A 144,179-nucleotide genomic window follows, 5' to 3' on the forward strand; every position below is an offset into this window, starting at 1 on the left:
CCTTAGTCTTGCTGACATTAAGGAGGAGATTATTCTCCTGGCAACTTCCTTCATTGTACAAATAAAACTTACATTCAGATTCCCTCTCACCACATATCCAACCTGATATCATGACCAGCAGCTTTACAGCTGTGGCTCCAGCTGTTGCACACGTTCTTCTCTCTGCCAAAGCAACACTGTCCTGTTAATAGGATTTATTTTATTCATATATAACTTTGTAAAAAGCATTTTAATGCTGTGAGTAATGATTTTACCGCTGGGTGACTGTTACGCGGCTCAGCTCAGTCGGACCAGGATGGCCGAGTGGTGAAGGCGTTGGACTTAAGCTCCAATGGATATGTGTCCACGTGGGTTCAAACCCCACTCCTGGTAGAGAAATAAACCTATAGCCAGCGTACAAATGATCCAGAGGGACTGGAGAAGATTGTGTCTGTTTTCTTAGGAGTGACAAAGCCACACGGACTTTTGGATGTGCTGAAAATTCATGTGGATGTGTCCTGTTGAATACAAAAATGGCTGTGGTGTGGAGGATGATCCAATCCAGCATTATTTATAAAGCACTTTAAAGTACCCAGCGCAGGACCAAAGTGCTGTACAGTAAATAAGTAAAAAAAACAAACCGTAGAATAAAACAAAACAGAATAAAATAAAACACATAGTAAAGATTAAAACAGCCCTATATTAAAAAAAACAAGACAGAACAGCATATAATCAACTAAAACAACTAACATAAAAATAAACTAAAACTAACATCTTACAAGGTGTCAAAGGTCGGAGTGAAGAGATGAGTTTTCAGGAGTGATTTAAAAACAGGCTGAGAAGAGGTCTGTCTAATCTCTAAAGGCAGATCGTTCCACAGTTTGGGAGATGCTGCAGCAAAAGCACGATGTCCTCTAAGTTTCCACTCAGTCCTGGGTACATTCAGGAACAGCTGACCAGCTGACGTATAAGGCTGTAGCAGCTCAGAGAGATAAGATGGGGCTAGGCCATGGAGGGCTTTAAAAGCAAATAAAAGAATTTTAAAATGAATCCTATGAAATGGGCAGCCACTGAAGTGAAGCTGAAATAAGGGAGATGTGCTCAAACTTTCGAGTGGCAGTTAAAAGACGACCTGCAGCATTTTGCACCCTCTGTAGATGAGTAATGTATGAAGCACGGACCCCCACATAAAGTGCATTAAAGTAATCCAGCCGAGTGCTAACAATGGCGTGGATAACTGTCTCAAAGTGTTGCCGCGAAAGAATTGGCTTTATTTTATCAGCTGCCTGAGGTGAAAGAAGCCTGATTTTACCACTGCCTTAATCTGACTTTCAAGCTTCAGTTCAGAGTTCACTATGACCCCCAGGTTTGTGACAGCTGGCTTATCAGTCACTTTAATTTTAAAACTGTGTAATTTTAAAATTGTGTATATACTGTATACTCTGTGCATTTATTATCTCACTCTTATTGCCTGTTTATGCCCTTTCCTTATCTTCAACGTCATGCTGCTCTGTTGTATCATAATTGCCCCTTGAGGATAAATAAAGTCTTTCTCATTCTGATTGTGATTCTCTGATTATACTGGGCCAAGGTATCTAAATTCACATTGGGGGTCTCAGTGGGGCTACCAAAAACCATCACCTTAGTCTTTTTGTCACGGAATTTTAAGAAGTTAAGAGACATCCAAGCCTTCATGTCATCAAGACACTGAGGTAATGGCTGTACGGAATATGGGCCTTTTTTCTTTATAGGGACATAGATCTGACAGTCATCAGCAAAAAAGGGAAATGCAATGCCGTATTTTCCCAGCATAGAACCAAGAGGGAGCAGATGCAAAGAAATGAGGAGGGGGCCGAGAACTGAGCCCTGTGGGACACCACTCAAGAGAGGAGCAGAAGATGACACATGGTCACAGAGAGTTGTCTTCTACTGAGGCTGAAATAAGTTCATGTAGTTTTAGAAATTTCCACTGAACAGTCTATTACAGTGTCACAACTAAGCATATGCATAGGAACTTAAACACTTTAATTGAGAATAATAGAAATTTTCCATTCCATTATCCATGCTCCATGCAGATGAACTCAACACTTCCTTCACTTTGTGCCCGCACAAGTCTGTCAGATCTGTGTATTTATATGAATGTGATGTGGTGTTTTTCCTGCAATTCTCTGTTAACTATGAACCAAAACTGTTTGATTGTTTTTATAATGAGATTAAATTCCACTTGCCACATATTGTTTGTTTTTTTTTTCTCTCTAACTTACTATGTCTCCATCTTATTGGCTCCCTAGTAAATGTGTTTTGTCCGTTTAATCAGTTATTGACAGTGAGGTGCTGTACTAGGTTTTATGGCTGTTACTGTCAAAAGGAAATATTCCCTATGAGAGGTCTGTAATTAGCACCTGGGAAATGGTCAGCGAGGCGCTTTTGTGCTTAAAAGAAAGCAGGAAGAAACTAGAGAGAGAAGGAAGGAGTAGTGACAGTTTTAGCGCCCTCTGCAGTTTGTGTGTTGAGTGCAAAAGCTTACAGCACCTGGTATTCCCAGGCGGTCTCCCATCCAAGTACTGACCAGGCCCGACCCTGCTTAGCTTCCGAGATCAGACGAGATCGGGCGTGTTCAGGGTGGTATGGCCGTAAGCAAAAGCAAAGCTGTCAAAAAGACCTTTTATCGGTGGCAAATGTCACACAGTTTGATATATATTATTGTGCTAAACGTCATATGTTACAGCGACAACATTGAGCTGCACAAATGATTTTCTCGCAGTAACATCGCGATAAGAAGACATGTTCGTTGATTACAGCACAGTGTAAAAGTGACAGAGAGCACACAGTGTGTTCGGACGATTTGGAAGTCCAACATTTTTGTGGTTTGGAGATTTTAACTTAAATATAGAAAACAAAAAACGTAAGCGTGTATGTGTCGTTACAGCATGTATAAAAAGGCCGTTTCTGAGGTGTGCTTTCGCTTAACAGCGTGTCTGAACTGCACTTGACTTGATCTCTGCTCATCTCCAGGCTTCACTTCTCATTCGGTAAGAACTCGTTGGCTTTTGTATACTTCCAAGAAAGAGGGAGAACTTACTCTCCTGCCACACTTATACTCACATTCACATATACTCATATCCAGACATTGGCTTAAAAAACATGCTGGCATCATCTGGCTTCTGTGAGGATGCATATCATACATATGTAATGCAAGTACTGCATGTCAGGATGGAGGCCTGTCTTTACTGATTTATGTTCAAATGAAGTTTATCTTTAATTCCACCTTCAGGGCATTTCAGTCGCTGAAGTCATCTTCACCACCTGCTCTTCCAGAATACGGACTCGTGCCTGAACACCTGCAGTTAACCAACCAAACACTGATCAGTAAAGCAAAAAAAGGTATATGTTCTCATTTGGAAAAATTCGAATTACAAGTTTTATAAATTTCTAATATAATAATTACATTTAGCAAAAATGTTGTCTCTTTGTGATCACATCTATTATCAATATCAGTGCTTACACAGCCGTGACGTGTATGAAGATAACATTTTTTTGTGACAGCTATTTCCTAACTGCATCCTTCAGGCCTGGTGGGTGTGGCCCTGCCAGGTGGTTGGCCACACCTGAAGACCATCACACAGCTGATCAAGCCTTGTCGGAGGAGCTACTTAAGAATGCGGTGGCGCTCTCTCTGACGCTGGATCATTGCGTGACTTCACGTTAGTCTCTCGGCCAGTCAGTACGGATAGTCTGCCGCATTGTATGTGTCTTACGGCTGCCTGTTTGTTATCTCCCCGGGAGAAGCGTGGAGACGAGAGGGCAGCGAGCACGGGGTGCTCAGACACTGAGGAGCGGAGACAAGGAACACTAGCACTGGGAAGAGGACATTTCACGGGAGTCGGGAACGCACTGCGGATTTATTGTTATTTTCCATTCACTGTAAATAAACGCACTGCTTGCATTCAGAGCTCCGTGCCTGGCTCCTCCTTCCTCACATCCCCACGGTTGACGCTGGCCAACCGTGACAAATACCTTTTCTTAGATTCATTATTAGTTCAACATTGACAAATAGTAGTTGGCTAATATCAGGAGCCAAAAAGAAAACAAAAAACAAACTAAATAAATATTTCAGATGCTGAAAATAAATTATTACAGTTATTTAAATTTGCTGTCCGCAAGTTAGGTGTAATACATGTAGTCAATCTAATGAATCAATATTACATGTAAAAAGTACAGAGCTGAAAATAAAACTAAAATATAACGGTAAATGAACTGGTTCTTGTATAAAACTTTTCTACTCTCTACAACTTGCCTCATTCATGCACTCACTTTTTTCTATGCTTTTTCTCTGTAAGTGCTTTCTATCTAACAGTAATACGCATTCATCCTCCCGATGGATGCATCGGAGAGCAACTTGGGGTTGGTGTCTTGCCCAAGGATATTTGGCATGCAGGCTGGAGCAGGCGGGGATTGAACCAGCAACTTTCTGATTAGTAGGTTTCCTACCTGAGCTACAGAAACCCCAATTTGTGGTGTTCTGGAAACAACACGTTCTCATCCCAACAGGTAACGATGCTATGTGACAAATCATCGGTATGTGTAAATGTGTTTTTTGTTCTAATCATGAATCGCTTTGTAAAACACTACCTGATAGGGTTAAGGTTAAAGTTATGGATAGAGTTAATGTTAGGAGCCTCTGCTCCAAGTGTGTGTTACTGCTGCGAGCAGCGTTCGGTTGTTTTCAAATGGGAATCTGGAGCGTCTCATAAGGATGCGGAAAGATACCTTTCACGTTACTATGAGATGCCTCAGGCCATGACAAACTGTTGGTATGTTACGTGTTGGGAATAAGAACTGAGGGCAGCTGTATTTGGGCCTTCATTGGCTAGGGGTAAGGAAATGTGGCTTCCAGTAATTGTCCTGAACATACACCTGAAAAAATTTCAAAATCAGAAAAAAAGCGTCAAAGTAATCTTAAAATGTGTAATGTGCTTGTTACTCTGCTACAACTGGGATCATGTACCGCATAAAAAGACTAGATAGTCTATGTGATGTGGATGCTAGAGCGAAAGCCATGGTTGATATTTGACCTTGTAGTATTTTATAGTTGCCTTCCTGGAGCCAAATAGAGAAACAAATGAAGGCCCCAATTGCAAGAAGATGCTAGCATAAAACAAGCAATATAAAGACAACATATTTTGATCAAATAGCGCTGCAGTCATTGTCTTCATACTGGTAGTGATGATGCATTTCTGATAAATGCCTGTAAAAGAAAGACTAACCATATATGGTGCTCAGTGGTGAAACTGCTTTGTAAGTTCCTTACAAACCATTTTATACTGATTAAAGAACCAGAAATGAGAATGCTATATCTGAGCAGAGATAAGCAACAGACAGCTGTGAAAGTAAGATATTCAAATTCACTGAGCCAAAGACGCAGCTACAGAACCTTTCAAGAAACAAAGTTAAAAATGAGCTTATTGTTCATTATGATAGCGAGCGATATTCCACAGGGCATTGACAGATCCAAACCACTTCACACTTCACACACTTTAGAATTAATCCTGAACAGCTCACCACAACATTGTTTTCTCCACGGGATCTGCACACAGGAAAATAAATAATGATGGGACATACTGAACATTTGTGGAGAAATCCAGTACGTTTTTTATGAAGCACGTATCAAGGCTTGCTTATTTAAGAGTGAGTAATGTCTCTGATAAGAAAATTATTAGAGTCTTGCTGTTTCAGAAAGTGGTTTGAGTGCTGGTGTGATTAATGACCATATACAGTGGTCCCTCGTTTATCGCAGGAGTCACTGATAGGTGAAATCCATGAAGTAGCCAACTTTATTTTTTACAATTATTATAGATGTTTTAAGGCTGTAAAACCCCTCACTACACACTTTATACACTTTTCCCAGGCAGGCATGAACATTTTCACACTTTTCTCTCTTGTTTGAACACTCTCAAAGTTCAAATCTTGTAGAAAAATAAGTCCAGTGTTATAGAAGGAAACCAAAGGCACCCGCCGGTGACGATGTTTTGTCGACATTGTTGTGTTTGTTGGGGAGAAAACTTACAAACATACAGTACAGCACGTCAGAGTCACACTGCTAGCGATCAAAGCTTTATGTAAATTTGACCAGCTGAACGCATTCTGTACTGTACAGGAGACACAACACGAGATTGATTGACAATGGTCTAATTGTCTACAGCCAGTCAGGACGCAGAATACAATGCACTTAAAAAAATAAATAAAAAATGCAACAAAAAAGAAAAAATCTGCGAAACAGTGAGGGACCACTGTATCTGCTATTGGATCCCTGCAAAATTCCTCTGCTCATGTTGGAGATTCACCTTTTTCACCTCTTTTTTTGTGTTGTGCCAAGCAACTGGGGTACAACAACACCTAATCTATATAATCTAAGCAGAGGTGCATCTATCCAAATCTTTACAGGCTTTCTGTGGGATAGCCTTAAACCCCTGCCTACTTAGTACCACGTGAAAGGGTTTTTCTCCAGAGATGGAGAGGCTATTACCAAAAAGAGAAACCGGCTGAGCCAAGGCCACATGTATACCTATATGAAACCTCATATGTTAATGAACCTATGCATATTCATGTAACCACAATAAAAGGAGTGCTATGGGGAACCTGGCTGAGAGTCTGACGGAGGTCAAGTGGGTGGAACGACACTTGGCTCCAGGCAGGCCTCCCTCATGCATGAGTAACACAAAGAACTTTGCCTACTTGTGTCTTGCTTTTTGCTGTGTAGTAAATTGTCTTGAACGTTCCAGCGAACAGGTTTATGCTACAAACCTATCACTTCCCATTCTACTTTAGGAACCACAAGTTAGCATGTAGACTCAAATATATTACATATTTGTTGCAATAATTTGTGCTTTTTCTGGATAAAATTCTCAATCAGAATATTGTTTCTGTTTTTTCTTCACCAGGTAATAATGAGGATCCTGTTCCTCTGTTTGCTGCTCGTTGCCACTGAGAGTTCAACGCTTGAAGAAGACGGCTATGGCAAGTTTAGAAGACAGCACATAGACGCCAGCATGACTGCAAAGGATTGTGATGAGGTTATAAAAAGTAAACAGATCTACAATCTTGACAACAGCTGTAAAGATACCAACACGTTCATCCTTGATAATCCAAGTGAGATCAAAAACATTTGTGTTAAGGGAAAAAAAGATGAAACACTTCAAATGACAATAAGTCACGAAAAGTTCAAAGTTGTTAAGTGTGAACTAAAGAATGAGAGAGCCAGAAAACCCAGATGCCAGTATGCTGGTAAGCTCCTCACTAACAGATATGTTGCAGTTGCTTGTGAAAATAAAGTACCTGTACACTTTGCAGGAGACATTCTGGTCTTAGACGGCTAACAACTAGTGTTACGTATGTTCAGGAAAGCCCCTAATATTATTTTTCTTTTCTCTTTGGTGGAAGCAAAACTTAGCTGTGAAGACTGTTAACCTGTAGCTAAATACACAATGAATTTGAATCTCTCTAAAACTGCAAAGTAATCACAGAACATCGAACGATTCCTGAAGCTCGTGTTGCTTTGAGTTTGTGGTCCAAAGCATTAACGTGTCGTAACAGTAACATGCTGCCACTTGTTCAGTGATTCTGTCATCAGCCATGGCTGGCTTGTGACGCAGTGCCAAAGGTGACTGTGTTTCTGTGATACTTTTACAGTCTGGGGGATGTCAATGACTAGTCTCATGATCACACACATTTCACTGAACACACATGGGCTGTTCCTCTGTCAGTCACAGCAGGGGGAAGACTGTCGCTTTTTTGTCTTTTTACCTTTGATTCTGTCATTTCTTTTGGAGCTTAGTAAACAACCTGAACACGCGTTAGCCGCTTTTTAATTTCTTTCTTTGTTTTTAGCAGCACTCCAGGGCTGTGCGCTGCCCAGCAATTTTGTTTTTCAAAGCATGTTTCTTGTGTTTGAGCAATAAAAAAACGTTACTATAAAAACCATCTGGTTACACGTCATTTTTCTTTATACTACCTGAGCTGGTACATAATAAATACATACATAATAATAAAAAATGTAATCGAGTTGGCGCATGGTAGTTTGTGTACAGCTGTTCTCAGTGTTTTCTCTCTGGGTTCAATGCACACATTGCTTGAATTTATAACATTATCAAAAAAATTATAAATTAACATAATAAAATTATACCAATGCATTTTTCCCATTTAGTCCATCATCAGCAATTAAAAAATGGCACTGCCTTTGTTGAATATTTGTCTTCATATCAAAATATTGTTCAAGCTGTGATCAGTTATTCACAAAAGAACTTCTATTGAATAGTTAAATTAGCTTTACAGTGTGAATATTATGGATCACTTTTTGTATCCAAATAAATGCTGTGCTCAGTTTTGCCTCCATAAAGTTCTACTATGGTAAGTGGCAGACATAATGCTAAATAATACAATAGTTCCTGGATACTTCCATTTATGTCTTCATCATCTGTCATCTGTCTGGTGAAGGTACAGACATTCTGTACTTCAGTAGAAGTAGAGATACTAGTGTTAAAAAATTACTCCAGTAAAAGGGCCTGCTTAAGTTTTATTGAAGTCCAGCAAAAGGCGATACAAACGTAAAACAGAATATAATAGAACTGCATGCTTTCCAGCATCATTACACATTTCATTCACGGTCGCTGCTCACAAGTGGCTGCGACTTTCCAGTCACCAGTCGAACACACAAACCAACAACAATTCTGCAGGAACCAGTAGAGACTTTAAGCTGGTGTTCTAGATTAACTGGCGTCGCAGATTAACTGGCGCTGGTCGAATAGATGTGTGGTAGACTTGCTTTTAAGGAGCCGCTACCGACAAACCAGCAAATAAACACGAAATATTTCATCTGTGACATTTGTGAGGTTACCTTAACAAAATATTTAAAAGTGTCGTGAGTTTACCTGGTGATACTCCCATGCACGAGGTTGTGATTAGTAACAAACAGAGCCAGTGTGATTGAGTCGAGCTTGTGAGAGAGCTTGTGAGTGACTCATGTGTGTCTGTTGGTTTGTCATCTGTTTTTGAGCGTGGAGGAGAGTTAGAAATCTTTTGTTCTAAATCCAAGTTAGGAATATTCATGATTTAATTTCCAAAACTTGCATATGATCTTCAATTTGTAGCAGTTCTACTGACCATCACAGCAGCTGGAGCAGTCTCAAATGGAGGTCACTCCACTACTGTCACCTGTGGCCAAGTGCCATAGCCTACTACTAGATGAACTTGTCACACATCCAGGCGCGTAATTTCCAGGGGTGTTAGGGGGGCATTTGATTTTATTTGTAAAAAGAAAGTAAAATTATTAACATGATGGTTTTTGTTTTTGTTTTTTTTAGTTTTACAGGTTGCTTGCTTTGTTTTCTACTGAATACTCTTTAGACATCCCTTTAGACAAGACTTTATGACACCCCCCCCCCCCCCCCCCCCCAATAAAATTATGAATTATCTTGCATAAATAGCTTGTTGATTTTCTTTAATCATTTCAATTATTACCAGCAAAAAAGTTGCATGTTTAATAATCCGACCGGCTTTCTCTACCAAACCTATTTGCTGTATGTTTGTTAGCACAGTCGCTGGTGCTAACTAAAAACTTGCTAACTGAACTGAGACATCAGACATGAAAAGATGCGGACAGACAACACTATTTAATTGTTGGTTCAGACCAACCGCTTGTAAAAAGAAAAGAAGTCCTGACTAAAAGGAGGTAAATACCCATGTTGTTAAGTTAGGTGATGATATGTTGACTGGAGTTGGTCTCCTGTGAGGAAAAGCCAGAGGCTGCCAGTGATGTAGCCTACTGTCTAGGACCAATGTCCGTTTCACTGAATTGCAACTTAAGGAGCTGTTTGCTACAATACAGTCACACGTTTTGGCATTGTTTACCTATCTGCCATCCCTCCTGCTTAACTCTGTCATTGACAGCTAGCTGCTGATGGTTAGTTCAGAGCATAATTCAATTCAATTCAATTCAATTTTATTTATATAGCGCCAAATCACAACAAAAGTCGCCTCAAGGCGCTTCATAGATACAGAGAAAAACCCAACAATCATATGACCCCCTATGAGCAAGCACTTTGGCGACAGTGGGAAGGAAAAACTCCCTTTTAACAGGAAGAAACCTCCGGCAGAACCAGGCTCAGGGAGGGGCGGCCATCTGCTGCGACCGGTTGGGGTGAGAGAAGGAAGACAGGATAAAATACATGCTGTGGAAGAGAGACAGAGGTTAATAACAGATATGATTCAATGCAGAGAGGTCTATTAATACATAGTGAGTGAGAAAGGTGACTGGAAAGGAAAAACTCAATGCATCTTGGGAATCCCCCGGCAGCCTACGTCTATTGCAGCATAACTAAGGGAGGATTCAGGGTCACCTGGTCCAGCCCTAACTATATGCTTTAGCAAAAAGGAAAGTTTTAAGCCTAATCTTAAAAGTAGAGATAGTTTCTGTCTCCCGAATCCAAACTGGAAGCTGGTTCCACAGAAGAGGGGCCTGAAAACTGAAGGCTCTGCCTCCCATTCTACTTTTAAATACTCTAGGAACAACAAGTAGGCCTGCAGAGCGAGAGTGAAGTGCTCTAATAGGGTGATATGGTACTACAAGGTCATTAAGATAAGATGGGGCCTGATTATTTTAGACCTTTGTATGTGAGATGCAGGATTTTGAATTCAATTCTGGATTTAACAGGAAGCCAATGAAGGGAAGCCAAAACAGGAGAAATATGCTCTCTCCTTCTAGTCCCTGTCAGTACTCTTGCTGCAGCATTTTGGATTAGCTGAAGGCTTTTCAGTGAGTTTTTTGGACATCCTAATAATAATGAATTACAGTCGTCCAGCCTGGAAGTAATAAATGCATGAACTAGTTTTTCAGCGTCACTCTGAGACAGGATATTTCTAATTTTAGAGATGTTGCGCAAATGGAAGAAAGCAGTCTTACATATTTGTTTAATATGTGCGTTGAAGGACATGTCCTGGTCAAAAATGACTCCAAGGTTCCTCACAGCGTTACTGGAGGCCAAGGTAATGCCATTCAGAGTATGAATCTGGTTAGATACCATATTTCTAAGATTTTCAGGGCCGAGTACAATAACCTCAGTTTTATCTGAATTAAGAAGCAGAAAGTTACCGGCCATCCAGGTCTTTATGTCTTTAAGACATTCCTGCAGTTTAACTAATTGGTGTGTGTTATCTGGCTTCATGGACAGATAGAGCTGGGTGTCATCTGCATAGCAGTGAAAATGTATGCTATGTCTTCTAATAATGCTGCCTAAGGGAAGCATGTATAATGTAAACAGAATTGGTCCTAGCACTGAACCCTGTGGAACGCCATAATTAACCTCAGTGTGTGAAGAGGACTCTCCATTTACATGCACAAATTGGAGTCTATTAGATAGATATGATACAAACCACTGCAGTGCAGTACCTGTAATACCTACAGCATGTTCTAATCGCTCTAATAGGATATTATGGTCGACAGTATCGAACGCTGCACTGAGGTCTAGCAGGACAAGCACAGAGATGAGTCCACTGTCAGAGGCCATAAGAAGATCATTTGTAACCTTCACTAAAGCTGTTTCTGTGCTGTGATGAGCTCTGAAACCTGACTGAAACTCTTCAAATAAACCATTCCTCTGCAGATGATCTGTTAGCTGTTTGACAACTACTCTTTCAAGGATTTTTGATATGAAAGGAAGGTTGGAGATTGGCCTATAATTAGCTAAGACTGCTGGGTCTAGAGATGGCTTTTTGAGTAAAGGTTTAACCACAGCCAGCTTGAAGGCCTGTGGTACATAGCCGACCATTAGAGATAGGTTGATCATATTTAAGATCGAAGAATTAATCAATGGCAGGACTTCTTTGAGCAGTTTTGTAGGAATGGGGTCTAAAAGACACGTTGATGGTTTGGAGGAAGTAATTATTGAAGTTAACTCAGAAAGATCAATTGGAGAAAAAGAGTCTAACTTAACATCAATGGTACTAAGAGTAGCTGTAGATAATATTACATCTGTGGGATGATTACTGGTAATTTTTTCTCTAATGATAAAAATTTTATTTGTGAAGAAGTTCATGAAGTCATTACTAGTTAACGTTAAAGGGATGGTTGGCTCAACAGAGCTCTGACTGTTTGTCAGCCTGGCTACAGTGCTGAAGAGAAACCTGGGGTTGTTCTTATTTTCTTCAATCAGTGATGAATAGTAAGATGTTCTGGCTTTGCGGAGGGCTTTCTTATAAAGCAGCAAACTATTTCTCCAGGCTAAATGATGATCCTCTAAATTTGTGACACGCCATTTCCTCTCCAGATTACGAGTCATCTGCTTTAGGGTACGTGTTTGAGAATTATACCACGGAGTCAGGTACTTCTGATTAGAGACCTTAGTTTTCACTGGAGCTACAGTATCCAGAGTCGTACGTAGTGAGGAGGTGAAATTATTAACAAGATAATCAACCTCTGTTGGAGTAGCGTTCAGATAGCTGCTCTGCTCTGTGTTGGTACAGGGCATTGAAGATGATAACAGTGGGTGGATTATATTCTTAAACTTAGTTACAGCGCTTTCAGAAAGACATCTACTTTGATAAAATCTACTCTCCACTGCTGTGTAATCAATTATTGTAAATGTAAATGTTATCAGGAAATGATCAGACAGGAGAGGGTTTTCAGGAAACACTGTTAAATGTTCAGTTTCTATGCCATATGTTAAAACAAGATCTAGAGTGTGATTAAAGTGGTGGGTGGGTTCTTTTACATTTTGAGAGAAGCCAATTGAGTCTAATAACAGACTAAATGCCATGTTGAGGCTGTCATTTTTAGCATCTACATGGATGTTAAAATCACCCACAATAATTATTTTATTTGAGCTCAGAACTAAATTAGATATAAAGTCTGAGAAATCAGACAGAAACTCTGTGTAAGGCCCAGGTGGACGATAGATGATAACAAGTAAGACTGGTTTCTGAGTTTCACAGCTGGGGTGGACAATGTTAAGCATCAGGCTTTCAAATGAATTAAAAGTCTGTCTTGGTCTTTCATTAATTAATAGGCTGGTGTGAAAAATTGTTGCCACACCGCCCCCTCGGCCTGTGCTTCGAGGTTTCTGGTAGTTAGAATGACTCGGGGGTGTTGATTCATTTAAACTAACATAATCATCCTGCTGCAACCAGGTTTCTGTAAGGCAGAGTAAATCAATTTGTTGATCAATCATTAAGTCATGTACTAACAGAGACTTGGAGGAGAGAGACCTAATATTTAATAATCCACATTTCACTGTTTTACTCTTTGGTTCAGATGTGGATACTGTATTGTTCTTTCTTTTTGATTGTTTATGTTTAAGTTGTTTGTTGCTGGTTTTTAGTTTGTTTTTTGTCTTTTTGGAAGCTGACACAGTCTCTATGGAGATGGGTTTTTGGGGGGGTAGCAGGAGGAGAGAAGCTGCAGAGAGGCGTGTAAGACTGCAACTCTGCTTCCTGGTCCCAACTCTGGATAGTCATATTTTGGGGGGTTTAATAAATTTGTCCATATTTCTAGAAATGAGAGCTGCTCCATCCAAAGTGGGATGGATGCCGTCTCTCCTAACAAGACCAGGTTTCCTCCAGAAGGTTTGCCAATTATCTATGAAGCCCACATCGTTTCTGGGACACCACTCAGACAGCCAGCAATTTAAGGAGAACATGCGGCTAAACATGTCACTCCTGGTCTGATTGGGGAGGGGACCAGAGAAAACTACAGAGTCCGACATTGTTTTAGCAAAGTTGCACATCGATTCAATATTGATTTTAGTGACCTCCGATTGGCGTAACCGGGTGTCATTACTGCCGACGTGAATTATGATTTTACTGAATTTACGTTTACCCTTAGCCAGCAGTTTTAAATTTCCTTCAATGTCGCCTGCTCTGGCCCCTGGAAGACAATTGACTATGGTTGCCGGTGTCTCTAGCTTCACATGTCTGAGAACAGAATCACCAATTACCAGAGTTTGACCCCCGGCGGGTGTGTCACCGAGTGGGGAAAAACGGTTAGACACATGAACGGGTTGGTGGTGTACCTGGGGCTTCTGTTTAGGACTATGCTTCCTCCTCACCGTGACCCAGCCGCCCTCTTTCCCCAGCTGCTTGGGGTCTGCCGGGGAACAGCTAGCGGGGCCTACGCTATCTTCGGCTGCACCAGCTACAGGGGCCTGGCTAGCTACGGGTGAATGAAGGGTGCGAAGCCGAGTCTCCAATTCAGTAATCCTGGCCTCCAGAGCTGCAAATATGCTACATTTGTTACAGATATCATTACTGCTAAAGGAGGCCGAGGAGTAACTAAACATCTGACACAATGAGCAAGAAAGTGCAGGAGGGACAGGTGAAGTAGCCATGGTGCTAACGAGTCGGCTACGAGCTAAGCTAAGCTAGCGAAACAGTACAGAGACAGTGAGTGAATACTTTGGCTATAAATTAGGTAGTGAGTACACAGAAAGTGTGCTTCGGATGAAGCACGTGAAGATTATACTATGAAAGAAGAATGTATTTAAAAGTTGTTAATTAAATTGCTAAGCAAATAAGCTACTCAGAAACACCACTGTGTTTGAGCAGGAACAGGAAGTGATACTCTACCGCAGAGTGAGCGAACACCAAGTGACAGTATAGGCAGTAAGGTTCAGAGCGCACGCCTGCACACACCGACATACGGTGAATGACGGTGCGTGGTTGTAGGTTTGTTTGTTACAAACAGAGGTAGTCTATGACAGAAACGGTGAGTTAAGGATTAACAGAAACATCTGGTTCGCTGTTCTTTAGCTTGTCTGCAAAAAATCTGAAATACTGAATGTAAAATAATTGCAATGTAAGGAAAAGGAAATATTTGCCCTATTCGTTGACGTCTGCCACCATAAATCACAGCAAACTTTGATGTTAACACTGTGCTGTATATGTGGGGAAGGGGGCTTACTGATGATGGCAGTGGTGTGTTTGTGTGTGTGTTTGGTTGGGGGCATTGTGCTGTATATAGACTTGAGGGGAGAGAAAAGGTGACAGTGGGTCAGATGACCAAAGAGAGGGAGAGAAAGCACAGAAGGCGGCTGCACAGGAGGGACGGATGTCCAGGAAACAGGCATAAAAATCAACAAAAATAATTGTGCATGCAAACACACACTGTCAGAACACTGATTTGGTTTGTGTGGTTTCCTCTCTGAGGGCCTGGCTGTTGCCCTGGCCCTCAGAGAGTGACAGGTTTTCTTGTCATGTTTACCAAAAGGACTTGAGCCCCATGTCAGGAACCAGTCACCCACAGATGACAGGGACAGAAAAGGATTTTATGTTTCAGACATCATCACCTGCACAAAGCCTGCACAACCTGATCCTAGGTTTATAGTAGCGCAACTTTTCCTTGGTTGCATTACAGTGCCACTTTACAAGGGGTGCTGTGTTTTCACTGTGCCAAAGTTTATTCAAATCAGTCAATCCAAGCAAGTGTGACCCTGCCTTTGTGAATGTAGGCTTTAGAAATTGGATAAAGGCTCTCTTCAGGTTCTCAGGACATGCAAAAAGTCAGTTACATATCCATGCCATGAACATCTGTGCTCAAAGTGGGAACACTGTAGCTTCACAGCTTTCTTCAGCTGTTGCCAGAAAACAGGAGGAAGCAAGGTATGGATTACTGAAGATTATAGGCTCCATCAAATACTTAGTTTTGCAAGGTTTAGCTCTACGAGGTCATGTAGGTATAGTTGTTGGTATAGTTTATTGGTGTCAATACAGTGATGCAAATGATTGAGTATACATATAAATAAGCAGAGTCACCATGTGGTATTTTTGCCATCTTGCAATAATTTCCTTAGGGACTAATAAAGTATTCTGATTCTGATTCTGAATACAGCAGTGGAGAGGCGACAAGCAAAAATGCTTGAATATGAGTCACAGTGACATTAAAACTGATGAAGGCAGTCGTGGTTAGAGGCAGCAATTGTTATGGCAAATGCAGATGGACCCAGGAAGCAGAACGCACGGAGGCAGAGTTGCGGTGAAGACAGTTTATTTACAGTGAGGGGGAGGTATTTACAAGGACAAAATATATACAGTGTATGAATGGGGACGCGGAGCCAGGACGTGCAGGTGACGAAAACACACACAGGTAGTGCACTCGATTTGGTACTGTTTGATGCCAAAACCTCCAGACGGAAAACAAACCAGTCGAGGCAAAATCCTAGGGAGGAAACAAAACTCCTTACAGTCACCAAAATAATCCAAGGGCTCCAGCAGGCAGGGGCAGAATTTCAGACGCTCCAAAAAAGGCCAATACTCCGACACTAGTCTTCTGTCAGGTAGCTCCTAAAGAACACTTCTGAGGAAAGCGTCTGATGAGTAACAGGTGTGCCAGGTCCAGTGACTCACTGCCCCGCCTACCTATACAAAAAGGGAGGCACCAAAAAACACATACAGACAAAAACACCACATAACCAGAACCCAACTCCTAACAGCAATGAACTTAAAAAGATACTTTAAATTCCACTGGTCTAAAATCTCAGGACTCAGGACCACCACAGCTGAAGAAAAATGTTTTAGTTTTTAGTTCAGTTTTCCTGAAATAGAAGTTGTATAGCTGCAGTTTAACAGATGAAATCATGTTCAGTGCTTTGTCCTGTCAGTGAACACAGATTCTTTATTTGCACTGAATGGGACAGCATATTTTCACTGCTTTTGGCATAATGACAATAGAAGATTCAGATTCATTGAGTGTGAACGCAAACATCAACACATATGCACTCGTTTTGCAATTTTAGGCTCATGCTTTAAAAATAGTTGTACACGCTAATGAATGACTTCTTTTTAGTTTCAAAGTCTGACCTGCAAAGCCCGTCCACCCAGTGTCCTCCTCAGTCATGCTGGTTACATGATTGCTGTAGAAGTGCTAAACTACTGTGACCCGAGTAATTGAATTGAGCTCACTCTGCAATAACTAATCGGTGATGTGGTAGTTTAAGTACTTCATTACCAAACTGTATGACTGAAGTATATATCTACTTTGTCTAACAGTTAGCTTTGCTTAGCCTATCTTCCTCCTGTATGAAGGACAAGTTTTCTTTGGGTTTCTCGTGTTTGTTGTTCTTGCGTGTAAAAGAAGTCATCTTGCATCACTTCTGATTGGTGAGCATGACTAGTACAAGAGAGACCATCAGTTTATATAACATCATTTTATATAACACTGTATTTCAAACCTCGATCAGGCAAAACATGGAGGCTAATTGCATGGTTTCAAATTGCAATTTTGATTTTAAGTCGACTAATTGTTCAGACCTGCTCTGGGGTCTGTCTGAAGTATTAAATTCACATGGACATATATTTGTCTCAACACCTACACAGGAGAACTTTTTTGTAAGTGTGAAATGGAAAATAGAAGAAGAAGTAGAGATGTGGGTGTTCCTATTTACATATTTTTATTTTCTCTGTTTCTTTAGCCAAACATGTTATTTGATCAGAGCACCTGCCTGTACACCTGCTGTTAACCAAGCAGTTATTTTCAAGCTGCTACACTGACCACAAAATCATGACATATGAAGACATATAAATGACAGGAGCTGTCCAGTGCCATGCACAGACATTAAAAATGAATGACAACAACCATGGGTCAAAGCAACAAATGGTGAACATTTATTAAGATATCATGATTTAGGTAATGCAGTGGGATAACTTCTGTTGTTATTATGATATTATGTTAGTGATGATGCCGCTTTGGTTTTCATTTATTCACAGCTTTGTGGCGTATGATGGAGTGTCAGGGCCACATTAAGAAGATAATCTACCACGGCTGCTGTACCGTCTACAACACGGCTTGTGTAGATGAGTTAGTAATATCTCTCCCGAGCTTGCAGAATTAACTAAATTAAACCACATCCCACTTTTAAAGACAGTAGAAGGCGATTTGGCTAGATGGATTTCTCTACCCATATCACTCATGGGAAGGGTCGCCGCTATAAAAATGATGGTCTTGCCAAAAACAAGCTATTTATTTTCAATGATCCCAAATAAGCCATCACAAGATTGGTTCAGATCTCTAGACTCGTATATTTCTAAATTCCTTTGGAAAGATAAACCCCCACGTATCAGCTTAAAAACATTACAAAGGACCAAGGATAAAGGAGGACTAGATCTGCCTAACTTTAATCACTACTTTTTAGCCAACAGGCTTCAGTTCATCTCTAGATGGTTTAAACACACCTTCTTAGATGAAACCTGGATAGATGTGGAACAGGTACTATGTAATAACCTAGAGATTTCAGACCTACCATTTATCAGCTCAAACATCAAACGACATGAATGCTTTAAAAGCATCAATATCAGCTCTTCTCTGACAGCATGGTGGGAGTTTCTAAAAATGACAGAGTCTTCATTAATCCCATGCAAACGTACACCTATCTGGAACAAACCGGACATATTACAAAACAATAATATGATCAACTTGCCAGTTTGGAGTTATAAAGGAATTAAATACTTGGAACATATATTAGAAGGAACAGACTTTATTTTGTTTGACAGACTAGTTACACAATATGGGATCAACAAGAGAATATTTTTGGAATATCAACAAATTAAATCCATAGTAAAAAAGAAATTTAATCCCAGTGAAGCTGAATTACAAACACCACCAAGTGTGGTACAATCTTTTAATCTAACACCCCCCCCAAATTATTGTCTAAAATATACAGAACACTTTCTAAAGTAGATGAATCAATATCCCTTCCGATTGCAAAATGGGAAGCAGATTTATCAATCAGCTTAGACCCAAACCTTTGGTCTCAGATATGCTTAAAAACCTTTCAATGGATCAGAAATCCCAGTTTGCCATTAATACAATACAAAATATTACACAGAGTGCACTATGCTGGTCATAGGATGTTCAAGATCGGCTATACGTCTTCCAACAACTGCTCACACTGTCAAGCAAATACACCGGACAATTACATCCACGCTCTTTGGTTCTGTCCACCAGTTCAGAAGTTTTGGCGCAAGATATGTGACGACTTATCAAAGTGTCTGAAATGTAACATTCCAGCCTCCCCTTTAGTATGCTTGCTGGGCAACTTGGATGAGGTCACTACAGAAATAAACACAGCCCGCATTGTTTTTACGGCCCTATGCATTTCCAAGAAAATGGTCCTCATTAACTGGAAAAATAAAAATAATCTTAATTCTAACCAATATAAAAACCATCTAATAGATCACATTAGTCTTGATACAGCCTCTGCCATCACATTTGATCAATCCCTCTGGACTACTTTGATTGGCTTCATCACCTAGTGGGGGTGGGGGGTCATGGTTTAGTTCTGCCTTCGCTATTGTGGTTGATATGGGGGTAGGGACAGCCTTAGGGCATCTAGGGATTCCCTAGGGACGTTTTCCCTGTAGGGCCTAACGCGGGGTTGTGGCCATGACCTGGTTAGGGGCTCTGGTGGCTCTTAGATGGTGTTTTCCTTGCGGCTGCTTACAGCGGAGATGGGGGAGGGTCTGTGCTGGTGGACGTTGGTTACTGGCCTGGTAGCCTGGCTGCCCCTGGGTGGGTCCGGGATGGGCGTGGAGGCTTGGGGGTCTGGTGGTGCTCCGCCCCCAGGCTGGGGCTCTGGCTGGGCCTTGGGGCCTTGGGTCCTGGTTGTTGTGTCGCCGGGGTGGTGCATGGGGGACCTCTGGTGCATCGGCCCAAATGGAGGGCTCTCTAACTGGTGGGGAGGCTGTTACATCTTTGCAGGAGGTCTCCTCTCTACAGGAGCAGACTCTGCAGGTGGGGGAAAGATATTGGAGAGGTGGAGAATGACTCAACCTGGGTGTCTATTGTCTTGTGTAGTCTGGGAGAAGATTGGATGACGGGGTGGGTGCATTTTTCTCTGCGGTGGAGTCGGGTGGGCTGTCCCGGACTCTGTGGGGCTGGGTGGTGCTGCTGCTGTGGGCCCCAGTCCGGATGGGCCTGGGCCCCCTTGCCCTGGTGGGTTCCAGAGTGTGGGGGTGCCTACTGGGGTCAGCGGGGGAGCTTAGGTGTAAGACTCCACCTCTCTGGGGACATCTCGGGCTCTCCGAGGTGTGGAGACCTCTCCCCCCTCAGCACGCTCCCTGCCAGTGGCTGGTGCCCTCGGATGTTGGTGTGTTGGTGGTTCTGGGGGCGACCGTGGCTCAGGGATTTGGGAAGCCTCGCTTCTGTCAGTCTGCCCCAGGGCAGCTGTGGCTACAACTGTAGCTTGCCTCCACCAGTCTTATGAATGTGAGAGTGAATGAACAGTGGAATTGTAAAGCGCTTTGGGTGCCTAGAAAAGCTCTATATAAATGCAATCCATTATTGTTATTCATTCTTGGTGTCTGGGGCTGGGCGCTCATGTATGTACCGACTCACTCCTGGTGGCCGATTGGCGGGGCCTGGCACCTGTGGCCCAGCTAGGCCCCTTACGGGGGGTCGGGTGCCCTCAGGCCTCTCGGCCTGATGCCCGGTCCTCTCTGGCACAGCTGGCTGCTGGCAGAGCCCGCGGGCACGTCACTGCAACCCCCTCTGGCCTCTGCTCCGTGGCTGCTTGGTGACCTCTCATTTGGGGCTCTCCTCAGCTCTTCCCAGGAGGGTGGCACGTTGGCCCCCTGGTGGTCCTCCTTGGGTCCTTGTACTCTGGGGCCTCTGGATGTCTGGGGCCTGGATCTCCTCCATACCTGCTTCATGCCCTGGGGGACGGGGCTATGGCTCCCCACACTCCCTAGCAGATCGTTACATGGAGAAACCTTTTGAATACAAGCGTGCTGATCCACACAGGTATGCACACAGGTGCGCACACAGGTGTACACACGGGTATTCACAGACACAAACTACACCTTTCTTGGCTGCTACCTCAAAGCACATTGTGCGCTGTCTATCTTGCGTGCTGTAACATAACATCTAATACTTGGTATCTACTGTTATCTACTGTTAGCTGTTTTATTGTGATGGTGTTGTGTTTATTATGTTGCTCTTTCTTGTTTGTTTTCTCTTCTGTTTCTTATCTCCATACAGGTGATCCAGGTGTTTTGTTTGTTTTTCTTTCTTTCTTCCCCCCTTTCTCACCGTCTCTTCTCCCATCTATTTTTCTTTCTCTCCCTCTCTTTCTTTCATTCTTTCTCCCTGTCCTATCCCCCAGTCATGTCTGTCCCGTCTGTAACAACCGAAAATCAAATCAAATAAATATATAATTATAATAAAGGTCAATCAAATGGCCCAAATGCAAGACCATGATGATCCAATTGGTAAAGTAAAGCCGCTTGGCATCTTTCTTAGCCTTCAGACAACAATTCTGATGGCTAAAGATCCAAACGGGACAGGCAAAAAAAAAAAAAAAAGATGAGTCAGTGAAGCAAACTGATCAGCTGTCTTATTGTGTCTTTTGTGTGTTTGGTTTTGTGTATTCAATGAACCGAACGCCGTCTTTACTGCACGAAGGTGTGACCATCCACATCCTTTCATCTGTCCACTGTCAGCCAATAATTTTGTAAAAATCTGGCCAAGTCTTCCAAGTGTACGTGCTTTTCCTTCTGACCAGATGCCGATTTCTGTACCATCACTTTATTGCCCTTATACTGCTCAGCACACAGTGTATGTGCGCTAAAACAGAAACTGTTTCACTGCTTCTTTGTAGTGGCAGGTTACAAAACATCATAAGATTCTGAGTGGCCATACAAGATAGACTTTGGTTAGCAACAACTCTCTGAGGCCTTTACTGTGAAACAGAACGCTGTCTTATCCGGCTAACTTCAAGGTTTAATGTGGGATTTTTTTGTAATCCAAGACATAATGCCAGGTCAACTCATGCTTTGAACCTAATCTGCTCCAGAGCAAATCATGTTCAAATGTGAGATCAACAGGTAGAAAATCACAACCTACTAACCAGGAAGACCAAAAAAGAACAAAATAAATAAAATCCCCGATCCTGGAAGATCCCTCAGACCGCTGTGTGCAGAGAGTAGGAGGGTGTAAAATCTTTTAGCAGAGTCTGATGTCTTTGTCTTTCCATGGTGAGCAACAATAATGAATATAGATTCTCTACAACAACTTTATTGTTTTGGAAGTATTAATATATTATCCCAAAACTTCTACATTTAACCTTTTAATCAGACCAGCAAAAATCTAGTATTGAATTTTAGCACAGTCATAAAAAATTATTTGCTAAAAGCATTTTTGCAGCTGAATATTTTAAATTACAGTTAGGATTACTGGTTGGCTGTTTCACCTGTAAGACATTAAAATAACATGCTAAGGTTTAATAGTCTATACGGAATACACTCTGAGCCCTGGGCAGTGTTGTGCTAATAAGAGAAGGTTTGTGTGTGCAGTGAAACAGTAATTTTTGTATTTCACAATTTATTGATATGTTTGATCCTTTCTGACCTACATTAATGAAGCAGCCATTAGAGCACCATGTCCGCTCTAATAGTTCCTGTAGTCGTTGCAGACTTGTTGAAACTCCCTCACCCGTCAAAGCAGCGTCTGTGTTATTCGAGTCCAGCAGATGGCAGTGTTTCACTGTCATATGACGGCTGTCTGAAGCTTCAGCTGGATTGTTCGTTTAAATTAGATCGTTGTATAGAATAGTTTGTGTTTGCTAGGTTTGCTATGCAACAGTGGGGAGGAAAAACTCCCTTTTAACAGGAATATCTAGACATGAGTGATTACTGCAGTGGGGCACTATCTGTGCTATCTATAAGAAATGTTAGGAACAATAAAACTCTGAGGATCAGGGCTCCATTTCACTCCAGTGTTCAGTGGCATTTTAAGAGAGTGAATACCGACGCTAAATGTCTTTGTAAAGCAAAAGCACGTTGTTAGCCTTTACAGAGCAAAGCTATGGATCAATGTGCAGTGAAGAAAAATCGAGGTGGCCAGTCTGTCCTTTCCTAACCAATCACAGAGCTCCTTACATTGTTGCGCTGGAGAATAACTAAATATAATATAAATATAATATAAAGATGATATTGAAAATAATCTTTTGTAGAGTCACTACTTAGTGGGCAGAGGACAGTTATCACTTTGCTGGATGCTTTAAAGTCGCATGTTCTGTATTTGCTGTATGCAGATTAACAGGATATTAACAGATTAACAGCTTTCATTAGACTTCATATGATAATCAACAGTGAAGTGTTTCTCTTTCAGTGTTTATTCTTGCTCATTGAATGATCTCTGTTCAGATAATATGCTGCACTCATCTCATGTTTCTTTAAATACGGCATCACTTGTCCAGCTGTCAAACTCTGAAAGAGTTACAGTTTCACCACTGAGCACTTTGAACGGTTATTCTTTTATTTAAAAGTATTTATTTGAGCTGCATTATCATCAATACGACAAAAACAGTGACTTCAACAAAAATGTATCTAAAAATATTTAGGGGGAAATGTTCCTACACCCCTCATGTAAATGTTACACCTCCAAAAGGGAGAAATAATCAGAATAAGGCGTAATCATTGTCTTGATAATAATGACCATGAAAATGAAACTAGGCCTACCTTTAGTTCAGCACACTCAGTGTTACATAAAGACGTGCGAACATCCCATCATCCATTCTGGAGCCTACTTTTAAAAGAGCGAGCTGTTTATTCTGGCTGAGTAGCAAACAGAACCAACCATGAAAACCTAAACTGGGAAAACACTTGGAAACCTTGAACACTGGGAATATGGAGACACAGGGGGTAGGTGAACAGACACTCTGACAAAGGACAGAGGAAAACAGAGACAATATATATAAGACAAGAAGTAACACAGACACCCTTTTCGGTGACAAAAAAGAGAAAATATCCAGTGAAAGGCAGTTCTCTTGGAAAAACTGCCTTATTGATGTCAACGGTCAGAGAAAAATGTCTGATAGGAAGGCAACCGTAGCTCATACAACCATTTGTTGCAACCAAAGAATGCAGAGAAACACGTTTTGTGTTTTATAATTTATTGATATGTTTGATCCTTTCTGACCTGCGTTAATGGAGCCATTAGAGCTCCATGTCCGCTACAATAGTTCTGTAGTTTGATGCTTGAGTCGTTGCAGACTTGTTGAAACTCCCTCACCCGTCAAAGCAGCGTCTTTGTTATTCGAGTCCAGCAGATGGCAGTGTTTCACTACAGTTCTCAAAATTTGACATGAGTAGATTGGATAAATGTTGCCTGGTCTGATGAGTTTGATTTCTGCTCTGACATGCAGATGGTCGGGTCAGAATTTGGCATAAATAGCATGAAAGGATGGATCCATGCTGCCTCATGTCAGCTGTGCAGACTAGTGGTGGTGGTGTCACTGTGGGGGGGAGGGGGGGTATTTTCTTGCTGAAACGTTACATAGTGTGTGTGTGTGTGTGTGTGTGTGTGTGAGAGAGAGAGAGAGAGAGAGTGAGAGATAGTAAGAGAGAGCTTGAGAGAAGCTGAGCTTTATTCAAAGTGATTTGAAACAAACTGCAGCAATAAGGGCAAACTAGTGCACAGTTATGTTTACGTGAGCGTTATTTTGTATGCATTTGACAGTTCCATAACTGTGAGAATACATTGATAGCATTTAACTCTAGTAACAGGCATTTGTACCAGTAAGCATGAAAAAGTAGGGAAAAGAACTAGTATGTAAGCACTGACTAGTACTGTAAAGTATATGTGTATATAGGGCAATCGTGGCTCAAGAGTTCGCAGTTCATCCTGTAATGGAAGGTTGCCAGATTGAGCCCCGCCTCCGACAGTCTCGGTCGTTGTGTCCCTGGGCAAGACACTTCACCCGTTGCCTACTGGTGGTGGTCAGAGGGCCCGGTGGCGCCAGTGTCCGGCAGCCTCGCCTCTGTCAGTGCGCCCCAGGGCAGCTGTGGCTACAATGTAGCTGCCATCACCAGTGTGTGAATGTGTGAATGACTGAATGTAGTGTAAAGCTCTTTGGGGTCCTTGGGGACTAAGTAAAGCGCTGTACAAATACAGGCCATTTACTGTGCGTGTGTTTATGCTCAAGTGTATGAATAAATTAGTCAGTATTAAACAGTTGCAATTTAAACAGTAGAAGAGTGGCACTATATTTATATATTTATAAAGAATTTCAAACAACAATTAATTGATGCTCAAAGCAGGTTTATTTAATTAATATTCAGATTTCCAATTAGTTCCGAATTCATTCAGCAGCAAATCACATCACCAGTCACTTCAAGGCTGTATGTATTATTGTAAGGTAGACCCTACAATAATACATACAGAGAACCCAACAATCATATGACCCCCTATGAGCAAGCACTTTGGCGACAGTGGGAAGGAAAAACTCCCTTTTTACAGGAAGAAACCTCCAGCAGAACCAGGCTCAGGTTGGGGCGGCCATCTGCTGCGACCGGTTGGGGTGAGAGAAGGAAGACGTTTGTTGTAGGTCTGATTGAAGGACTGATGTGATGGTAAGTTGTCTGCTGCTCCGCTTTGAATATTGAGAGATTAGTTGATGGATTTCAAGCCAAATTGTGCCCAAGTTTAAGACCATATTCGTTGGTTGTTTTTGTTGATGTTATTGTTTTGGGCTTTTTTTCCACAAGAATTTCTAGCTCCCCTAGAATTCTGGCCACCCAAACGATGATTGCTGCTGAGAGAGCACAAGGTTTTGTCCCCCTGTGTTATTCATATCAGTGCAGGGGGTTCTCCTTGAGAGGCGAGGGTCGAAAAAGGGATGCTTCAGAACCTCCGAGGGTGTTATGCGCTGATTTGCATCCAAGGCCAACATTTCTTTGATTAGCCTTACAAATAATGATTGGCCATTTTCCGGTCCTCGCCTAACCTTCAGCAGTTGTTCGAGGTCATCGAGACGCTTAAGTTTTATCCATCGAGTTTCCTTGGATCGATAATCTGTCTCGTATTGAAATTGTTCTTGGGTCTTAAATGTCCAGCGCTGTTCGTTGTAGTTATCCTCGATGAAATAGCAGTCAGTGTAGAAGCCAGACTTTAGAAGATGATCTGGTAGCTGACCCTGAGTTTCAATTATGAATTTCAAAACATCATAATCGTCTTCCCCAGGATAGAGAGGCACCCCTGTAGCAAGCTCCACAGCTACCAGCCCCAGAGACCACATGTCAATTGCTTCATCGTATGGAATGCCAAGCATAACCTCAGGTGCACAATAACCAACCGTCCCCACACGGTCACCAGGAATCACTGCAGAAGCAGGACATGCGAGGCCAAAGTCTATAAGTTTGACTTTGACGGGAGACTCACTGCGGTTCACAACCATGATGTTTCCTGGTTTGAGGTCAGCATGCACTATTCCCACAGAACCCAGGTGGAACAGAGCATTTGCGAGCTGATGCAAAATTGGCCTGAGTTCTCTCATTGGGAGACCTCGGTTATTCCGGTCCCCAATGTAGTCCCACAGGCTTTGGTCGAGGAGTTCGAAATTCAAGCAAATGCGCTCTCCATCGAGGAAATAGCCATTCCATTCGACAATGTTGCACCTGTCTGGATCCAAGCGTCGTAGCTGCTCCAGGATGAAAATTTCCAGTTTTGCCTGGAGCAGAATTTCAGGGTCGCTCTTGTTGACTTTAATAGCAACAGTTTGTTTGTTTTTTGTATCGCGACATCTGGTTACCAAACCAAAGCCTCCTTCTCCAAGGAAGGCCTCTACCACGTGGTGATCTCCTAAAATGGTCCCTTCCGTTATTTGAAGATCATCTTCAGAGGCAGATGGGTTGGCTGAGGTGTTGATGTCTCCTTTTTGAGGAAATTCAACTGAGTTTTGGAAACTGCAGCTGAATTTTTGCGATCCATGACTTTTCCTGCTTGAAGGCTGCTGAGAGAGCACAAGGAGTTCTCCCCCTGTGCTATTCATGTCAGTGCAGGGGGTTCTCCTTGAGAGGCGAGGGTCGAAAAAGGGATGCTTCAGAACCTCTGAGGGTGTTATGCGCCGATTTGCATCCAAGGCCAACATTTCTTTGATTAGCCTTACAAATAATGTTTGGCCATTTTCCGGTCCTCGCCTAACTTTCAGCAGTTGTTCGAGGTCATCGAGACGCTTAAGTTTTATCGATCGAGTTTCCTTGGATCGATAATCTGTCTCGTATTGAAATTGTTCTGGGGTCTTAAATGTCCAGCGCTGTTCGTTGTAGTTATCCTCGATGAAATAGCAGTCAGTGTACAAGCCAGACTCTAGAAGATGATCTGGTAGCTGACCCTGAGTTTCAATTATGAATTTCAAAACATCATAATCGTCTTCCCCAGGATAGAGAGGCACCCCTGTAGCAAGCTCCACAGCTACCAGCCCCAGAGACCACATGTCAATTGCTTCATCATATGGAGTGCCAAGCATAATCTCAGGGGCACAATAACCAATTGTCCCCACAGCACCACCAGGAATCACTGCAGAAGCAGGACATGCGATGCCAAAGTCTATAAGTTTGACTTTGACAGGAGACTCACTGCGGTTCACAACCATGATGTTGACAGGTTTGAGGTCAGCATGAACTATTCCCACAGAACCCAGGTGGAACAGAGCATTTGCGAGCTGATGCAAAATTGGCCTGATTTCTCTCATTGGGAGACCTTGGTTATTCCGGTCCCCTATGTAGTCTGACAGGCTTTGGTCGAGGAGTTCGAAATTCAAGCAAATGCGCTCTCCATCGAGGAAATAGCCGTTCCATTCGACAATGTTGCACCTGTCTGGATCCAAGCGTCGTAGCTGCTCCAGGATGAAAAGTTCCAGTTTTGCCTGGAGCAGAATTTCAGGGTCGCTTTTGTTGACTTTGATAGCAACAGTTTGGTTCTTTTTTGTATCGCGACATTTTGTTACGACACCAAAGCTTCCTTCTCCAAGGAAAGCCTCCACCACGTGGTGATCTCCCAAAATGGTCCCTTTAGATATTTCAAGCTCATCTGAGCTGAAGGATGGGTTGGCTGACATGGTGTAATGTGTCTGTTTGCGCTGTAAATTGGTGAGAAACAAAACTGAACTTGTTTTGGTTTCTCCTGTAAATTGCTCTCAAAACTTCTCGAAAGGGTTTTAGTTGCTGCAGGTCAACGTCCGTTAAGCATAAAGTAACAGGTGAGCGCTCCTATTTATGGGTTTTGGGATCAAAGCAAAGTTATGACGTCAGAAAAGATCGAAGCAAAGTTACCACTCAAAAGCGATCGAAGCATTCTAATATGTGCGCATGCGCACATATTAGAAGCGATCGAAGCGATTCTAATATGTGCGCATGCGCACACACGTGCTTGTTTGTGTAATATTGTTCACACTAAATTTGACCCTAATCAATTTAATATCAGTCAATCAAAGAAAATGTTAGTTTTGGAAAATTTTAAAATGACATAACTGACAGTTAAAACATTTTTTGTTCATGTATTTGTATTGTTTTCGGGGTTTTTTGCATACCATGTCAAGCTTTTCTGTATATAGTCATGTCGTAGATTTCGGAGCAAACAAGAAATTGAATTGGATTTTAATATTGCAGTGCTTGGATTTCGGATTTGGTGCTTAAAACTTCTTGAAACTGTAACCGTATTTCATTCACCACAAATAACTATCTGATTGAATAGTTTTCTTATCAGATAGAGAAATAAAATGAGTCGCAAAGTCTAAAAGCAACATTTCTCTGCCTGGGCTGTACCTCTGCACGTTAGTCTGTTTCAATGTGTGACCCCCCACCCCCTCCCTGATCAGTCGGGGGTGAGTGCACTAATGTGCCTGGAGGCCGTTTTAATGAGTGTTTGCTGGAAAACGAAAAATACAAGAAGGATTTGTACGTTTTCACAACGGGGGAGTTGCGTAAGTACTAGTAAATAATTTTCTCGAGTGTGTACGTTACACATGTTATTTTTTAAAAATTGGTATTATTATTTTGCTAGCTAGCAAACTCGCGGGATAAAGGATTGAAGTGCACTCAGTGCGATACAATACGGTGCCGCTATTCTAACAGTTAGTTATTGCAGGGTAACTTGTAGAATATGCTGTGAATTTAACCAAGATTACACAGCAGTAGCAGTAATACGAGTTACTTCCCTCAAGTGAAAGCGTTAAACGTTAGCCCGATGCTTAACTAGCCAACGTCAGGCTTTCTGATTGAAGGCTAAAAGCGACGTTGTCACCAAGTAAACAGAATATTGATGATATTTTTGTGTCTTGCTGCAGCTTTTTCAAGTATTAACCTGGTGTCTTTGGGAACACCTTAGGGGGAAATGACGGTAATATGACTGAACCATATGGGAACAAAGAATAGGCACTTTTTTGTGCTACCGAAGTTTCCTCCTTTCATTCAAAATCTGTTTATCATTAAACAATTTAAACATAATGGCTTCAAGCTCACATTGAGGCCTGTGGGGCACTATCAGCCACTGAGACAGTAGACAAGTGACTATTTCACACTTTAAGGCTGCCTGTTTATTTAAGGGAGATGAACAGTACATTATAACTGTACATAATAATATCAATGATGATGATAGATTAAATAAATAGGTTTTTGAAAGACGCTTGTGCATTTTTAAAGTCTAAAGTGTTGAATTGATCTGAGTATGTCATCTGTTCAAAGCCTCTCCCAGTCAGTGCTGTTCTCTATGCCTGTCTTACTCTACATGATGTTATTAGCACAAACACTTTAAAGGTGATAATTAGGTCTACAACAATAACACAGACTGCAATGTAGTTAAGCGTCTTACAGTTAGTTTTGAATGAATGAACTTAAAAAACAACACAAGCAAAGATCTGTCTCCTCCTGTTTTTTGTGTCACATAAGAAAGAAGCATCAATATCTGATGAGAAGACTTATTCATTTGGCCTTTCACGTGGTCTTACTCAGGTGATGCGAAGTGAAATATGCATCCTTTTTATGGTAATGTGCTGGAAAAGTTTGAAAATGGACATTAAACGTGCTTACAAAGTGCTTGAATTTGACCCTGAAAGGTGTATGAACCCAGAAAAAGTCACACTTGGACTAAAAAACTCTCATAGCAAGTTAATCATATTCAATTGATTTGATGCTTTCAGCACAAAATTTAGCCACACAGTCAGGACAGCGTCTGATTTACCTTCATTGGTAAACGTGTTTATGCAGTACATAGTAACAGTGTGGCTGAGTCCTCTGGTTCAAATCAGTTCCAGTACATTTGGAGATGTAAGTCTTAACCTTTCACATGCATCGGGAAGGAAAATACAACCAACATTTAAATGTCTTAATTCAATTTATTTTAAGTGTCTTAATGAGCTGCTGCATGTGAAAGTTAGCAACCGTTGATTTTACTGGCCAACAGTTACTCAGTGTTAGCTCATTACTCTTTACTCTGAGTTGTTGGAAGAAAGCTTGTCTGTTGTTGGTTAATCTGATTCCTGAGCGCTTGTGTTTGTGCTCAGCCAAAGACGTTGTTTTTTTAAAATGATGAAGCAGCTCCGCTCTCTATAGTATTTATTTGTTGGAGGGAATGTGTTTTGATCATCCTCATGTTCATTTCCAACATGATATTCTTATTCTTGGACTCAACTAGAGTAGCTTTGCATGCTTCTTTATCTTAAACGAAGCTCCTCTTTTTCTCCTCTGCCTGAAAAACAGGGGTTGTGCCTTTAAGCTAACTTTACTCTTATTGGTTGATATTAAAAAGACTTGCTATTAATGATCAGGGCTTTTTTAATATCATGGATCGGGTGTTCTTTTTATTCATGCTTTTTTCTGGGGTCTATGATGGATATTTTTGCATAAATTAAGATCTGATTAAAAATATTAGTCTCACACGTTGCATTAATTTCATTCAAAAGTGAGTCAGGTAGGTGTTAAGTAGAAATACAGCAGAATAGTGAAATTAATCTTGTATTTATCGTCTAATCTTGATCACATGTTCAGCGCTCGTAAAAATATATTTGGAAAACAAAAATATTTGTGCTTATTATTTAGTTTATTTATTACAGAGGAAAAAAACATGACACTCTTCCTCACCACTTCCATTCAACCTCTTTCCTCAGGACTCATTTTAAGCTGCGTACAGAAGGATTCAATCAGTCTGCAGAACACACACATGCATCTGCTTCAGTGGCAATGAACATCACTTTAATGTCCTTATACTGCTCAGCACACAGTGTATGTGCGCTAAAACAGAAATCATTTCACTGCTCCTTCGTAGTGGCAGGTTACAAAACGTCATTAGATGCTGCGTGGCCGTACAAGATAGACTTTGGTTAGCAACAACTCTCTGAGGCCTTTACTGTGAAACAGAACGCTGTCTTATCCGGCTAACTTCAAGGTTTAATGTGGGATTTTTTTGTAATCCAAGACATAATGCCAGGTCAACTCATGCTTTGAACCTAATCTGCTCCAGAGCAAATCATGTTCAAATGTGAGATCAACAGGTAGAAAATCACAACCTACTAACCAGGAAGACCAAAAAGAACAAAATAAATAAAATCCCCGATCCTGGAAGATCCCTCAGACCGCTGTGTGCAGAGAGTAGGAGGGTGTAAAATTTTTCAGCAGAGTCTGATGTCTTTGTCTTTCCATGATGAGCAACAATAATGAATATAGATTCTCTACAACAACTTTATTGTTTTGGAAGTATTAATATATGATCCTAAAACTTCTACATTTAACCTTTTAATCAGACCAGCAAAAATCTAGTATTGAATTTTAGCAGCAGTCATAAAAAATTATTTGCTAAAAGCATTTTTGCAGCTGAATATTTTAAATTACAGTTAGGATTACTGGTTGGCTGTTTCACCTGTAAGACATTAAAATAACATGCTAAGGTTTAATAGTCTATAAGGAATACACTCTGAGCCCTGGGCAGTGTTGTGCTAATAAGAGAAGGTTTGTGTGTGCAGTGAAACAGTAATTTTTGTATTTCACAATTTATTGATATGTTTGATCCTTTCTGACCTACATTAATGAAGCAGCCATTAGAGCACCATGTCCGCTCTAATAGTTCCTGTAGTCGTTGCAGACTTGTTGAAACTCCCTCACCCGTCAAAGCAGCGTCTGTGTTATTCGAGTCCAGCAGATGGCAGTGTTTCACTGTCATATGACGGCTGTCTGAAGCTTCAGCTGGATTGTTCGTTTAAATTAGATCGTTGTATAGAATAGTTTGTGTTTGCTATGTTTGCCATGTTACAGTGGGGAGGAAAAACTCCCTTTTAACAGGAATATCTAGACATGAGTGATTACTGCAGTGGGGCACTATCTGTGCTATCTATAAGAAATGTTAGGAACAATAAAACTCTGAGGATCAGGGCTCCATTTCACTCCAGTGTTCAGTGGCATTTTAAGAGAGTGAATACCGACGCTAAATGTCTTTGTAAAGCAAAAGCACGTTGTTAGCCTTTACAGAGCAAAGCTATGGATCAATGTGCAGTGAAGAAAAATCGAGGTGGCCAGTCTGTCCTTTCCTAACCAATCACAGAGCTCCTTACATTGTTGCGCTGGAGAATAACTAAATATAATATAAATATAATATAAAGATGATATTGAAAATAATCTTTTGTAGAGTCACTACTTAGTGGGCAGAGGACAGTTATCACTTTGCTGGATGCTTTAAAGTCGCATGTTCTGTATTTGCTGTATGCAGATTAACAGGATATTAACAGATTAACAGCTTTCATTAGACTTCATATGATAATCAACAGTGAAGTGTTTCTCTTTCAGTGTTTATTCTTGCTCATTGAATGATCTCTGTTCAGATAATATGCTGCACTCATCTCATGTTTCTTTAAATACGGCATCACTTGTCCAGCTGTCAAACTCTGAAAGAGTTACAGTTTCACCACTGAGCACTTTGAACGGTTATTCTTTTATTTAAAAGCATTTATTTGAGCTGCATTATCATCAATACGACAAAAACAGTGACTTCAACAAAAATGTATCTAAAAATATTTAGGGGGAAATGTTCCTACACCCCTCATGTAAATGTTACACCTCCAAAAGGGAGAAATAATCAGAATAAGGCGTAATCATTGTCTTGATAATAATGACCATGAAAATGAAACTAGGCCTACCTTTAGTTCAGCACACTCAGTGTTACATAAAGACATGCGAACATCCCATCATCCATTCTGGAGCCTACTTTTAAAAGAGCGAGCTGTTTATTCTGGCTGAGTAGCAAACAGAACCAACCATGAAAACCTAAACTGGGAAAACACTCGGAAACCTTGAACACTGGGAATATGGAGACACAGGGGGTAGGTGAACAGACACTCTGACAAAGGACAGAGGAAAACAGAGACAATATATATAAGACAAGAAGTAACACAGACACCCTTTTCGGTGACAAAAAAGAGAAAATATCCAGTGAAAGGCAGTTCTCTTGGAAAAACTGCCTTATTGATGTCAACGGTCAGAGAAAAATGTCTGATAGGAAGGCAACCGTAGCTCATACAACCATTTGTTCCAACCAAAGAATGCAGAAGAGCGTTTTGGTCAGCTAAGAACAGGAAATTGAAGCTACAGTTCTCAAAATTTGACATGAGTAGATTGGATAAATGTTGCCTGGTCTGATGAGTTTGATTTCTGCTCTGACATGCAGATGGTCGGGTCAGAATTTGGCATAAATAGCATGAAAGGATGGATCCATGCTGCCTCATGTCAGCTGTGCAGACTAGTGGTGGTGGTGTCACTGTGGGGGGGAGGGGGGGTATTTTCTTGCTGAAACGTTACATAGTGTGTGTGTGTGTGTGTGTGTGTGTGTGTGTGTGTGTGTGTGTGTGTGTGTGTGAGAGAGAGAGAGAGAGAGAGAGAGAGAGAGAGTGAGAGATAGTAAGAGAGAGCTTGAGAGAAGCTGAGCTTTATTCAAAGTGATTTGAAACAAACTGCAGCAATAAGGGCAAACTAGTGCACAGTTATGTTTACGTGAGCATTATTTTGTATGCATTTGACAGTTCCATAACTGTGAGAATACATTGATAGCATTTAACTCTAGTAACGGGCATTTGTACCAGTAAGCATGAAAAAGTAGGGAAAAGAACTAGTATGTAAGCACTGACTAGTACTGTAAAGTATATGTGTATATAGGGCAATCGTGGCTCAAGAGTTCGCAGTTCATCCTGTAATTGGAAGGTTGCCAGATTGAGCCCCGCCTCCGACAGTCTCGGTCGTTGTGTCCCTGGGCAAGACACTTCACCCGTTGCCTACTGGTGGTGGTCAGAGGGCCCGGTGGCGCCAGTGTCCGGCAGCCTCGCCTCTGTCAGTGCGCCCCAGGGCAGCTGTGGCTACAATGTAGCTGCCATCACCAGTGTGTGAATGTGTGAATGACTGAATGTAGTGTAAAGCTCTTTGGGGTCCTTGGGGACTAAGTAAAGCGCTGTACAAATACAGGCCATTTACTGTGCGTGTGTTTATGCTCAAGTGTATGAATAAATTAGTCAGTATTAAACAGTTGCAATTTAAACAGTAGAAGAGTGGCACTATATTTATATATTTATAAAGAATTTCAAACAACAATTAATTGATGCTCAAAGCAGGTTTATTTAATTAATATTCAGATTTCCAATTAGTTCCGAATTCATTCAGCAGCAAATCATATCACCAGTCACTTCAAGGCTGTATGTATTATTGTAAGGTAGACCCTACAATAATACATACAGAGAACCCAACAATCATATGACCCCCTATGAGCAAGCACTTTGGCGACAGTGGGAAGGAAAAACTCCCTTTTTACAGGAAGAAACCTCCAGCAGAACCAGGCTCAGGTTGGGGCGGCCATCTGCTGCGACCGGTTGGGGTGAGAGAAGGAAGACGTTTGTTGTAGGTCTGATTGAAGGACTGATGTGATGGTAAGTTGTCTGCTGCTCCGCTTTGAATATTGAGAGATTAGTTGATGGATTTCAAGCCAAATTGTGCCCAAGTTTAAGACCATATTCATTGGTTGTTTTTGTTGATGTTATTGTTTTGGGCTTTTTTTCCACAAGAATTTCTAGCTCCCCTAGAATTCTGGCCACCCAAACGATGATTGCTGCTGAGAGAGCACAAGGTTTTGTCCCCCTGTGTTATTCATATCAGTGCAGGGGGTTCTCCTTGAGAGGCGAGGGTCGAAAAAGGGATGCTTCAGAACCTCCGAGGGTGTTATGCGCTGATTTGCATCCAAGGCCAACATTTCTTTGATTAGCCTTACAAATAATGATTGGCCGTTTTCCGGTCCTCGCCTAACCTTCAGCAGTTGTTCGAGGTCATCGAGACGCTTAAGTTTTATCCATCGAGTTTCCTTGGATCGATAATCTGTCTCGTATTGAAATTGTTCTTGGGTCTTAAATGTCCAGCGCTGTTCGTTGTAGTTATCCTCGATGAAATAGCAGTCAGTGTAGAAGCCAGACTTTAGAAGATGATCTGGTAGCTGACCCTGAGTTTCAATTATGAATTTCAAAACATCATAATCGTCTTCCCCAGGATAGAGAGGCACCCCTGTAGCAAGCTCCACAGCTACCAGCCCCAGAGACCACATGTCAATTGCTTCATCGTATGGAATGCCAAGCATAACCTCAGGTGCACAATAACCAACCGTCCCCACACGGTCACCAGGAATCACTGCAGAAGCAGGACATGCGAGGCCAAAGTCTATGAGTTTGACTTTGACGGGAGACTCACTGCGGTTCACAACCATGATGTTTCCAGGTTTGAGGTCAGCATGAACTATTCCCACAGAACCCAGGTGGAACAGAGCATTTGCGAGCTGATGCAAAATTGGCCTGAGTTCTCTCATTGGGAGACCTCGGTTATTCCGGTCCCCAATGTAGTCCCACAGGCTTTGGTCGAGGAGTTCGAAATTCAAGCAAATGCGCTCTCCATCGAGGAAATAGCCGTTCCATTCGACAATGTTGCACCTGTCTGGATCCAAGCGTCGTAGCTGCTCCAGGATGAAAATTTCCAGTTTTGCCTGGAGCAGAATTTCAGGGTCGCTTTTGTTGACTTTAATAGCAACAGTTTGGTTGTTTTTTGTATCGCGACATCTGGTTACCAAACCAAAGCCTCCTTCTCCAAGGAAGGCCTCTACCACGTGGTGATCTCCTAAAATGGTCCCTTCCGTTATTTGAAGATCATCTTCAGAGGCAGATGGGTTGGCTGAGGTGTTGATGTCTCCTTTTTGAGGAAATTCAACTGAGTTTTGGACACTGCAGCTGAATTTTTGCGATCCATGACTTTTCCAGCTTGAAGGCTGCTGAGAGAGCACAAGGAGTTCTCCCCCTGTGCTATTCATGTCAGTGCAGGGGGTTCTCCTTGAGAGGCGAGGGTCGAAAAAGGGATGCTTCATAACCTCCGAGGGTGTTATGCGCCGATTTGCATCCAAGGCCAACATTTCTTTGATTAGCCTTACAAATAATGTTTGGCCATTTTCCGGTCCTCGCCTAACTTTCAGCAGTTGTTCGAGGTCATCGAGACGCTTAAGTTTTATCGATCGAGTTTCCTTGGATCGATAATCTGTCTCGTATTGAAATTGTTCTGGGGTCTTAAATGTCCAGCGCTGTTCGTTGTAGTTATCCTCGATGAAATAGCAGTCAGTGTACAAGCCAGACTCTAGAAGATGATCTGGTAGCTGACCCTGAGTTTCAATTATGAATTTCAAAACATCATAATCGTCTTCCCCAGGATAGAGAGGCACCCCTGTAGCAAGCTCCACAGCTACCAGCCCCAGAGACCACATGTCAATTGCTTCATCATATGAAGTGCCAAGCATAATCTCAGGGGCACAATAACCAATTGTCCCCACAGCACCACCAGGAATCACTGCAGAAGCAGGACATGCGATGCCAAAGTCTATAAGTTTGACTTTGACAGGAGACTCACTGCGGTTCACAACCATGATGTTGACAGGTTTGAGGTCAGCATGAACTATTCCCACAGAACCCAGGTGGAACAGAGCATTTGCGAGCTGATGCAAAATTGGCCTGATTTCTCTCATTGGGAGACCTTGGTTATTCCGGTCCCCTATGTAGTCTGACAGGCTTTGGTCGAGGAGTTCGAAATTCAAGCAAATGCGCTCTCCATCGAGGAAATAGCCGTTCCATTCGACAATGTTGCACCTGTCTGGATCCAAGCGTCGTAGCTGCTCCAGGATGAAAAGTTCCAGTTTTGCCTGGAGCAGAATTTCAGGGTCGCTTTTGTTGACTTTGATAGCAACAGTTTGGTTCTTTTTTGTATCGCGACATTTCGTTACGACACCAAAGCTTCCTTCTCCAAGGAAAGCCTCCACCACGTGGTGATCTCCCAAAATGGTCCCTTTAGATATTTCAAGCTCATCTGAGCCGAAGGATGGGTTGGCTGACATGGTGTAATGTGTCTGTTTGCGCTGTAAATTGGTGAGAAACAAAACTGAACTTGTTTTGGTTTCTCCTGTAAATTGCTCTCAAAACTTCTCGAAAGGGTTTTAGTTGCTGCAGGTCAACGTCCGTTAAGCATAAAGTAACAGGTGAGCGCTCCTATTTATGGGTTTTGGGATCAAAGCAAAGTTATGACGTCAGAAAAGATCGAAGCAAAGTTACCACTCAAAAGCGATCGAAGCATTCTAATATGTGCGCATGCGCACATATTCGAAGCGATTCAAATATGTGCGCATGCGCACACACGTGCTTGTTTGTGTAATATTGTTCACACTAAATTTGACCCTAATCAATTTAATATCAGTCAGTCAAAGAAAATGTCAGTTTTGGAAAATTTTAAAATGACATAACTGACAGTTAAAACATTTTTTGTTCATGTATTTGTATTGTTTTCGGGGTTTTTTGCATACCATGTCAAGCTTTTCTGTATATAGTCATGTCGTAGATTTCGGAGCAAACAAGAAATTGAATTGGATTTTAATATTGCAGTGCTTGGATTTCGGATTTGGTGCTTAAAACTTCTTGAAACTGTAACCGTATTTCATTCACCACAAATAACTATCTGATTGAATAGTTTCTTATCAGATAGAGAAATAAAATGAGTCGCAAAGTCTAAAAGCAACATTTCTCTGCCTGGGCTGTACCTCTGCACGTTAGTCTGTTTCAATGTGTGACCCCCCACCCCCTCCCTGATCAGTCGGGGGTGAGTGCACTAATGTGCCTGGAGGCCGTTTTAATGAGTGTTTGCTGGAAAACGAAAAATACAAGAAGGATTTGTACGTTTTCACAACGGGGGAGTTGCGTAAGTACTAGTAAATAATTTTCTCGAGTGTGTACGTTACACATGTTATTTTTTAAAAAATTGGTATTATTATTTTGCTAGCTAGCAAACTCGCGGGATAAAGGATTGAAGTGCACTCAGTGCGATACAATACGGTGCCGCTATTCTAACAGTTAGTTATTGCAGGGTAACGTGTAGCATATGCTGTGAATTTAACCAAGATTACACAGCAGTAGCAGTAATACGAGTTACTTCCCTCAAGTGAAAGCGTTAAACGTTAGCCCGATGCTTAACTAGCCAACGTCAGGCTTTCTGATTGAAGGCTAAAAGCGACGTTGTCACCAAGTAAACAGAATATTGATGATATTTTTGTGTCTTGCTGCAGCTTTTTCAAGTATTAACCTGGTGTCTTTGGGAACACCTTAGGGGGAAATGACGGTAATATGACTGAACCATATGGGAACAAAGAATAGGCACTTTTTTGTGCTACCGAAGTTTCCTCCTTTCATTCAAAATCTGTTTATCATTAAACAATTTAAACATAATGGCTTCAAGCTCACATTGAGGCCTGTGGGGCACTATCAGCCACTGAGACAGTAGACAAGTGACTATTTCACACTTTAAGGCTGCCTGTTTATTTAAGGGAGATGAACAGTACATTATAACTGTACATAATAATATCAATGATGATAGATTAAATAAATAGGTTTTTGAAAGACGCTTGTGCATTTTTAAAGTCTAAAGTGTTGAATTGATCTGAGTATGTCATCTGTTCAAAGCCTCTCCCAGTCAGTGCTGTTCTCTATGCCTGTCTTACTCTACATGATGTTATTAGCACAAACACTTTAAAGGTGATAATTAGGTCTACAACAATAACACAGACTGCAATGTAGTTAAGCGTCTTACAGTTAGTTTTGAATGAATGAACTTAAAAAACAACACAAGCAAAGATCTGTCTCCTCCTGTTTTTTGTGTCACATAAGAAAGAAGCATCAATATCTGATGAGAAGACTTATTCATTTGGCCTTTCACGTGGTCTTACTCAGGTGATGCGAAGTGAAATATGCATCCTTTTTATGGTAATGTGCTGGAAAAGTTTGAAAATGGACATTAAACGTGCTTACAAAGTGCTTGAATTTGACCCTGAAAGGTGTATGAACCCAGAAAAAGTCACACTTGGACTAAAAAACTCTCATAGCAAGTTAATCATATTCAATTGATTTGATGCTTTCAGCACAAAATTTAGCCACACAGTCAGGACAGCGTCTGATTTACCTTCATCGGTAAACGTGTTTATGCAGTACATAGTAACAGTGTGGCTGAGTCCTCTGGTTCAAATCAGTTCCAGTACATTTGGAGATGTAAGTCTTAACCTTTCACATGCATCGGGAAGGAAAATACAACCAACATTTAAATGTCTTAATTCAATTTATTTTAAGTGTCTTAATGAGCTGCTGCATGTGAAAGTTAGCAACCGTTGATTTTACTGGCCAACAGTTACTCAGTGTTAGCTCATTACTCTTTACTCTGAGTTGTTGGAAGAAAGCTTGTCTGTTGTTGGTTTATCTGATTCCTGAGCGTTTGTGTTTGTGCTCAGCCAAAGACGTTGTTCTTTTAAAATGATGAAGCAGCTCCGCTCTCTATAGTATTTATTTGTTGGAGGGAATGTGTTTTGATCATCCTCATGTTCATTTCCAACATGATATTCTTATTCTTGGACTCTACTAGAGTAGCTTTGCATGCTTCTTTATCTTAAACGAAGCTCCTCTTTTTCTCCTCTGCCTGAAAAACAGGGGTTGTGCCTTTAAGCTAACTTTACTCTTATTGGTTGATATTAAAAAGACTTGCTATTAATGATCAAGGCTTTTTTAATATCATGGATCGGGTGTTCTTTTTCTTCATGCTTTTTTCTGGGGTCTATGATGGATATTTTTGCATAAATTAAGATCTGATTAAAAATATTAGTCTCACACGTTGCATTAATTTCATTCAAAAGTGAGTCAGGTAGGTGTTAAGTAGAAATACAGCAGAATAGTGAAATTAATCTTGTATTTATCGTCTAATCTTGATCACATGTTCAGCGCTCGTAAAAATATATTTGGAAAACAAAAATATTTGTGCTTATTATTTAGTTTATTTATTACAGAGGAAAAAAACATGACACTCTTCCTCACCACTTCCATTCAACCTCTTTCCTCAGGACTCATTTTAAGCTGCGTACAGAAGGATTCAATCAGTCTGCAGAACACACACATGCATCTGCTTCAGTGGCAATGAATGAAAACATCTGGCTGTGTTATCATGCATACTGAAATAGGAAAATAAAGTAAGATGAATGAGTTGAGCGCTCTGAGCTGGATGTCTTTCTGAAGTACAACTCTCCTGCCTCTGAGCTTCATGTGAAATGTCTTTACTTGCTCAAATTTAATCTCGTAAAAGTCGATCAGAAAACTTATGAAAGCGTGTCTAACTTCCTGGGATCTAACTCATTTTAGATATTTGTTTCTATGTGCTGCGTGTGTTATTTGTTATTCAGATGTGAAGTTTAAAAAGGTTTAGCTGAGTCTTCATTTAATAAATGTTATTTCTGGGGTTTTGTTTTGCTTGCTAATCGTCGATACTGTGACGGTGTGTCACTGTACAGATCCTCCAGGGAAAATGTTTTTGTTTTTTCACATTTTGACTGTTGTGATTCATTATTTCCACCTTTCAATCTTTCCCGTTTCATTATCTAACACACACATTATTCTCTCCCACTGCGCTCCGACTTTTTAATTCTTTCAAAAAAACATTTGATCTGCACAGTACTGCCGAAGTGCAGCGATACATTGTGAAGTGCACATTTCCATTTCTCATACAGTACCGAGCAAAAGTCTTGAACCACCCCCTTACTTTTTCATGTTTTGCCAGGTCAGTCTGTGTTAACGGTGTTATTAACTGCATTCTTCAACTAAAGAAGTGAGAACAAATGATGTGGGGTCTTGTTTTTTTGCAATAGGCTGCAAGTAAATGTGTAAAGATACAATTTCAAATTGGTTCTTTGTTAAGTTTTCTGGTCCTTTCCGTGACTTAGGTGTCTGTTTATGTTTGAATGTTTCAGAGATTAGTGTGAAGGGTCTTAACAGACAAAAACTGGTCAAATCCAAGCCCTGGATTAAAAATCAGAAACACTTTAAAAAGCCTGGAGAGCTATTCCTTAATACCACTTTAAAGATTACAGGGAAGTCCGGATCCCTGGAAGCAAATGAGGGATGGCTCAAGACTTTTGCACAGTGCTGTACATGTCATGTTCCCTGTTTTATAGCTCAGCTCAAACTGACACGTTCTCACTAACTGCTTCTCATTTTCTCCACAGTAAACTTTGACCACTTCCAGATACTGCGGGCCATCGGGAAAGGAAGCTTTGGAAAGGTAATGCGGCCTCCATTTTTCACGCGACTTGTATATTGTTTGCCCTTAATTACCCACCACAGTCGTCATCTCTAAAGAATCGGTGCAAGCGAAGCGAAATGTGCTGGGATTACACTTTAGTTCTCGTGTGCTGCTGTTATTTAATAACAGTTATAAATGCAGCTTATGTAATTATTTCTATAAAGTCAGTTAGAGGAGAGCCGATTTATATTTCATCTCACTCAATCTAGGTGGGAATTTTGACCCCACGTCTCAATTTAATTACACAGCAGCAAAATTCTGCGGCTCTATTTGTCATCGCGCTCAACGGTTGGGCTGAAGGCAGGAGGAGAACTTAGTGAGTGTGTGTGTGTGTGTGTGTGTGTGTGTGTGTGTGTGTGTGTGTGCGCTGCATTTTGTGAGACCAAATTACCCACAGCTCTTTTCAACCTTGTCACAGGTGCCAAAATCACTGCTGGTGGCCATTGTTGATAAAACCGTCATTTTGGATTAACTTGTGGGCCATTTTCTTTCACCTCCTGCCGAAGAATTCCTTTGTGTACACATTGAACGTCTGGATGAGACTTCAGTAATGAATTCAGGACTGTGTGTGTGTGAGATACACAATTGGGGCTCCAGAGATTGGAATAGTTTACCTTCATTTTAAATATCACTGCCCTGTGCACATTGTCGGCTTTAAAATTCAAACTTAAAGAGTTTGTAAGTAAACTGGCTGAGATGAGACAGACGATGCACCGGGTCCTCGTCTGAGTGCTGGCTTTCAGTTGTGCTGTCTCTCTTCCCCAGCCATGCACACACAGACACTGTGCTACACTTACACAGTGAGACAGATGCTCACAGAGACGTCCAGATACATTTTGTCCTTGCTGGAGGTCATCTTGTGTGTGTTTTTTGGCCCACTGTGGCCTCACACCGAGCTCCTGCTGTTTTTTGAACACTTTAACAGCTAACAACTTTTAGCTTCCTGTTGAACACACTTAAGTGGGGGAGGTGTTATTATTAGTGGTAAATGATTTGTGTATTTGTTGGATGCACCTCAGAGCAACAGGAAACATGACACGACACGCTCCAGTAACCTGCAGTCTTTACAGTGAGGACACACAAACATTAACCCTCTGCTCCTTACAGAAACTCTCTAAATCCTTTAAGTTTCTTGACTGCCACTTGGAAAGTTGAAACTTCAGCTCCCTCCACAGATTTTCTACATTACTGATGTCTGGAGGTGGATCAGCTGTGAGAGGGCGCTGCTCTTGTGGCGACCTGCAGCAGGTGTTTATTGGCATTTTCTTTCTCTTTTTCTTTTTGTTTTTACCTTTGTTTTAACTCTGTTCTTAACCGTGGTTTTAACTTTTTATGAAGTTTATTTTGCCGAGATGGAGATCTTCTACACCTTAGTTTTATTGTTGTTGGCGATATTCACCTGGAGTCATTCACTCTCACTGACAATCACTTATACACGCGAGGAACTACTTGGATTACGGTGGTCCTGTTTGTCTATGTACGACTCTTCTAATGCTCGGACAGATGTGATTCTTGGTGAGGATTTATTTTCCCGGTCAAAGACTAATTTTGGAAAGCCCCGCCACTTGAGAAAACGCGGAAAGAAAGGCGGCGTGCGTCAGCGTGTAAGAAAACTTCGGAGGAAGAGTCGTGTTCCTCTGCCTTCTATGATTCTGGCCAATGTCCAATCTCTTAGGAACAAAACGGATGAATTACAAGGAAATGTGCTTCATCTACGGGAATACAGGGAGGCTTGTCTGATGGCGCTTACCGAGACGTGGCTGACCGATATGGACAGTGACACTTCACTGCAAATCAGCGGCTTTGGGACCCCTGTCAGATTGGATCGGAACTGTGGAGTAACACGCAAATCTCACGGAGGAGGGGTATGTTTGTATATCAACCAGGGCTGGTGTAATAACTTTACTGTGCGGGAGCGGTTGTGTCTTCCTGACATCGAGCTCCTTTCAGTATCTGTCAGGCCTTTTTACTTACCGAGGGAGTTCCCTCAAATTTTTGTCACTGTTGTTTACATTCATCCTAAAGCTGACGTTAAAGTTGCTGCCGACGCCATTTTTAAAGTGGTACACAATCTGCAGACTCTCTCACCGGATGCTCCTAATTTTATTCTTGGTGATTTTAACAATGTAATCTTAAGAAATCACTGAACAATTTCTTTCAATATGTCACTTGTCCTACAAGGAATAACAAAACGCTGGATTTGTGTTATGGACCGATTAAGGGGGCATATAAGTCTGTGGCCGGACCTGCGCTAGGTTCTTCGGATCACAATGTTATTCATCTCCTCCCTGCTTACAGATCTGTGATTAGGAGGGAGAAGGCCTGTGTGAAGCGGACTAATGTCTGGACAAAAGACAGTTGTGTTGCCCTTCAGGGGTGTTTTGATTGCACTGACTGGTCCTTGTTTCAAGAGAGCACTTCTGATTTGGATGAACTCACTGATGTGGTGTGTAGCTACATCTCTTTTTGCAAAGACTCTGTGGTTCCAGTCAGAGAATTTAAGACTTTCCCTAATAACAAACCGTGGCTCTCTAAAGATATTAAGGATCTGATTCTTAAAAGGAAAATTGCTTTTAACGAGGGAGACGTTCCCACTATGAGAATATTGAGGAAGGAGGTGAGGGCTGCAATAAAGATCGCCAAGATGAGGTACAGAAATAAGATTGAGGCAGAACTCAGCAGTAACAACCTCCAAAGAGCTTGGCTTGGTATGAAAACAATGGCAGGGCTACACACGAAAGGTAAAAGTAGCATTACCTTAGAAGGGTTTACCTCTGACAAACATCTGGCAGACAGTCTTAACAGTTTTTACCTTCGTTTTGAGAACTTTGACTGTTCTAGGCAGACCAGCACACTGAGGGAAAAGACTATCACTCCCCCATCAATTTGTATTGATGAGACGGGGGTAGCTAATCTTTTTAGACACACCAAAAGCAAGAGTCCTGGACCTGACAACATCTGTGGACAGGTACTGAGAACTTGTGCTGATCAGCTGAGTGGGATTTTTCACTATATCTTCTCACTTTCTTTAGAGCTACAGACGGTACCTAAGATTGGGAAACAAGCTGTCATTGTTCCTGTTGCTAAGGGCAGTTCTCCTAAGGCGCTGAATGATTTTAGGCCTGTGGCTCTGAGTTCTTTAGTGATGAAGACATTTGAGAAGATAATTAAGAAGGAGATTTTAATGCAGGTTGAACACCATCTTGACCCCTTCCAGTTCGCCTATAGAGCAGGGAGAGGTGCGGAGGATGCTGTTGTCACACTCCTGCATCTTTTGTATAAGCATCTTGAGGCCCCCCACACCCATGCAAGATTATTATTTGCTGACTTTTCATCTGCATTTAATACAATTCAACCCTTCTTACTTGCTGACAGGCTTTACAATCATTTCAAGCTTGACACTAGTCTGGTCGGCTGGGTGACAGACTTTCTGATCAATAGGTCACAATGTGTGAGGGTGAATCATGTATTTTCTGATGTGCTCTCCTCCTCTACTGGATCACCCCAGGGTTGCTGCCTCTCTCCCCTTCTGTTCATTCTGTACACAAATGAGTGTTGCAGCAAATTCACGAACAGACACATCCTGAAGTTTGCTGACGACACAGTAATCGTCAGTCTTCTAGTGGGGGACGAGTCAGGCCATGGACAGGTTGTAGATGATTTTGTGAATTGGTGTGATGAGTCCTTCCTTTCACTTAATGTGTCAAAAACTAAAGACATGATTATTGATTTTAGGAAGTCCTCTTATAGCTCATCACCTACTATCATTAAAACTGCCGATATTGGGATCGTTGAGAGTTATAAATATCTAGGTGTGGTACTTGACCATAAACTGTGTTTTGAATCTCATGCTGATGCCACTACTAAAACAGTTCAACAAAGACTGTTCTTTTTAAGGAAAATGAGATCTTTTAATGTCTCATCTGAGATGTTGTCCTTGTTTTATAGAAGTTTTATCGAATCTGTGATGTCCTTTTGTATCGCTGCCTGGTTTGGTAACCTGACGGTGAAGAATAAGAATCGGTTGGGACTTCTGGTAAAAACTGCTAGCAAAATTTCAGGGCGCTGGCAAGATGGACTTATAGCCATTTACAATAGAAATGTGCTTAGAAAGGCTCATTCTATTATTAATTGTGTGAACCATCCACTTCACAGTGAGTTTGAGTTGTTGCCTTCCGGCCGCCGTTTTAGAGTACCTGTGAGGAGGACTCAAAGACTCCAGGTCTCTTTTATCCCTACTGCGTCTTGTCTCCTAAATGGCAAATAACTGTCCTTGAACTTTCTATCATTATTATTGTCATTATTATTTTATTGTATTGTTCTGTTTATTTTTATCCTCCTGCTGCTAAACTAATTTCCCCTTGTGGGACAATAAAGAAATTGAATTGAATTGAATTGGAGACTGACTAGACCACTGCGTGATCTTATAGCACTTCTCCATTAGTACATACTCAGATCAGCTTGCTGTGACTCAACTCATTTTCCATTACAATCAAGTACCACCTAATGTGCGTGGGGTCATTACAGCAAAGCGGCCCGATGTCCATGTTGTCATTTATAAGCAACACGAATGCCACAACAAAGGAAGACGTCGCAGCGATGATGTATCTGTGGCTTTTTGTCACACTTGGAAACCACGGTGTTGTGCAGCTATTTGCCTTGTTGCAGGGTTTTAAAAAAACTGCAGTTTTCATTTTAGTGAAAGACACCGTCTCATGACTCATTGAGTGCCGCGACTGACAAGCCAATCCGTGGCATGCAGTCTGACGATGTCACATTTCCTGACTGCTTGGAACCCCGACTAAGTCGTCCTGTAGCCCACATCATAATGTTTCCATCTCTCTGCTTGACTGCGGGGATGCTATTTTTTGCATCACACTCCTATTTCAAAAGGTCAGTTAAAGCCACATAATTGGAATTTCGTTTCATCTCCCCACAGCACTTTCTCCAAAGTCTTCCCTGAATCATTTAGATGTTCACTGGCACTTGAGATGGGCCTATACATGTTTCTCCTTGAACAGGTGGACCTTGGAAGTGCCGCAAGATTTTAGTCTGTTAAAAAAAAACAGCTTAATTTTGTTATTTGTTTATGTCATGATTGCTGATATATTGATAGCAGTGATTGTAGGATAGAGATGTATGTACTGCAGTTATGTGTTAAACAATTCTCAAATCTCATATGTCTCATAACTTTTGAATTTTCTAACTCAGTCACAGAATTTGACTTTTACAACATGCAATTAGTTTTTTGTTATTTTAACCGGTCCCACTCAAACAGGACTATAAGACCCTCTGTGTGTTTACACAGTTTGTTCTGTGATTGCATCTTCTTGCTTCTTCTTGCTCCTAGCCTTTTTCTCTGAGTCAGAGAGACTGAGGTAGCTACCCTATGTTAGCCTAGCTTTCTATCACTGATGCTCTGTATGTATGCTGCTGCCTCTCATCTCATGTTACTTAAAAAATTAACCCCACAGCTTCAATAACCTTATCTGAAAATCTCTCAGTGAAAGTTACGGTTGTAGGTTTGGAAACATTTTGGGGTAGCCAGTGTTAAATAGAGACAGTGCCACATTCTTTATCTAGTCATTGTAATGAAAGAAGCACATTTAAAAACTATATGAGAGTTTGCTTTTAACAAGCATGTAATGACTCTACTTAATTTAGGTAGTCTTAGGGAGTCAAACTGAAGGTAGCATTTTGTGGATGTTTTCCCTGCTGCCCGATCCCATCAGTCTCTTAAAGCATCATTTTTTATGCGCCCTGGTGTGACAGTGGTTTCATGGCGCTACAGGTTACCTGAGCACATCAGGTATATTACGGTTGAAAACGAGTGCCCGGCCTTCCAGTGGCTGGTCGACCCCTCGTGCACAGCTCAGGAGTCTAAACGACCCAGGGTCCCTGAGCAGTTATGGACATGTGTGTTTTTGGTGTGCTGTCCCTCGTTCTCCCTGCTTGCAGGTATATCTGTGTGTGTGTGTGTGTGTGTGTGTGTGTGTGTGGATGCCGGTGTTTCTGAGAGCACCTGTTTACAGGCACCTTCAGGCCTGGTGGGTGTGGCCCTGCCAGGTGGTTGGCCACACCTGAAGACCATCACACAGCTGATCAAGCCTTGTCGGAGGAGCTACTTAAGAATGCGGTGGCGCTCTCTCTGACGCTGGATCATTGCGTGACTTCACGTTAGTCTCTCGGCCAGTCAGTACGGATAGTCTGCCGCATTGTATGTGTCTTACGGCTGCCTGTTTGTTATCTCCCCAGGAGAAGCGTGGAGACGAGAGGGCAGCGAGCACGGGGTGCTCAGACACTGAGGAGCGGAGACAAGGAACACTAGCACTGGGAAGAGGACATTTCACGGGAGTCGGGAACGCACTGCGGATTTATTGTTATTTTCCATTCACTGTAAATAAACGCACTGCTTGCATTCAGAGCTCCGTGCCTGGCTCCTCCTTCCTCACATCCCCACGGTTGACGCTGGCCAACCGTGACAAATACTTTTTCTTAGATTCATTATTAGTTCAACATTGACAAATAGTAGTTGGCTAATATCAGGAGCCAAAAAGAAAACAAAAAACAAACTAAATAAATATTTCAGATGCTGAAAATAAATTATTACGGTTGTTTAAATTTGCTGTCCGCAAGTTAGGTGTAATACATGTAGTCAATCTAATGAATCAATATTACATGTAAAAAGTACAGAACTGAAAATAAAACTAAAATATAACGGTAAATGAACTGGTTCTTGTATAAAACTTTTCTACTCTCTACAACTTGCCTCATTCATGCACTCACTTTTTTCTATGCTTTTTCTCTGTAAGTGCTTTCTATCTAACAGTAATACGCATTCATCCTCCCGATGGATGCATCGGAGAGCAACTTGGGGTTGGTGTCTTGCCCAAGGATATTTGGCATGCAGGCTGGAGCAGGCGGGGATTGAACCAGCAACTTTCTGATTAGTAGGTTTCCTACCTGAGCTACAGAAACCCCAATTTGTGGTGCTCTGGAAACAACACGTTCTCATCCCAACAGGTAACGATGCTATGTGACAAATCATCGGTATGTGTAAATGTGTTTTTTGTTCTAATCATGAATCGCTTTGTAAAACAAGACCTGATAGGGTTAAGGTTAAAGTTATGGTTAGAGTTAATGTTAGGGATAGGGCTGGAATGGACGGCTGGAGCCTCTCCTCCAAGTGTGTGTTACTGCCGCGAACAGCATTCTGTTGTATTCTGTTGTATGCTTTTCTCTGTAAGCGCTTCGAGCCTGTACTTTTTTTGCTTTAACTGAGTAATGAAGTTGAATCAGTACTTTAACTTTCACTGGAACAATAGTATTTTTGCTTCTACTTAAGTAGAGAATGTCTGATCTTTTGCCAACTCTGGCTGTCTCTCAGTCTTGGAATACCCACTTGTTGTCCAGCGGTGTCCTGGGAATATGGGAACTAGACAGACTGGGGAAACAATGGGAGGAGACACAAAGATGGAATCACTTTTACCATCTTTTATGTATTTGCTGGTCGTCTTATTTCTTCTATTTTGCAAGCACAGTGTTGCAATCATTGTCTTTGTGGTACAATGACACAGGTAGAATGCAGGTGTTTTCATGTAACATGATGCCAGAAAGATGAGTAATGTGTTTTGAAGAGAAGATAAAACATCATGTTTGAACAAAGATCAGCAGCAGACACATCTGTGTGTGAGTTATTCAGGTTCAGTAAGAAGGTAATACGTCTGCAGAATTTGTAATTCTTATGAAGATATTGCTTGTACAATAAACAAAATCCCGTTAACTTCTTCTGGAGAGTGTCTTTATATATTTAGTCATTTTGAGGCGATCCTTTATTTAGTAGTAACCCTAGTCGGGGATATATATCAGAGTTTACTTTCAGATATGAGCATTGTGCTACCTGTGGATGAATGAATTATTTATTTATTTATTTATTTATTTTTTGAAAGACGGGCTCATGTAAAATATCTGAAAGTATGACAAAGCTCTCCTGTTACACTTTATGGACACCTGAGCTTCACCATGAGGGCCTGTCTTTATTCACTGAAATGCACTTTTATAATGAATTCACAGTAATCACTGACACCTTCAGAGCATTACATTCATTAAAGACGTCTTCTACACCTACTCTTCCAGACGACCGACACATACTTCAACCACTGCAGGTTAACCAGCCACTCATCAGTAAAGCAAAAACTAAAGGTAAATGTCCTCATGTGGAAAAGACTGAAACACAACTCCCATATATCACTAATGTAACAGATCCATTTAGGGAGAGTGAGAACACTAGGCTGGATGTGTTTTAATGCAGGAACATTCATCATGTCTTGAGTTCAACAAATCATTTACATTTACATTTAATATGTGAGCTGGATGGTTACACGATACAATATGATTGTCAACAATAACTGCAATGAACGCTGGTTTGAGGGCGGAGTCAAGGAGGCCATTTACGTGAAAAGGGAAAGACCCTCTCTGAATCGAGGAGGGGGCCTAAGGGTACATCTGTCACCATCTTACAATGCTGTGATTGCAGCTGTTCTCCAACTCTCTGTGAATGGTACTCAAGACCATTGATCAGTGGTTGTTGATCAATGGTTATGAGAATTTGCATAATCATGATTAAGGAACTGACCTCCCAGCCCATTGTTCCTTCAGTCGGCTGGTTTCTCTGACTGAAAACGCTACGTCCAGAAGAACAGAATCAACTTTTGGAGATTTACTTCCCTGGATGATTGAGCACGCATCAAGACCTTTTAATCAGGCCAACAAATATCTTGTACTCAATTTTAGCAGCAGCCATTGTGACACTGATGATAAAACTTGTGTAAAAGTGCGAAGCTGTAAAAAAGTAATGATAAAAAAGCATTTTTGTAGCTGAATGTTACTGGATAGCTGTTTCATCTGTAACACATCAAAATAACCTGCTAAGGTTTAATAGGCTATAAGGAACACACTCACTTCCTGAGCCCTGGGCAATAAGAGACGTTTTGTGTTTTATAATTTATTGATATGTTTGATCCTTTCTGACCTGCGTTAATGGAGCCATTAGAGCACCATGTCCGCTACAATAGTTCTGTAGTTTGATGCTTGAGTCGTTGCAGACTTGTTGAAACTCCCTCACCCGTCAAAGCAGCGTCTTTGTTATTCGAGTCCAGCAGATGGCAGTGTTTCACTGTCTGACGGCTGTCTGAAGCTTCAGCTGGATTATCCGTTTGCTATGTTTGCCATGTTACAGTGGGGAGGAAAAACTCCCTTTTAACAGGAATATCTAGACATGAGTGATTACTGCAGTGGGGCACTATCTGTGCTATCTATAAGAAATGTTAGGAACAATAAAACTCTGAGGATCAGGGCTCCATTTCACTCCAGTGTTCAGTGGCATTTTAAGAGAGTGAATACCGACGCTAAATGTCTTTGTAAAGCAAAAGCACGTTGTTAGCCTTTACAGAGCAAAGCTATGGATCAATGTGCAGTGAAGAAAAATCGAGGTGGCCAGTCTGTCCTTTCCTAACCAATCACAGAGCTCCTTACATTGTTGCGCTGGAGAATAACTAAATATAATATAAATATAATATAAAGATGATATTGAAAATAATCTTTTGTAGAGTCACTACTTAGTGGGCAGAGGACAGTTATCACTTTGCTGGATGCTTTAAAGTCGCATGTTCTGTATTTGCTGTATGCAGATTAACAGGATATTAACAGATTAACAGCTTTCATTAGACTTCATATGATAATCAACAGTGAAGTGTTTCTCTTTCAGTGTTTATTCTTGCTCATTGAATGATCTCTGTTCAGATAATATGCTGCACTCATCTCATGTTTCTTTAAATACGGCATCACTTGTCCAGCTGTCAAACTCTGAAAGAGTTACAGTTTCACCACTGAGCACTTTGATCGGTTATTCTTTTATTTAAAAGTATTTATTTGAGCTGCATTATCATCAATACGACAAAAACAGTGACTTCAACAAAAATGTATCTAAAAATATTTAGGGGGAAATGTTCCTACACCCCTCATGTAAATGTTACACCTCCAAAAGGGAGAAATAATCAGAATAAGGCGTAATCATTGTCTTGATAATAATGACCATGAAAATGAAACTAGGCCTACCTTTAGTTCAGCACACTCAGTGTTACATAAAGACATGCGAACATCCCATCATCCATTCTGGAGCCTACTTTTTAAAAGAGCGAGCTGTTTATTCTGGCTGAGTAGCAAACAGAACCAACCATGAAAACCTAAACTGGGAAAACACTCGGAAACCTTGAACACTGGGAATATGGAGACACAGGGGGTAGGTGAACAGACACTCTGACAAAGGACAGAGGAAAACAGAGACAATATATATAAGACAAGAAGTAACACAGACACCCTTTTCGGTGACAAAAAAGAGAAAATATCCAGTGAAAGGCAGTTCTCTTGGAAAAACTGCCTTATTGATGTCAACGGTCAGAGAAAAATGTCTGATAGGAAGGCAACCGTAGCTCATACAACCATTTGTTCCAACCAAAGAATGCAGAAGAGCGTTTTGGTCAGCTAAGAACAGGAAATTGAAGCTACAGTTCTCAAAATTTGACATGAGTAGATTGGATAAATGTTGCCTGGTCTGATGAGTTTGATTTCTGCTCTGACATGCAGATGGTCGGGTCAGAATTTGGCATAAATAGCATGAAAGGATGGATCCATGCTGCCTCATGTCAGCTGTGCAGACTAGTGGTGGTGGTGTCACTGTGGGGGGGAGGGGGGGTATTTTCTTGCTGAAACGTTACATAGTGTGTGTGTGTGTGTGTGTGTGAGAGAGAGAGAGAGAGAGAGAGAGAGAGAGAGAGTGAGAGATAGTAAGAGAGAGCTTGAGAGAAGCTGAGCTTTATTCAAAGTGATTTGAAACAAACTGCAGCAATAAGGGCAAACTAGTGCACAGTTATGTTTACGTGAGCATTATTTTGTATGCATTTGACAGTTCCATAACTGTGAGAATACATTGATAGCATTTAACTCTAGTAACGGGCATTTGTACCAGTAAGCATGAAAAAGTAGGGAAAAGAACTAGTATGTAAGCACTGACTAGTACTGTAAAGTATATGTGTATATAGGGCAATCGTGGCTCAAGAGTTCGCAGTTCATCCTGTAATTGGAAGGTTGCCAGATTGAGCCCCGCCTCCGACAGTCTCGGTCGTTGTGTCCCTGGGCAAGACACTTCACCCGTTGCCTACTGGTGGTGGTCAGAGGGCCCGGTGGCGCCAGTGTCCGGCAGCCTCGCCTCTGTCAGTGCGCCCCAGGGCAGCTGTGGCTACAATGTAGCTGCCATCACCAGTGTGTGAATGTGTGAATGACTGAATGTAGTGTAAAGCTCTTTGGGGTCCTTGGGGACTAAGTAAAGCGCTGTACAAATACAGGCCATTTACTGTGCGTGTGTTTATGCTCAAGTGTATGAATAAATTAGTCAGTATTAAACAGTTGCAATTTAAACAGTAGAAGAGTGGCACTATATTTATATATTTATAAAGAATTTCAAACAACAATTAATTGATGCTCAAAGCAGGTTTATTTAATTAATATTCAGATTTCCAATTAGTTCCGAATTCATTCAGCAGCAAATCATATCACCAGTCACTTCAAGGCTGTATGTATTATTGTAAGGTAGACCCTACAATAATACATACAGAGAACCCAACAATCATATGACCCCCTATGAGCAAGCACTTTGGCGACAGTGGGAAGGAAAAACTCCCTTTTTACAGGAAGAAACCTCCAGCAGAACCAGGCTCAGGTTGGGGCGGCCATCTGCTGCGACCGGTTGGGGTGAGAGAAGGAAGACGTTTGTTGTAGGTCTGATTGAAGGACTGATGTGATGGTAAGTTGTCTGCTGCTCCGCTTTGAATATTGAGAGATTAGTTGATGGATTTCAAGCCAAATTGTGCCCAAGTTTAAGACCATATTCATTGGTTGTTTTTGTTGATGTTATTGTTTTGGGCTTTTTTTCCACAAGAATTTCTAGCTCCCCTAGAATTCTGGCCACCCAAATGATGATTGCTGCTGAGAGAGCACAAGGTTTTGTCCCCCTGTGTTATTCATATCAGTGCAGGGGGTTCTCCTTGAGAGGCCAGGGTCGAAAAAGGGATGCTTCAGAACCTCCGAGGGTGTTATGCGCTGATTTGCATCCAAGGCCAACATTTCTTTGATTAGCCTTACAAATAATGATTGGCCGTTTTCCGGTCCTCGCCTAACCTTCAGCAGTTGTTCGAGGTCATCGAGACGCTTAAGTTTTATCCATCGAGTTTCCTTGGATCGATAATCTGTCTCGTATTGAAATTGTTCTTGGGTCTTAAATGTCCAGCGCTGTTCGTTGTAGTTATCCTCGATGAAATAGCAGTCAGTGTAGAAGCCAGACTTTAGAAGATGATCTGGTAGCTGACCCTGAGTTTCAATTATGAATTTCAAAACATCATAATCGTCTTCCCCAGGATAGAGAGGCACCCCTGTAGCAAGCTCCACAGCTACCAGCCCCAGAGACCACATGTCAATTGCTTCATCGTATGGAATGCCAAGCATAACCTCAGGTGCACAATAACCAACCGTCCCCACACGGTCACCAGGAATCACTGCAGAAGCAGGACATGCGAGGCCAAAGTCTATGAGTTTGACTTTGACGGGAGACTCACTGCGGTTCACAACCATGATGTTTCCAGGTTTGAGGTCAGCATGAACTATTCCCACAGAACCCAGGTGGAACAGAGCATTTGCGAGCTGATGCAAAATTGGCCTGAGTTCTCTCATTGGGAGACCTCGGTTATTCCGGTCCCCAATGTAGTCCCACAGGCTTTGGTCGAGGAGTTCGAAATTCAAGCAAATGCGCTCTCCATCGAGGAAATAGCCGTTCCATTCGACAATGTTGCACCTGTCTGGATCCAAGTGTCGTAGCTGCTCCAGGATGAAAATTTCCAGTTTTGCCTGGAGCAGAATTTCAGGGTCGCTCTTGTTGACTTTAATAGCAACAGTTTGGTTGTTTTTTGTATCGCGACATCTGGTTACCAAACCAAAGCCTCCTTCTCCAAGGAAGGCCTCTACCACGTGGTGATCTCCTAAAATGGTCCCTTCCGTTATTTGAAGATCATCTTCAGAGGCAGATGGGTTGGCTGAGGTGTTGATGTCTCCTTTTTGAGGAAATTCAACTGAGTTTTGGACACTGCAGCTGAATTTTTGCGATCCATGACTTTTCCAGCTTGAAGGCTGCTGAGAGAGCACAAGGAGTTCTCCCCCTGTGCTATTCATGTCAGTGCAGGGGGTTCTCCTTGAGAGGCGAGGGTCGAAAAAGGGATGCTTCATAACCTCCGAGGGTGTTATGCGCCGATTTGCATCCAAGGCCAACATTTCTTTGATTAGCCTTACAAATAATGTTTGGCCATTTTCCGGTCCTCGCCTAACTTTCAGCAGTTGTTCGAGGTCATCGAGACACTTAAGTTTTATCGATCGAGTTTCCTTGGATCGATAATCTGTCTCGTATTGAAATTGTTCTGGGGTCTTAAATGTCCAGCGCTGTTCGTTGTAGTTATCCTCGATGAAATAGCAGTCAGTGTACAAGCCAGACTCTAGAAGATGATCTGGTAGCTGACCCTGAGTTTCAATTATGAATTTCAAAACATCATAATCGTCTTCCCCAGGATAGAGAGGCACCCCTGTAGCAAGCTCCACAGCTACCAGCCCCAGAGACCACATGTCAATTGCTTCATCATATGAAGTGCCAAGCATAATCTCAGGGGCACAATAACCAATTGTCCCCACAGCACCACCAGGAATCACTGCAGAAGCAGGACATGCGATGCCAAAGTCTATAAGTTTGACTTTGACAGGAGACTCACTGCGGTTCACAACCATGATGTTGACAGGTTTGAGGTCAGCATGAACTATTCCCACAGAACCCAGGTGGAACAGAGCATTTGCGAGCTGATGCAAAATTGGCCTGATTTCTCTCATTGGGAGACCTCGGTTATTCCGGTCCCCAATGTAGTCTGACAGGCTTTGGTCGAGGAGTTCGAAATTCAAGCAAATGCGCTCTCCATCGAGGAAATAGCCGTTCCATTCGACAATGTTGCACCTGTCTGGATCCAAGCGTCGTAGCTGCTCCAGGATGAAAAGTTCCAGTTTTGCCTGGAGCAGAATTTCAGGGTCGCTTTTGTTGACTTTGATAGCAACAGTTTGGTTCTTTTTTGTATCGCGACATTTCGTTACGACACCAAAGCTTCCTTCTCCAAGGAAAGCCTCCACCACGTGGTGATCTCCCAAAATGGTCCCTTTAGATATTTCAAGCTCATCTGAGCCGAAGGATGGGTTGGCTGACATGGTGTAATGTGTCTGTTTGCGCTGTAAATTGGTGAGAAACAAAACTGAACTTGTTTTGGTTTCTCCTGTAAATTGCTCTCAAAACTTCTCGAAAGGGTTTTAGTTGCTGCAGGTCAACGTCCGTTAAGCATAAAGTAACAGGTGAGCGCTCCTATTTATGGGTTTTGGGATCAAAGCAAAGTTATGACGTCAGAAAAGATCGAAGCAAAGTTACCACTCAAAAGCGATCGAAGCATTCTAATATGTGCGCATGCGCACATATTAGAAGCGATCGAAGCGATTCTAATATGTGCGCATGCGCACACACGTGCTTGTTTGTGTAATATTGTTCACACTAAATTTGACCCTAATCAATTTAATATCAGTCAATCAAAGAAAATGTCAGTTTTGGAAAATTTTAAAATGACATAACTGACAGTTAAAACATTTTTTGTTCATGTATTTGTATTGTTTTCGGGGTTTTTTGCATACCATGTCAAGCTTTTCTGTATATAGTCATGTCGTAGATTTCGGAGCAAACAAGAAATTGAATTGGATTTTAATATTGCAGTGCTTGGATTTCGGATTTGGTGCTTAAAACTTCTTGAAACTGTAACCGTATTTCATTCACCACAAATAACTATCTGATTGAATAGTTTCTTATCAGATAGAGAAATAAAATGAGTCGCAAAGTCTAAAAGCAACATTTCTCTGCCTGGGCTGTACCTCTGCACGTTAGTCTGTTTCAATGTGTGACCCCCCACCCCCTCCCTGATCAGTCGGGGGTGAGTGCACTAATGTGCCTGGAGGCCGTTTTAATGAGTGTTTGCTGGAAAACGAAAAATACAAGAAGGATTTGTACGTTTTCACAACGGGGGAGTTGCGTAAGTACTAGTAAATAATTTTCTCGAGTGTGTACGTTACACATGTTATTTTTAAAAAATTGGTATTATTATTTTGCTAGCTAGCAAACTCGCGGGATAAAGGATTGAAGTGCACTCAGTGCGATACAATACGGTGCCGCTATTCTAACAGTTAGTTATTGCAGGTGAACTTGTAGAATATGCTGTGAATTTAACCAAGATTACACAGCAGTAGCAGTAATACGAGTTACTTCCCTCAAGTGAAAGCGTTAAGCGTTAGCCCGATGCTTAACTAGCCAACGTCAGGCTTTCTGATTGAAGGCTAAAAGCGACGTTGTCACCAAGTAAACAGAATATTGATGATATTTTTGTGTATTGCTGCAGCTTTTTCAAGTATTAACCTGGTGTCTTTGGGAACACCTTAGGGGGAAATGACGGTAATATGACTGAACCATATGGGAACAAAGAATAGGCACTTTTTTGTGCTACCGAAGTTTCCTCCTTTCATTCAAAATCTGTTTATCATCAAACAATTTAAACATAATGGCTTCAAGCTCACATTGAGGCCTGTGGGGCACTATCAGCCACTGAGACAGTAGACAAGTGACTATTTCACACTTTAAGGCTGCCTGTTTATTTAAGGGAGATGAACAGTACATTATAACTGTACATAATAATATCAATGATGATAGATTAAATAAATAGGTTTTTGAAAGACGCTTGTGCATTTTTAAAGTCTAAAGTGTTGAATTGATCTGAGTATGTCATCTGTTCAAAGCCTCTCCCAGTCAGTGCTGTTCTCTATGCCTGTCTTACTCTACATGATGTTATTAGCACAAACACTTTAAAGGTGATAATTAGGTCTACAACAATAACACAGACTGCAATGTAGTTAAGCGTCTTACAGTTAGTTTTGAATGAATGAACTTAAAAAACAACACAAGCAAAGATCTGTCTCCTCCTGTTTTTTGTGTCACATAAGAAAGAAGCATCAATATCTGATGAGAAGACTTATTCATTTGGCCTTTCACGTGGTCTTACTCAGGTGATGCGAAGTGAAATATGCATCCTTTTTATGGTAATGTGCTGGAAAAGTTTGAAAATGGACATTAAACGTGCTTACAAAGTGCTTGAATTTGACCCTGAAAGGTGTATGAACCCAGAAAAAGTCACACTTGGACTAAAAAACTCTCATAGCAAGTTAATCATATTCAATTGATTTGATGCTTTCAGCACAAAATTTAGCCACACAGTCAGGACAGCGTCTGATTTACCTTCATCGGTAAACGTGTTTATGCAGTACATAGTAACAGTGTGGCTGAGTCCTCTGGTTCAAATCAGTTCCAGTACATTTGGAGATGTAAGTCTTAACCTTTCACATGCATCGGGAAGGAAAATACAACCAACATTTAAATGTCTTAATTCAATTTATTTTAAGTGTCTTAATGAGCTGCTGCATGTGAAAGTTAGCAACCGTTGATTTTACTGGCCAACAGTTACTCAGTGTTAGCTCATTACTCTTTACTCTGAGTTGTTGGAAGAAAGCTTGTCTGTTGTTGGTTAATCTGATTCCTGAGCGCTTGTGTTTGTGCTCAGCCAAAGACGTTGTTTTTTTAAAATGATGAAGCAGCTCCGCTCTCTATAGTATTTATTTGTTGGAGGGAATGTGTTTTGATCATCCTCATGTTCATTTCCAACATGATATTCTTATTCTTGGACTCAACTAGAGTAGCTTTGCATGCTTCTTTATCTTAAACGAAGCTCCTCTTTTTCTCCTCTGCCTGAAAAACAGGGGTTGTGCCTTTAAGCTAACTTTACTCTTATTGGTTGATATTAAAAAGACTTGCTATTAATGATCAGGGCTTTTTTAATATCATGGATCGGGTGTTCTTTTTCTTCATGCTTTTTTCTGGGGTCTATGATGGATATTTTTGCATAAATTAAGATCTGATTAAAAATATTAGTCTCACACGTTGCATTAATTTCATTCAAAAGTGAGTCAGGTAGGTGTTAAGTAGAAATACAGCAGAATAGTGAAATTAATCTTGTATTTATCGTCTAATCTTGATCACATGTTCAGCGCTCGTAAAAATATATTTGGAAAACAAAAATATTTGTGCTTATTATTTAGTTTATTTATTACAGAGGAAAAAAACATGACACTCTTCCTCACCACTTCCATTCAACCTCTTTCCTCAGGACTCATTTTAAGCTGCGTACAGAAGGATTCAATCAGTCTGCAGAACACACACATGCATCTGCTTCAGTGGCAATGAATGAAAACATCTGGCTGTGTTATCATGCATACTGAAATAGGAAAATAAAGTAAGATGAATGAGTTGAGCGCTCTGAGCTGGATGTCTTTCTGAAGTACAACTCTCCTGCCTCTGAGCTTCATGTGAAATGTCTTTACTTGCTCAAATTTAATCTCGTAAAAGTCGATCAGAAAACTTATGAAAGCGTGTCTAACTTCCTGGGATCTAACTCATTTTAGATATTTGTTTCTATGTGCTGCGTGTGTTATTTGTTATTCAGATGTGAAGTTTAAAAAGGTTTAGCTGAGTCTTCATTTAATAAATGTTATTTCTGGGGTTTTGTTTTGCTTGCTAATCGTCGATACTGTGACGGTGTGTCACTGTACAGATCCTCCAGGGAAAATGTTTTTGTTTTTTCACATTTTGACTGTTGTGATTCATTATTTCCACCTTTCAATCTTTCCCGTTTCATTATCTAACACACACATTATTCTCTCCCACTGCGCTCCGACTTTTTAATTCTTTCAAAAAAACATTTGATCTGCACAGTACTGCCGAAGTGCAGCGATACATTGTGAAGTGCACATTTCCATTTCTCATACAGTACCGAGCAAAAGTCTTGAACCACCCCCTTACTTTTTCATGTTTTGCCAGGTCAGTCTGTGTTAACGGTGTTATTAACTGCATTCTTCAACTAAAGAAGTGAGAACAAATGATGTGGGGTCTTGTTTTTTTGCAATAGGCTGCAAGTAAATGTGTAAAGATACAATTTCAAATTGGTTCTTTGTTAAGTTTTCTGGTCCTTTCCGTGACTTAGGTGTCTGTTTATGTTTGAATGTTTCAGAGATTAGTGTGAAGGGTCTTAACAGACAAAAACTGGTCAAATCCAAGCCCTGGATTAAAAATCAGAAACACTTTAAAAAGCCTGGAGAGCTATTCCTTAATACCACTTTAAAGATTACAGGGAAGTCCGGATCCCTGGAAGCAAATGAGGGATGGCTCAAGACTTTTGCACAGTGCTGTACATGTCATGTTCCCTGTTTTATAGCTCAGCTCAAACTGACACGTTCTCACTAACTGCTTCTCATTTTCTCCACAGTAAACTTTGACCACTTCCAGATACTGCGGGCCATCGGGAAAGGAAGCTTTGGAAAGGTAATGCGGCCTCCATTTTTCACGCGACTTGTATATTGTTTGCCCTTAATTACCCACCACAGTCGTCATCTCTAAAGAATCGGTGCAAGCGAAGCGAAATGTGCTGGGATTACACTTTAGTTCTCGTGTGCTGCTGTTATTTAATAACAGTTATAAATGCAGCTTATGTAATTATTTCTATAAAGTCAGTTAGAGGAGAGCCGATTTATATTTCATCTCACTCAATCTAGGTGGGAATTTTGACCCCACGTCTCAATTTAATTACACAGCAGCAAAATTCTGCGGCTCTATTTGTCATCGCGCTCAACGGTTGGGCTGAAGGCAGGAGGAGAACTTAGTGAGTGAGTGAGTGTGTGTGTGTGTGTGTGTGTGTGTGTGTGTGTGTGTGTGTGCGCTGCATTTTGTGAGACCAAATTACCCACAGCTCTTTTCAACCTTGTCACAGGTGCCAAAATCACCGCTGGTGGCCATTGTTGATAAAACCGTCATTTTGGATTAACTTGTGGGCCATTTTCTTTCACCTCCTGCCGAAGAATTCCTTTGTGTACACATTGAACGTCTGGATGAGACTTCAGTAATGAATTCAGGACTGTGTGTGTGTGAGATACACAATTGGGGCTCCAGAGATTGGAATAGTTTACCTTCATTTTAAATATCACTGCCCTGTGCACATTGTCGGCTTTAAAATTCAAACTTAAAGAGTTTGTAAGTAAACTGGCTGAGATGAGACAGACGATGCACCGGGTCCTCGTCTGAGTGCTGGCTTTCAGTTGTGCTGTCTCTCTTCCCCAGCCATGCACACACAGACACTGTGCTACACTTACACAGTGAGACAGATGCTCACAGAGACGTCCAGATACATTTTGTCCTTGCTGGAGGTCATCTTGTGTGTGTTTTTTGGCCCACTGTGGCCTCACACCGAGCTCCTGCTGTTTTTTGAACACTTTAACAGCTAACAACTTTTAGCTTCCTGTTGATCACACTTAAGTGGGGGAGGTGTTATTATTAGTGGTAAATGATTTGTGTATTTGTTGGATGCACCTCAGAGCAACAGGAAACATGACACGACACGCTCCAGTAACCTGCAGTCTTTACAGTGAGGACACACAAACATTAACCCTCTGCTCCTTACAGAAACTCTCTAAATCCTTTAAGTTTCTTGACTGCCACTTGGAAAGTTGAAACTTCAGCTCCCTCCACAGATTTTCTACATTACTGATGTCTGGAGGTGGATCAGCTGTGAGAGGGCGCTGCTCTTGTGGCGACCTGCAGCAGGTGTTTATTGGCATTTTCTTTCTCTTTTTCTTTTTGTTTTTACCTTTGTTTTAACTCTGTTCTTAACCGTGGTTTTAACTTTTTATGAAGTTTATTTTGCCGAGATGGAGATCTTCTACACCTTAGTTTTATTGTTGTTGGCGATATTCACCTGGAGTCATTCACTCTCACTGACAATCACTTATACACGCGAGGAACTACTTGGATTACGGTGGTCCTGTTTGTCTATGTACGACTCTTCTAATGCTCGGACAGATGTGATTCTTGGTGAGGATTTATTTTCCCGGTCAAAGACTAATTTTGGAAAGCCCCGCCACTTGAGAAAACGCGGAAAGAAAGGCGGCGTGCGTCAGCGTGTAAGAAAACTTCGGAGGAAGAGTCGTGTTCCTCTGCCTTCTATGATTCTGGCCAATGTCCAATCTCTTAGGAACAAAACGGATGAATTACAAGGAAATGTGCTTCATCTACGGGAATACAGGGAGGCTTGTCTGATGGCGCTTACCGAGACGTGGCTGACCGATATGGACAGTGACACTTCACTGCAAATCAGCGGCTTTGGGACCCCTGTCAGATTGGATCGGAACTGTGGAGTAACACGCAAATCTCACGGAGGAGGGGTATGTTTGTATATCAACCAGGGCTGGTGTAATAACTTTACTGTGCGGGAGCGGTTGTGTCTTCCTGACATCGAGCTCCTTTCAGTATCTGTCAGGCCTTTTTACTTACCGAGGGAGTTCCCTCAAATTTTTGTCACTGTTGTTTACATTCATCCTAAAGCTGACGTTAAAGTTGCTGCCGACGCCATTTTTAAAGTGGTACACAATCTGCAGACTCTCTCACCGGATGCTCCTAATTTTATTCTTGGTGATTTTAACAATGTAATCTTAAGAAATCACTGAACAATTTCTTTCAATATGTCACTTGTCCTACAAGGAATAACAAAACGCTGGATTTGTGTTATGGACCGATTAAGGGGGCATATAAGTCTGTGGCCGGACCTGCGCTAGGTTCTTCGGATCACAATGTTATTCATCTCCTCCCTGCTTACAGATCTGTGATTAGGAGGGAGAAGGCCTGTGTGAAGCGGACTAATGTCTGGACAAAAGACAGTTGTGTTGCCCTTCAGGGGTGTTTTGATTGCACTGACTGGTCCTTGTTTCAAGAGAGCACTTCTGATTTGGATGAACTCACTGATGTGGTGTGTAGCTACATCTCTTTTTGCAAAGACTCTGTGGTTCCAGTCAGAGAATTTAAGACTTTCCCTAATAACAAACCGTGGCTCTCTAAAGATATTAAGGATCTGATTCTTAAAAGGAAAATTGCTTTTAACGAGGGAGACGTTCCCACTATGAGAATATTGAGGAAGGAGGTGAGGGCTGCAATAAAGATCGCCAAGATGAGGTACAGAAATAAGATTGAGGCAGAACTCAGCAGTAACAACCTCCAAAGAGCTTGGCTTGGTATGAAAACAATGGCAGGGCTGCAGACGAAAGGTAAAAGTAGCATTACCTTAGAAGGGTTTACCTCTGACAAACATCTGGCAGACAGTCTTAACAGTTTTTACCTTCGTTTTGAGAACTTTGACTGTTCTAGGCAGACCAGCACACTGAGGGAAAAGACTATCACTCCCCCATCAATTTGTATTGATGAGACGGGGGTAGCTAATCTTTTTAGACACACCAAAAGCAAGAGTCCTGGACCTGACAACATCTGTGGACAGGTACTGAGAACTTGTGCTGATCAGCTGAGTGGGATTTTTCACTATATCTTCTCACTTTCTTTAGAGCTACAGACGGTACCTAAGATTGGGAAACAAGCTGTCATTGTTCCTGTTGCTGAGGGCAGTTCTCCTAAGGCGCTGAATGATTTTAGGCCTGTGGCTCTGACTTCTTTAGTGATGAAGACATTTGAGAAGATAATTAAGAAGGAGATTTTAATGCAGGTTGAACACCATCTTGACCCCTTCCAGTTCGCCTATAGAGCAGGGAGAGGTGTGGAGGATGCTGCTGTCACACTCCTGCATCTTTTGTATAAGCATCTTGAGGCCCCCCACACCCATGCAAGATTATTATTTGCTGACTTTTCATCTGCATTTAATACAATTCAACCCTTCTTACTTGCTGACAGGCTTTACAATCATTTCAAGCTTGACACTAGTCTGGTCGGCTGGGTGACAGACTTTCTGATCAATAGGTCACAATGTGTGAGGGTGAATCATGTATTTTCTGATGTGCTCTCCTCCTCTACTGGATCACCCCAGGGTTGCTGCCTCTCTCCCCTTCTGTTCATTCTGTACACAAATGAGTGTTGCAGCAAATTCACGAACAGACACATCCTGAAGTTTGCTGACGACACAGTAATCGTCAGTCTTCTAGTGGGGGACGAGTCAGGCCATGGACAGGTTGTAGATGATTTTGTGAATTGGTGTGATGAGTCCTTCCTTTCACTTAATGTGTCAAAAACTAAAGACATGATTATTGATTTTAGGAAGTCCTCTTATAGCTCATCACCTACTATCATTAAAACTGCCGATATTGGGATCGTTGAGAGTTATAAATATCTAGGTGTGGTACTTGACCATAAACTGTGTTTTGAATCTCATGCTGATGCCACTACTAAAACAGTTCAACAAAGACTGTTCTTTTTAAGGAAAATGAGATCTTTTAATGTCTCATCTGAGATGTTGTCCTTGTTTTATAGAAGTTTTATCGAATCTGTGATGTCCTTTTGTATCGCTGCCTGGTTTGGTAACCTGACGGTGAAGAATAAGAATCGGTTGGGACTTCTGGTAAAAACTGCTAGCAAAATTTCAGGGCGCTGGCAAGATGGACTTTTGGCCATTTACAATAGAAATGTGCTTAGAAAGGCTCATTCTATTATTAATTGTGTGAACCATCCACTTCACAGTGAGTTTGAGTTGTTGCCTTCCGGCCGCCGTTTTAGAGTACCTGTGAGGAGGACTAAAAGACTCCAGGTCTCTTTTATCCCTACTGCGTCTTGTCTCCTAAATGGCAAATAACTGTCCTTGAACTTTCTATCATTATTATTGTCATTATTATTTTATTGTATTGTTCTGTTTATTTTTATCCTCCTGCTGCTAAACTAATTTCCCCTTGTGGGACAATAAAGAAATTGAATTGAATTGAATTGGAGACTGACTAGACCACTGCGTGATCTTATAGCACTTCTCCATTAGTACATACTCAGATCAGCTTGCTGTGACTCAACTCATTTTCCATTACAATCAAGTACCACCTAATGTGCGTGGGGTCATTACAGCAAAGCGGCCCGATGTCCATGTTGTCATTTATAAGCAACACGAATGCCACAACAAAGGAAGACGTCGCAGCGATGATGTATCTGTGGCTTTTTGTCACACTTGGAAACCACGGTGTTGTGCAGCTATTTGCCTTGTTGCAGGGTTTTAAAAAAACTGCAGTTTTCATTTTAGTGAAAGACACCGTCTCATGACTCATTGAGTGCCGCGACTGACAAGCCAATCCGTGGCATGCAGTCTGACGATGTCACATTTCCTGACTGCTTGGAACCCCGACTAAGTCGTCCTGTAGCCCACATCATAATGTTCCCATCTCTCTGCTTGACTGCGGGGATGCTATTTTTTGCATCACACTCCTATTTCAAAAGGTCAGTTAAAGCCACATAATTGGAATTTCGTTTCATCTCCCCACAGCACTTTCTCCAAAGTCTTCCCTGAATCATTTAGATGTTCACTGGCACTTGAGATGGGCCTATACATGTTTCTCCTTGAACAGGTGGACCTTGGAAGTGCCGCAAGATTTTAGTCTGTTAAAAAAAAACTGCTTAATTTTGTTATTTGTTTATGTCATGATTGCTGATATATTGATAGCAGTGATTGTAGGATAGAGATGTATGTACTGCAGTTATGTGTTAAACAATTCTCAAATCTCATATGTCTCATAACTTTTGAATTTTCTAACTCAGTCACAGAATTTGACTTTTACAACATGCAATTAGTTTTTTGTTATTTTAACCGGTCCCACTCAAACAGGACTATAAGACCCTCTGTGTGTTTACACAGTTTGTTCTGTGATTGCATCTTCTTGCTTCTTCTTGCTCCTAGCCTTTTTCTCTGAGTCAGAGAGACTGAGGTAGCTACCCTATGTTAGCCTAGCTTTCTATCACTGATGCTCTGTATGTATGCTGCTGCCTCTCGTCTCATGTTACTTAAAAAATTAACCCCACAGCTTCAATAACCTTATCTGAAAATCTCTCAGTGAAAGTTACGGTTGTAGGTTTGGAAACATTTTGGGGTAGCCAGTGTTAAATAGAGACAGTGCCACATTCTTTATCTAGTCATTGTAATGAAAGAAGCACATTTAAAAACTATATGAGAGTTTGCTTTTAACAAGCATGTAATGACTCTACTTAATTTAGGTAGTCTTAGGGAGTCAAACTGAAGGTAGCATTTTGTGGATGTTTTCCCTGCTGCCCGATCCCATCAGTCTCTTAAAGCATCATTTTTTATGCGCCCTGGTGTGACAGTGGTTTCATGGCGCTACAGGTTACCTGAGCACATCAGGTATATTACGGTTGAAAACGAGTGCCCGGCCTTCCAGTGGCTGGTCGACCCCTCGTGCACAGCTCAGGAGTCTAAACGACCCAGGGTCCCTGAGCAGTTATGGACATGTGTGTTTTTGGTGTGCTGTCCCTCGTTCTCCCTGCTTGCAGGTATATCTGTGTGTGTGTGTGTGTGTGTGTGTGTGATGCCGGTGTTTCTGAGAGCACCTGTTTACAGGCACCTTCAGGCCTGGTGGGTGTGGCCCTGCCAGGTGGTTGGCCACACCTGAAGACCATCACACAGCTGATCAAGCCTTGTCGGAGGAGCTACTTAAGAATGCGGTGGCGCTCTCTCTGACGCTGGATCATTGCGTGACTTCACGTTAGTCTCTCGGCCAGTCAGTACGGATAGTCTGCCGCATTGTATGTGTCTTACGGCTGCCTGTTTGTTATCTCCCCAGGAGAAGCGTGGAGACGAGAGGGCAGCGAGCACGGGGTGCTCAGACACTGAGGAGCGGAGACAAGGAACACTAGCACTGGGAAGAGGACATTTCACGGGAGTCGGGAACGCACTGCGGATTTATTGTTATTTTCCATTCACTGTAAATAAACGCACTGCTTGCATTCAGAGCTCCGTGCCTGGCTCCTCCTTCCTCACATCCCCACGGTTGACGCTGGCCAACCGTGACAAATACCTTTTCTTAGATTCATTATTAGTTCAACATTGACAAATAGTAGTTGGCTAATATCAGGAGCCAAAAACAAAACAAAAAACAAACTAAATAAATATTTCAGATGCTGAAAATAAATTATTACGGTTGTTTAAATTTGCTGTCCGCAAGTTAGGTGTAATACATGTAGTCAATCTAATGAATCAATATTACATGTAAAAAGTACAGAACTGAAAATAAAACTAAAATATAACGGTAAATGAACTGGTTCTTGTATAAAACTTTTCTACTCTCTACAACTTGCCTCATTCATGCACTCACTTTTTTCTATGCTTTTTCTCTGTAAGTGCTTTCTATCTAACAGTAATACGCATTCATCCTCCCGATGGATGCATCGGAGAGCAACTTGGGGTTGGTGTCTTGCCCAAGGATATTTGGCATGCAGGCTGGAGCAGGCGGGGATTGAACCAGCAACTTTCTGATTAGCAGGTTTCCTACCTGAGCTACAGAAACCCCAATTTGTGGTGCTCTGGAAACAACACGTTCTCATCCCAACAGGTAACGATGCTATGTGACAAATCATCGGTATGTGTAAATGTGTTTTTTGTTCTAATCATGAATCGCTTTGTAAAACAAGACCTGATAGGGTTAAGGTTAAAGTTATGGTTAGAGTTAATGTTAGGGATAGGGCTGGAATGGACGGCTGGAGCCTCTCCTCCAAGTGTGTGTTACTGCCGCGAACAGCATTCTGTTGTATTCTGTTGTATGCTTTTCTCTGTAAGCGCTTCGAGCCTGTACTTTTTTGCTTTAACTGAGTAATGAAGTTGAATCAGTACTTTAACTTTCACTGGAACAATAGTATTTTTACTTCTACTTAAGTAGAGAATGTCTGATCTTTTGCCAACTCTGGCTGTCTCTCAGTCTTGGAATACCCACTTGTTGTCCAGCGGTGTCCTGGGAATATGGGAACTAGACAGACTGGGGAAACAATGGGAGGAGACACAAAGATGGAATCACTTTTACCATCTTTTATGTATTTGCTGGTCGTCTTATTTCTTCTATTTTGCAAGCACAGTGTTGCAATCATTGTCTTTGTGGTACAATGACACAGGTAGAATGCAGGTGTTTTCATGTAACATGATGCCAGAAAGATGAGTAATGTGTTTTGAAGAGAAGATAAAACATCATGTTTGAACAAAGATCAGCAGCAGACACGTCTGTGTGTGAGTTATTCAGGTTCAGGAAGAAGGTGATATGTCTGCAGAATTTGTAATTCTTATGAAGATATTGCTTGTACAATAAACAAAATCCCGTTAACTTCTTCTGGAGAGTGTCTTTATATATTTAGTCATTTTGAGGCGATCCTTTATTTAGTAGTAACCCTAGTCGGGGATATATATCAGAGTTTACTTTCAGATATGAGCATTGTGCTACCTGTGGATGAATGAATTATTTATTTATTTATTTATTTATTTTTTGAAAGACGGGCTCATGTAAAATATCTGAAAGTATGACAAAGCTCTCCTGTTACACTTTATGGACACCTGAGCTTCACCATGAGGGCCTGTCTTTATTCACTGAAATGCACTTTTATAATGAATTCACAGTAATCACTGACACCTTCAGAGCATTACATTCATTAAAGACGTCTTCTACACCTACTCTTCCAGACGACCGACACATACTTCAACCACTGCAGGTTAACCAGCCACTCATCAGTAAAGCAAAAACTAAATGTAAATGTCCTCATGTGGAAAAGACTGAAACACAACTCCCATATATCACTAATGTAACAGATCCATTTAGGGAGAGTGAGAACACTAGGCTGGATGTGTTTTAATGCAGGAACATTCATCATGTCTTGAGTTCAACAAATCATTTACATTTACATTTAATATGTGAGCTGGATGGTTACACGATACAATATGATTGTCAACAATAACTGCAATGAACGCTGGTTTGAGGGCGGAGTCAAGGAGGCCATTTACGTGAAAAGGGAAAGACCCTCTCTGAATCGAGGAGGGGGCCTAAGGGTACATCTGTCACCATCTTACAATGCTGTGATTGCAGCTGTTCTCCAACTCTCTGTGAATGGTACTCAAGACCATTGATCAGTGGTTGTTGATCAATGGTTATGAGAATTTGCATAATCATGATTAAGGAACTGACCTCCCAGCCCATTGTTCCTTCAGTCGGCTGGTTTCTCTGACTGAAAACGCTACGTCCAGAAGAACAGAATCAACTTTTGGAGATTTACTTCCCTGGATGATTGAGCACGCATCAAGACCTTTTAATCAGGCCAACAAATATCTTGTACTCAATTTTAGCAGCAGCCATTGTGACACTGATGATAAAACTTGTGTAAAAGTGCGAAGCTGTAAAAAAGTAATGATAAAAAAGCATTTTTGTAGCTGAATGTTACTGGATAGCTGTTTCATCTGTAACACATCAAAATAACCTGCTAAGGTTTAATAGGCTATAAGGAACACACTCACTTCCTGAGCCCTGGGCAATAAGAGACGTTTTGTGTTTTATAATTTATTGATATGTTTGATCCTTTCTGACCTGCGTTAATGGAGCCATTAGAGCACCATGTCCGCTACAATAGTTCTGTAGTTTGATGCTTGAGTCGTTGCAGACTTGTTGAAACTCCCTCACCCGTCAAAGCAGCGTCTTTGTTATTCGAGTCCAGCAGATGGCAGTGTTTCACTGTCTGACGGCTGTCTGAAGCTTCAGCTGGATTATCCGTTTGCTATGTTTGCCATGTTACAGTGGGGAGGAAAAACTCCCTTTTAACAGGAATATCTAGACATGAGTGATTACTGCAGTGGGGCACTATCTGTGCTATCTATAAGAAATGTTAGGAACAATAAAACTCTGAGGATCAGGGCTCCATTTCACTCCAGTGTTCAGTGGCATTTTAAGAGAGTGAATACCGACGCTAAATGTCTTTGTAAAGCAAAAGCACTTTGTTAGCCTTTACAGAGCAAAGCTATGGATCAATGTGCAGTGAAGAAAAATCGAGGTGGCCAGTCTGTCCTTTCCTAACCAATCACAGAGCTCCTTACATTGTTGCGCTGGAGAATAACTAAATATAATATAAATATAATATAAAGATGATATTGAAAATAATCTTTTGTAGAGTCACTACTTAGTGGGCAGAGGACAGTTATCACTTTGCTGGATGCTTTAAAGTCGCATGTTCTGTATTTGCTGTATGCAGATTAACAGGATATTAACAGATTAACAGCTTTCATTAGACTTCATATGATAATCAACAGTGAAGTGTTTCTCTTTCAGTGTTTATTCTTGCTCATTGAATGATCTCTGTTCAGATAATATGCTGCACTCATCTCATGTTTCTTTAAATACGGCATCACTTGTCCAGCTGTCAAACTCTGAAAGAGTTACAGTTTCACCACTGAGCACTTTGATCGGTTATTCTTTTATTTAAAAGTATTTATTTGAGCTGCATTATCATCAATACGACAAAAACAGTGACTTCAACAAAAATGTATCTAAAAATATTTAGGGGGAAATGTTCCTACACCCCTCATGTAAATGTTACACCTCCAAAAGGGAGAAATAATCAGAATAAGGCGTAATCATTGTCTTGATAATAATGACCATGAAAATGAAACTAGGCCTACCTTTAGTTCAGCACACTCAGTGTTACATAAAGACATGCGAACATCCCATCATCCATTCTGGAGCCTACTTTTTAAAAGAGCGAGCTGTTTATTCTGGCTGAGTAGCAAACAGAACCAACCATGAAAACCTAAACTGGGAAAACACTTGGAAACCTTGAACACTGGGAATATGGAGACACAGGGGGTAGGTGAACAGACACTCTGACAAAGGACAGAGGAAAACAGAGACAATATATATAAGACAAGAAGTAACACAGACACCCTTTTCGGTGACAAAAAAGAGAAAATATCCAGTGAAAGGCAGTTCTCTTGGAAAAACTGCCTTATTGATGTCAACGGTCAGAGAAAAATGTCTGATAGGAAGGCAACCGTACCTCATACAACCATTTGTTCCAACCAAAGAATGCAGAGAAACACGTTTTGTGTTTTATAATTTATTGATATGTTTGATCCTTTCTGACCTGCGTTACTGGAGCCATTAGAGCACCATGTCCGCTACAATAGTTCTGTAGTTTGATGCTTGAGTCGTTGCAGACTTGTTGAAACTCCCTCACCCGTCAAAGCAGCGTCTTTGTTATTCGAGTCCAGCAGATGGCAGTGTTTCACTACAGTTCTCAAAATTTGACATGAGTAGATTGGATAAATGTTGCCTGGTCTGATGAGTTTGATTTCTGCTCTGACATGCAGATGGTCGAGTCAGAATTTGGCATAAATAGCATGAAAGGATGGATCCATGCTGCCTCATGTCAGCTGTGCAGACTAGTGGTGGTGGTGTCACTGTGGGGGGGAGGGGGGGTATTTTCTTGCTGAAACGTTACATAGTGTGTGTGTGTGTGTGTGTGTGTGTGTGAGAGAGAGAGAGAGAGAGAGAGAGAGTGAGAGATAGTAAGAGAGAGCTTGAGAGAAGCTGAGCTTTATTCAAAGTGATTTGAAACAAACTGCAGCAATAAGGGCAAACTAGTGCACAGTTATGTTTACGTGAGCGTTATTTTGTATGCATTTGACAGTTCCATAACTGTGAGAATACATTGATAGCATTTAACTCTAGTAACAGGCATTTGTACCAGTAAGCATGAAAAAGTAGGGAAAAGAACTAGTATGTAAGCACTGACTAGTACTGTAAAGTATATGTGTATATAGGGCAATCGTGGCTCAAGAGTTCGCAGTTCATCCTGTAATTGGAAGGTTGCCAGATTGAGCCCCGCCTCCGACAGTCTCGGTCGTTGTGTCCCTGGGCAAGACACTTCACCCGTTGCCTACTGGTGGTGGTCAGAGGGCCCGGTGGCGCCAGTGTCCGGCAGCCTCGCCTCTGTCAGTGCGCCCCAGGGCAGCTGTGGCTACAATGTAGCTGCCATCACCAGTGTGTGAATGTGTGAATGACTGAATGTAGTGTAAAGCTCTTTGGGGTCCTTGGGGACTAAGTAAAGTGCTGTACAAATACAGGCCATTTACTGTGCGTGTGTTTATGCTCAAGTGTATGAATAAATTAGTCAGTTTTAAACAGTTGCAATTTAAACAGTAGAAGAGTGGCACTATATTTATATATTTATAAAGAATTTCAAACAACAATTAATTGATGCTCAAAGCAGGTTTATTTAATTAATATTCAGATTTCCAATTAGTTCCGAATTCATTCAGCAGCAAATCACATCACCAGTCACTTCAAGGCTGTATGTATTATTGTAAGGTAGACCCTACAATAATACATACAGAGAACCCAACAATCATATGACCCCCTATGAGCAAGCACTTTGGCGACAGTGGGAAGGAAAAACTCCCTTTTTACAGGAAGAAACCTCCAGCAGAACCAGGCTCAGGTTGGGGCGGCCATCTGCTGCGACCGGTTGGGGTGAGAGAATGAAGACGTTTGTTGTAGGTCTGATTGAAGGACTGATGTGATGGTAAGTTGTCTGCTGCTCCGCTTTGAATATTGAGAGATTAGTTGATGGATTTCAAGCCAAATTGTGCCCAAGTTTAAGACCATATTCATTGGTTGTTTTTGTTGATGTTATTGTTTTGGGCTTTTTTTCCACAAGAATTTCTAGCTCCCCTAGAATTCTGGCCACCCAAACGATGATTGCTGCTGAGAGAGCACAAGGTTTTGTCCCCCTGTGTTATTCATATCAGTGCAGGGGGTTCTCCTTGAGAGGCGAGGGTCGAAAAAGGGATGCTTCAGAACCTCCGAGGGTGTTATGCGCTGATTTGCATCCAAGGCCAACATTTCTTTGATTAGCCTTACAAATAATGATTGGCCATTTTCCGGTCCTCGCCTAACCTTCAGCAGTTGTTCGAGGTCATCGAGACGCTTAAGTTTTATCCATCGAGTTTCCTTGGATCGATAATCTGTCTCGTATTGAAATTGTTCTTGGGTCTTAAATGTCCAGCGCTGTTCGTTGTAGTTATCCTCGATGAAATAGCAGTCAGTGTAGAAGCCAGACTTTAGAAGATGATCTGGTAGCTGACCCTGAGTTTCAATTATGAATTTCAAAACATCATAATCGTCTTCCCCAGGATAGAGAGGCACCCCTGTAGCAAGCTCCACAGCTACCAGCCCCAGAGACCACATGTCAATTGCTTCATCGTATGGAATGCCAAGCATAACCTCAGGTGCACAATAACCAACCGTCCCCACACGGTCACCAGGAATCACTGCAGAAGCAGGACATGCGAGGCCAAAGTCTATAAGTTTGACTTTGACGGGAGACTCACTGCGGTTCACAACCATGATGTTTCCAGGTTTGAGGTCAGCATGAACTATTCCCACAGAACCCAGGTGGAACAGAGCATTTGCGAGCTGATGCAAAATTGGCCTGAGTTCTCTCATTGGGAGACCTTGGTTATTCCGGTCCCCTATGTAGTCTGACAGGCTTTGGTCGAGGAGTTCGAAATTCAAGCAAATGCGCTCTCCATCGAGGAAATAGCCGTTCCATTCGACAATGTTGCACCTGTCTGGATCCAAGCGTCGTAGCTGCTCCAGGATGAAAATTTCCAGTTTTGCCTGGAGCAGAATTTCAGGGTCGCTCTTGTTGACTTTAATAGCAACAGTTTGGTTGTTTTTTGTATCGCGACATCTGGTTACCAAACCAAAGCCTCCTTCTCCAAGGAAGGCCTCTACCACGTGGTGATCTCCTAAAATGGTCCCTTCCGTTATTTGAAGATCATCTTCAGAGGCAGATGGGTTGGCTGAGGTGTTGATGTCTCCTTTTTGAGGAAATTCAACTGAGTTTTGGAAACTGCAGCTGAATTTTTGCGATCCATGACTTTTCCAGCTTGAAGGCTGCTGAGAGAGCACAAGGAGTTCTCCCCCTGTGCTATTCATGTCAGTGCAGGGGGTTCTCCTTGAGAGGCGAGGGTCGAAAAAGGGATGCTTCAGAACCTCCGAGGGTGTTATGCGCCGATTTGCATCCAAGGCCAACATTTCTTTGATTAGCCTTACAAATAATGTTTGGCCATTTTCCGGTCCTCGCCTAACTTTCAGCAGTTGATCGAGGTCATCGAGACACTTAAGTTTTATCGATCGAGTTTCCTTGGATCGATAATCTGTCTCGTATTGAAATTGTTCTGGGGTCTTAAATGTCCAGCGCTGTTCGTTGTAGTTATCCTCGATGAAATAGCAGTCAGTGTAGAAGCCAGACTCTAGAAGATGATCTGGTAGCTGACCCTGAGTTTCAATTATGAATTTCAAAACATCATAATCGTCTTCCCCAGGATAGAGAGGCACCCCTGTAGCAAGCTCCACAGCTACCAGCCCCAGAGACCACATGTCAATTGCTTCATCATATGAAGTGCCAAGCATAATCTCAGGGGCACAATAACCAATTGTCCCCACAGCACCACCAGGAATCACTGCAGAAGCAGGACATGCGATGCCAAAGTCTATAAGTTTGACTTTGACGGGAGACTCACTGCGGTTCACAACCATGATGTTGACAGGTTTGAGGTCAGCATGAACTATTCCCACAGAACCCAGGTGGAACAGAGCATTTGCGAGCTGATGCAAAATTGGCCTGATTTCTCTCATTGGGAGACCTTGGTTATTCCGGTCCCCTATGTAGTCTGACAGGCTTTGGTCGAGGAGTTCGAAATTCAAGCAAATGCGCTCTCCATCGAGGAAATAGCCGTTCCATTCGACAATGTTGCACCTGTCTGGATCCAAGCGTCGTAGCTGCTCCAGGATGAAAAGTTCCAGTTTTGCCTGGAGCAGAATTTCAGGGTCGCTTTTGTTGACTTTGATAGCAACAGTTTGGTTCTTTTTTGTATCGCGACATTTCGTTACGACACCAAAGCTTCCTTCTCCAAGGAAAGCCTCCACCACGTGGTGATCTCCCAAAATGGTCCCTTTAGATATTTCAAGCTCATCTGAGCCGAAGGATGGGTTGGCTGACATGGTGTAATGTGTCTGTTTGCGCTGTAAATTGGTGAGAAACAAAACTGAACTTGTTTTGGTTTCTCCTGTAAATTGCTCTCAAAACTTCTCGAAAGGGTTTTAGTTGCTGCAGGTCAACGTCCGTTAAGCATAAAGTAACAGGTGAGCGCTCCTATTTATGGGTTTTGGGATCAAAGCAAAGTTATGACGTCAGAAAAGATCGAAGCAAAGTTACCACTCAAAAGCGATCGAAGCGTTCTAATATGTGCGCATGCGCACACACGTGCTTGTTTGTGTAATATTGTTCACACTAAATTTGACCCTAATCAATTTAATATCAGTCAATCAAAGAAAATGTCAGTTTTGGAAAATTTTAAAATGACATAACTGACAGTTAAAACATTTTTTGTTCATGTATTTGTATTGTTTTCGGGGTTTTTTGCATACAATGTCAAGCTTTTCTGTATATAGTCATGTCGTAGATTTCGGAGCAAACAAGAAATTGAATTGGATTTTAATATTGCAGTGCTTGGATTTCGGATTTGGTGCTTAAAACTTCTTGAAACTGTAACCGTATTTCATTCACCACAAATAACTATCTGATTGAATAGTTTCTTATCAGATAGAGAAATAAAATGAGTCGCAAAGTCTAAAAGCAACATTTCTCTGCCTGGGCTGTACCTCTGCACGTTAGTCTGTTTCAATGTGTGACCCCCCACCCCCTCCCTGATCAGTCGGGGGTGAGTGCACTAATGTGCCTGGAGGCCGTTTTAATGAGTGTTTGCTGGAAAACGAAAAATACAAGAAGGATTTGTACGTTTTCACAACGGGGGAGTTGCGTAAGTACTAGTAAATAATTTTCTCGAGTGTGTACGTTACACATGTTATTTTTAAAAAATTGGTATTATTATTTTGCTAGCTAGCAAACTCGCGGGATAAAGGATTGAAGTGCACTCAGTGCGATACAATACGGTGCCGCTATTCTAACAGTTAGTTATTGCAGGGTAACTTGTAGAATATGCTGTGAATTTAACCAAGATTACACAGCAGTAGCAGTAATACGAGTTACTTCCCTCAAGTGAAAGCGTTAAACGTTAGCCCGATGCTTAACTAGCCAACGTCAGGCTTTCTGATTGAAGGCTAAAAGCGACGTTGTCACCAAGTAAACAGAATATTGATGATATTTTTGTGTCTTGCTGCAGCTTTTTCAAGTATTAACCTGGTGTCTTTGGGAACACCTTAGGGGAAAATGACGGTAATATGACTGAACCATATGGGAACAAAGAATAGGCACTTTTTTGTGCTACCGAAGTTTCCTCCTTTCATTCAAAATCTGTTTATCATTAAACAATTTAAACATAATGGCTTCAAGCTCACATTGAGGCCTGTGGGGCACTATCAGCCACTGAGACAGTAGACAAGTGACTATTTCACACTTTAAGGCTGCCTGTTTATTTAAGGGAGATGAACAGTACATTATAACTGTACATAATAATATCAATGATGATAGATTAAATAAATAGGTTTTTGAAAGACGCTTGTGCATTTTTAAAGTCTAAAGTGTTGAATTGATCTGAGTATGTCATCTGTTCAAAGCCTCTCCCAGTCAGTGCTGTTCTCTATGCCTGTCTTACTCTACATGATGTTATTAGCACAAACACTTTAAAGGTGATAATTAGGTCTACAACAATAACACAGACTGCAATGTAGTTAAGCGTCTTACAGTTAGTTTTGAATGAATGAACTTAAAAAACAACACAAGCAAAGATCTGTCTCCTCCTGTTTTTTGTGTCACATAAGAAAGAAGCATCAATATCTGATGAGAAGACTTATTCATTTGGCCTTTCACGTGGTCTTACTCAGGTGATGCGAAGTGAAATATGCATCCTTTTTATGGTAATGTGCTGGAAAAGTTTGAAAATGGACATTAAACGTGCTTACAAAGTGCTTGAATTTGACCCTGAAAGGTGTATGAACCCAGAAAAAGTCACACTTGGACTAAAAAACTCTCATAGCAAGTTAATCATATTCAATTGATTTGATGCTTTCAGCACTAAATTTAGCCACACAGTCAGGACAGCGTCTGATTTACCTTCATCGGTAAACGTGTTTATGCAGTACATAGTAACAGTGTGGCTGAGTCCTCTGGTTCAAATCAGTTCCAGTACATTTGGAGATGTAAGTCTTAACCTTTCACATGCATCGGGAAGGAAAATACAACCAACATTTAAATGTCTTAATTCAATTTATTTTAAGTGTCTTAATGAGCTGCTGCATGTGAAAGTTAGCAACCGTTGATTTTACTGGCCAACAGTTACTCAGTGTTAGCTCATTACTCTTTACTCTGAGTTGTTGGAAGAAAGCTTGTCTGTTGTTGGTTAATCTGATTCCTGAGCGCTTGTGTTTGTGCTCAGCCAAAGACGTTGTTTTTTTAAAATGATGAAGCAGCTCCGCTCTCTATAGTATTTATTTGTTGGAGGGAATGTGTTTTGATCATCCTCATGTTCATTTCCAACATGATATTCTTATTCTTGGACTCTACTAGAGTAGCTTTGCATGCTTCTTTATCTTAAACGAAGCTCCTCTTTTTCTCCTCTGCCTGAAAAACAGGGGTTGTGCCTTTAAGCTAACTTTACTCTTATTGGTTGATATTAAAAAGACTTGCTATTAATGATCAAGGCTTTTTTAATATCATGGATCGGGTGTTCTTTTTATTCATGCTTTTTTCTGGGGTCTATGATGGATATTTTTGCATAAATTAAGATCTGATTAAAAATATTAGTCTCACACGTTGCATTAATTTCATTCAAAAGTGAGTCGGGTAGGTGTTAAGTAGAAATACAGCAGAATAGTGAAATTAATCTTGTATTTATCGTCTAATCTTGATCACATGTTCAGCGCTCGTAAAAATATATTTGGAAAACAAAAATATTTGTGCTTATTATTTAGTTTATTTATTACAGAGGAAAAAAACATGACACTCTTCCTCACCACTTCCATTCAACCTCTTTCCTCAGGACTCATTTTAAGCTGCGTACAGAAGGATTCAATCAGTCTGCAGAACACACACATGCATCTGCTTCAGTGGCAATGAATGAAAACATCTGGCTGTGTTATCATGCATACTGAAATAGGAAAATAAAGTAAGATGAATGAGTTGAGCGCTCTGAGCTGGATGTCTTTCTGAAGTACAACTCTCCTGCCTCTGAGCTTCATGTGAAATGTCTTTACTTGCTCAAATTTAATCTCGTAAAAGTCGATCAGAAAACTTTTGAAAGCGTGTCTAACTTTCTGGGATCTAACTCATTTTAGATATTTGTTTCTATGTGCTGCGTGTGTTATTTGTTATTCAGATGTGAAGTTTAAAAAGGTTTAGCTGAGTCTTCATTTAATAAATGTTATTTCTGGGGTTTTGTTTTGCTTGCTAATCGTCGATACTGTGACGGTGTGTCACTGTACAGATCCTCCAGGGAAAATGTTTTTGTTTTTTCACATTTTGACTGTTGTGATTCATTATTTCCACCTTTCAATCTTTCCCGTTTCATTATCTAACACACACATTATTCTCTCCCACTGCGCTCCGACTTTTTAATTCTTTCAAAAAAACATTTGATCTGCACAGTACTGCCGAAGTGCAGCGATACATTGTGAAGTGCACATTTCCATTTCTCATACAGTACCGAGCAAAAGTCTTGAACCACCCCCTTATTTTTTCATGTTTTGCCAGGTCAGTCTGTGTTAACGGTGTTATTAACTGCATTCTTCAACTAAAGAAGTGAGAACAAATGATGTGGGGTCTTGTTTTTTTGCAATAGGCTGCAAGTAAATGTGTAAAGATACAATTTCAAATTGGTTCTTTGTTAAGTTTTCTGGTCCTTTCCGTGACTTAGGTGTCTGTTTATGTTTGAATGTTTCAGAGATTAGTGTGAAGGGTCTTAACAGACAAAAACTGGTCAAATACAAGCCCTGGATTAAAAATCAGAAACACTTTAAAAAGCCTGGAGAGCTATTCCTTAATACCACTTTAAAGATTACAGGGAAGTCCGGATCCCTGGAAGCAAATGAGGGATGGCTCAAGACTTTTGCACAGTGCTGTACATGTCATGTTCCCTGTTTTATAGCTCAGCTCAAACTGACACGTTCTCACTAACTGCTTCTCATTTTCTCCACAGTAAACTTTGACCACTTCCAGATACTGCGGGCCATCGGGAAAGGAAGCTTTGGAAAGGTAATGCGGCCTCCATTTTTCACGCGACTTGTATATTGTTTGCCCTTAATTACCCACCACAGTCGTCATCTCTAAAGAATCGGTGCAAGCGAAGCGAAATGTGCTGGGATTACACTTTAGTTCTCGTGTGCTGCTGTTATTTAATAACAGTTATAAATGCAGCTTATGTAATTATTTCTATAAAGTCAGTTAGAGGAGAGCCGATTTATATTTCATCTCACTCAATCTAGGTGGGAATTTTGACCCCACGTCTCAATTTAATTACACAGCAGCAAAATTCTGCGGCTCTATTTGTCATCGCGCTCAACGGTTGGGCTGAAGGCAGGAGGAGAACTTAGTGTGTGTGTGTGTGTGTGTGTGTGTGTGTGTGCGCGCTGCATTTTGTGAGACCAAATTACCCACAGCTCTTTTCAACCTTGTCACAGGTGCCAAAATCACCGCTGGTGGCCATTGTTGATAAAACCGTCATTTTGGATTAACTTGTGGGCCATTTTCTTTCACCTCCTGCCGAAGAATTCCTTTGTGTACACATTGAACGTCTGGATGAGACTTCAGTAATGAATTCAGGACTGTGTGTGTGTGAGATACACAATTGGGGCTCCAGAGATTGGAATAGTTTACCTTCATTTTAAATATCACTGCCCTGTGCACATTGTCGGCTTTAAAATTCAAACTTAAAGAGTTTGTAAGTAAACTGGCTGAGATGAGACAGACGATGCACCGGGTCCTCGTCTGAGTGCTGGCTTTCAGTTGTGCTGTCTCTCTTCCCCAGCCATGCACACACAGACACTGTGCTACACTTACACAGTGAGACAGATGCTCACAGAGACGTCCAGATACATTTTGTCCTTGCTGGAGGTCATCTTGTGTGTGTTTTTTGGCCCACTGTGGCCTCACACCGAGCTCCTGCTGTTTTTTGAACACTTTAACAGCACCAGTCTTTAGCTTCCTGTTGAACACACAGTGTGGGGTGGGGGGGTAGGAGGTAATAAATCAAGTTTGATTATCCTAATGTATAGCTGTCTTTATGTTAAGGATTAAAATGAAATTCACAAGAGGAAGGTGTTGGTGTGTGTGGTTGGGAAGAGAAGGGAGAAGCTAGAATGAAGCACAAACAGAGGGAGGTGTTTGCCTCTCGCTGTAGCGCTGTGAAACATGATCTGTATATTGCAGCTTGTGTAGGTGCTCCAAGAAAATGGGTTCATCGGCATGCAGCACTGTAGATGTGCACGTATGCACTCGCGAAAGAGAGAGGATGCTTGTGTTGCTGAGCTCGTTCTTGCACAGCGGGGAGATGTGGGTGTGGCGGAGGTGTGGTCCCGGGCGCGGCTGCAGGGGAGGAGTGGTGTGGTGAGCTCAACGGGGCCGTGCTGGAGACGCAGGTGAGAACAGCTGATGGCGTTTTGGACTGATGATGGTTTCCTTCCCTTTTATAGTGAGACGGGAGAGGAGCGGGAAATCATCTGAGACCGACAGCTGTCAGACTGTGGTCGGTCATAACACAGGAAACTATAAATAAACGTGGCATCTGGAGACAAAGACCTGTGCGTGTGTGTACCTGTGTGTAGTGCATTTCACAGTGAGGTAGGTTGGGGCTACCTCAAAACTCCCCGCTGTGAGGCTGCCAGATGGGAAAAAGAGGAAACCGCCTCGTTCTCCTGAAACGCTCATTTTCCTCTGCTCACTTTTCATCTTTACAATCTCAGCACTTGGGTGTGTATCTTCTTGCAGTGGGCCTCTCAGTTTCATTCTTATTCATAAGAGCTCCTCTTTGTGTTATTTAGTTTGTACCTGAAAAGTCTAATTTATGCCTGAGTACACAAGTACAAATAAAAGGAGTACCACGTAATTTAATGGGTCAGCTTGGGTCCAGAACTGAATTAGAGATAATGTAGGGCTGTTTTAGGTCTGAGCCACTAACCTGATGAAAACGCAACACAACTGCTGGTAAGTGCGTGTTGTTTAAAACAGATAGTTGGAGAGGCAGGTCAGTGCTTTTAAAGGTTTATCAGGTGCCAAATCATTTTATAGATGTGAAATGTAGGACTGTGCAAAAGTTTGAGCCACACCTTAATTCTAACATATAACTTGCTGGGTAATGGGAAACGGGTGCAACAGTTTAAATTTGAAAAGTTTACATGAAAATACAGTATAAAAGGCGTCATACAGAGTTGATATAATGAGCTAATGAGCTTGAGCATCTTTATCTTCAGCACGCCCTGAACTCTCTTAGGCACATTTCTTTGGAATTCCTTTAAGTAGTCTTCAGGAATAGTTCTCCGGGCTTCTTTAAGGACATTCAGAGCTCTTCTTTCGATATTAGCTGCCTTTTTGTTCCATTCTCTGCCGAGATGATCCCACACGGCTCAGGTCAGTCCATGAATGATGGTGTTTCGATGTGTTTAGTAAGCTGCTGCCGATCAGACGCTTTCCAGATGGTATTGCATGGTGCATCAAAGTCTGGTGGTACTTTTCATAATTCCATCAATTTTGACGAAATCCCCAACACCCTGGCTGAAATGCAGACCCAAACTATGACAGAGCTGTACAGTAGTTTACAGGTGGTTGTAGACATATTACCAGCAATTTGAACCAGAAATGTCAAATTTTGGTTCATCACTCCACCAGACCTGCTGCCACTGATTTTCAGTCCAGTTCTTGTGTAATTTGGCATCCCTCAGCCTTTTCTCCCTGTTCCCTTCCTTAATAATGGCTTCTTGACAGCCACCCTTCACTGACACCATGAGATGAGGCTTTGGGTAACACTAGATGGATCAACTGAAGGACCAAGTGCATCTTTCAGGTCCTGTGTCAGGTGTTTGCTGAATTTTTTTTGACATGACTTTCAGGTACTGTTCCTCCACTGTAGATAGATTTTTCAGCCTGTCCCCTTTTTTTCTGTCTCCTACTTTCCCAATCCAAAGAAATTAAATGGTGTGTTTCTGTGACAGGTTGCTAGTAACAAAGTACCTAAAGATAAAATTTAAAATTGGTTCTTTGCTAAATTGTGTGTTTTGTATTGTATTTGACAACTCGGGTTTGTCCCCTTGAGTTAGGTTAAGTGGTTTAACCCCCCCAAAAAACAAAAATATCGCTCTGAAAGTGATCAGGTACAAGGACTGGACTGAAAATGGGTGAAAAAGCAGTTAATGTCCAAAGAAAAACTCTAAATGACCTTCAGAAAGTCTAAAGAAAGGAAGAAGAAGAACATCTGGCTCAGTACAGGCAAAATATAAAGAACCGAGGAGAGGCTCAAGACTTATTCACAGATAATCAATCAAATTAATCAAGCGTCATCTGGAAGCAGCCTCCTGGCTGTAAGAGCGTCTCGTTTTTGTCTCATTAACTGTCTGGTGGCGCTCACAGTAGTCTGCTGTGACGGGGTCCTCGAGGACTAATGTTACAGGGAAATCATTAGGAAAGTGCTTTGGACTGAGCTTTACTGAAATCTCAGTTTTCCCCCTGTCGGAGAGCTCCACCACCTCCACCCCCCCTCCTCCTCCTCCTCCTATTCCTTCTTTTTAAACGTCAGTACAGGTACCGTCTCCCTCCCATCCCTGTATTTTTGTTACATAGTACTTAGTGGCTGTGCTCACTGTTCAATTCAAGTTGGTTTAAGAGAGATGGTAGTTTAAAAAACACAAAAACAAGCTGTTTTGGTAAAGCAATATATATGATTATTAAAGATAAAATATAGTGTTAATTTTGTTTGAGTTCCTGCCGTCTCTCTTTACTTCTCATTCTGTTTTGAAGCATCTGCCTTCCAGCAGATGGGGGAGACTGTAATGGCAGCTGCTTTCCAGGAGGATGTAGCTCATCTGTATCATTTCCTGCTCTCTCTTTTCCTCTCTAACTTTTCCCTGTGTGCATCAGACTTTCGCCCCCCTCTTCTTTGTCACTCCAATGTTCTCAGCTCAGGCTGCATAGGAAGCTGGCATTTCTCTTGCCGGGCTTATTAAAGCCTGTGCTTTAGAGCTCTGGAGGGGGGCTAACACTCGAGGGGGACATGACAGTCATTGGCAGTGACAGCAGTTTAGTGACAGCTTCCTAATGTCAACAGTCACATGGACAGGTAAACATCTAAACGGATAGAAGAGAGGTGGATGGAGAGAGACAGGGAAGGTCAGAAGTTGTGGATGACTCAGCGTGCGGTTCCTGCGTCTTCTTTCCCTGCGCCGTGCAGCTGCTTCAGTGGGAATAAAGCCTCATTAGGATGGAAATGGGAAGGCAGACTAACAGAGACGGCTGCTGGAAATGAGTGGGAGTAAAAACGAGATGGAGATGAGGGAGTAGATGATCAAGCCTTCAACGTTTTCAACTTTTTTTTCTTTTTTTTAACATCCGTTGGGCTCCCAGACGGCCAATCAGTCCTTCTGTCTCTAAAGACTGACAGTAGCTGCTTTTTACTTCTCATCCCTCCCTTCTTTGCACCTCTCAAAACCAACTCTCGTCTTTACTTGATGAAAGTTGGTTTTGCAGAGTTAATCTTGCAGCTCAGCCACAGCATAGCCCTCGGCAACCAAGAGCATGCTAGCGGGCCGTTGTTATTATGTTATTACTGTGTTTTTCGGAAAATAAGGCACTCTAAAAATCAGTCCTTTGATTTTTCTGGAAATCGACAGTGCTCCTTATAATCCGGTTCGCCTTATGTCTCTACCAGCTTTGCACATCTACAGACTGAAATCTTTGCCCATTCTTCCTTCCAAAACAGCTCCAGCTCAGTCAGATTAGATGGGCAGCGTTTGTGAACAGCAGTTTTCAGATCTTGCCACAGATTCTCGATTGGATTTAGATCTGGACTTTGACTGGGCCATTCTAACACATGGATATGTTTTGTTTTAAACCACTCCATTGTTGCCCTGGCTTTATGTTTAGGGTCGTTGTCCTGCTGGAAGGTGAACCTCCGCCCCAGTCTCAAGTCTTTTGCAGACTCCAAGAGGTTTTCTTCCAAGGTTGCCCTCTATTTGGCTCCATCCATCTTCCCATCAACTCTGACCAGCTTCCCTGTCCCTGCTGCAGAGAAGCCCCCCCAGAGCATGATGCTGCCACCACCATATTTGACAGTGGGGATGGTGTGTTCAGAGTGATGTGCAGTGTTAGTTTTCCACACATAGCGTTTTGCATTTTGGCCAAAAAGTTCCATTTTGGTCTCATCTGACCAGAGCAGCTTCTTCCACATGTTTGCTGTGTCCCCCACATGGCTTGTGGCAAACTGCAAACGGGACTTCTTATGGTTTTCTGTTAACAATGGCTTTCTTCTTGCCACTCTTCCATAAAGGCCAACTTTGTGCAGTGCACGACTAATAGTTGTCCTATGGACAGATTCCCCCACCTGAGCTGTAGATCTCTGCAGCTCGTCCAGAGTCACCGTGGGCCTCTTGGCTGCATTTCTGATCAGCGCTCTCCTTGTTCGGCCTGTGAGTTTAGGTGGACGGCCTTGTCTTGGTAGGTTTACAGTTGTGCCATACTCCTTCCATTTCTGAATGATGGCTTGAACAGTGCTCCGTGGGATGTTCAAGGCTTGGGAAATCTTTTTGTAGCCTAAGCCTGCTTTACATTTCTCAGTAACTTTATCCCTGACCTGTCTGGTGTGTTCTTTGGACTTCATGGTGTTGTTGCTCCCAATATTCTCTTAGACAACCTCTGAGGCGTCACAGAGCAGCTGTATTTGTACTGACATTAGATTACACACAGGCGCACTCTGTTTAGTCATTAGCACTCATCAGGCAACGTCTATGGGCAACTGACTGCACTCAGACCAAAGGGCCTGAATAATTACGCACACCCCACTTTGCAGTTATTTATTTGTACAAAATGTTTGGAATCATGTATGATCTTCGTTCCACTTCTCACGTGTGCACCACTTTGTGTTGGTCTTTCACGTGGAATTCCAATAAAATTGATTCATGTTTGTGGCTGTAATGTGACAAAATGTGGAAAAGTTCAAGGGGGCCGAATACTTTTGCAAGCCACTGTATGAATTCTGGTTGTGTTTACTGACCTTGAAACGATTTTATGTACACGGCGCTCGAAAATCTGTCAAATGTTTTAGTACGACTTTGCTAAGCTACGAACCCGCACCGTTTAATGGATTGTCGGAGCATTACGGCTATCGTAGTCAGGAGCCTCGCGGAGTGATACGTACTGTGCTTCAACATAATATTACCGTATTGTGTGTTTGTTTAACCTCTTTTTAAGTTTTGTGGATATTTACATGGTTATGCTGAGGATATGTCGGCCAATTTCCACTGGAAATGCCTTTTGGTTAAACTGTCAGCAAGGAATTTGCATTTGCACCGTTACATTTTTATATAAGTTTAATGCACATGAAAAACAGCTGCTTATTTAAGTGAAAATACATTGATGGGTTTTTTTGCACAAATGAAGTGGAGTTGTAAAGTATTTTGTCTCGTGTCAGTTATATCGTTATCGCACATTTTCAAATTTATATCGTGATGAATATTTTTGGCCATATCGCCCTGCTCTACTTCTACAACACGCCTTGTGTAGATGAGTTAGTGAGGCAAACTGACCAGCTGTCTTATTGTGTCTGTTGAGTGTTTGGTTTTGTGAACGGCCTCTTTAATGCACGAGGGTGTGACCATCCACATCCTTGTATCTGTCCACTGTCAGCCATTTCACTTTGTGCAAATTTGGCCAAGTCTTCCAAGTGCGCGTGTTTTTTTTCCTTCTGACCAGATGCAGCTTTCTGCAACATCACTTTCATGTCCTTATACTGATCACCACACTGTGTATGTGCGCTAAAACAGAAATCATTTCACTGCTCCTTCATAGTGGCAGGTTACAAAACGTCATTAGATGCTGCGTGGCCGTACAAGATAGACTTTGGTTAGCAACAACTCTCTGAGGCCTTTACTGTGAAACAGAACGCTGTCTTATCCGGCTAACTTCAAGGTTTAATGTGGGATTTTTTTGTAATACGAAACCCGTAATATTTTCTCTGAATATGAGACGATTCCGTTTTTTAGGGAACGGTTGGCAACTCTAATAATTAACCGTATGAACAAAATAAAGTTCAACATCAGTAACATAGCACCACCCAGCTGTATAGAAACTCCGTCATGCTAGCTAGCACGCAGTACGAAAAAGTCAGCACAACGAAAATAAACTCCACCTAAACTTGGTTCATATCTGACCCAGATAGACTGCAGGTTATAACTTCTTACCTGAAGTTCAGTTCACCTGACACTCAGACGGGCGGCCGCTTCGGGTCTCTCCTCCTGCCTCCCCTTTCTCTCATCCACCTGCTGGCTTCCACCACTTGCTAATGTTACTGAATCTGTGGAAGCTCCGCGATAGCCACCACACGAAGTAACAAATAACGAGCCGATCTAAATCCCAGTAACGAGTAACGCGTTCCTGATTTTGGCATAATAACTAGTTACCGTGCTCGTTACCACAATAATAACGTAGTTACTGTAACGCGTTACTTAATAACACGTTAGTCCCAACACTGGTGACTAGGGATGGGTACCGGTAGCCATGATGGCACCGGTTCTGACATAAACGGTAGTAACCAGACCGAAAAGCAGCGCACATTTCGGTGCTTTATTTCGGTGCTTTTTTTTCCTGAGCTGTGATACACTTTAGATTCTAGCCAATCATTTTACGTTTCCGAGGATAGTAGGCGGGTCCAGGTACGTACGTTCTTTTAGAGCAGAGCTACAGATTAAAAATGCCCAAGGAGGACCGGTCAAATGTATGGCTGTACTTCACAGCAAAATATGCAAACTCAGCAGCCTGCAACAAGTGCTTTAAACTGATACTGTGATACTGTCAAAGGAGGTAACACCTCGAATCCGATGAAACACCTGGCGACGCATAGCGTTTTTTTTAAAAGCCGAGAAATGCGCCGTATTTGATAGCTTGCTGCGAGACCTCACACCGTGCACATCTACTGCGGGTGGGTTGCCAGTTATCGACCCGGAGTTAGCAACATCCCCCAAAAACCCGAAGAATAGAGTCCTGGCCCCTAGCCCTGCCAGTGTAGCAGAAATGATGACGGATGATGATGGCGGCAGCAGCCGTTCTTCTCTGCGTGAGTAGCGTAATGTTGTTCGTGTGTAATTTACGTTGAGTAGGCTAACCACGTTATTACATTAATGCATGTAAGGTGAACTAGCAAACATCATCATAGCTACATGTGGCTTGTCTTGTTTGATGGCAGATACTCCCTTCACCCTGGCCAAAAAGGCTAAAATGACCAAAGAAAAAGTGGAAAACAGTTAAACATGAGAGGTTTTTGGATAAAGTTTGTGTTTTTTCCATTGTTTAAGCACTGCTTCCAGCCAAGAGTGATACCATATATGCCCCATAGCTGCAGAAAAGGCTAACATTGTTATCTTTTTACAAAAAAACAGCTGAACATGAGAGGTTTTTGGACAAAGTTGGTGTTCTCCATTCTTTAAGCACCGGTTTGAGTACCGTTTAAGCACCGGCACCGTTTCAAAAGTACCGGTTTGGTACCGGTATCGTATAAAACCTAAACGATACCCATCCCTACTGGTGACCATCCACATCCTCTCATCTGTCCAATGTCAGCCATTCATTTTGTGCAAATGGTCAAGTCTTCCAAGTGTGCGTGTTTTTTTCCTTCTGACCAGATGCAGCTTTCTGCAACATCACTTTCATGTCCTTATACTGATCACCACACAGTGTATGTGCGCTAAAACAGAAATCATTTCACTGCTCCTTCGTAGTGGCAGGTTACAAAACGTCATAAGATGCTGCGTGGCCGTACAAGATAGACTTTGGTTAGCAACAACTCTCTGAGGCTAACTTCAAGGTTTAATGTGGGATTTTTTTGTAATCCACGACATAATGCCAGGTCAACTCATGCTTTGAACCTAATCTGCTCCAGAGCAAATCATGTTCAGATGTGAGATCAACAGGTAGAAAATCACAACCTACTAACCAGGAAGACCAAAAAGAACAAAATAAATAAAATCCCCGATCCTGGAAGATCCCTCAGACCGCTGTGTGCAGAGAGTAGGAGGATGTAAAATCTTTTAGCAGAGTCTGATGTCTTTGTCTTTCCATGATGAGCAACAATAATGAATATAGATTCTCTACAACAACTTCATTGTTTTGGAAGTATTAATATATGATCCTAAAACTTCTACATTTAACCTTTTAATCAGACCAGCAAAAATCTAGTATTGAATTTTAGCGCAGTCATAAAAAATTGTTTGCTAAAAGCATTTTTGCAGCTGAATATTTTAAATTACAGTTAACTTTACTTTTTGGCTGTTTCACCTGTAAGACATTAAAATAACATGCTAAGGTTTAATAGTCTATAAGGAATACACTCTGAGCCCTGGGCAGTGTTGTGCTAATAAGAGAAGGTTTGTGTGTGCAGTGAAACAGTAATTTTTGTATTTCACAATTTATTGATATGTTTGATCCTTTCTGACCTGCGTTAATGAAGCAGCCATTAGAGCACCATGTCCGCTCTAATAGTTCCTGTAGTCGTTGCAGACTTGTTGAAACTCCCTCACCCGTCAAAGCAGCGTCTGTGTTATTCGAGTCCAGCAGATGGCAGTGTTTCACTGTCATATGACGGCTGTCTGAAGCTTCAGCTGGATTATTCGTTTAAATTAGATCGTTTTATAAAAATTACAACAACAGGCCTGAACCTGCTTAGCTCCAAAGAGCTGGCTAAACAATGGGGCATGTTCAGAATCTTCCTGAAGTTTAACAATTCCCCAAAAAGCTACACAAAGTGAATTTCCATATAAGACAAGAAAGAAAGAACAGGGTGTGACGTGGAAGGGGCACTCTGGCAAACAAATTACTGCTTTTATTAAGTTACAAAACTCGCAGTCTTGTTCACGAGTGATCGGAGAAGGGAACAGGAGATCGACAGATGGATTGGTGCTGCGGCTGCAGACTCTTTACCAGTCCGTCTTTACCAGTCGATTTACGTCCTTACCCTCTGTCACAACGGGACTGAACGGACTCACGCGTAGGCTCTGAGTAGGGAACAATAAAGGGTTTTTATTTACAGAAGCACCAGGTGATCTATTTACAAAGTGGGGAAAAGACGGGTTCTGGGAATCCACACACGAACAGGAGGGGGGAAAGACACTTGCAGTCCACACACGCTCCAAAGTCCTCACTCCATCCACGCTCCACGCTCGGCTTCACACTCCACAAGAAACACAAAAGCTCGCTCCAATCCTCACACACTTGATCGCTCAGGTAACACAGGGGCAGGTCCAGGGAAATCTATTCACAGAGATGCAAAAGGTTACTGTAAGAAGATCGCTAGGGAAACACGAGAATGAACTGAGCTGGGGTTAACACTGACGAGAGTCGGCAACGGTCCAGCGACGAGAAATACAGGGCTGCCATCTTATAAGGGGACTGGAACACTGTTGGGTGATGAGCCACAGGTGTGACCAGGTGCGTGGGCCAAGGGCAGGAGCCCACAGATGAGCTCCGCCCAGGCAGTGAGAGAAGGAGGGACAGAGAGGGAGGGAGAGAGCGGGAACAAAATCAAAACAAAAAAACACATGTAGCCACACTGAGGCGACCGGGTATACACAGGGACCCTGACACCTCCACAGGACAAGACTCAGCAGTCCATCTGCATCTTAAGGATAAAGGACACTCTTTCGAGGATGCCAATGTTCACATTTTGGACCGAGAGGACAGATGGTTTGAAAGAGGAGTGAAAGAAGCCATCTATGTGCACTGTGAGCGACCATCTTTGAACAGAGGCGGTGGTTTACGACACCAACTGTCTGCCATCTATAATCCAGTTTTGAGTTCCCTCCCCAGACGCCTTAACGCCCACTCACATCCTGGGCCATCTGACCTCAGGAATTCGCATGATAGGGTGGGGCCAGGTTTCACAATGAACTCACCCGAAACTCTGGCTGATTGGGACCCACACCCACTTTCACACCTTGGCTCAGGCGATTAGAGGATCATCAGGGGGTCCTTTTGTCCCTCTGTGGGGGGAAACTCCCACTAGGTTTATATCTGGGACTCTCCACCATTTGACCTTAGAACTGAAGAAGCTTCTCGGATGAGAGGTGAAACGTCTTCAAGTAACTTAAAGAAGTCCAGACGCTTTTCTTTGCAAGCTCCTTTGACTGACACCCTCACCTTTTTCAGAAATGTCATGTATGAAAATCTATAATAACTCCAGTTATACGGATATCAATATCCTCATATACTGAAGACTTCATAATTTACCACATATGGACATGACTAACGGACGTGTTCAGAAATTCGAAAACCAGCATATCAACATGATCCCACAAGGGGGATGTGATGATCTGATAGCAAACGGAGATAATAATGGTAACTGTAAGCGCAAGAATACCTTTATCATTGGTGACTTTAATCAAGTTAGAACAATTTATGATCCAAGCAATCGTATCAATGCAAATAGAAATCTTTATGAAAGCCCCACAGACATGCACATTCTGTATTGTAAACTGCTGGGACAAACAACCGATACACATTGTACATACAAACAGATACAGATGAAAAGGCGTATTGTAATTGCATGTGATAAAATCAATAATTTCCTTCAGCCTGTACGCTTTGAATGTTGCTCTTGAGTTGAGAGATGCTGTAAGCTTGCTGCTATCTTTAAACATCACTTCATGATTCTGGTGTAGATGCTTTATAAGACTTTGTTACGTTTCTTAAACAGTGATGAAAATAACAAAGAGGAAATATGAGAGAAGTGATTTTCAGTGAATGTTGAAAAAAATACCACAATAACAAAAATTATGGCAACATTGCTACACTTTGCTTTCTTAGCTTGCATATTGTACATTTTGACAGTTGTTTCTAATTGGCTACATCTTCTCTCGTTGTCACAGCTATTGCTCAACTTTCAGCACTCATTAAATTAAAAAAACAACAAAAAAAACCAAGTTGCTGCTGGTAAGGTTGGCATTCTTGCAAGACTCAGTAACACATCTAGAACTACATAAAAAAAATAAATTAAAAAAATGCACATCCCATGTTTATCCCGTGTTATTCCAGGCTGAGTTTATGCATTTATGCTTATTTGTTTATAAAATATTATAAGCTGGTCTGAGGTCATTTGTTACTAAAGAAAAACAAACAAACAAACACTGTGTCATTATTTAATCCACTAAAACTAAGACACAATGCAGAAGCAGTGTGTGAAAACTAAGTGCACCTTCACTGGTGTAGCATCTGCCTTAGAAATAATGAACTCAAATTAAACTGTTTAATCATCTCTATGTGCTAAAGGCTCATTTTAATGCAGCATTAATCACGTTGCTTTAACAGTGCTGCATTTTAATAATGTTTATCATGTTCTTTGTAGATTTTAATCATCACCATCGTCGCTGTGATAACATGTCTGGTTGGAGCAGGCGGCACTCAGGGATCATGTTGTGTGGAAGAAGAGTCATGTGATTGTTTTTTTTTTTAAAGATTTTTTTATATGAGTGCACAGAGTGTGAAACAGAAAGATAGGATTGACAGAGAAAGCTGATCATGTCTGTTGTGACACCTGCAATCCCTGACTAGAGTTTTAGGTTTTGTCAGGCAGCTAACACGAAGAAAGCCTGGCTTCATTGTACAAATACAACTTACATATACAATACATGACATATTACACAGAGTCGTTATTTATTCAACAAAAACTAAGCCAGATGCAGTTTTTGGATTTTATTTAAAAATGTTCTTATTCTGATTGTTTACTTAATATATTTAGACACATTTGGTTTATTTATGTAAAAATGATATTTTACACAAAACTTCAAATAGCTGCCTGCAAACATGGCTCTTTATTGTAAAGCCAGGTATGAACAACAACCTGCAGCTGCATGCTGTTGTGGTCATTGGTGTCACATTAAGTTCTGAACCACAAACAGAGAAGTTTCTTAGAACTGCTGGGCTAGTGATGTAGGTGTTGATGCAAATGATTGCTTAGGGTGGTGCTACAGCAATGTATAAAAACTGAAGCTCCCAGAGCCAAGTTTTATTTGTTCTTCCGTAACTGAGGTGAACTATAACCTGCTCAGGTAGAATTTAATAACAGCGAGTCTGAACTGCTCATCTCCAGGCTTCACGTCTCATTCTGTAAGAACTTGTTGTTTGTTTATTAACTTTTTATAAACAACAGGCTTTTGTATACTTCCAAGAAAGAGGGAGAACTTACTCTTCTGCCACTCTCACATTCATCTTTATCTGTCATCAGTTCAGATAAAAGCATCACTGATTATTCTGAACACTGTTTTAAAGCGTCTGCGTCACTCTAATTTCTTCTTAAAGTTGGCAGACAGGATTGTGAAGAAGGACATAGTGGATCCCCCCTTTAATGAGCATATTATCAGTGAACACTGAATACAAACAACCCAAATGCTCATTAAAGAAGCAGGTTGGCTCATAAAGTGCTCTGTACTTATTTTATGCAAGTGCTGTTTGTTTCTGGAAACAACCACCATCTGTAATCAACACAGGACTTATTGAACTGTCAGGTGTGCAGACAACATGGCACATTTTGGGAACACCTATAGTTGATGTCTTAATTATGAAAATAGCTACTATGTAGTTGATGCTTCCTGTTCTGCCAGAGCAGGTGCAGCCTTTGTGGAAGTGGGTTCCACTGGACCTGCGTCTGTGAACGATCCATTGTGGGTGATTTTTTTTGGCCTTGCATCTGTGTGTAAGGACCAACCACAACCATCTAAAATCTTTGCATGTTATTTTATCTTCTGTGTAAGAACATACACAGCATACCCCGATGATCAGCTTCAAGGGTTCTCAGCGTAGGATGCATACAGTATGTCATGCTGAAATATAGAGCACTTACAATAGAACCCACTAGAAACCAATTATTTTAGCCTAGTTCCTTAAATCTATGGCATTTTTCCATGCTGACTGATATGCTGCTCAGTGTCTTTTGCTGTCTGTGTCATGATCCTGGGCCATGTTGGCCCAGCATTCTTAGTTTCCGTATGTTTTGTGTGTTGTTCTTTATTTATGCCATGGTTTCTGTTAAGATGTTCCTTATTTGATTACCCCCTGTGTGCCCCTCTGTATATCTGTGAGCCCTCGTTTCCCCTCCTTGTGTTTTATTCCATGTTTTCCCCAGCCCGTTATGTCCGTGCTCTCCCCGTGCTGTCTCTCCTCCTCTCTGAACCTCCGTGTACTTCCTGTTTTACTTTGACAGTCTCCCGTCAGTTTTGCGTTTACTCCTGCCATGTCTCGTTATGATTATCAGTGTCACCTGTGTTCCCCGTGTGCTCCCACTTCCCTCGTTGACCCTCTGTGTATTTATGTCTGCGTCTCCCTCAGTTCTGTGTCGCGTTCTCCCTCATTCATGGCCGTGTGGTTCTCTGTGTATTACGTTATAGTTTCCCAGTTTAGGTTGTATGATTTTTCTCTCCAGCAATAAAGCTGTGTTTTGAGTTCATTCCTGCCTCCGTGAGCTTGCGTTTGGGTCCTCATCCTGCCTGCACACAGCCGCAACCATGACAGTCTGCTTTTAAATCAGATGTCACTCTGAACATAAACACAAGCTACAGCAGCCCAGCTGTCTTAGCTGAGTACAAGGATACATTTACTCTCTTTGTGTAAAATATTGTGATGATTTTACATTATATTAGGCAGGCAGCTGCCCAAATGAAACCATGACTATTAGCAGTTTGGTTATTTTGAACGCCTCGGCTGGAAAAAATTCAAAATGGTTTGTAAGGTTGGCCACAGCTCTGTATGTAAAGGGGAGTTAGAAGATTGCTTCATATTTTAAGATTGATTAAGATTAATTAATATTTTTAATTGTTTTATTTTACATCTCACCTTTTACACTGCATTGAGTTGCTGCCATGTGATTGGCTGAGTGTGCATCGTTCTTTGTTTCAAAATGGACTTAATGCTTGGTTGAACATACAGTCATGTTTGTCTAGTTGTGATGTTTATCTCCTTTAGATTCATTTTTTATTTTCATGATGAAAAATGGTTTGTTGGTTCATACTTGTTACCAAAGTAAACTTCAAAACAGACTTTATTATATGATATAGTTTTAAAATTGGATAAAAATTGACTTCAATTCAATTCAATTTTATTTATATAGCGCCAAATCACAACAAAAGTCGCCTCAAGGCGCTTCATAGATACAGAGAAAAACCCAACAATCATATGACCCCCTATGAGCAAGCACTTTGGCGACAGTGGGAAGGAAAAACTCCCTTTTAACAGGAAGAAACCTCCGGCAGAACCAGGCTCAGGGAGGGGCGGCCATCTGCTGGGACCGGTTGGGGTGAGAGAAGGAAGACAGGATAAAAGACATGCTGTGGAAGAGAGACAGAGGTTAATAACAGATATGATTCAATGCAGAGAGGTCTATTAATACATAGTGAGTGAGAAAGGTGACTGGAAAGGAAAAACTCAATGCATCATGGGAATCCCCCGGCAGCCTACGTCTATTGCAGCATAACTAAGGGAGGATTCAGGGTCACCTGGTCCAGCCCTAACTATATGCTTTAGCAAAAAGGAAAGTTTTAAGCCTAATCTTAAAAGTAGAGAGAGTTTCTGTCTCCCGAATCCAAACTGGAAGCTGGTTCCACAGAAGAGGGGCCTGAAAACTGAAGGCTCTGCCTCCCATTCTACTTTTAAATACTCTAGGAACAACAAGTAGGCCTGCAGAGCGAGAGCGAAGTGCTCTAATAGGGTGATATGGTACTACAAGGTCATTAAGATAAGATGGGGCCTGATTATTTAAGACCTCGTATGTGAGGAGCAGGATTTTGAATTCAATTCTGGATTTAACAGGAAGCCAATGAAGGGAAGCCAAAACAGGAGAAATATGCTCTCTCCTTCTAGTCCCTGTCAGTACTCTTGCTGCAGCATTTTGGATTAGCTGAAGGCTTTTCAGTGAGTTTTTTGGACATCCTGATAATAATGAATTACAGTAGTCCAGCCTGGAAGTAATAAATGCATGAACTAGTTTTTCAGCGTCACTCTGAGACAGGATATTTCTAATTTTAGAGATGTTGCGCAAATGGAAGAAAGCAGTCTTACATATTTGTTTAATATGTGCGTTGAAGGACATGTCCTGGTCAAAAATGACTCCAAGGTTCCTCACAGCGTTACTGGAGGCCAAGGTAATGCCATCCAGAGTATGAATCTGGTTAGATACCATATTTCTAAGATTTTCAGGGCCGAGTACAATAACCTCAGTTTTATCTGAATTAAGAAGCAGAAAGTTAGCGGCCATCCAGGTCTTTATGTCTTTAAGACATTCCTGCAGTTTAACTAATTGGTGTGTGTTATCTGGCTTCATGGACAGATAGAGCTGGGTGTCATCTGCATAGCAGTGAAAATGTATGCTATGTCTTCTAATGATGCTGCCTAAGGGAAGCATGTATAATGTAAACAGAATTGGTCCTAGCACTGAACCCTGTGGAACTCCATAATTAACCTCAGTGTGTGAAGAGGACTCTCCATTTACATGCACAAATTGGAGTCTATTAGATAGATATGATACAAACCACTGCAGCACAGTACCTGTAATACCTACAGCATGTTCTAATCGCTCTAATAGGATATTATGGTCGACAGTATCGAACGCTGCACTGAGGTCTAGCAGGACAAGCACAGAGATGAGTCCACTGTCAGAGGCCATAAGAAGATCATTTGTAACCTTCACTAAAGCTGTTTCTGTGCTGTGATGAGCTCTGAAACCTGACTGAAACTCTTCAAATAAACCATTCCTCTGCAGATGATCTGTTAGCTGTTTGACAACTACTCTTTCAAGGATTTTTGATATGAAAGGAAGGTTGGAGATTGGCCTATAATTAGCTAAGACTGCTGGGTCTAGAGATGGCTTTTTGAGTAAAGGTTTAACCACAGCCAGCTTGAAGGCCTGTGGTACATAGCCGACCATTAGAGATAGGTTGATCATATTTAAGATCGAAGAATTAATCAATGGCAGGACTTCTTTGAGCAGTTTTGTAGGAATGGGGTCTAAAAGACACGTTGATGGTTTGGAGGAAGTAATTATTGAAGTTAACTCAGAAAGATCAATTGGAGAAAAAGAGTCTAACTTAACATCAATGGTACTAAGAGTAGCTGTAGATAATATTACATCTGTGGGATGATTACTGGTAATTTTTTCTCTAATGATAAAAATTTTATTTGTGAAGAAGTTCATGAAGTCATTACTAGTTAACGTTAAAGGGATGGTTGGCTCAACAGAGCTCTGACTCTTTGTCAGCCTGGCTACAGTGCTGAAGAGAAACCTGGGGTTGTTCTTATTTTCTTCAATCAGTGATGAATAGTAAGATGTTCTGGCTTTGCGGAGGGCTTTCTTATAAAGCAGCAAACTATTTCTCCAGGCTAAATGATGATCCTCTAAATTTGTGACACGCCATTTCCTCTCCAGATTACGAGTCATCTGCTTTAGGGTACGTGTTTGAGAATTATACCACGGAGTCAGGTACTTCTGATTAGAGACCTTAGTTTTCACTGGAGCTACAGTATCCAGAGTCGTACGTAGTGAGGAGGTGAAATTATTAACAAGATAATCAACCTCTGTTGGGGTAGCGTTCAGATAGCTGCTCTGCTCTGTGTTGGTACAGGGCATTGAAGATGATAACAGTGGGTGGATTATATTCTTAAACTTAGTTACAGCGCTTTCAGAAAGACATCTACTTTGATAAAATCTACTCTCCACCGCTGTGTAATCAATTATTGTAAATGTAAATGTTATCAGGAAATGATCAGACAGGAGAGGGTTTTCAGGAAACACTGTTAAATGTTCAGTTTCTATGCCATATGTTAAAACAAGATCTAGAGTGTGATTAAAGTGGTGGGTGGGTTCTTTTACATTTTGAGAGAAGCCAATTGAGTCTAATAACAGACTAAATGCCATGTTGAGGCTGTCATTTTTAGCATCTACATGGATGTTAAAATCACCCACAATAATTATTTTATTTGAGCTCAGAACTAAATTAGATATAAAGTCTGAGAAATCAGACAGAAACTCTGTGTAAGGCCCAGGTGGACGATAGATGATAACAAGTAAGACTGGTTTCTGAGTTTCACAGCTGGGGTGGACAATGTTAAGCATCAGGCTTTCAAATGAATTAAAAGTCTGTCTTGGTCTTTCATTAATTAATAGGCTGGTGTGAAAAATTGCTGCCACACCGCCCCCTCGGCCTGTGCTTCGAGGTTTCTGGTAGTTAGAATGACTCGGGGGTGTTGATTCATTTAAACTAACATAATCATCCTGCTGCAACCAGGTTTCTGTAAGGCAGAGTAAATCAATTTGTTGGTCAATTATTAAGTCATGTACTAACAGAGACTTGGAGGAGAGAGACCTAATATTTAATAATCCACATTTCACTGTTTTACTCTTTGGTTCAGATGTGGATACTGTATTGTTCTTTCTTTTTGATTGTTTATGTTTAAGTTGTTTGTTGCTGGTTTTTAGTTTGTTTTTTGTCTTTTTGGAAGCTGACACAGTCTCTATGGAGATGGGTTTTTGGGGGGGTAGCAGGAGGAGAGAAGCTGCAGAGAGGCGTGTAAGACTGCAACTCTGCTTCCTGGTCCCAACTCTGGATAGTCATATTTTGGGGGGTTTAATAAATTTGTCCATATTTCTAGAAATGAGAGCTGCTCCATCCAAAGTGGGATGGATGCCGTCTCTCCTAACAAGACCAGGTTTCCTCCAGAAGGTTTGCCAATTATCTATGAAGCCCACATCGTTTCTGGGCTTCAGCATAATATAAAATAATGTGTTTTCACGATACCTGATTTTTAGCACTATGTATGCATTGGTCAACTTTCAGATCTATGAAGTTCAGCTAAGTTATCTATGTTTTTATTTTTAGTTTCCATTTGCATTTAGATGCACGGCCGATTCTCTGATGTGTGATCTGTTTCTACCTGTGCTGATGCTAGCAGGACTGAAGCTGATCAAGCAGCAGTAAATATGTGAAGCAAGGCTGAAGGATACACTCATAAAATGAACAGAATCATAAGAATATAACAGCACGAGCACTGCAAATGCAACTAAAACATGTTGACATCAAATGGTATGTTATTTGAAATCTACATGAAATAATGACACATCTATGTTTTCCATTTTTTTTTTTTTTTTTTTTTTTTTTTGTATTTATTTAGTTTTTCCACAGTTGTGTAAATCAGTCTGTCTGTGGACTGGTACAGCTGAAAAGCCGACGCAGCCAGTTCCTCTTCTTCTTCTTGGGTTTTTTCTCTGGCACAGTCTTAGCTTCAGTTTCGAGTTCAGCTGGATTGGTAGTTATCATTTTATCTCTGTCTTCTGTTTGTTGTAGAGAGTCATGCAGAGACATATCAGTTGATGTCAGGGAGTCTTCTTCTTCTTCCTTGTCCTGTTCTTTGGTGTCTTTTTCCACCAGAAGCTCAGATTTTCCATTTGCTGAGTTGGAATTTTGTTCATTTTGCTCCTGTGTGATGTTAATGTAGGACGCTTTGACTTCTTTCAACTCTTGATAAAGAGTCTCTACTTTCATGTCATGAAGCTCGTTGTTGGAGCACAGCTGGGATTTAAGCTCACTGATTTCCATGTTCAGTGTCTCCTGGTCCTGCCTATGTTTATCTTCCTGTTCCTTGAGTTGGTGTTGAGCTTCTAGGAGCTGTTGTTGGAGTGTTCCTATTTGCTCTTGTTGAGTCTTGTATTGGACTTCAAATTGAGCCTCCTTCAGACCTACACAGTCCGTGTGTGAAGCCTCAGTGGTTTGGGTAGAAGAATCCACACACTGCTCTGTGGTAGGGTCGCTGACGTCTTCGTGCAGGACACGGATCATGTCATCCAGCATGACAACTGCTTGGTTGTCCTTTGCTTGAACCTCTGTTTTGCTCGTATCAGGCTTATTATTATCATTAGCCTCCTCCAGTTGCTCTATGAGCTCTTTAATTGTTTCTTCATGCTGTTTTTTGTCGGCGATCATCTGTGCATGAAGTTTGGTCACCTTAGACTGGTAATAAGAAGCCCTCTTATTAGCAGCTACCAGTTTCCAGTAAAGCTCATTCTGGTGGTTTTGGGAAGCTTGTAGTTGATGCCTGAGAGCAGCAATCTCACAACATGAATCATACTGGACTCTGCCATGATGGGGTATAAATCTGGGATTGGGCTGATGTTGCCACGTCCCTCCATTTGGCCCAGGGTTTTGTCCACTGGCGTTATTCATGTTTGCCTCTGTCTCCATATTCATGTTTGCCTCTGTCTCCATATTCATGTTTGCCTCTGTCTCCATATTCACGTCGTCCTTTGGTTCTGACATAGGGAGGGATTCAGGGTTTTCCCTTTCAGAGGTTCCTTCAGGGTTTTCTGACACTTCTTCATTTCTCAGGTTGCTTCCATCAGCCACGTTGTTTTGGGCTTCTAGAAGAGCCCGAGCATACGCCCGAGTAATCGGTCGTCTGGCTTCTTCAGCCACTCTTTTCTGTTTTTGCCCCCTTTTTTTCTTGCCTTTCACGACCACTTCGGTTTGAACTTGTGCCAGAGGACGTGTTTCAGGATTTGGTGTTTGGGGTTTTTTGAGGTCATTTTCCAATCTTTGCAAAACTGTTATATTTGGGCTCATGACCACTTCCATCTGTGCTTCTGCCATTTTATATGCGTCTGCGTCTGCGTCTGCTTCTGCTTCTGCTTCTGCTTCTGCTTCAGCGTCTGCGTCTGCTTCTGCTTCTGCTTCTGCGTCTCTGTGTCTTCCTTATCTTGGTTTTAACAAACAGGTTGTTTTGTTGTTCTGCCACCAAAGAGTTGCTACAGTTGACTGAATTTCTCCTTCCAATGACAGAATGTGATGACATCACGAGCTTTGTGCCTTTGATTCTGTGATTGGATAATTCCAAAATAAAATGTACACAAGTTTACTTTTAAAAAAGTCATTTTATTTTGTAGTATATGTTGAATTAACACTATAAAAGCTACTCGACCAGAATTGCAGTTAAAAATAAAACAAAAGCAAAACACAAGTTTTTATAAATGGTTGTTACAAACAAACCTAACCAAAGGAGAAGACGACTGTTTAGTGGAAAAATATTAGACATGCTCACTCATAATAACTGTGTAATAATGTAAACTAAGACATGTCGAAAACATTGATATTTAGTTAAAGGTATTTATTCAAACTATCCAATGACCAGCATGTTTTACTTAATGTCTGTAGGCACTGGGAGCTTGGTGGTTGCCTAGGCGACAATATGTCATCTATGTTTTGTTTCTAATTCAGTTTCACTGGTGAAACTAAGAAACAACAGGCTGTAGAGGGACACGTTAACAGAGCTTTACTAACTCTTACTGTCATATCCAGTGTGGACAAATCTGTATAGATTTATATTAATATATTAATCATTCATTTGAATAACCAAGGATGCAAAATAAATATCACAGGAGAGTTTATGAGACCACAAACACTGATGAGGTCCAGTTCAAAGAAGCAGATTTTTTGGGGGGGATTTTGTGCAAGATTGATGGTTATTCTACATTTTAATAGTTTTAATGATAACATTATCACACTCCTTTTTTAACAAATGTAAATTAAATGTTTCAGTCTGTATGGAATTCAATTTAAATTCTCATCTATAAAATTGTGTAAAAGTATTTTTTTTTACTTCTTAAGCATGTTTTATTATTATTATTACTAACCCTGGTTAATGTAGCAGTTTGAGGAAAAATCCCACTGCAGACGCTCTGGTGCTGTCTCAGGATCGTTAATTGTTTTTGCAATATGTGTGGAAATAAAAGTTGATCACATGTTTAGCAAAATGTTTGCACCTGGAGATAAGACCAAAGTATATGAAAAACATCTTTCCAGTGACTTTCAGGTAGAATTTATGACACATGTAGTTTTTTTTCTTTCAAAACTGTATATTTGCTGTTAAAATGGAACAAATAAAGCCCGGCCCATATAGCCCTCCGTACTTCATGCAGACGTGCGGTCTTGAAGCTACATTTCACATTAGTTCTCCCTCAAAGTGCATTCAGAAAAAAACCCCACTTGTGATAAACCACGGCAGACCCGGAGACATTTTCAAGCTTTTCAGTATGCTTTATTGAGGCACACGGTTGCTGAATACACATGAATGGCTGCCGCATCCCAGCTGCCAGCCAACACATCCACAACACCAACAAGTCAGACAGCGGAAAGCCTTTTAAGTTGGCGAGGCGTGCTAGCAAATGCAGCGCAGGTACATCCATCTCACCTGCAGCAGCATCGCTGACCACGCCCCCCTCCACACCACTCTTTCCTCATAGTTGCTCGCCATCGTTGCTCTCAGAGGGCAGAAGGTCCCGATCAAAGTGCACAGGTAACTTCCCTTCACATTTCACGACAATGATCCTGTTAGTGAGAAGCCTGCCTTCATACTGGCAGCTGGGTTTCCTGGCTCCCTGATGCTTTAGCTTACATTTAATTATGCGAAACGTTGCGGTACTATACGTCATGCCGCTATTTTCATCGTACCTCCCATCACCTCTACAAATGGATTTGATCTTTGCTGGAATGCTGAGGATGAATGTGTTGGTTTCCTTACAACTGTTGTCAATGTTGTAGATATTCCTATTTGATATTTCTGTGTTACACTGCTTTTCAGTCATCTTAGCATCTACATGCTGTCTTCTAAACTTTTCATAAGGTCTTTCTTCAGGTCGGTTCTTGCTTGGTTGAAAATTGTTCACTTTGGAAAATCCCTTTGCAAAGAGCAGCACGAGCATCATGCAGACAAACAGTGTCTTCATTGTCTCCTGGAGAAGAAAACACATGGGCATTTTTTCACATTAAGAATTTGGTAGATACATCCTTTTGGATCCTGAAGCTCAGTAAGTCGTCTTTGTGAGCTGCAAACACACAAGACAAGAGGGCTGATAGACCTTTTTCTTTAAATGAAAGAAGTAGTTTTATTTATAGTTTTCTTTTTGATTTATTTATAATCTTATATAGAAATTTGTTCTGTTTATTTTTCAACTGTTAGGACGATTGAAAACTATCAAGCTTTATAAATATCCTGAACAAGCCTGATGTGGACAGACAGACTCCTGGAAGCAGATTCAGGCGTGATGATGTCATTTTCAACTGGAAAAAGAAGCTTTGAAAAGCTGAAGTAGTTGTCTTTGAATGTTTAGATATTTAACCTTGTTGTATTACTTTATATTTTATATTTATCGCATTAAGACATGAAGATATTTGTTTTTGCCTTAAAATTTAGTGTTTTCATTTGTACTTTTTGTCTTTTTTTTTATTGTGTCATTTTGCCTTTTTTACTTGATGTGATTTGGATAAATATATATTTATATCTACAGATATATTGAGAGAGTTTTTCTCTGGGTTTCACAAGCCCATTTTATAGATAAAAGTCCAGGTCATAATAAATCTGGTTCATTAAGAACAAAGTTTAAATCCTATTTAATGGAAATGCCTTTCTGCACTCAGTTATTCTTTCCTGTCATATGTTTCAGTGTGCTCTGCAGTAACAATGACACACTGCAAAATAGAAATAAAACAGAACTCAAGACACAATGGATTTTCCTTCAATTTGTATCTGTTTATGTGTAATTTATAGGATTTTTTATTTCAAGCTTTTCCAAATTAAGACACTCACCTTTTTTTTCCTTTACTAATGAGCAGTCGGCTGATTAACCTGCAGTGGTTCAGGTACAAGTTGGTTGTCTGGAACAGCAGGTGATGAAGATGTCGTGAAGGGTCTGTGGTTAATGTATATAGTGGGTTCATTACATAACTGGATAGGCAACATCTGACATTCAGTTCAAATACAAAAAGATCTTATTTAAACACAAATCAGCAAAAACAGGTCTCTCACCGTGCAAGCATACAGCTTACGTAAGTTTAGTATGCTCACCGAATCCAGTGTTTAGTGTAGCAGCAGAATTATCACAGTTTATGGAGATGTTCAACGTGAGCCTGCTGCCCAGCTTTAAAAGGAAAATCATTTAAAATTATACATAATAAGTTCTTACCAAAAGAGGAATGCAGACGGAGATGAGCAGAGATCTCTTCTAGTGCAGTTCAGATGCTGCTGTGAGTTATAGTTCACTTCTGTCACAGAGGAACAAAGTGTGTTTGGATCTGGACACTTTGATTTTTATACTTCTGATCAGCACCACCTCAAATAATCCTTTGCATCCACACCTACATCACTAGCCCACCACTTCTAGGAAACTTTAACACTTCCCTGCTTGTGACTCAGAAAGATAATGCAAATATGATGATCACTGACCACAAGAACCTGCATGTAGATGCAGCCTGTTTTTCCACATCTGGCTTTAGAAAAAAAATTCATGCACAAACAAATAGATTTAAAATAAAAAGACGTGTTGGTATATTTTGACCTTTCAAATAAACTATTAACACTTCTTTTTTCCCTTTTTTAAGTATATGTTTTGGCAAATAAAGTGAGTGTATTGACCATTTGCAGTTAAAATGTTGGACAATCTTTTTATTTTTGTTTTACTACCAGTTGGTTGTAATAATTTCATATGAGGATTTAAATGGATGTATAACAAAACAAAGGATAAAAGTGTATATATAAAAGTATATTTAATGAAGCTGATCGAACAACAGTGCAATATGTCATGATGACAGTGTTTACAATTTTGGCAGGAGAACAAAAGATAAATATTATAAAATACAAGACATGAAAATCTCAGAGGTCAGGGGTCGGGGGCCCAGGAAGTCTGACCCGCAGATTCCAGGTCTGACTTCGAGTACATAAAATATCATCTTTCTTGTGGGGAAGGAGCCTGAGTTAGAGCAGGAAGTTACACCATATTGATATTGTTGGGGTAGCCTCAATGCCAGTATTGGACTCTCCAGTTTCCTTGAAGGAGGTTTGACTTTGTGCCATTGTTGGCTGGACTCTGTGCTCATTGATATCCCAGTATCAGTGAGTTAAGACACCATGCATTTATTTTCTGTGTGGCACACAACAAGAAAACAAGCCAAGAGAGAACACATCAGCCTCCAATGACAGTTTATTAAAAAGTTTATTGGAGGTTATTTGTTGTGTTATTGAACCTCTGTGTTAATGAAAGTGTGTCCTTAATAAACGTACTCCATAAGGAAGTGTGTTCACAAGTGCACAGAACACATTAGGGCACAGGTCAATGATCGATTTTACAATTGTATTGTTAGATCGATGGACACTCTCGGATACTTGGATACTCAGGTGATTAGAGGAGCAGAGATGATCAGCTGATCAGGATTTGGTGGGGAGTTGGATCAGGTGGTGGAGAGATACAGGACAGGCCTGACATACACAAACGTATAGTGAAGGTGCAGAGGCTCAGATCTGTGACATCGTTAAGTCCCAGCTCAGTGTCCATATTTAGATGTAACAGTGCTATATAGACTTTACCTGGTAACTTGTATGAGTAATGTTTTCATCTCAGGCATGTAAATTTCATTTGTGAATATATTTTTAATACTTGTACAACAGATTTTTTTGAGTGTTAAATAGAAAATATATGCTGAAAATGAAGTGATGGGTAGCACTGTTTAGTTCACCCCTGCTCTCGAAACAATGTAGGTGGTCCAATTAACATATTTGCATTTTTTCATTTGCTTTTGCTGTTTCACTTGCAAAATATTTCCAGTGTGACATTTGATCAGGTCTTGTAAACCTCGTCGTTAACCAAGGCTGCTGTACTGATCACCGGATCTTAACTTAATTGTCACAGTGCACTCAGAACAAAACAGCCATGCAGAGATATGAGTCACAGTGACATTAAAACTGATGAAGACAGTCGTCGTTAGAACCAGCAACCTGAATGAACTAAAAAAAATAACCTAAATTCAACTGGTCTAAAATATCAGGATCTCAGTGTTAAGTCCATATTTTTGAAGTAGAAGCTTTTACTGGTTTTACTTAAGAAAAAGAAATAATAAGGATGATTATGATGATTATGTTAGTTTAAATGAATCAACACCCCCGAGTCATTCTAACTACCAGAAACCTCGAAGCACAGGCCGAGGGGGCGGTGTGGCAGCAATTTTTCACACCAGCCTATTAATTAATGAAAGACCAAGACAGACTTTTAATTCATTTGAAAGCCTGATGCTTAACATTGTCCACCCCAGCTGTGAAACTCAGAAACCAGTCTTACTTGTTATCATCTATCGTCCACCTGGGCCTTACACAGAGTTTCTGTCTGATTTCTCAGACTTTATATCTAATTTAGTTCTGAGCTCAAATAAAATAATTATTGTGGGTGATTTTAACATCCATGTAGATGCTAAAAATGACAGCCTCAACATGGCATTTAGTCTGTTATTAGACTCAATTGGCTTCTCTCAAAATGTAAAAGAACCCACCCACCACTTTAATCACACTCTAGATCTTGTTTTAAGATATGGCATAGAAACTGAACATTTAACAGTGTTTCCTGAAAACCCTCTCCTGTCTGATCATTTCCTGATAACATTTACATTTACAATAATTGATTACACAGCGGTGGAGAGTAGATTTTATCAAAGTAGATGTCTTTCTGAAAGCGCTGTAACTAAGTTTAAGAATATAATCCACCCACTGTTATCATCTTCAATGCCCTGTACCAACACAGAGCAGAGCAGCTATCTGAACGCTACCCCAACAGAGGTTGATTATCTTGTTAATAATTTCACCTCCTCACTACGTACGACTCTGGATACTGTAGCTCCAGTGAAAACTAAGGTCTCTAATCAGAAGTACCTGACTCCGTGGTATAATTCTCAAACACGTACCCTAAAGCAGATGACTCGTAATCTGGAGAGGAAATGGCGTGTCACAAATTTAGAGGATCATCATTTAGCCTGGAGAAATAGTTTGCTGCTTTATAAGAAAGCCCTCCGCAAAGCCAGAACATCTTACTATTCATCACTGATTGAAGAAAATAAGAACAACCCCAGGTTTCTCTTCAGCACTGTAGCCAGGCTGACAAAGAGTCAGAGCTCTGTTGAGCCAACCAACCCTTTAACGTTAACTAGTAATGACTTCATGAACTTCTTCACAAATAAAATTTTTATCATTAGAGAAAAAATTACCAGTAATCATCCCACAGATGTAATATTATCTACAGCTACTCTTAGTACCATTGATGTTAAGTTAGACTCTTTTTCTCCAATTGATCTTTCTGAGTTAACTTCAATAATTACTTCCTCCAAACCATCAACGTGTCTTTTAGACCCCATTCCTACAAAACTGCTCAAAGAAGTCCTGCCATTGATTAATTCTTCGATCTTAAATATGATCAACCTATCTCTAATGGTCGGCTATGTACCACAGGCCTTCAAGCTGGCTGTGGTTAAACCTTTACTCAAAAAGCCATCTCTAGACCCAGCAGTCTTAGCTAATTATAGGCCAATCTCCAACCTTCCTTTCATATCAAAAATCCTTGAAAGAGTAGTTGTCAAACAGCTAACAGATCATCTGCAGAGGAATGGTTTATTTGAAGAGTTTCAGTCAGGTTTCAGAGCTCATCACAGCACAGAAACAGCTTTAGTGAAGGTTACAAATGATCTTCTTATGGCCTCTGACAGTGGACTCATCTCTGTGCTTGTCCTGCTAGACCTCAGTGCAGCGTTCGATACTGTCGACCATAATATCCTATTAGAGCGATTAGAACATGCTGTAGGTATTACAGGTACTGTGCTGCAGTGGTTTGTATCATATCTATCTAATAGACTCCAATTTGTGCATGTAAATGGAGAGTCCTCTTCACACACTGAGGTTAATTATGGAGTTCCACAGGGTTCAGTGCTAGGACCAATTCTGTTTACATTATACATGCTTCCCTTAGGCAGCATCATTAGAAGACATAGCATACATTTTCACTGCTATGCAGATGACACCCAGCTCTATCTGTCCATGAAGCCAGATAACACACACCAATTAGTTAAACTGCAGGAATGTCTTAAAGACATAAAGACCTGGATGGCCGCTAACTTTCTGCTTCTTAATTCAGATAAAACTGAGGTTATTGTACTCGGCCCTGAAAATCTTAGAAATATGGTATCTAACCAGATTCATACTCTGGATGGCATTACCTTGGCCTCCAGTAACGCTGTGAGGAACCTTGGAGTCATTTTTGACCAGGACATGTCCTTCAACGCACATATTAAACAAATATGTAAGACTGCTTTCTTCCATTTGCGCAACATCTCTAAAATTAGAAATATCCTGTCTCAGAGTGACGCTGAAAAACTAGTTCATGCATTTATTACTTCCAGGCTGGACTACTGTAATTCATTATTATCAGGATGTCCAAAAAACTCACTGAAAAGCCTTCAGCTAATCCAAAATGCTGCAGCAAGAGTACTGACAGGGACTAGAAGGAGAGAGCATATTTCTCCTGTTTTGGCTTCCCTTCATTGGCTTCCTGTTAAATCCAGAATTGAATTCAAAATCCTGCTCCTCACATACGAGGTCTTAAATAATCAGGCCCCATCTTATCTTAATGACCTTGTAGTACCATATCACCCTATTAGAGCACTTCGCTCTCGCTCTGCAGGCCTACTTGTTGTTCCTAGAGTATTTAAAAGTAGAATGGGAGGCAGAGCCTTCAGTTTTCAGGCCCCTCTTCTGTGGAACCAGCTTCCAGTTTGGATTCGGGAGACAGAAACTCTCTCTACTTTTAAGATTAGGCTTAAAACTTTCCTTTTTGCTAAAGCATATAGTTAGGGCTGGACCAGGTGACCCTGAATCCTCCCTTAGTTATGCTGCAATAGACGTAGGCTGCCGGGGGATTCCCATGATGCATTGAGTTTTTCCTTTCCAGTCACCTTTCTCACTCACTATGTATTAATAGACCTCTCTGCATTGAATCATATCTGTTATTAACCTCTGTCTCTCTTCCACAGCATGTCTTTTATCCTGTCTTCCTTCTCTCACCCCAACCGGTCGCAGCAGATGGCCGCCCCTCCCTGAGCCTGGTTCTGCCGGAGGTTTCTTCCTGTTAAAAGGGAGTTTTTCCTTCCCACTGTCGCCAAAGTGCTTGCTCATAGGGGGTCATATGATTGTTGGGTTTTTCTCTGTATTTATGAAGCGCCTTGAGGCGACTTTTGTTGTGATTTGGCGCTATATAAATAAAATTGAATTGAATTGAATTGAATTGTGTTGGAATTTGTCCAGTTTAACAGCTGCAGTTTAACAGATGAAATCATGTTCAGCGCTTTGTCCTGTCAGTAAACAGATTCTTTATTTGCACTGAATGGGACAGCATATATTTTCACTGCTTTTGGCATAATGACAATAAAAGATAAATAAAAGATAGTTTCAAAGTCTGACCTGCAAAGCCCATCCACCCAGTGTCCTCCTCAGTCATGCTGGTTGCATGATTGCTGTAGAAGTGCTAAACTACTGTGACCTGATTAATTGAACTGAGCTCACACTGCAATAACTAATCAGTGAGGTGGTAGTTTAAGTACTTCATTACCAGAATGTATAAATGAAGTACATCAGAAGATGTTGGGGAAGAAGGACTTTACCGGGTGGGCCTGGACCCCCGAGGCCTGTCCCTGTGCCGACCTCGTCTGAGTCTAATAGATTTATAAGATAGAGCTCATCAAAAGACTAAGATATGAATATAAACATGATATTTGTCAGTTTAATTTAATGTTAAGTTAACCAGAAACCTTTACTCTTCCAACTCCTCTACTTTGTCTAACAGTTAGCTTAGCTTAGCCTAGCCAAGTTTTCTTTGGGTTTCTCGTGTTTGTTGTTCTAGCGTGTAAAAGAAGTCATCTTGCATCACTTCTGATTGGTGAGCATGACTAGTACAAGAGAGACCATCAGTTTATATAACATCATTTTATATAACACTGTATTTCAAACCTCGATCAGGCAAAACATGGAGGCTAATTGCATGGTTTCAAATTGCAATTTTGATTTTAAGTTGACTAACTGTTCAGACCTGCTCTGGGGCCTGTCTGAAGTATTAAATTGACATATATTTGTCTCCACACCTACGCAGGAGAACTTTTTTGTAAGTGTGAAATGGAAAATAGAAGAAGAAGTAGAGATGTGGGTGTTCCTATTTACATATTTTTATTTTCTGTTTCTTTAGCCAAACATGTTATTTGATCAGAGCACCTGCCTGTACACCTGCTGTTAACCAAGCAGTTATTTTCTAGCTGCTACACTGATCACAAAATCATGACATATGAATGACAAGAAGTGTCCAGTGTCACGTACCGATATTAATGACAACAATGATGGGTCAAAGCAACATATGATGAACATTTATTACGATATCATGATAAATGTAATGCAGTGGGATAACTTCTACAGTTATTATGTTAGCGATGATGCCTCTTTGCTTTTCATTTATACACAGCTTTGTGGCGTATGATGGAGTGTCAGGGCCACATTAAGATGATAACCTGCCACGGCTGCTGTACCCTCTACAACACGGCTTGTGTCGATGATTTAGTGAAGCAAACTGATCAGCTGTCTTATTGTGTCTTTTGTGTGTTTGGTTTTGTGTTTTCAATGAACTGAAAGCCCTCTTTAATGCACGAGGGTGTGACCATCAGTGTTGGGTAAGTTACTTTAAATTAGTAACTTAGTTACATTACTAGTTACTTCCATCAAAAGTAACTCAGTTACTTCAAGTTACTCGCTACTTTCAAAGTAACTAGTTACTAGGGAAAGTAACTTTGGTTTTACTCAGACTTCTCTTGTTAATGTGTTGCTAACTGGATACCCAGCAAGAGTGCCAGTCTTCTAGCTTGCTTACTTGCCACAGTGCACTGTGCTACCTACCAAAGGAAAAAATAATGTGCATATTTCCACGAGAGAAATCCCACGCCTGGACCGTCGTTGACCGCCGCATGATTCTAGCCTACGTTACAGCGTCATGTGCGCTTTTTACATCCAACACAAAAACTGCAGTCGTGGTGCTTTCGATTGTATTCAGAACTCAGAAATTCTGCCTTCCGAATAGGAAGATGTAGGTAACACCAGACTGCAGATGAGTTGCATACAGAGCTGGACTGGGACAAAAAATCAGCCCGGGCATTTTGACTAGAGACCGGCCCACCATTATAGCAAAAATCATAAAGCCTTTGAATGAAAACAAACACTGTTGTGACAGTGATGTTCACTGTCTTGATGGTATACATGTATCAATCTATCAATCGTTTGTTGTAAGACTCAGATAATTATTTATTAAAAGCTAGACATTTTAAATGAGAATAAGAAGGTATTTCTTTGTGCCCCCCTTTCCCTGTTAATGCCCTACCTGGCCCCCTGGCAAAACTTTGCTAGATCCACCCCTGCACAGTTACCAGCTGTCAGCTACATAGAAAAGGATCCTGGTGTTATTTGTCTCTCAGATCAGTTCATAACTTCCCTTCAACTCATTCATGTCACCTAAAAGGTAAACCTGTTTCTCCATCACCTGTTCAGCTCTGATGATTCAGTAAGGACATCTCCTGGTCTCATCTTCATGTTTCCCTCTCACCACATAACCAAACCGATATCATGACCAGCAGCTTTACAGCTGTGGCTCCAGCAAACATCAGCTGATACTAGAAAGTAATATTAAATAAATTCTAACAACAGCTGATCAAACGTGCTGCTGTTGTTTAACGTGACATCCGGTGGTTTTCTCTTTCTGGCGCAAAGCAGATGATAAATAAACAAGAGGGAAAAGCCAATCAGCTGATCATTGATCAGTTTCATGATTAAAGTAGCAACAGGAGAGGGAGGGGAGAGAATGAGAGAAGAAGAGGCAGCTGTGCAGCGTAAACACAGAATAAATCCAGCTTTGTGTCTTTTTCATTGTAGCTGAAGTCCGGGACAAACTGTGTTCCTTTTCACCTAAATACGAAACCCGTAATATTTTCTCTGAATACGAGACGATTCCGTTTTTTAGGGAACGGTTGGCAACTCTAATAATTAACCGTATGAACAAAATAAAGTTCAACATCAGTAACATAGCACCACCCAGCTGTATAGAAACTCCGTCATGCTAGCTAGCACGCAGTACGAAAAAGTCAGCACAACGAAAATAAACTCCACCTAAACTTGGTTCATATCTGACCCAGATAGACTGCAGGTTATAACTTCTTACCTGAAGTTCAGTTCACCTGACACTCAGACGGGCGGCCGCTTCGGGTCTCTCCTCCTGCCTCCCCTTTCTCTCATCCACCTGCTGGCTTCCACCACTTGCTAATGTTACTGAATCTGTGGAAGCTCCGCGATAGCCACCACACGAAGTAACGAATAACGAGCCTATCTAAATCCCAGTAACGAGTAACGCGTTCCTGATTTTGGCATAATAACTAGTTACCGTGCTCGTTACCACAATAATAACGTAGTTACTGTAACGCGTTACTTAATAACGCGTTAGTCCCAACACTGGTGACTAGGGATGGGTACCGGTATCCGGTGCCATGATGGCACCAGTTCTGACATATTCGGTAGTAACCAGACCGAAAAGCAGCGCACATTTCGGTGCTTTATTTCGGTGCTTTTTTTTCCTGAGCTGTGATACACTTTAGATTCTAGCCAATCATTTTACGTTTCCGAGGATAGTAGGCGGGTCCAGGTACGTACGTTCTTTTAGAGCAGAGCTACAGATTAAAAATGCCCAAGGAGGACCAGTCAAATGTATGGCTGTACTTCACAGCAAAATATGCAAACTCAGCAGCCTGCAACAAGTGCTTTAAGCTGATACTGTGATACTGTCAAAGGAGGTAACACCTTGAATCCGATGAAACACCTGGCGACGCATAGCGTTTTTTTTAAAAGCCGAGAAATGCGCCGTATTTGATAGCTTGCTGCGAGACCTCACACCGTGCACATCTACTGCGGGTGGGTTGCCAGTTATCGACCCGGAGTTAGCAACATCCCCCAAAAACCCGAAGAATAGAGTCCTGGCCCCTAGCCCTGCCAGTGTAGCAGAAATGATGACGGATGATGATGGCGGCAGCAGCCGTTCTTCTCTGCGTGAGTAGCGTAATGTTGTTCGTGTGTAATTTACGTTGAGTAGGCTAACCACGTTATTACATTAATGCATGTAAGGTGAACTAGCAAACATCATCATAGCTACATGCGGCTGTCTTGTTTGATGGCAGATACTCCCTTCACCCTGGCCAAAAAGGCTAAAATGACCAAAGAAAAAGTGGAAAACAGTTAAACATGAGAGGTTTTTGGATAAAGTTTGTGTTTTTTCCATTGTTTAAGCACTGCTTCCAGCCAAGAGTGATACCATATATGCCCCATAGCTGCAGAAAAGGCTAACATTGTTATCTTTTTACAAAAAAACAGCTGAACATGAGAGGTTTTTGGACAAAGTTGGTGTTCTCCATTCTTTAAGCACCGGTTTGAGTACCGTTTAAGCACCGGCACCGTTTCAAAAGTACCGGTTTGGTACCGGTATCGGATAAAACCTAAACGATACCCATCCCTACTGGTGACCATCCACATCCTCTCATCTGTCCAGTGTCAGCCATTCATTTTGTGCAAATGGTCTTTTTGCACCATAACTTTATTGTCCTGATACTGATCATCACACTGTGTATGTGCGCTAAAACAGCAATCATTTCACTGCTCAGGTTACAAAATGTCATAAGATGCTGCGTGGCCGTACAAGCTAGACTTTGGTTAGCAACTCTCTGAGGCTTTTACTATGAAGCAGAACGCTGTCTTTTCCGGCTAACTTCAAGAGTCGAGTTATCCTTTGAACCTAATCTGCTCCAAAGCAATTTATGTTCCAAATGTGAGATCAACAGGTACAAAATCACCACCTACTAACCAGTAAGACCAAAAAGAACAAAATAAAATCACCAGTCCTGGAAGATCCCTCAGACCGCTGTGTGCAGAGAGTAGGAGGGTGTAAAAATTTTTCAGCAGAGTCTGACGTCTTTGTCTTTCCATGATTAGCAATGATAATGAATATAGATTCTCTACAACTTTACTGTTTTGTACGTATTAATATATGATCCTAAAGCAGGACACCTGCACTGTAATTAATGACCTCACATCACATGTTTAAATTACGCTTTTACATTTAACCTTTTAATCAGACCAACAAAAAGCTCATACTCCATTTTAGCAGCGGTCATTGTGACACTGATGATAAAACTTGTGTAAAATTGCAAAACTGTAAAAAGAAATAAAAAATAATTTATTTTTAAAAAAAAGCATTTTTGTAGCTCAATGTTGAAATTACAGTTAACTTCACTGGTTGGCTGTTTCACCAGTAACACTTCAAAATAACATGCTAAGGTTTAATAGGTTATAAGGAATATACTCTGAGCCCTGAGCCCTGGGCAGTGTTGTGCTAATAAGAGAAGGTTTGTGTGTGCAGTGAAACAGTAAGTTTTGTATTTCATAATTTATTGATTTTCTATTATCCTTTCTGACCTACATTAATGAAGCAGCCATTAGAGCACCATGTCCGCTCTAATAGTTCTGTAGTTTGATGCTTGAGTCATTGCACACTTGTTGAAACTCCCTCACCCGTCAAAGCAGCGTCTGTGTTATTCGCGTCCAGCAGATGGCAGTGTTTCACGGCTGTGTGAAGCTTCAACTGGATTGTTCGTTTAAATTAGATGGTTTTATAGAATAGTTTGTGTTTGCCATGTTACAGTGGGGAGGAAAAACTCCCTTTTAACAGGAATATCTAGACATGAATGAGTATTCCAGTGGGGCACTATCTGTGCTATCTATAAGAAATATTAGGAACAACAAAACAAAGGATCGCGTCCAGTGGCATTTTAAGAGAGTGAATACCGACGCTAAATGTCTTTGTAAAGCAAAAGCACTTTGTTAGCCTTTACAGTGTAAAGCTATGGATCAATGTGCAGTGAAGAAAAATCGAGGTAGCCAGTCTGTCCTTTCCTAACCAATCACAGAGCTCCTTACATTGCACCATGTGGCTAATTTGCATTTTACTGATATTGCTGGGCTGCTGTCAATCATTTTGTCTTTATATTACAACAGAGCATTGACCTTTAACCTGTTTAATTCATACTGAGTATTTAAAAAAATGTATTGTCATAATAAATTCTGCCTCACTGAAACACCATTTTGCATTAGCACCTGACTTGTCACTGATGATATCACTGCACGAGCAGCTTTTAGGGCAAAAGGGGAAGCTACATTTAAAGGCTTTACTATCTGGACTTTTTGTATCCCTCCCATCTGCTCATAGCAGATGGCTAACCCTTCCCTGAGCCTGTATCTGCTGGAGGTTTCTTCCTGTTAAAAGCGTGTTCTTTCTTCCCACTGTCACAAAGTGCTTGCTCAAAAGTGATCATTTGATTGTAGAGGTTGTGTATTTATGTTGTACTCACTGGCCTGCATAATGCAGGGTGAATACTTATTTTGCTGTAATATTATCTTAGAAAAACCTGGTTGACAAAAATTTACACATTATAGAAATATAAAGCTAACATGGCCACCACTTCTGCTACTTTTACCACAAATAATTTCCTGAAGCACAGTAAAAGTCTCTCTGTTACCGACTGTTAGAAACCCAGCTCATATTTGGAGACAGTGGCTTGTAGCCTCCTAAAGGAGAGAGAAGGACATTTGTTTTAGTAATAATCTAATAACAGGCCAATTTTCTTCCTTCATCCAGACTTCATTCAGCAGAGAGCCATAAGCACAAGAAATGAGATGATGAGTGAGATCCACATTTTTTTTCTCAAACCCAGAGATTTATTGCTACGTGATAATGCCCACTTACAAAGCATGGAAGCTTAGTTGCAGTTTACACTCACTGATCACATTAATCAAATGTCTTTATGTTACAGGTTTAAAAGTTTTATCCAAGCACATCTTCTCCATCACTGCTGGCTGGACACCTGTTCCATGGATGTGTCCTCTCTCTCTGTTTTCCACCCTTTCCCTGTGTGCCAGTTCCCCTCCGTCTGTCTTTTATGCGCTCGCTGTCTCTCGCTTATTTTTGTTGTGAAATGTATGAATTTGTAACCGTGTTAAGAAATGACATCAACTGAATGCAAGCAAAACTTCCAACAACAGTCAAGTATTGCTTCACTGTAAATCTGCAACCTCTGAACAAAGATCCACAAAGTTCCTTTTCCAGGACGTCTTTTTAATTCAGGAAAGTCTTCAGTTTTCATGTCTTGAATTTTCTTTTATTATAGTTATTAAAATGTACTGAAGATCGACCGATGAGCTAAAAGTCAAAGCAGAAGAGAGGACTTCTAGCTTTTTGCTTTGTCTTGCCTTGTTTTAACGCTGTGAAAACGCAGTGCAGAAAGAAAAACTAAAGCTTGTAGTGAAACAAGCAGCAGGTTTTACAGTTATTTACTCTTAATTATACAGTGACTCTGCTGTAATTCTATTGTAAAGTGCATTTTATAGCAACTCATAAGTCAGATGTTTTTCTTTACTTCTGTGGGGTTTTGTTTGTTTGTTTGTTTGTTTATTTCCAGTATAGGTTTTCAAATAAAATGGGGGGGATGTGGTTGTTAAACTGTTGCTTTGTGGAGCGGTGACACTGATGACTAGGACAGTGTTGTAAAAGGTGTAGCATAAAAAGAAGTCACAGAGGAATCCGTGTCCTTTTTCTTTCTGTTGCCTCCACAGGTCTGTTCTCTCCTTTCTGCATGACCTTCAGCTGCACACAGGTCAGTCTTTGGACTCGTCATTTTGATCTTCTATAATGTTTTGCTTGAGCATGTCCTGCTTTTCTGTAATGTTATTTCTACAGTTTTAGCAGTTCTTCTTGAGGGAAAGAGAAAGATCTAAAAATCTTATACGTTATATATGTTAAATAACATGTGTAGTGCTCACATGTAATGCAGATGTTAGCTTTGATCTAACTTCCAATAAATCCTGATTGGATGTTGTTAGCGTTAGCACTTGTGTTTGCTTCTACACGTTAATAGGAGATGCCCATATAACCAGGCTCTGCATAATGAATTCACTGTTACCATTTACCAGCTTCAGAGAATTTCACTCAGCAAAGACGTCTTTACCAACTGGTGCTGCAGACGAGTGCCTCCTGATTGAACAACTGGAACCAACCACTCATAAGTCAAGGAAAAAATGAAGGTAATCTTTAAAAATGGTGTTACAAATGCTGGGCAAAACAGAAGAAGGTGTTTCTAATTAAATACTAACATTTATGAGATGAGGTTTATTCTACTGCGTAATTATTACGCAGTAATTACGCAGTAATTACGTAGTAATTGCTGCGCAGCATTAACTAAACATTTCCAATAACGTTTTTTACTGGAACTCAACAAGCTCTTAAACACCGATTTGGGAAAGTTGATCATGTCCTGAGATTTCTAATGTAATTCTGTGTTTTTCTTCCTCAGGGAATCACGAGGGTTCAGTGTTCCTGCTTGCTGCTGCTTCTGCTCTCTGCTGCTGTGCTCACACAAACCTTTGAGTTCAAAAAGGAACACATCCTTCCAGAGGGGTCAAAAACGTGCAATGACATGATGAAAAAGATTAACAAAGAAAATACATGCAAGGCAATAAATACTTTCCTGAAAGAGAAGGTGGCATCAATTAAGGCTCTGTGTGAAGACAAAAAAAAATGACACCATCTCCCACACGTGTGACGTCATTGACTGTAAGAGGACGAGTGAGGAACCTTGCAAATACAAAAATCTAGACCTTGTCAGATTATAATATTATTTTATGCCATGTTAGACCCTTAATTAAAGATGGTGAATTATTATGTAGTTTTAGTTTGCATTATTCTCCTGAATTAGAAGAAGGTGATAACTATTGCATTTGTTAAGCTGAGTTGCATTACATCAGACTGCTGATTTATTGTGAATGAATGATATTGTTTTATGATGCATTATACTGCTGAGTGATGAGAAATACTGTTCGCAGAAAGTCATCGCCTTATTTGTCTGATTAGAAGAGAACAGAACATACTGGAGTTTTCTGCCCCATCTCAGCAGGAGCAGATAAACAGGGAGCCAAGGTTGTAGCTTAGGCACTGTGTGAGAGAAAGAATGTGAATGTTTAGGCTTTCATGATTAGGTGGGGGCCACTAGAGGCTATAAGAGTTTGATCAATGCTCCACCATTTTGAGATCTGATGCTGTCTGCGTACGGTGTCCATCTCCCACGCGTGTGATCATTAAAATCATCGTTTGACTCAACCCGGCCGGACCAGTGTTGTTATTGTGGTTTTTCCTCTTGTATCCATCCCCAATATTTGAATCCGTAACAGTTTGGGGGCTCGTCCTGTGGTATTGGGGTGGAAGTTGGAGGTTTGGACGGTCCGAGGTTGTCAAACGGACAGGCACAAGCCAGTGGTCTGACGTGAGTGGGCATAAGCCGGCTTATACAAAGGTAAGGCACTACCTGTTGAATTATTTCCAAAGTGTGCTAAATTGGACATGATAAAATTAAAGTCTACTCACTGAAAGTACTGGTAAATGTCTGTTTTGATTTTGATGAAAAAATCTCATGAGTTGAAGCAGTTCGAGTCTGCTGAGAAATAAATGCAGTTAGAGTCTGCTGAGAAATAAATGCAGTTAGAGTCTGCTGAGAAATAAATGCAGTTAGAGTCTGCTAAGAAATTGGGTTGCAGTCCCAAGTAGTTGGATAGGGAATTGGTCATTTTGTGGGTTGGAGTCCCCATTGACCACTAGGTTGCACCTGCCTCAGTCATACTCTTGTTTTGGGGGGTTGACTGTTGTTTTAAAGTATTATAAATTATTATAGGACGGCAGTTGGAGTCTGCTAGGAAGCGCAGTGCTCAGAGGTAACGCTTGCCAAGGTCGGGGACGCCTAGGCCTTGTCCTCTTTGAGGGATAGTCAGTTGGTCACTGTGGAGCTTGGGGCACTCCAGAATAACTAGTGGTTGCACCACTCACCGTTTGGAACGGTGTCTGCGCTTTTTTGGACACTGTTAAATTGAGTTAGGGACTTTAGAGATGAGGCCAGATACAGTTAGAGGCAGATACTGGTTAATTGATTACAAAAAAGTTGGACTTTCTTCGGTTGGACCGTTAACTTAAATTTGTCAAAATTGTGTAGGCGCTAAATCTGCCAGGCCTGACAGTGGTTGTAAATATAAGACGTCTTTGTAATATAAAATAATAGAACTGTGTGAGAGACGAGGCTGTGTGTGACGAGAGCGCGCTGCAGCGCTGCGAGCTATTTTTAGACGGTGTGTGAACATGCAAATGAGGTGGCTGCTGTGAAGCGCACAGAGGACTTCTGCTTCCTGTTTAGCGTGTTTTTTGAGTGTTATAATTATGATTTGCAAATACTGTTAAAGACTTGTAAATAAGACGCTGATTTTGCTGATTATAATATTACAAATAAGGTTTTGAATGACTAGGGTGAATGTTTGATGTTTGGCTGGGTTTTGATATAGAAAAGACAAATCGTGCATGATTTAGACCGACACTTCAGTCGGCAGAGTAAGACTGAGTGATAAATACAGCTGTGATTTGTTTCAGTTTTATGGTGTGAAGCAGGATTTATAAGATTTTTAAAGTGACTCTTGGTTCAGCCCAATAATATAAGCGGTTACATTTGATTTACTGTTGGTTTTATCATAATATAGGGTGTGATCAAGCACGAATTTCAGCTGTGTGTGTGACAGGAACTCTGCATGCCCATAAAGGCAACGGCCAGACTGTGAGAAGTATGCATGGTTTTCAGAAAAGAAATAGTAAGTGAATGTTTTCAGAAAAGAAATAGTAAGTAAATGTTTTAGTGTGTTAATACAGGTGGATTTCTCCCAACCTGGAAACCTGAGTACAGCGGCAAAAGCATAAACAGAATTGGGACGACAGACAGGCCAAGCTTTGGCTCAAAAGTTTACAGCTTGACCCCAACTTTGTCCCCACCCCGAAAAGAAACTTAAAGGACATCTTCTCCTCCAGTTATCAGTTACCATCACTGGAAATTTGCAGGCAAGTTTTTGACTGAATTGTTATTGGCACCATGTGTCCCTGAATCTCACAAGCAAGCTCTAACTCCTGGCTGAAGACATGGAAAGCTGTTATTTAAGGTGGGGAATCAAAATTTGGGAAACAAAATAAAAACACACACACAACCAGAGAAATGTATGAGAAAGGCACGTGTTAGAGAAATGCCTCGTTTGAGAAAAAAGTTAAAATAACCCACCTACAAACGCACACACACGCAATGAAGAAACAGCTTACATTCATGAACACGTGAAGATTTTCCAGCAAGGTTAAAGCAGCGAAACTTAACATACACCTGTTGCTGAATGATAAAGTTTATCCACTACTAACAAATAAACTCTCTGGGTTGCAGGACAACAACTTAACTTAAAAAAAAAGACACTGGTCTGACCAACCAGTGATGACACGACAAATTTAGTGGTTAGAAGATTCAAATTGTGACATGTTTTCTGCTGATTGATTAATACAAGTGATTACTGAATGAAAGAAAATTCTTTTTTGGGCTTTTAAACATGATCTTAACAATTTTAACATGTACCTGTGTTGTCCTGTCAGCTTGGTGGGTTATGAGTTGATTATATGGTGGACACTGTACTGCTGAACAACAAACAATTATATTGCCATCACTGTTATAATCTTACAGTGACACAAAGTCTCAGATTTAGTTATTCTGAAAATAAGTTTATCAGACCAACTTTTATTTTCAAACACAACAAAGTATAACAGCCAACATACATACATAACTTTGAGAAAAAAACAAAAAAAAAAGGGGGAGAGAAGGCTGACACAGGGCCTGGCCCCGTTGTTTCTCCCCTCTCTGAATAACACAGCCAACACAACATCATTTTCCTGTTCGTCTGTTTTTGTTTTTTCTCTTTATGCTTGATTACAGGCTGCTTTGCCGAGGCTGACCTGGACTCCTGCTCTCCCCTCTACCATCTTTGCTCTCTCCTCTACCATCTTTGATGTGACCCTGACCAAATGCTACAGCAGCTGGACCCACAACAACAACCTGAAAATGTCAACAGAGCTGCAGGAAAACGATCTCATGCAGCGGAGACGGAGAGCATTAAATCCAAGGCCCGTTTCACTACACGGGGGAGATTTCCAGACAGCTTCAGCTAACAGAGCTCTGACGAGACGCCCATTAAGCCCGGATGAAAAGTGAGGCCGAGCAAAAGAATGCTGACCTTAACAACTCTGCATTAAAACTGTGCAGGACAGTGACGGACCAACACGGATGATCGGGCAGCAAAAAGGGCGTGCCAGAGACAGGAGGAGTAACTGAGGTCAGGAGGCACCTCAGAATGGACAAAAGCACCAGAAGAAAATAAGCTGAAGGCACAGGTGTCGGGGCTCGGCCAGGAGCTGACCTCTGAGAAGAGCCGGACAGCAGAGCTGCAGAAGGCCGTGGAGCAAAGCAAGGAAAACATCAATAAACTTTAATCTGACGTGTACGGAAAAGACTCTGAGGTTTCTGCCCTCAGTAAGAGCTCAAGGCATCAGAGCAGAAACTGAGCATGGCTCAGGAGGAGCTGGCTGATAATCGAACCCATCAGTCAGGCTTAGAGTCCCAGACACAGGACTTGAAACCAGGCTGGAGCTTGCTGGAGCAGGAGGTCGCCAAACCTGACAAGAAGCTCCTACAGCAGGAGCAAGCCCTGAGGGAGCTACAGAAGCAAAAGGGTCAAGTTAAGGAGGAGCTGGACAAGGAGAAGATGCAGGACACTGGAGAAAAGGACTGCCTCAATTGGGGCCAGAACCAGTATGGACAGAACTTTGAGCAGCGGCACCAATGGATGCAAACAGACTGAAATGGAGGAGGGCAGGACCCCAGGGCACGCCTCAGGCCGTGGTTTACCCAGAACACCAGAACAGGAAAGTGACGAACACAAACACACACAAACACACACAAACACACACACATCTACATGCACTGACTCAGAATGAAGAGAAACACACATATGAACACATATGCACTCGTTGATTCACTGACACACACACACACACGCGCTGAGTCAATTGAGTGAGAAATGACACACACACATGCACACGCTTGTGCAATGAAGAGTGATACACACACACACACACGCTGCTGCAATGAAGAATGCTTTACTAACAAATGCTTATGCTGACACGCAAAATGCTGCACACAAACATCCAAATACAGAATCTGTTACAACAACAAGAAGCCATTGATTGTTTATTGGTTAAATGCATTTCATGTCACCCAGAGGGCGTTTGTGTAGATTTAGGGGACAGGGTCTAAGGCAGTTTGGTTATGAAAACAATGTCTGTGCGTGATGTCTGTTTATGGCTCAAGGCCTCGACTGAATTGTTTACTGTGCTTCACACAGCCTGATAAGGAGCAGTGGTACAGAGTGAAAATGATGAATTAACGGAGTGAGATTTATATCGGAGCGCCACATTTTTTGTGATTGAGACTTAATTGAAGGAGGAACACACTGAAAAAAAAGTAAATAAATAAATAAATAAAATCCAGCAACTCAATTTGTTCTCATTGAGATGACACGATACAATCTAATAAGAGTGGTTAGCTGCTGAACTCACGGAATCCACAACACCGCATAAGATTTCAAACTACAGGAAAATCACTGGAGTTATAAGAGGCAGACAGCGACACACACACCACATGCATGCTATTGCTATTTATTGTGGATTAACCTGTCAAGGACAAGAACAAAAGAATTCTGCATCAAATACAGGAAATCATAGTTTTCCTGTATTTCCTACATTGTTGGCATGCTGGTTGGTGCTGTTGCTCCACAGTAAGAAGGTCCTGGGTGCAAGTCCACAGTCTGGCTAGTTTGCAGTGGTTTCTCTCTGGGTGTTCTGGTTTCCTGCCACAGTGAAAAGTCATGCAGCTATTAGAGCTAGGTTAATTGATGATTCTAAATTATCCATGAATGTGAGTGTGAATGGCTGTTTGTTTCTATCTGATAGACTGGTCAGCTGTCCGGGGTGTACCCTGCCTGATAACCTGTCACTTCAGGGTTATTTCCCGGCCCTGCTGCAACCAGGATAAAGATAGGAGGATGGTAGTTGTTGTAGACCCATTCAGTTTTTATGGTAACCAGGATCTAGACTTTGTTGAACCGCATGCAATATGAAGACAACATGTAGTATTTAAGTGACCAAGTAGAATTTGAATAAAAGTTATTGAATAGTGTTGAAATAAACTGACAGAATTGAAGGATCAAAATATTCCAGGATCTCAACTTACTCCATCTGAACATGTTTCAATCGTGTTTTATGAACACAAAATGCAGGTTTACTGAATATGAAAAGGTTGTGTTGATTTAACTCAGTTGTTTAAGTTTCTGTCGGAGCAAAACATTTGTGTGCAACCAGTGTCCACTATTGAATCAAGTAAATCCAACACGTTTTTTGTCAGGGCAAAAAGGAGTTACGGTCCCTGTATTCCTACACAATATTGTCCCAGGAGGGAGAAAAACCTTCTGGTGAATTTTAGTTGATTTTTGGGTTTTGCTTAACACTAGGTTGATTTCATCAGTGAGGTTTGGATTGTTTTCTTTCTCTAAGAGAGAGAAAGATGGTTTTATGCTTGGACATGTTTGCAATGGGCCCCAGTATTTGTTACTTTATTAGTATTTTATTGGTTACGTTTGTTTTTGCTTTTGTTACAGTGCACTGAAATAAGAACATCTGAGAGGTGTGATCCACCGGTGGTGATATTTTGGTATTTTGTGGGTTCCTGATTTAACAAATCAGCTCTTTAATCCAGGCCTGAGAGATTGAACTTTAAAGCGCTATAAAATATTCTTACTGAAGACAGTCGCAAAGTGTTTTTCTCCATGATTATAATGGGCTGGGGAGAAATTCACTTATATGGGACACTGATCACATGAGAAGTCCTGAGCCTAAAAGGATTGCAGCGAGTCAATCCAGTCAAAAAACAAGGAACTGTTTTCCTTTAAAATGATGACGTCATCTTGCTGGTGAGGGAGGCTCGAATAGCTTGCGCGTGAGACTCCATTATCAGCAACTTCTGGTATGAATGTGTGTGGATGTATGCATGTGGCTGGACTGTGATGGACTGACGACTAAAAGTTCTAATGGACTTGATACTGAGACAAAAATGGTGCCGACTTTAGGATTAGTAAATGTCCACAAACAATTCACCCAGCCTATAAAAAAAGGTGGATGTTTTGTCTTACTTTGATTTGTTTTTACAGGAACAGAAGGATGACAGAGACTAAAGGGGGAGGCTGTAGCTTCACATGAGCGTGAACTGCAGACTGAACCCTTTGGTGGCTAATTTTGAGTTACTGATGTTTGCATTAAGAAAATTGTGTTTTAGTAGCTGTGTTTCGATTAATGTATCACATTATATTGTTGGGAAGGTTAAATGCTAAATTGAAGAAAAGGTTTGATTTCACTCATGACTGAACATGTTATTATTAACCATAGCAGCCCACTGTAAAAAGTCAATTAACTTTTATAGAGGAAAAAAGAAAAGAAAAAAGCCAAAAAAAAAAACAAAAAAAACCCTCTATTGAGGTCTGTGAATAACAGGGGAATGATAGACTTGTCACATTCAAAATGGAGATATGTAAGGATGAACACTGGTCCCCATCTTTTAGGTCCTTTCATTGAAATAGTCAATAATTCAGAAAAGTAGAGATATAACCGACAGGGGCATGTGCTGAGAGGTGGTGCTGCACAGGAACAAGAGCAAAATAAAGAAAATTTTTGTGTTTAGCTTTGAGAAATTCAAATTAAAATGTACCATTACACTCAGAGGATCAATATGAAATCAAATATATGCTAATTTTGTATGAAGTACATGACTGGTGACTGTTCTGTCCTGGGCTTTTGTTTTTACAGCACCCACTTGACCACACCAACAGTTTCTCGCCACCAAAAGGGGGTACTTGCAAAGAATAGGGAGGAATATCATCAAAACTGGGAAAGGTAAGCCCCAAAAAAGGGGGTGATAACACCATAACTTTCACTTATGGTCAAATTCTCAAAATTTGACCCCCGGCTTGAAAAATTCTTCAAAACATTTAGAGACGGAGTGGAGTTTTAGATAAATATAATGTGCCAAACCACATGCGGATGGAGAGTTGGAATCGATACCATGGTGAAATAACACGCAGGAAAATATTGACCATGTTGATTATGTTTATTCAAGTGTGCAGAGATTGGCTAATCTGACCAGGAAATGTTATAAAATGAATTGTCGGAACAGTCAGCGTTAAAGTCACCTTTGACAGTCCAGAGCAAGGTTATTATCGTTCATAATTCGGTCTAAACTGCTGCAAGTGAATTGGAAACAAAATTTGAATGAATTTAGGACACTTCATACTTATAACACAAGTGATGGTAAGCCATAACTTGATTAGGTAAAGCTATTAAGATAATTGTGAGCTGCCTTGACACAAAGAAAGTGGAGTCCTTCACCCTGAAAGGATGGAGTGATGCTCTGCCTCTGTAGTCAAGTTCAGACATAGGCCTTAAGCAATCATGAGCCACTAATAAGCGTGACAGAATTAATAAGCTTAAATAAAGCACATTGGGTGAGCGACCCTGACAAGAGAAAATCTATGAGCACGCAATGAAGTGGATTTGTTAGAGCCCGTTTAACATCTGTCTTTCAGAAAGATAAATAAATAAATTGATTTGCATTAACAGACACACATTAAAAAAAAAAAAAAAAATCCCATTTGACACTGATCAATCCCTGTTCAAATAGAGTACATGTAAACGAAATATCGAAAACTAGAAGTGAAAAGAAAAAAAACATTTTCATTAACAGAAATAAAAATAAGAACAAAAAAGGAAAACTAACTAAAACTGTAATGAGCGTTCACAAAACTAACTAAAATTAACTGAAGTTATAGCAAAGTGTGTTTAGTTTTCATTGAGGTGTGCGTGTCCTACCATAGTCAAGGGTGAAAATGAAGTTTAGTTTCCAGATTTTTTCTTGCCGTCTCATTATGCCAGCAGGTGGCAGCACGTTAGGCGAGTCGTCTGTGTTGCTGCTCCGTCCACGCGCAGAATCATGTCAGGAAAAGTCAGGAGAAAGCGCCAGAGTCCAATTTGGGATTACTTTGAATATGACTGTGTTTAGTATAAAGCAAGTGTCTTGTAGTGGAAAGAGACAAATTATGAGGGACACTTCTAAGGGGAAAAATCCCACTTTACAAACCTTAAAGTGCACTTGAGAAGCTCACACAAGAAGGCTGACCTGGCTTACCTTGAAAAGGTAAGGGGGAGCACACTCCCCCTTTTGTTTTTTGACTCCCCCTCCTCAGAGAGCTCCCCCCACTCAACCCTCATCCCCAGAAAACAGAAGCTAACCCCATGCAAGGCAGCGTGATGCATCCCGAGACAACAGGACGGGGACATCTACATAACTGTGTGAGTCAGTTGCCTTCTAAAAGTTTATCAATTCACTTGAACCAAAATTACGAACACCGGCGCTGCAAGAGTTTATAGTTTCAATACCCAAGGATAAGCAGAAGAGCATGACTGATATGATGAAACTGGGATTTTGTTACACTTAATTATTGCAAACACAACTAAAACTATAACTGAAACTGATCAAAACTAAACTGAAACTAAGGATTTTCAAAAAATAAAAACTAGACTGAACTAGCAAACAATTGGTAAAAACTAATTACAACTGATATAAAATTGAAAATCTGAAGTCGAAACTAAATCATAGTCAAAACTAATGAAAATTGCAAATCTATTAGAACCCTGATCCAGACTAAGATGGCATTGGACATCTTCAGGGCGGAAAAGGGTTGGTGTGACCAAGGTGTGGGTTGGCTTGGTGTATGTATATTTCGAGATGATATGGCTCTGGATGGACCAGTTACCAGGGCATGGAAGGAGGACTGACTTATTAAATGAGGAGAAGGAATTTTCTGGGATTGAAGATCCTCTGGGTGAGTGGTTGACTAAAAGCATGCATAACATAAAAGCTATTTTTCGTTATTGCTTGGTTATAGATTGATAATTGGCCACATTTACAGCTGTATTGACTTGTTGTGGACATAGTCTACTTCATGTTTAAGCACTCTAATTAACAGATTGAAAATAGAGACATTGAAGGAAGAGTATGCAGCGCCACCCTGTCAGATGCCAGTGGCGATGGGGCTCAGTGATGAATCAGGTGAGCTGGATTCATGGCTGAATCAAAACAAAGTTTCCCCTGCTGTGGTCAGTGAGGGAAAAACAGGGGGACATAAAATTAAAAGAGGCATGGATAAACGTTTATTTGTGAAGTTTGTAAACGGGATAAAAGGGGGTGTTTTACTGTTATTTTAGCATCAGCATTATTATTGCATCAGAATCATATAACAAGCATTGCATTAATGATTTATTGAAGCTTTTGACATTATATTAACATTTGTGTTCCGGTGATTGTCATAACCTCAGGTTAATCTTCTATTTACAGGTGTCAGGATAATCGTATGATCTTTCATTGCAGGTGTAACCATGATCATTTTTATACATATTGCAGTTTGTTGCTCATTATAGAGTTGTGCTCGAGTTAATAAGGGTTAAAAGCTACAGTCAGCGCGATGTCTGGCTGATCTATGGACTGGAGTGACTTTGAGCATAGAAGGCCGCACGCGCTTACACAACACAAATATCATGCTTTTCTTGGCTCCGGGCGGAGCCTACTGGAGCTACGACACTGGATAGGAGAAAGTCTGATACTTTCTGAGAGATGAGGTCACTGACCTTTTCTTTTAATTTTCTAGCTCCGTTGATTTGACACATTGGAATGTGTCAAAAAAGGGGGGGGAGTTGGGTTTTAACATCAAACAAGGGTTATATGAACATTTTTATGACTACATTTGTTTTAATAACTTAGGTATGGTAAAGCTTGGGCTAATAGTGACCCAAAAGGTTTCCGGACCTTTTTTAGAGAACCAGTGAGAAGCATAAATCATTTTTCCATGTTTAAGCATTAATCACTGAAATGAATTGAATAGTGTTTAGAAGATAAAATGCCTGTGTTCACGAGAAGCTGAGCACCACACTGGAGAGGAAACCGTGGGACAGTAGGCGGAAGGAAACACATGAGTGGTTTTAATAATTTTCTTACACACCTTGCAAATGTGCTTATAATGAGTTGGCACTTGGTCTTTTGAAGGTCATAAGCTTCGTCCGGCGTGATGGTCCGGACTGATATATTGCAGGTATTGACTTTGAGTGCAGAGGGCTAAATGCAAACACGCTTACACACACATAGGATATGATTAGAATAAGTCCCTGGGACATTCTGAATATTCTAAACCAATTCTGAATCACCAGAAGGTCAGTAGATAACAACAGTAGATTATTAGGGCTAGGCAGAGAGGTGTTTTGGTTTTCTGTCTCTTACAGAGAAAGGAACAGACACCAGACGAGGTCACAGATATACGAGGATCCTTCGCAGCAGAGGCAGACACAGTGACTGCCGAGACACCAACTGGGTCCAAGTGTCATGGCGTTTGGGCTCTGATTAGTCACCTCAAAAGGATGGATCCCATAAACACAGCAATAACCATGAATGGGTTGGCGGAGATCCAGGAACACCAGACCAACGAGGTTCGAGAGGCTCTTGGGCAAAAGGGGGACACGTTCCTGTTCCTTTTTCTGGGGAATACACGGGATACACAGGACCCGAGGATACAGATTGTTGTTTGACATCGGGGCAGAATAATCCCCTGATCTGTGCAACGACTGAAGGGTTGTCTAACCCCTGAGGTTGAAGGAAGAAGAGCAGTGGATCACCCAACTGGAAGACACTGGTGGCTGCAGCAATAAAATAAAGGCTAAAAGCTCCTCGGACAGAGGTTCTAGTCTGAGTACGTCTGAAGGGTATAAGGTAGCACCAAAATAAAGCTGTGGGAGAACTGGGGAGTGTCATCTGTACCTGCTACTGTTGGAATAATAGTTCTTCTTGCACCTGGACTGCGCAAACACAGAGATCATCTCACATATGGTTCGCCCAACAGGGGGACAAAGGGCCTCAGGCGTAAGAAGAAATGAACCCGGCCGCATTGGACTACAGGGTGTAGGTGTGCTCTTTATTCTAAAGAGCACAAAAGGGGGAGTGTCAGATTATAATATTATTTTATGCCATGTTAGACCCTTAATTAAAGATGGTGAATTATTATGTAGTTTTAGTTTGCATTATTCTCCCGAAATAGAAGAAGGTGATAACTATTGCATTTGTTAAGCTGAGTTGCATTACATTAGACTGCTGGTTTATTGTGAATGAATGATATTGTTTTATGATGCATTATACTGCTGAGTTATGAGAAATACTGTTTGCAGAAAGTCATCGCCTTATTTGTCTGATTAGAAGAGAACAGAACATACTGGAGTTTTCTGCCCCATCTCAGCAGGAGCAGATAAACAGGGAGCCAAGGTCGTAGCTTAGGCACTGTGTGAGAGAAAGAATGTGAATGTTTAGGCTTTTATGATTAGGTGGGGGCCACTAGAGGCTATAAGAGTTTGATCAATGCTCCACCATTTTGAGATCTGATGCTGTCTGCGTACGGTGTCCATCTCCCACGCGTGTGATCATTAAAATCATCGTTTGACTCAACCCGGCCGGACCAGTGTTGTTATTGTGGTTTTTCCTCTTGTATCCATCCCCAATATTTGAATCCGTAACACTCTCCTGTTACACTTTATGGACACCTGAGCTTCACCATGAGGGCCTGTCTTTATTCACTGAAATGCACTTTTATAATGAATTCACAGTAATCACTGACACCTTCAGAGCATTACATTCATTAAAGACGTCTTCTACACCTACTCTTCCAGACGACCGACACATACTTCAACCACTGCAGGTTAACCAGCCACTCATCAGTAAAGCAAAAACTAAAGGTAAATGTCCTCATGTGGAAAAGACTGAAACACAACTCCCATATATCACTAATGTAACAGATCCATTTAGGGAGAGTGAGAACACTAGGCTGGATGTGTTTTAATGCAGGAACATTCATCATGTCTTGAGTTCAACAAATCATTTACATTTAATATGTGAGCTGGATGGTTACACGATACAATATGATTGTCAACAATAACTGCAATGAACGCTGGTTTGAGGGCGGAGTCAAGGAGGCCATTTACGTGAAAAGGGAAAGACCCTCTCTGAATCGAGGAGGGGGCCTAAGGGTACATCTGTCACCATCTTACAATGCTGTGATTGCAGCTGTTCTCCAACTCTCTGTGAATGGTACTCAAGACCATTGATCAGTGGTTGTTGATCAATGGTCATGAGAATTTGCATAATCATGATTAAGGAACTGACCTCCCAGCCCATTGTTCCTTCAGTCGGCTGGTTTCTCTGACTGAAAACGCTACGTCCAGAAGAACAGAATCAACTTTTGGAGATTTACTTCCCTGGATGATTGAGCACGCATCAAGACCTTTTAATCAGGCCAACAAATATCTTGTACTCAATTTTAGCAGCAGCCATTGTGACACTGATGATAAAACTTGTGTAAAAGTGTGAAGCTGTAAAAAAGTAATGATAAAAAAGCATTTTTGTAGCTGAATGTTACTGGATAGCTGTTTCATCTGTAACACATCAAAATAACCTGCTAAGGTTTAATAGGCTATAAGGAACACACTCACTTCCTGAGCCCTGGGCAATAAGAGACGTTTTGTGTTTTATAATTTATTGATATGTTTGATCCTTTCTGACCTGCGTTAATGGAGCCATTAGAGCACCATGTCCGCTACAATAGTTCTGTAGTTTGATGCTTGAGTCGTTGCAGACTTGTTGAAACTCCCTCACCCGTCAAAGCAGCGTCTTTGTTATTCGAGTCCAGCAGATGGCAGTGTTTCACTGTCTGACGGCTGTCTGAAGGTTCAGCTGGATTATCCGTTTGCTATGTTTGCCATGTTACAGTGGGGAGGAAAAACTCCCTTTTAACAGGAATATCTAGACATGAGTGATTACTGCAGTGGGGCACTATCTGTGCTATCTATAAGAAATGTTAGGAACAATAAAACTCTGAGGATCAGGGCTCCATTTCACTCCAGTGTTCAGTGGCATTTTAAGAGAGTGAATACCGACGCTAAATGTCTTTGTAAAGCAAAAGCACGTTGTTAGTCTTTACAGAGCAAAGCTATGGATCAATGTGCAGTGAAGAAAAATCGAGGTGGCCAGTCTGTCCTTTCCTAACCAATCACAGAGCTCCTTACATTGTTGCGCTGGAGAATAACTAAATATAATATAAATATAATATAAAGATGATATTGAAAATAATCTTTTGTAGAGTCACTACTTAGTGGGCAGAGGACAGTTATCACTTTGCTGGATGCTTTAAAGTCGCATGTTCTGTATTTGCTGTATGCAGATTAACAGGATATTAACAGATTAACAGCTTTCATTAGACTTCATATGATAATCAACAGTGAAGTGTTTCTCTTTCAGTGTTTATTCTTGCTCATTGAATGATCTCTGTTCAGATAATATGCTGCACTCATCTCATGTTTCTTTAAATACGGCATCACTTGTCCAGCTGTCAAACTCTGAAAGAGTTACAGTTTCACCACTGAGCACTTTGAACGGTTATTCTTTTATTTAAAAGTATTTATTTGAGCTGCATTATCATCAATACGACAAAAACAGTGACTTCAACAAAAATGTATCTAAAAATATTTAGGGGGAAATGTTCCTACACCCCTCATGTAAATGTTACACCTCCAAAAGGGAGAAATAATCAGAATAAGGCGTAATCATTATCTTGATAATAATGACCATGAAAATGAAACTAGGCCTACCTTTAGTTCAGCACACTCAGTGTTACATAAAGACATGCGAACATCCCATCATCCATTCTGGAGCCTACTTTTAAAAGAGCGAGCTGTTTATTCTGGCTGAGTAGCAAACAGAACCAACCATGAAAACCTAAACTGGGAAAACACTCGGAAACCTTGAACACTGGGAATATGGAGACACAGGGGGTAGGTGAACAGACACTCTGACAAAGGACAGAGGAAAACAGAGACAATATATATAAGACAAGAAGTAACACAGACACCCTTTTCGGTGACAAAAAAGAGAAAATATCCAGTGAAAGGCAGTTCTCTTGGAAAAACTGCCTTATTGATGTCAACGGTCAGAGAAAAATGTCTGATAGGAAGGCAACCGTAGCTCATACAACCATTTGTTCCAACCAAAGAATGCAGAAGAGCGTTTTGGTCAGCTAAGAACAGGAAATTGAAGCTACAGTTCTCAAAATTTGACATGAGTAGATTGGATAAATGTTGCCTGGTCTGATGAGTTTGATTTCTGCTCTGACATGCAGATGGTCGGGTCAGAATTTGGCATAAATAGCATGAAAGGATGGATCCATGCTGCCTCATGTCAGCTGTGCAGACTAGTGGTGGTGGTGTCACTGTGGGGGGGAGGGGGGGTATTTTCTTGCTGAAACGTTACATAGTGTGTGTGTGTGTGTGTGTGTGTGTGTGTGTGTGTGTGTGTGAGAGAGAGAGAGAGAGAGAGAGTGAGAGATAGTAAGAGAGAGCTTGAGAGAAGCTGAGCTTTATTCAAAGTGATTTGAAACAAACTGCAGCAATAAGGGCAAACTAGTGCACAGTTATGTTTACGTGAGCGTTATTTTGTATGCATTTGACAGTTCCATAACTGTGAGAATACATTGATAGCATTTAACTCTAGTAACAGGCATTTGTACCAGTAAGCATGAAAAAGTAGGGAAAAGAACTAGTATGTAAGCACTGACTAGTACTGTAAAGTATATGTGTATATAGGGCAATCGTGGCTCAAGAGTTCGCAGTTCATCCTGTAATTGGAAGGTTGCCAGATTGAGCCCCGCCTCCGACAGTCTCGGTCGTTGTGTCCCTGGGCAAGACACTTCACCCGTTGCCTACTGGTGGTGGTCAGAGGGCCCGGTGGCGCCAGTGTCCGGCAGCCTCGCCTCTGTCAGTGCGCCCCAGGGCAGCTGTGGCTACAATGTAGCTGCCATCACCAGTGTGTGAATGTGTGAATGACTGAATGTAGTGTAAAGCTCTTTGGGGTCCTTGGGGACTAAGTAAAGCGCTGTACAAATACAGGCCATTTACTGTGCGTGTGTTTATGCTCAAGTGTATGAATAAATTAGTCAGTATTAAACAGTTGCAATTTAAACAGTAGAAGAGTGGCACTATATTTATATATTTATAAAGAATTTCAAACAACAATTAATTGATGCTCAAAGCAGGTTTATTTAATTAATATTCAGATTTCCAATTAGTTCCGAATTCATTCAGCAGCAAATCACATCACCAGTCACTTCAAGGCTGTATGTATTATTGTAAGGTAGACCCTACAATAATACATACAGAGAACCCAACAATCATATGACCCCCTATGAGCAAGCACTTTGGCGACAGTGGGAAGGAAAAACTCCCTTTTTACAGGAAGAAACCTCCAGCAGAACCAGGCTCAGGTTGGGGCGGCCATCTGCTGCGACCGGTTGGGGTGAGAGAAGGAAGACGTTTGTTGTAGGTCTGATTGAAGGACTGATGTGATGGTAAGTTGTCTGCTGCTCCGCTTTGAATATTGAGAGATTAGTTGATGGATTTCAAGCCAAATTGTGCCCAAGTTTAAGACCATATTCATTGGTTGTTTTTGTTGATGTTATTGTTTTGGGCTTTTTTTCCACAAGAATTTCTAGCTCCCCTAGAATTCTGGCCACCCAAACGATGATTGCTGCTGAGAGAGCACAAGGTTTTGTCCCCCTGTGTTATTCATATCAGTGCAGGGGGTTCTCCTTGAGAGGCGAGGGTCGAAAAAGGGATGCTTCAGAACCTCCGAGGGTGTTATGCGCTGATTTGCATCCAAGGCCAACATTTCTTTGATTAGCCTTACAAATAATGATTGGCCGTTTTCCGGTCCTCGCCTAACCTTCAGCAGTTGTTCGAGGTCATCGAGACGCTTAAGTTTTATCCATCGAGTTTCCTTGGATCGATAATCTGTCTCGTATTGAAATTGTTCTTGGGTCTTAAATGTCCAGCGCTGTTCGTTGTAGTTATCCTCGATGAAATAGCAGTCAGTGTAGAAGCCAGACTTTAGAAGATGATCTGGTAGCTGACCCTGAGTTTCAATTATGAATTTCAAAACATCATAATCGTCTTCCCCAGGATAGAGAGGCACCCCTGTAGCAAGCTCCACAGCTACCAGCCCCAGAGACCACATGTCAATTGCTTCATCGTATGGAATGCCAAGCATAACCTCAGGTGCACAATAACCAACCGTCCCCACACGGTCACCAGGAATCACTGCAGAAGCAGGACATGCGAGGCCAAAGTCTATGAGTTTGACTTTGACGGGAGACTCACTGCGGTTCACAACCATGATGTTTCCTGGTTTGAGGTCAGCATGCACTATTCCCACAGAACCCAGGTGGAACAGAGCATTTGCGAGCTGATGCAAAATTGGCCTGAGTTCTCTCATTGGGAGACCTCGGTTATTCCGGTCCCCAATGTAGTCCCACAGGCTTTGGTCGAGGAGTTCGAAATTCAAGCAAATGCGCTCTCCATCGAGGAAATAGCCGTTCCATTCGACAATGTTGCACCTGTCTGGATCCAAGCGTCGTAGCTGCTCCAGGATGAAAATTTCCAGTTTTGCCTGGAGCAGAATTTCAGGGTCGCTCTTGTTGACTTTAATAGCAACAGTTTGGTTCTTTTTTGTATCGCGACATCTGGTTACCAAACCAAAGCCTCCTTCTCCAAGGAAGGCCTCTACCACGTGGTGATCTCCTAAAATGGTCCCTTCCGTTATTTGAAGATCATCTTCAGAGGCAGATGGGTTGGCTGAGGTGTTGATGTCTCCTTTTTGAGGAAATTCAACTGAGTTTTGGAAACTGCAGCTGAATTTTTGCGATCCCTGACTTTTCCAGCTTGAAGGCTGCTGAGAGAGCACAAGGAGTTCTCCCCCTGTGCTATTCATGTCAGTGCAGGGGGTTCTCCTTGAGAGGCGAGGGTCGAAAAAGGGATGCTTCAGAACCTCCGAGGGTGTTATGCGCCGATTTGCATCCAAGGCCAACATTTCTTTGATTAGCCTTACAAATAATGTTTGGCCATTTTCCGGTCCTCGCCTAACTTTCAGCAGTTGTTCGAGGTCATCGAGACACTTAAGTTTTATCGATCGAGTTTCCTTGGATCGATAATCTGTCTCGTATTGAAATTGTTCTGGCGTCTTAAATGTCCAGCGCTGTTTGTTGTAGTTATCCTCGATGAAATAGCAGTCAGTGTACAAGCCAGACTCTAGAAGATGATCTGGTAGCTGACCCTGAGTTTCAATTATGAATTTCAAAACATCATAATCGTCTTCCCCAGGATAGAGAGGCACCCCTGTAGCAAGCTCCACAGCTACCAGCCCCAGAGACCACATGTCAATTGCTTCATCATATGAAGTGCCAAGCATAATCTCAGGGGCACAATAACCAATTGTCCCCACAGCACCACCAGGAATCACTGCAGAAGCAGGACATGCGATGCCAAAGTCTATAAGTTTGACTTTGACAGGAGACTCACTGCGGTTCACAACCATGATGTTGACAGGTTTGAGGTCAGCATGAACTATTCCCACAGAACCCAGGTGGAACAGAGCATTTGCGAGCTGATGCAAAATTGGCCTGATTTCTCTCATTGGGAGACCTTGGTTATTCCGGTCCCCTATGTAGTCTGACAGGCTTTGGTCGAGGAGTTCGAAATTCAAGCAAATGCGCTCTCCATCGAGGAAATAGCCGTTCCATTCGACAATGTTGCACCTGTCTGGATCCAAGCGTCGTAGCTGCTCCAGGATGAAAAGTTCCAGTTTTGCCTGGAGCAGAATTTCAGGGTCGCTTTTGTTGACTTTGATAGCAACAGTTTGGTTCTTTTTTGTATCGCGACATTTCGTTACGACACCAAAGCTTCCTTCTCCAAGGAAAGCCTCCACCACGTGGTGATCTCCCAAAATGGTCCCTTTAGATATTTCAAGCTCATCTGAGCCGAAGGATGGGTTGACTGACATGGTGTAATGTGTCTGTTTGCGCTGTAAATTGGTGAGAAACAAAACTGAACTTGTTTTGGTTTCTCCTGTAAATTGCTCTCAAAACTTCTCGAAAGGGTTTTAGTTGCTGCAGGTCAACGTCCGTTAAGCATAAAGTAACAGGTGAGCGCTCCTATTTATGGGTTTTGGGATCAAAGCAAAGTTATGACGTCAGAAAAGATCGAAGCAAAGTTACCACTCAAAAGCGATCGAAGCATTCTAATATGTGCGCATGCGCACATATTAGAAGCGATCGAAGCGATTCTAATATGTGCGCATGCGCACACACGTGGTTGTTTGTGTAATATTGTTCACACTAAATTTGACCCTAATCAATTTAATATCAGTCAATCAAAGAAAATGTCAGTTTTGGAAAATTTTAAAATGACATAACTGACAGTTAAAACATTTTTTGTTCATGTATTTGTATTGTTTTCGGGGTTTTTTGCATACCATGTCAAGCTTTTCTGTATATAGTCATGTCGTAGATTTCGGAGCAAACAAGAAATTGAATTGGATTTTAATATTGCAGTGCTTGGATTTCGGATTTGGTGCTTAAAACTTCTTGAAACTGTAACCGTATTTCATTCACCACAAATAACTATCTGATTGAATAGTTTCTTATCAGATAGAGAAATAAAATGAGTCGCAAAGTCTAAAAGCAACATTTCTCTGCCTGGGCTGTACCTCTGCACGTTAGTCTGTTTCAATGTGTGACCCCCCCACCCCCTCCCTGATCAGTCGGGGGTGAGTGCACTAATGTGCCTGGAGGCCGTTTTAATGAGTGTTTGCTGGAAAACGAAAAATACAAGAAGGATTTGTACGTTTTCACAACGGGGGAGTTGCGTAAGTACTAGTAAATAATTTTCTCGAGTGTGTACGTTACACATGTTATTTTTAAAAAATTGGTATTATTATTTTGCTAGCTAGCAAACTCGCGGGATAAAGGATTGAAGTGCACTCAGTGCGATACAATACGGTGCCGCTATTCTAACAGTTAGTTATTGCAGGGTAACTTGTAGCATATGCTGTGAATTTAACCAAGATTACACAGCAGTAGCAGTAATACCAGTTACTTCCCTCAAGTGAAAGCGTTAAACGTTAGCCCGATGCTTAACTAGCCAACGTCAGGCTTTCTGATTGAAGGCTAAAAGCGACGTTGTCACCAAGTAAACAGAATATTGATGATATTTTTGTGTCTTGCTGCAGCTTTTTCAAGTATTAACCTGGTGTCTTTGGGAACACCTTAGGGGGAAATGACGGTAATATGACTGAACCATATGGGAACAAAGAATAGGCACTTTTTTGTGCTACCGAAGTTTCCTCCTTTCATTCAAAATCTGTTTATCATTAAACAATTTAAACATAATGGCTTCAAGCTCACATTGAGGCCTGTGGGGCACTATCAGCCACTGAGACAGTAGACAAGTGACTATTTCACACTTTAAGGCTGCCTGTTTATTTAAGGGAGATGAACAGTACATTATAACTGTACATAATAATATCAATGATGATAGATTAAATAAATAGGTTTTTGAAAGACGCTTGTGCATTTTTAAAGTCTAAAGTGTTGAATTGATCTGAGTATGTCATCTGTTCAAAGCCTCTCCCAGTCAGTGCTGTTCTCTATGCCTGTCTTACTCTACATGATGTTATTAGCACAAACACTTTAAAGGTGATAATTAGGTCTACAACAATAACACAGACTGCAATGTAGTTAAGCGTCTTACAGTTAGTTTTGAATGAATGAACTTAAAAAACAACACAAGCAAAGATCTGTCTCCTCCTGTTTTTTGTGTCACATAAGAAAGAAGCATCAATATCTGATGAGAAGACTTATTCATTTGGCCTTTCACGTGGTCTTACTCAGGTGATGCGAAGTGAAATATGCATCCTTTTTATGGTAATGTGCTGGAAAAGTTTGAAAATGGACATTAAACGTGCTTACAAAGTGCTTGAATTTGACCCTGAAAGGTGTATGAACCCAGAAAAAGTCACACTTGGACTAAAAAACTCTCATAGCAAGTTAATCATATTCAATTGATTTGATGCTTTCAGCACAAAATTTAGCCACACAGTCAGCACAGCGTCTGATTTGCCTTCATTGGTAAACGTGTTTATGCAGTACATAGTAACAGTGTGGCTGAGTCCTCTGGTTCAAATCAGTTCCAGTACATTTGGAGATGTAAGTCTTAACCTTTCACATGCATCGGGAAGGAAAATACAACCAACATTTAAATGTCTTAATTCAATTTATTTTAAGTGTCTTAATGAGCTGCTGCATGTGAAAGTTAGCAACCGTTGATTTTACTGGCCAACAGTTACTCAGTGTTAGCTCATTACTCTTTACTCTGAGTTGTTGGAAGAAAGCTTGTCTGTTGTTGGTTAATCTGATTCCTGAGCGCTTGTGTTTGTGCTCAGCCAAAGACGTTGTTTTTTAAAAATGATGAAGCAGCTCCGCTCTCTATAGTATTTATTTGTTGGAGGGAATGTGTTTTGATCATCCTCATGTTCATTTCCAACATGATATTCTTATTCTTGGACTCTACTAGAGTAGCTTTGCATGCTTCTTTATCTTAAACGAAGCTCCTCTTTTTCTCCTCTGCCTGAAAAACAGGGGTTGTGCCTTTAAGCTAACTTTACTCTTATTGGTTGATATTAAAAAGACTTGCTATTAATGATCAAGGCTTTTTTAATATCATGGATCGGGTGTTCTTTTTATTCATGCTTTTTTCTGGGGTCTATGATGGATATTTTTGCATAAATTAAGATCTGATTAAAAATATTAGTCTCACACGTTGCATTAATTTCATTCAAAAGTGAGTCAGGTAGGTGTTAAGTAGAAATACAGCAGAATAGTGAAATTAATCTTGTATTTATCGTCTAATCTTGATCACATGTTCAGCGCTCGTAAAAATATATTTGGAAAACAGAAATATTTGTGCTTATTATTTAGTTTATTTATTACAGAGGAAAAAAACATGACACTCTTCCTCACCACTTCCATTCAACCTCTTTCCTCAGGACTCATTTTAAGCTGCGTACAGAAGGATTCAATCAGTCTGCAGAACACACACATGCATCTGCTTCAGTGGCAATGAATGAAAACATCTGGCTGTGTTATCATGCATACTGAAATAGGAAAATAAAGTAAGATGAATGAGTTGAGCGCTCTGAGCTGGATGTCTTTCTGAAGTACAACTCTCCTGCCTCTGAGCTTCATGTGAAATGTCTTTACTTGCTCAAATTTAATCTCGTAAAAGTCGATCATAAAACTTATGAAAGCGTGTCTAACTTCCTGGGATCTAACTCATTTTAGATATTTGTTTCTATGTGCTGCGTGTGTTATTTGTTATTCAGATGTGAAGTTTAAAAAGGTTTAGCTGAGTCTTCATTTAATAAATGTTATTTCTGGGGTTTTGTTTTGCTTGCTAATCGTCGATACTGTGACGGTGTGTCACTGTACAGATCCTCCAGGGAAAATGTTTTTGTTTTTTCACATTTTGACTGTTGTGATTCATTATTTCCACCTTTCAATCTTTCCCGTTTCATTATCTAACACACACATTATTCTCTCCCACTGCGCTCCGACTTTTTAATTCTTTCAAAAAAACATTTGATCTGCACAGTACTGCCGAAGTGCAGCGATACATTGTGAAGTGCACATTTCCATTTCTCATACAGTACCGAGCAAAAGTCTTGAACCACCCCCTTATTTTTTCATGTTTTGCCAGGTCAGTCTGTGTTAACGGTGTTATTAACTGCATTCTTCAACTAAAGAAGTGAGAACAAATGATGTGGGGTCTTGTTTTTTTGCAATAGGCTGCAAGTAAATGTGTAAAGATACAATTTCAAATTGGTTCTTTGTTAAGTTTTCTGGTCCTTTCCGTGACTTAGGTGTCTGTTTATGTTTGAATGTTTCAGAGATTAGTGTGAAGGGTCTTAACAGACAAAAACTGGTCAAATACAAGCCCTGGATTAAAAATCAGAAACACTTTAAAAAGCCTGGAGAGCTATTCCTTAATACCACTTTAAAGATTACAGGGAAGTCCGGATCCCTGGAAGCAAATGAGGGATGGCTCAAGACTTTTGCACAGTGCTGTACATGTCATGTTCCCTGTTTTATAGCTCAGCTCAAACTGACACGTTCTCACTAACTGCTTCTCATTTTCTCCACAGTAAACTTTGACCACTTCCAGATACTGCGGGCCATCGGGAAAGGAAGCTTTGGAAAGGTAATGCGGCCTCCATTTTTCACGCGACTTGTATATTGTTTGCCCTTAATTACCCACCACAGTCGTCATCTCTAAAGAATCGGTGCAAGCGAAGTGAAATGTGCTGGGATTACACTTTAGTTCTCGTGTGCTGCTGTTATTTAATAACAGTTATAAATGCAGCTTATGTAATTATTTCTATAAAGTCAGTTAGAGGAGAGCCGATTTATATTTCATCTCACTCAATCTAGGTGGGAATTTTGACCCCACGTCTCAATTTAATTACACAGCAGCAAAATTCTGCGGCTCTATTTGTCATCGCGCTCAACGGTTGGGCTGAAGGCAGGAGGAGAACTTAGTGAGTGTGTGTGTGTGTGTGTGTGTGTGTGTGTGTGTGTGTGTTTGTGTGCGCTGCATTTTGTGAGACCAAATTACCCACAGCTCTTTTCAACCTTGTCACAGGTGCCAAAATCACCGCTGGTGGCCATTGTTGATAAAACCGTCATTTTGGATTAACTTGTGGGCCATTTTCTTTCACCTCCTGCCGAAGAATTCCTTTGTGTACACATTGAACGTCTGGATGAGACTTCAGTAATGAATTCAGGACTGTGTGTGTGTGAGATACACAATTGGGGCTCCAGAGATTGGAATAGTTTACCTTCATTTTAAATATCACTGCCCTGTGCACATTGTCGGCTTTAAAATTCAAACTTAAAGAGTTTGTAAGTAAACTGGCTGAGATGAGACAGACGATGCACCGGGTCCTCGTCTGAGTGCTGGCTTTCAGTTGTGCTGTCTCTCTTCCCCAGCCATGCACACACAGACACTGTGCTACACTTACACAGTGAGACAGATGCTCACAGAGACGTCCAGATACATTTTGTCCTTGCTGGAGGTCATCTTGTGTGTGTTTTTTGGCCCACTGTGGCCTCACACCGAGCTCCTGCTGTTTTTTGAACACTTTAACAGCTAACAACTTTTAGCTTCCTGTTGAACACACTTAAGTGGGGGAGGTGTTATTATTAGTGGTAAATGATTTGTGTATTTGTTGGATGCACCTCAGAGCAACAGGAAACATGACACGACACGCTCCAGTAACCTGCAGTCTTTACAGTGAGGACACACAAACATTAACCCTCTGCTCCTTACAGAAACTCTCTAAATCCTTTAAGTTTCTTGACTGCCACTTGGAAAGTTGAAACTTCAGCTCCCTCCACAGATTTTCTACATTACTGATGTCTGGAGGTGGATCAGCTGTGAGAGGGCGCTGCTCTTGTGGCGACCTGCAGCAGGTGTTTATTGGCATTTTCTTTCTCTTTTTCTTTTTGTTTTTACCTTTGTTTTAACTCTGTTCTTAACCGTGGTTTTAACTTTTTATGAAGTTTATTTTGCCGAGATGGAGATCTTCTACACCTTAGTTTTATTGTTGTTGGCGATATTCACCTGGAGTCATTCACTCTCACTGACAATCACTTATACACGCGAGGAACTACTTGGATTACGGTGGTCCTGTTTGTCTATGTACGACTCTTCTAATGCTCGGACAGATGTGATTCTTGGTGAGGATTTATTTTCCCGGTCAAAGACTAATTTTGGAAAGCCCCGCCACTTGAGAAAACGCAGAAAGAAAGGCGGCGTGCGTCAGCGTGTAAGAAAACTTCGGAGGAAGAGTCGTGTTCCTCTGCCTTCTATGATTCTGGCCAATGTCCAATCTCTTAGGAACAAAACGGATGAATTACAAGGAAATGTGCTTCATCTACGGGAATACAGGGAGGCTTGTCTGATGGCGCTTACCGAGACGTGGCTGACCGATATGGACAGTGACACTTCACTGCAAATCAGCGGCTTTGGGACCCCTGTCAGATTGGATCGGAACTGTGGAGTAACACGCAAATCTCACGGAGGAGGGGTATGTTTGTATATCAACCAGGGCTGGTGTAATAACTTTACTGTGCGGGAGCGGTTGTGTCTTCCTGACATCAAGCTCCTTTCAGTATCTGTCAGGCCTTTTTACTTACCGAGGGAGTTCCCTCAAATTTTTGTCACTGTTGTTTACATTCATCCTAAAGCTGACGTTAAAGTTGCTGCCGACGCCATTTTTAAAGTGGTACACAATCTGCAGACTCTCTCACCGGATGCTCCTAATTTTATTCTTGGTGATTTTAACAATGTAATCTTAAGAAATCACTGAACAATTTCTTTCAATATGTCACTTGTCCTACAAGGAATAACAAAACGCTGGATTTGTGTTATGGACCGATTAAGGGGGCATATAAGTCTGTGGCCGGACCTGCGCTAGGTTCTTCGGATCACAATGTTATTCATCTCCTCCCTGCTTACAGATGTGTGATTAGGAGGGAGAAGGCCTGTGTGAAGCGGACTAATGTCTGGACAAAAGACAGTTGTGTTGCCCTTCAGGGGTGTTTTGATTGCACTGACTGGTCCTTGTTTCAAGAGAGCACTTCTGATTTGGATGAACTCACTGATGTGGTGTGTAGCTACATCTCTTTTTGCAAAGACTCTGTGGTTCCAGTCAGAGAATTTAAGACTTTCCCTAATAACAAACCGTGGCTCTCTAAAGATATTAAGGATCTGATTCTTAAAAGGAAAATTGCTTTTAACGAGGGAGACGTTCCCACTATGAGAATATTGAGGAAGGAGGTGAGGGCTGCAATAAAGATCGCCAAGATGAGGTACAGAAATAAGATTGAGGCAGAACTCAGCAGTAACAACCTCCAAAGAGCTTGGCTTGGTATGAAAACAATGGCAGGGCTACACACGAAAGGTAAAAGTAGCATTACCTTAGAAGGGTTTACCTCTGACAAACATCTGGCAGACAGTCTTAACAGTTTTTACCTTCGTTTTGAGAACTTTGACTGTTCTAGGCAGACCAGCACACTGAGGGAAAAGACTATCACTCCCCCATCAATTTGTATTGATGAGACGGGGGTAGCTAATCTTTTTAGACACACCAAAAGCAAGAGTCCTGGACCTGACAACATCTGTGGACAGGTACTGAGAACTTGTGCTGATCAGCTGAGTGGGATTTTTCACTATATCTTCTCACTTTCTTTAGAGCTACAGACGGTACCTAAGATTGGGAAACAAGCTGTCATTGTTCCTGTTACTAAGGGCAGTTCTCCTAAGGTGCTGAATGATTTTAGGCCTGTGGCTCTGACTTCTTTAGTGATGAAGACATTTGAGAAGATAATTAAGAAGGAGATTTTAATGCATGTTGAACACCATCTTGACCCCTTCCAGTTCGCCTATAGAGCAGGGAGAGGTGTGGAGGATGCTGCTGTCACACTCCTGCATCTTTTGTATAAGCATCTTGAGGCCCCCCACACCCATGCAAGATTATTATTTGCTGACTTTTCATCTGCATTTAATACAATTCAACCCTTCTTACTTGCTGACAGGCTTTACAATCATTTCAAGCTTGACACTAGTCTGGTCGGCTGGGTGACAGACTTTCTGATCAATAGGTCACAATGTGTGAGGGTGAATCATGTATTTTCTGATGTGCTCTCCTCCTCTACTGGATCACCCCAGGGTTGCTGCCTCTCTCCCCTTCTGTTCATTCTGTACACAAATGAGTGTTGCAGCAAATTCACGAACAGACACATCCTGAAGTTTGCTGACGACACAGTAATCGTCAGTCTTCTAGTGGGGGACGAGTCAGGCCATGGACAGGTTGTAGATGATTTTGTGAATTGATGTGATGAGTCCTTCCTTTCACTTAATGTGTCAAAAACTAAAGACATGATTATTGATTTTAGGAAGTCCTCTTATAGCTCATCACCTACTATCATTAAAACTGCCGATATTGGGATCGTTGAGAGTTATAAATATCTAGGTGTGGTACTTGACCATAAACTGTGTTTTGAATCTCATGCTGATGCCACTACTAAAACAGTTCAACAAAGACTGTTCTTTTTAAGGAAAATGAGATCTTTTAATGTCTCATCTGAGATGTTGTCCTTGTTTTATAGAAGTTTTATCGAATCTGTGATGTCCTTTTGTATCGCTGCCTGGTTTGGTAACCTGACGGTGAAGAATAAGAATCGGTTGGGACTTCTGGTAAAAACTGCTAGCAAAATTTCAGGGCGCTGGCAAGATGGACTTTTGGCCATTTACAATAGAAATGTGCTTAGAAAGGCTCATTCTATTATTAATTGTGTGAACCATCCACTTCACAGTGAGTTTGAGTTGTTGCCTTCCGGCCGCCGTTTTAGAGTACCTGTGAGGAGGACTAAAAGACTCCAGGTCTCTTTTATCCCTACTGCGTCTTGTCTCCTAAATGGCAAATAACTGTCCTTGAACTTTCTATCATTATTATTGTCATTATTATTTTATTGTATTGTTCTGTTTATTTTTATCCTCCTGCTGCTAAACTAATTTCCCCTTGTGGGACAATAAAGAAATTGAATTGAATTGAATTGGAGACTGACTAGACCACTGCGTGATCTTATAGCACTTCTCCATTAGTACATACTCAGATCAGCTTGCTGTGACTCAACTCATTTTCCATTACAATCAAGTACCACCTAATGTGCGTGGGGTCATTACAGCAAAGCGGCCCGATGTCCATGTTGTCATTTATAAGCAACACGAATGCCACAACAAAGGAAGACGTCGCAGCGATGATGTATCTGTGGCTTTTTGTCACACTTGGAAACCACGGTGTTGTGCAGCTATTTGCCTTGTTGCAGGGTTTGAAAAAAACTGCAGTTTTCATTTTAGTGAAAGACACCGTCTCATGACTCATTGAGTGCCGCGACTGACAAGCCAATCCGTGGCATGCAGTCTGACGATGTCACATTTCCTGACTGCTTGGAACCCCGACTAAGTCGTCCTGTAGCCCACATCATAATGTTTCCATCTCTCTGCTTGACTGCGGGGATGCTATTTTTTGCATCACACTCCTATTTCAAAAGGTCAGTTAAAGCCACATAATTGGAATTTCGTTTCATCTCCCCACAGCACTTTCTCCAAAGTCTTCCCTGAATCATTTAGATGTTCACTGGCACTTGAGATGGGCCTATACATGTTTCTCCTTGAACAGGTGGACCTTGGAAGTGCCGCAAGATTTTAGTCTGTTAAAAAAAAACTGCTTAATTTTGTTATTTGTTTATGTCATGATTGCTGATATATTGATAGCAGTGATTGTAGGATAGAGATGTATGTACTGCAGTTATGTGTTAAACAATTCTCAAATCTCATATGTCTCATAACTTTTGAATTTTCTAACTC

At 41.2% G+C, this 144,179-nt stretch overlaps 3 protein-coding genes, 2 long non-coding RNA genes and 2 other non-coding genes across 7 annotated transcripts in view; 3 read left to right on the plus strand and 4 right to left on the minus strand.

Annotated features, from left to right (window-relative positions):
• Positions 1-289: 289 nt before the first annotated feature.
• trnal-uaa (transfer RNA leucine (anticodon UAA)) lies at positions 290-372 on the plus strand. The gene has a single exon. It is a non-coding gene; the product is annotated as a tRNA-Leu (tRNA).
• A 2,127-nt stretch (positions 373-2,499) lies between these two features.
• LOC146360598 (5S ribosomal RNA) lies at positions 2,500-2,618 on the minus strand. The gene has a single exon (XR_014799582.1). It is a non-coding gene; the product is annotated as a 5S ribosomal RNA (ribosomal RNA).
• A 22,181-nt stretch (positions 2,619-24,799) lies between these two features.
• Positions 24,800-37,389, minus strand: LOC146360599 (uncharacterized). The gene is made up of 3 exons (XM_084921250.1): positions 34,846-37,389; positions 29,742-29,786; positions 24,800-27,919 (listed from the first exon to the last, which is right to left on the minus strand). The coding sequence occupies exons 1-3, from the start codon at positions 37,175-37,177 to the stop codon at positions 25,518-25,520; spliced, it is 4,779 nt and encodes a 1,592-aa protein (XP_084777376.1). The 5' UTR covers positions 37,178-37,389; the 3' UTR covers positions 24,800-25,517.
• A 2,263-nt stretch (positions 37,390-39,652) lies between these two features.
• Positions 39,653-47,866, plus strand: LOC146360600 (uncharacterized). The gene is made up of 2 exons (XR_014799477.1): positions 39,653-47,618; positions 47,698-47,866. It is a non-coding gene; the product is annotated as an uncharacterized LOC146360600 (long non-coding RNA).
• Positions 47,867-52,731: 4,865 nt separating this feature from the next.
• On the minus strand, positions 52,732-74,738 carry LOC146360601 (uncharacterized). Its single transcript, XM_084921251.1, has 2 exons — positions 72,229-74,738; positions 52,732-55,863 (listed from the first exon to the last, which is right to left on the minus strand). The coding sequence occupies exons 1-2, from the start codon at positions 74,560-74,562 to the stop codon at positions 53,452-53,454; spliced, it is 4,746 nt and encodes a 1,581-aa protein (XP_084777377.1). The 5' UTR covers positions 74,563-74,738; the 3' UTR covers positions 52,732-53,451.
• LOC146360602 (uncharacterized) lies at positions 66,071-66,484 on the plus strand. The gene is made up of 2 exons (XR_014799454.1): positions 66,071-66,236; positions 66,316-66,484. It is a non-coding gene; the product is annotated as an uncharacterized LOC146360602 (long non-coding RNA).
• A 56,906-nt stretch (positions 74,739-131,644) lies between the features above and the next one.
• Positions 131,645-144,179, minus strand: part of LOC146360603 (uncharacterized) — a 21,973-nt gene continuing 9,438 nt past the window's right edge. Inside the window, exon 2 of the mRNA XM_084921252.1 lies at positions 131,645-134,772. Within this exon, the coding sequence (XP_084777378.1) occupies positions 132,358-134,772 (2,415 nt within the window). The 3' untranslated portion in view covers positions 131,645-132,357. The remainder of the gene's footprint in view (positions 134,773-144,179) is intronic.

This window comes from Perissodus microlepis, chromosome 23 (genome assembly GCF_051167445.1).
Source record: "Perissodus microlepis isolate ML-2025 ecotype Zambia chromosome 23, ASM5116744v1, whole genome shotgun sequence".
NCBI classification, from domain to species: Eukaryota; Metazoa; Chordata; class Actinopteri; order Cichliformes; family Cichlidae; genus Perissodus; species Perissodus microlepis.

Coding starts and splice junctions, on each gene's coding strand:
- LOC146360599 (XM_084921250.1), bottom strand. CDS start 37,177: ATGTCAGCCAACCCATCCTTCGGCTCAGATGAGCTTGAAATATCTAAA. Junction 29,787..34,845: donor ATCGTTTGGGTGGCCAGAAT/TCTAGGGGAGCT, acceptor AAACTTTTCCAG/CACATTACCATAAAAAGGAT. Junction 27,920..29,741: donor TTTCACTTCGCATCACCTGA/GTAAGACCACGT, acceptor AGCAATTTACAG/GAGAAACCAAAACAAGTTCA.
- LOC146360601 (XM_084921251.1), bottom strand. CDS start 74,562: ATGTCAGCCAACCCATCCTTCGGCTCAGATGAGCTTGAAATATCTAAA. Junction 55,864..72,228: donor CGTTTGGGTGGCCAGAATTC/TAGGGGAGCTAG, acceptor AAGTTTTGAGAG/CAATTTACAGGAGAAACCAA.